Genomic DNA, 140,000 nt, shown 5'->3' with positions numbered 1-140,000 from the left:
GTGATGTGAGTTAATGTTAAAGTTCCTCTTCTTATTTCTGCAAATTCGCCCTAAAATGATGAAATTAAGCAGTTCAGGTGTTTCTGAAGTAGAGACGTTAAAGGAGAGTTCAACTAAAAACCAGCAGAGGAAATAAATGTAGTAACCAGAATGTTGATTTCTTTTTTTTTACCTTTACTTGATCAAAATGACTGATATTAAAGGCAGCTGAGGTTCAGTGATGGGGCCCTTCTGTTTTTTTATCATTATCTTGGAAATGTCTGTGGTTTTTACTGTGACAACAATCACACACACTCTGCATGTCAGTATCTGTCAACATCAACAATTTCCTGTTAATGTAGAAGACGATCCAGAACGGAGAACAGTTCTTTTGAAATTTAACACAATTTTTATTTGGAACAACTGTACATGTAATGAAATAAAATAAGATTCTTCCATATTCCATTTAGTCTGATTATGAAAAAAAAAGAAAAGAAAAAAGGAGCACAGGAGTACAGAAGAAAAAAAGACAGAAAGAATCTACTGATGCACAATGTTCTTGTTCTGGTTATTAATATTATCATGAATACTATTATTATTGTTATTAATATTATTACTACTTTATTATTTACTACTAGGTCTTCACTGCTGCTTTTTATAATAATAATACAAAAATAGTTTTTTTCTTTTACTTTTTGTATTGTAATTCTTCTTATATACGTACATTTCGTGTTGTGCTGCTACTGGAACCTTTATTTCAGTATCTAATCCAATCTAATATTCAACTTTTTAAACTTTATTTATAAGAACATGTCATGCACAAAGCACACTCAAAGTGTTTCACAGCAGGTATAAAACAATAAAAAACACCAGAGTTTAAGTGGAAGTAAACAATCATATGGCCTCACACTTAAACTCACACATGCACACATGCACACGTGCACACGTGCACACACAAACACGTGCACACACACAACTCAACAGAACGCTGTCAAAAAAAGGTACATTTTTAACCTGTTTTTAAAAATGGCTACTGATGTGGAAGTCTAATTATATCAGGCAGGCTGTTCCATTTCTGTGGGGCATGTACACTAAAAAATACCTCTAAAAACTAAAATAATCTAATTTAATCTAATCTAATGAAGAGGCCCAGTGAGAACAGGATCCAGAAACTCTTCCATCTTCTTTGAGCCAAAGCTCATTTAAACTGAAGTGGAAAGTGTCTGTTGGATGAACGGGACCTTCATGGACACTGTCTGTCCTGGACTACAGAGGACAGGGACCATCTGAGGACGGGGCTAAACTGCACATCTGATCTGTTCCAACAGTGTAGGAAAGTCCAGGTCCTGAACCGGTCCACCCCAAGTCCAGAACTATCACCATCTGAAGTATCTGGAGCATCATGACGAGAAAATACGACAAAGAAAAACCAGGAGAGTTGAACCACGACAGAAAACATTCCACTGCCTGAACTCAGCTGGTCCGCTCAGTCTGAGGATTTTATGTGATTCCATTCAATTACATGAGTGTTTGAGTAGGCAAAAAAAAGTACAAATGTGAAACATATGTTTGAAAACTTGTCCTTGTCCATGTATATGTGTAGTTTTTTGTTTATTCGTTTTCTCTTATAATCTGTTTCATTTATAAGGACTAAGTAGGATTATTTTGTTTTGTTGCATATTTGAAATAAACTAAACTGAACTATCTATCTATCTATCTATCTATCTATCTATCTATCTATCTATCTATCTATCTATCTATCTATCTATCTATCTATCTATCTATCTATCTATCTATGTAAAAGTTGATTATCTGCTTGTTTCATCTTCAGGCTGTAGTTCTAACAGGAGGACATGCTCCACTCTCTGTACTGAAGCTGTGCAGATGTGTTACTGCCTTAAAGTCAAACTGACCTTTTTTATGTAAACCTGGTCCGTTTTCACAGCTTCAAACTTCTGTTTTAATGGGTCTTTATGGGTCTTTGAGTAAATTCCTTACAAAGTCTAATTATTCAGTACAGAGGATCAAATTTAATCTGCAGTCTCTGATTTCATTTTCTTCAAAAATATTTAACTAAACTCGTCTGTTTTAATCCTAAAGTTAACGACTTCCATCCTTAGAAGGTCTGGTTTGAACCTTAAAAGTCCTTTACATAATTAAATGTCATTATTCTATGATTTTGTAAATATTTTATCGAAGGGAAGCTTTGTGAATATGATTCCTAAACTTGAATTAATATGGTTAAATATACTGTAAATGATAAAAGGTCTATTTAAATACATTCAAAGTTATTTTAAATGAATGAGAAAAGGATAAAACCACATGTGGATGTTTTTCAAACTGACTGAATCAGATTTTTCTTTGAGACACTTTTGAGGAACATTGTTGTTATACTTTTAGTACCTTTTAAATTACTGATGATGTTTTATGGTATTAGTTTGGTGATTTATGTCGGATTATAGAATTGACTTTATGATGTGTTTTATGTATTTATTTTAGTGTGGACGTATGGATGTGATTTCTATTTTGTGTAACTTCTGCTGTTGCTGTCTTGGCCACAACACTCTGCAAAATGGATTTTTATCTCAACAAGCTTTGTCAGTGAAATAATAATAATAATAATAATAATAATAATAATAATAGCAAAAAAAAAAAAATAATAATAATAATAGCAAAATAATAACAATAATAATAATAATAATAATAATAATAGCAAAATAATAATAATAATAATAATATAATAATAATAATAATAATAATAATAATAATAATAATAATAATAATAATAATGTTGGTTTGAAACCAATACGAATGGCGTGACTTTGCAATGAATACAATAGAAGGTGTTTTTAAATGTTTCTTTTCGTTTCTTTTTTTTTGTGCTATTGTTGAAAAAATCCGCCAAAATCTAAATAAAGAATCCAACAGATTTATTATTCCAACGTTTTAATGTGGGTTTACAGAATTGTTTTTGAGGTTAAAATATATTAATTTCCACATGATATTCATCTCAAACTGGAAACACATGAGCAGAAAATAAGAATAAACGTCAAGTTAAAGCAAAATACACTGGAGGAGCTTTTTTAGTACATTTAGTATAATTTAGTGCTTGACACAAAGTGCAGAAGATCATGTTTTTGTACAACAGAAGAAGACGCTGCGTCTGTGGGAAGGTTTATGCACATTCTAATTTACAGGATGAAGCTGCCGTTTAAGCAGAAAACACCTGGGCGGGGGGGTCACACCATGGCCTTTTTGACTCCGATGGTCTCGTAGGTGTCGGCGCTACGCGAGGTCAGACCCTGCAGACACACAAAACAACACAAAACAACACACACACACACACAGGCAAATGCTGAGAAGTGACGACACCACAGTGCACATGTGTGTAGAGTTCAGCTGATGCCCTACAGTCCATATGAGGCGTTCACTGACAGCCTGGTAGGTAGGTGAGTGTTCAGAGCAACAGAAGGACCTACCATGGGCTGTGATGTAAGCTGTCACCTGTCCATCATGTGCCTTTTTACAGGCGTTTTTAATCATTAGAGAGAGAAGTCTCACCGCATAGATGCCTCCCTCAGCGGGCTTCTTCTGTCGGATGGAAAACAGTCGAGACACCAACATGTTACTGACTGTCCCACACTAGAACATTCAGCAGAACCCAAAGTGGACGCCACGCATCAGTAAAAAGAAGCTGTCTTAACATTTAACGCACATCAGCACAAACAGAAGGAAGTGGGATTGACACATTAACTGTGGTGTAAAGGAGCTTTGGTGGAAACTGTGAGTGTGTATAAATAATGGAGGTTTGGTGGTCAGCGCGAGCTTCACAGGAAATGAGACTGAAGTTGGTGTGAAGCACAACTACGACATTTACAAATAAACCCATTAACCCATAAAGACCCAGAGGCACTTTACTGAGGAATTTATCTCTATTTAACCTTTTTAAGTGACTTATCACCATTTATTTCAATATTACCCTCTGTATTTTGCTTTTTTTCAGTGAATATCATTGTATTTTCTTAAATTTAATTCACAGATCATGTAGATGTTCATAAAAGCTCAGAGTAAAGTTGAGGGTTATTACATAAAAGTGAAGAAAAAGCAGCTTTTTCAGCAAATACAGCATTAACTGAACGTAAAAACAGGAAATCACCAAGAATCCAGTTTAACCCGTGAAGACCCAGAGCTACTTTTGTGTCAGTTCCCAGATGAAGTTTTCTCTGTATTTAACCTTTGTTAAGTGATTTATCAGCATTTATTAGAATACTATCCTCTGTATTTTGCATTTTTCAGTGAAAATCATGTATTTTCCTATACTTAATTCATTGATCATGTAGATGTTTGTAAAAGTTCAGATTAAAGTTGAGGGTTATTTTATCATAAACAGAGAAAACTGTTGCAGAAATGCTTCTAAAAATATTCAAGTGGCTTTTACAGAATTTTTCACCTCATTGTATCTTTTATATCAGTTTAATCTTTATGTATCTTTTATATTATTGAACCCATACAGACCCAGAGCTACTTTTATGTCACTTCTCAAATGAAGTTAACCTCTCTTAAGTGATTTATCCCCATTGATGTAATATTATCTTCTTTATTTTGCATTTTTCAGTGTAAATCATGTATTTTCCTACATTTAATTTAAATCTAAATGAAAAAGTAAATCCTATGGCTATTATATCAAAACAGAGAAAACTGTAGTAAAAGTGTCTTTTTCAGTCCAATCTGTCATTAACTGAACTTAAACCCAGTGTGTCCATCCACTGTCACTGATCTAAGTCGATGGGTTTTACTGGGGAATCAATGTTGGAGAAGATGACGGTGTTTCCACGGTAACTACGGACCCTCTGAAAGTCCAAATGGGTCATATCTGATGACCATGAAAAGATGAAAAACTATATTTTACATCAATTATTTACATGTATTGATAAAATTAGTGGATCAATAGTTGTTCTGTAGTTTAAATCAGTAGATGTTCTTGGTGGGTTTGGTGCTTTGGGTCTTTACGGGTTCAAATCCAGGGTGTTTCAGCTCACTAAACTAAAAAGGTCACGTTTTTTCCAGAGACAGAAAGGTGAATTTTACCTCAGGGAGTCCAGCTGTAGACTTCCTGTAAGTAATCTGTCGAAAAAAAGCACAGACACATGAGTGTGAGTCGACGTCTGGGATGATGTTGATGAGCAGCTGAAACAGAGTCCATGTGTGCCATCCAAGGAGGACGTTTAGAGCAGGGGTCTCAAACATGTGGCCCAGGGGCCAAATGTGGCCCACCAAAGGTTCCAATCTGGCCCCTGGGATGAATTTATGAAGTGTAGAAATTCCACAGTCTTGAGTTTGAATTAAGCAAAAAAAAAAAAAATTAGCTTGAATTCAGGAAAAAATGTTGAATTAAGCAAAAAAAAATCTTGAATTAAGCAAAAAAAAAAAAAAAAATCTTAAATTTAGCAAAAAATGTTGAATTCCGCAAAAAGTCTTGAATTAACAATTTCAAGTTTTTGTCTTTGTTTTCGTGCAGAAAATAACATTAAATTCTGGAAATATTTACATTTACAAACTATCCTGTAACAATAAAATGTGAATAACCTGAACAAATATGAACAACCTGAAATGTCTAAAGAAAATTCAGCCCAGTTTGAACTCTTTTCTTCCTGTTCCTCAGTGTTTAGTGTCTGTAGATCTGATCCAGAATGCACATGGACTAATGAGAAGTGGAGGCAGAATACTGTTAAAATTGCACTGATTTTTCTTAAGAAATGTCAGTTTTTTCAGGTTATTCCCATTTTTTTCTTTGGATAGTTTATAAAAGTAAGTATTTTCATAATTTAATGTTTTTCTTTTTGTTGCTCTAAAACAAAGACAAAAGTTTGGAGTTGTCATTATTTATTTTATTATTATTATTTTACTGGTCCGGCCCACTTCAGATCTAATCGGGCTGAATGTGGAACCTGAAGGAAAATGAGTTTGAGACCCCTGGTTTTAGAGCGTTTGTTGACTTAAGATCGCAGAAGTTGAAGAGACTTAAAATGAAGCTGAAAGTGTGGAAAAGGTTGGAAGCTGTGCTGGTTTATTTGCTTGTGTGTGATAAAAGTGTAACGTGTGCTGTTAACTGGTGCTTGGTGTGGGTCTTACCCTCAGTCTGCAGTACAAGGCGGTCAGAATGAGGCCGTAGAGGATGAGGACCCCATCCAGGATGTAACAGATGTTCATGTCTCCGATGGTGGCTGCACACACAGCGCACAAAAACAACATTAAACACCTCATTATTGACACTTTAGTGCTGTTTATAGTTATATTCCATGTTTAGAATTATATTCTGCTTTTATATATGTATTTTATTATTATCTATCATATATATTGTATTTACTATATATGTTTTTTTTTTTTTTTTTTTTTTACTAAGTTACTGCTGCACTGTGTGCCTTAGAGTTTTGCATTTTCTCTCTTCTATATTTGCTGCAGCTAAACTGACGAAAAGCTGACTTTGACCCTTTAACCCCTAAAGACCCAAACAGCCACTGGCAAGAAAATCATCCAAAATATTTAATGACTCCTGATCCACTAATCCTTTTTTTCCCCCAGTATTTTTATTGGTGTTTAAGTTTTATATTGAAAGGTACACAAAGTAAATTATATGCATTTACATTTACGTTTTACATTTATGCATTTGGCAGAAGCTTTTTTCCAAAGCGACTTATAGGGGAAAACCGATCAAATCAATCAAATTTTATTTATATAGCACCAAATGATAAAAAAGTTATCTCATGACACTTTACGTATAGAGTTGTTCAAAACCAAACCCAAAAGAACCCTCCAGGATTATATACATTAACGAACATGAACCAAAACAACACAAACACTCATACACACACCCATTCACACCATGTAGACTTGAACCAAATGATAAATAAATATATAAATAAATAACATACATATATTCTTATGAACAAGTCTACATATATGTAAAATAAATAAATAAATAAAAGAATAATAATAATAATAATGATAAAAATATTAAAATACAGCAGTCATGATCATAAAAAATTAAATAAAATTAAATGTTGGTGTACGGTTTCCATAATTGTACAAATTCCTCCAGTTTTCCTTCGGTCATATACGTCACTCTTTCCAGTCTGATGCACTCTGCTGATCCACTAATTCTATCAATACATGTCAATAATTGGTGTAAAATATAGTTTTTCATCTTTTCATGGTCATCAGATATGACCCATTTGGACGTTCAGAGGCTCCGTAGTTACCGTGGAAACACTGTCATCTTCTACAACATTGACTCCCCAGTAAAACCCATAGACTTAGATCAACGACAGTGGATGGACACACTGGGTTTAAGTTCAGTTAATGACAGACTGGACTGAAAAAGACACTTTTACTACTGTTTTCTCTGTTTTTGATAAAATAACCCACAATTTTAATCTCAACTTTTACAAACATCTACACGATCAATGAATTAAATATAGGAAAATAAATGATTTTCACTGAAAAATGCAAAATACAGAGGATAATATTCTAATAAACGGTGATAAATCACTTAAAGGTCAAATACAGAGAAAACTTCATGTGAGAACTGACACAGAAGTCGCTCTGGGTCTTCATGGGTTAAACTGGATTCTTGTTGGTTTCCTGGTGATGTTGTTGAACATTAAAGCTGTTGGAACATAATGCTTTTAAGCTCTAAAACTGTGTCAGGTGTGTACAAATTCTTACCAGGTAACATGTGTAGATCTTTTGAAGGCATTCGGTTTTTGTTTGCTGGTCGTCGTCTTCGTCTGCTGTTGCTGCCGTCCTCAGTGTTGAGGCTTCAGACGGAGGATGATGAGTCTGTGGGGCGAAGGGAAGCTGTGAACAGGAAGTCCGGGGCTCTGTGTCCGATGTGAGGCTGTGAAAACCACACGCCTACTGCGCTGCCATCCTCCCACCGCCTCTGACAACAGTTCCTCTCAATCTGCTTCTGAAAAACACCACTCGTCTTGTCATCAGTTTCTCAAAATAAGACAAATAAGAGAAACACATGAAAGTAAGAAGACCGAGAACTAAGTATTCTCCTAAAAATGTCTTGCATGAAGAAAAATGATCTCCTTAGTTATAACAAAAATGTAAAAATAGTTACAAAAACACTTCTTTATAACAGTGGTTCCTGAACGTTTACAACTGGAGAACCTAAATTCACCAAAAACACATCATTAACTACTGTAGATCTTTTATTCTCACCTCTTGTACCTTTAACGTATTTAGATTTTTATCTTTTATGTCAGTTTTATGCTAAATATCTGGTCTGTATATTTTTTTGCAGAAATGCATCTAAAAATATTGAAGTGACTTCTATAGAATTTTTCACCTCATTGCATCTTTTATATCAGTTTAATCTTTATGTATCTTTTATGTCATTGAACCCATAAAGACCCAGAGCTACTTCTGTGGCAGTTCCCAGTTGATTTTTTCTTCTATATTTAATCTATTTTAAGTGTTTTATCACCACTTATTTATAATATTGTCCTTTTTATTTCGAATGTTTTCAGTGTAGATCATGTGTTCTCTTATATTTAATTCACTGATCATATAGATGTTCATAAAAGCTCAGAGTAAATTCAAAGGAACAGAGAAAACTGAAGAAAAAGGGACTTTTTCCAATAAACGTTTACAACTAGAGAACCCAAATTCACCAAAACACATCATTAATTAGTGTAGATCTTTTATTCTTATCTCTTGTATCTTTAACATATTTAGATTTTTATCTTTTACGTCGGTTTATGCTGAATATTCGGTCTGTATTTTTTGTTGCAGAAATCCATATGAAAGTATTCCAGTGGCTTTTACAGAATTTTTCACCTCATTGCATCTTTTATATCAGTTTAATCTTTCTGTATCTTTCATGTCATTGAACCCATACAGACCCAGAGCTACTTTTATGTCAGTTCCTAAATGAGGTTCTCCCTGTGTTTAACCTCTGTTAAGTGATTTATCACCATTAATGTAATATTATCTTCTTTATTTTGCATTTTTCAGTGTAAATCATGGATTTTCCGACATTTAATTTAGATGTAAATGAAAAAGTAAATCCTATGGATATTATATCAAAACATGACAATAAGGATATTCTATTCTATTCTATTCTATTCTATTCTATTCTATCTGTATTTGTGTTTTAACTTTATTAACCCATAAACACCCAGTGTGATATTTGTTCCCAAATGAATTTTTCTTTTTATTTAACCTTTCCTAAGTGATTTATCACCATTTATTAGAATGTTGTCCTCTGCATTTTGCTTTTTTTTTTGTTGTGAAAATCATGTATTTTCCTATGTTTAATTCACTGATCATGTACATTTTAATAAAAGCTCAGAGTAAATTCAAAGAATATTGTATCAAAACAAAAAAAAAAAAAGGAAAAGTGTGTTTTTCAGTCCAGTCTCTCATTAACTGAACATAACCCCAGTGTGTCCATCCACTGTCATTGATCCAACTCCATGGGTTTTACTGGTGAATCAATGTTGCAGAAGATGAATGTGTTTCCATGGCAACTACAGAGCCTCTGAACGTCCAAATAGGGTCATATCCCATGACCATGAAATGATGACAAGCTGTATTTGACACCAATTATTGACATGTATTAATAGGATTAGTGGATCAGCAGGTATTAAACAGTTGAGATTAAAGGTGGATGTTTGGGTCTTTATGGGTTAAATTCTATATTTTAATGAGGTTAAAAGCTCTGATACTTCCTTTTTTTAAAATTTTAATTAGGAAACTTAATCCACACATCATATTATATCTGTAAATTTCCCTCTGTCCTTTGGTGATCCAATGGAACGCACCAAGTCTTAAACTGAGACATTCTGTTACTGGAAAAAGTAGTTTTATAAGTCTTAACCTCCTCAGACCCAGCTCTGGGTTTTCTGTTCACATTTGTGGACAAGAGTTTCACAACTTTATACAACAAAAAAGAAAAGAAAACTGTCCACCACAAAGGACATTCCAGACAAATTTTAAAAACTGCATCTGAAAAAACTGTTGCATCATGATGTTTCCAATAAAGGGACTTATTTAATAAAAAATAAAAAAAAAAAAAAAGCTTATACTTTGCTGACATTTCCTGGATCTGAGGAGGTTAAAATAAATGACATGACCTTGTTCCTGTTCTGGGATATGATGCAAACCTTTGTTTTGTCTTGCTACAGGTTCAGTCTAACTCAATATGAGCTGAATGATCTTGTTTAGACGAACAGATCTACTAAAAAAACATGAGCAACGAGGTTCTCCAGCTTTGTTTTTCTGCCGTGAGAGCAGAAAAGCAGAATCTGGTTTAGCTGCAACACCAAAACCACAACCGTCCAAACACAGACACCCATTTTGTTCACAGATGAAAATAGAATCACCCATCCTCCAACGCTTCCTCTTTCTGACCTTCTGTCTTTTACCCAAAAAAAGGCATCAAACACGACAACAGAATCGACAAAGTCCACATGTAAGGAATAATAAATGGTTTAATAATGGAAAAAAGGCCTAATGCGTTTCCTATACAGGCTACATCTACTGAAGGCAAAGAGAAAAATACACAGACAAATCTACAAATTGTTTTTTTGTTTTTTGTACAAGCCGGCTGTTTTCCAAAAAGTAAAAACATTCGGGGGAAAATTGCATCGTCATAACTTAGGCGCCTTTAAAAAAAGGGGATAGAAAACAGGTTATTATCAAAACAGATTTGGAGCCCAAAATAAATCTAGCATGCATTAAAAAAAAACAATCATTGTGCATTTCAGATGAAATGTCCCACAGTCGTTGGAAAGGGGAAACAGTGGGTGGCGCTGTGGCTCAGACGGGTCCACTTCATAGCGTTTTGTGGTGCGTTACAGTGAGATCGGGGACCCGGACCGGGCCGGTCCAGGTCGGACTAAGGCGGTTCTGAGTGGTCCAGATAGAGGCAGCGTGTTCTGGTGTTCAGCTCGTGGCACACGGCGGTGATAGAAGAAGGACACGGATTACAATCACAGGTCTGGTTTGGAGGAAAGGGGGGGGGGGGGGGTAATTACAAATATACTCAAGTGGGCTTCAATCCTGCCCCCTCTGGAGGATATATAAGCTGTTATTAAAAACTAAAATTTCCACCCGACACAACATGATCTGTATCTGGATAAAGACAGTTTCCAACGGCAACCAACAGTACAATCAGATAAACGCCTTCTACGGTCGCCGAGGTTTTGCTTTGACATTTTGTGGTTTTGTGCTGACGTCTAACCCAGTGGTACAAAAGACTGAGGTTACATCTGCTTTTTAATATAGGTTTGGATGTTATAGTTGTCCTTATGGCAGGGGTCTCAAACATGCGGCCCAGGGGCCAAATGTGGCGCACCAAAGGTTCCAATCCGGCCCTGGGATGAATTTACGAAGTCAAAAATTCCACAGTCTTGAATTGAATTAAGCAAAAAAAAAAATTAGCTTGAATTAAGGAAAAAATGTTGAATTAAGCAAAAAAATCTTGAATTATGCAAAACAAAAAAAAATCTTAAATTTATCAAAAAATCTTGAATTCCGCAAAAAATCTTGAATTAACAACTTCAAATTTTTGTCTTTGTTTGAGTGCAGAAAACAACATTAAATTATGAAAATATTTACAAACATGCGGCCCAGGGGCCAAATGCGACCCACCAAAGGTTCCAATCCGGCCCGTGGGATGAATTTAGAAAGTCAAAAATTCCACAGACTTGAATTGAATTAAGCAAAAAACAATGTAGCTTGAATTAAGGAAAAAATGTTGAATTAAGCAAAAAAAATCTTTAATTAAGTTAAAAAAAAAAAACAATCTTGAATTAAGCAAAAAAAAAAGTCTTAAATTTAGCAAAAAATGTTGAATTCTGTAAAAAAAATCTTGAATTAACAACTTGAAATTTTTGTCTTTGTTTCAGTGCAGAAAACAACATTAAATTATGAAAATATTTACATTTACAAACTATCCTGTAACAATAAAATGTGAATAACCTGAACAAATATGAACCTAAAATGTCTAAGGAAAATTAAGCACAATTTTAACCATTTTCTTCCTGTTCCTCAGTGTTTAGTGTCTTTGTAGATCTGATCCATAATGCACATGGACTAATGAGAAGTTGAGGCAGAATATTGTTAAAATTGCACTGATTTTCCTTAAGAAATGTCAGTTTTTTCAGGTTATTCACATCTTTTTGGTTTGAATAGTTTATAAAAGTAAGTATTTTCATAATTTAATGTTTTTTTTTTCTTTACTCTAAAACAAAGACAAAAATTTGGAGTTGTCATTATTCATAGGTTATTATTTTATTGGTTCAGTCCACTTCAGATCAAATCAGGCTGAATGTGGAACCTGAAGGAAAATGAGTTTGAGAGCCCTGCCTATGGGATGGTTTTCCTACAGTAAACGGTGGATCTGAGGAGATCTCTAAAACCGGACTCTTCTGACAAAACCAGTCCTTTTATTTCCCAGTAGATGGTCTGCTGTTGTGGTGAACAGTTAGTTCGTTATTACTGTGGTTCTTGATGGATTAACGAACAGATCGAAGCAGCAGTAAACCAGGAACTCCATGTTCTGTTCAGTAAATACGACTCTTTTTGTCAAAGGAGTCTAGTAGCTTTGAGTAAAACAACACCACAGCTTCACTTCTACCTCAGAAGGAGCGTTTTTAACACTGTGATGAGTAGTTTTAACACCTTAGTCACACAAGGGGCAGCGCTGAACCTATTCTCAGTATCCACTTAAACTGGTACGAGTGTGGTCTCTGTAATATGTTCATTTACTCTGACAGTTGTAGCCCTTTATGAGGATGTCTGATCAGATGAATCAGCCCATTATTACAGTGTCAGGTTTACATCAGCTTTTGTGCAAAGGTCATTCCCAACTGCCTTTAGAAAAATGCCAACAGTAAAAATGGTAATAACCACTAATAAGAGATAAAAGTTGTGTGAAAATGACTGCTCCAGTTCCATAGACACTCCTCAGCAATACTTGAAAACAGGGAAGATTAACTGAAGTTTGGCTTATGAAAAGTGTCAAAACATCTACGTTACAAAACTGAGTGGATTCATTTGGAGACATTTCTTGCTCAACAAAAATAAAAAATTAAAGCTTATTAATTCTTGTAATCTATTCATTGTGAATGTGTTTCTCTGATTGAAAATGACATATTTTAATAAACATGGTTTGTCTTTGGACGTGTTGGCAGAAAATGATTCAAATCCTAAATTGTCCATAACAGTGAAAAATGGATTTTTCTGTCCATGTTTCAACTCCACTTCAACATGTCTGTAAAACATATTAAAACCAGTGCAGCTGCTGTTTTTTAAGAGACTGGACATAGTTTGTTGTTGCTTCTGACTGAATGCACTGAGTCTGGGCTGAGTTCATGATCCAACCCCAGACCGACACTCGTCTGTCGTGTCCTTGTTCGAACCTAACCCTGAAAGATCGATGTCGTGTTTCTACGGAAGTTAGAGTTAATACCCTTTCTGCAGATTGTGGCCAAACTCTTCAAACTATCTTCAAACCACACTCACATCTGATCCTAAAACTGATAAATTGTGGAAGTGGTTTGGTCAAACTAAAAACCCTATGAGTGCATGTAAGAACACACAGAAACAGTTTGGGTTTTAGTTTTCTGCCAGATCCAGGACCATTCTAGTTTTATCCAGATACAGACAACCTGTTGATCAGTTGAAACTACAGGAGGATTTTTAAAAAGGCCAGTGTAGAGTAGAATGACAGCTGCATACGTCAACAGTAGGTAATATAAAGAGTCTGGAATGTTCTTCCACTTTCCTTTACAGTCACATTCAAACACAGTTTGGCCTAAAGTCGCAGAAGCCTCATGTTAATTCAATGCTACATTCTGTGAGTACAAAAATCACACTGTCTAACAAAAAAAAAAAAACAGAGACAGGAACCAAACAGTGGTAGAGCAGAGCTGAGCTGCTATTGGTCTGTCTTTAGGCCTGATGTAATCCCCCTCCTCCGGTGCTCTTGTGTCGAGTCAGCGTACTTATGTAGTCCAGTGGTTACAGAAAAAAAACGACGGAAGTCCCCTTTAGAAAAACAGAGTGTTAACAGCTGTAACAGGAAGAGTTAAAGTCAAGGCCTCTTTAGTTCCAGACAATCATCCAAGTGATCACAGTTCAACCTGTGACGAACACAGAACAGCCATTTGTACTCGTGCTTCAAGGGTTTTTTGTGTCAGACAGAAGATATGATTGGTTGGAGTGGATCACATGGTCACTACAGGTCCTGCTACATTAGTGATCCAACAGGGGGGGCCCAGGGGTCAGGTGGGGTGGGAGGGTGGGGGGGTCAGGTCTTTACACTGAGGTCTCCGACTGCAGCCTCATGACAAACTTGTGGCTCTTTGGGTCGATGAACTCCTCCCCGAGTCGCAGGAAGGGGAGGGGCGTCACCGTAACGACCAGGGAGAAGTCCAGGCGCCGCAGGCTGAACACCAGACCCTGACGCAGAGACGAGGTGACGGGCTCCTCGCTCACCAGAGTCCACTGGCGCCCCCTGCCGTTCTGCTGCTGGTACTGCATGGTGGGGCCCGGGGTCAGGTACCGCTCCAGGAACGCCTGAGGACACAACAGAACCGGGATCAGAACACCGAGACCGGAACCGGAACAGACCGAGTGACGGGTCCAAGTCCACACTGGCACCGTCTAGTGCAGGGCTCTCAAACTCATTTTCTTTCGGGTTCCACATTCAGCCTGATTTGATCTCCAGTGGGCCGGACCAGTGAAATAATAACAGAATAATCTCTAAATAATGACAACTCCAAATTTTTGTCTGTGTTTTACTGCAAAAAACCTCATTAAATGATGAAAATACTTTTATACACTATACAAACAAAAAAGATGTGAATAACCTGAAAAAACTGACATTTCTTAAGAAAAACTAGAAGCACTTGGAGAGCGCAGACCTCCGCCAAGGCAGATCAGTTGGCCCCCGTGCCCCCCCACCCCCACCAAAATTTAGTCATTTGTTCCTTGCACCAGTATTAACATTTCCTGAAATTTTCATCCACATCCGTCCAGAACTTTTTGAGTTATCTTGCACACGGACAGACAAACCAACACCGACAAAAACATAACCTCCTTGGCGGAGGTAAAAAGAGCAATGTTAACAATATTCTGCCTCAACTTATCATTTGTACAAGTGCATTATGGATCAGATCTACAAAGACACTACACACTGAGGAACAGGCAGAAAATGGTTAAAACTGGACTTAATTTTCTTTAGACATTTCAGGTTATTCACATTTTATTTTTAAAGGATAGTTTGTACATGTAAATATTTCCATAATTTAATGGGATTTTTTGCACTAAAACAGACAAAAATTTGAAGTTTATCGGCATAGTGTAATATTTTTTTCACATCAAACAGAGAAGAAAATATGGAATCATTATTTTTGTAGGTTATTATGTTATTATTTTACTGTAGATCATATTGGTCTGTATGTGGAACCTGAACTTCAATGAGTTTGACAGCCTTGACAGTGGAATTCAAATTCATCTCATGGGCCGGATTGGAACCTTTGGTGGGCTGCATTTGGCCCCCGGGCCGCATGTTTGAGACCCCTGCTGTAGAGGGTGTGAAAAACCACCAAATATACCAACAAAGGGTGTAAGTGTGAAACACTGACTTCTGCTTTAGTCACCTGACGTTTACAGGCAGTGGAGTAAAGCCAAACCCCCCCACCCCCCAGCTCCTGTTGTAAACGGTGGGCTTGTGTGTGTTACCTTGGGCGTCATGTTGTGTGTGATGCAGAACTGCAGGTGTGTGAGGATGCTCTCCATGCTGTGAAAGGCCTGCTGTCGGGTGGTCCTCAGGTACTTCTGCATGGCCCGGGCCATGGGGGCAAAAATGGCTTGAGCCGCCTCCCGAGGGTCCATCACCTCCCTGGGATGTTTGGGCGACGAGGCGGCCTCTTCTTCGTGGAGACGTTTGATGTGTGTGAAGGCCTCCTCCACCGCCACCACCAACCTGGCAGTTAGGAAACACACATACCGTTAGACTGTGTGAGAACCTGAGCGTACACCCAACAGTCAACACAAACACCGCATCTGTGCTCGGTTACACTGGTTCAAACCATTTCACACTCAACTAGGGATGTAACGATTTCCTGTATAATGATAAAACCGCAGTAAAATTGCAGATGGTTAGTATTACCATATAAATTCTAATTATCATGATAACCGTGTTTGATTACCGCGCTTTTAGGGGAAAAAAAACCCATGTAAAGGAGGACTGAATGAGGCATGCATGGATATGCAAGCTGGAGCCTCAGCCTCAGCCGGGGTCGGAGCCGGAGCTGGGGCCGTAGTCAGCGTCAGAGTCTGAGGGGGGGACGTAAGGGGCTGGAGCCAGGGCTGTACAGGGCCGGAGCCAGGGCCAGGGCCGGGGATGGAGCCTCAGGCGGGGTCAGAGCTGGGGCCGTAGCCGGCATCGGAGCCCGAGGCGGGTCTGTACGGAACCGGATTCTCAGCTGGGGTCAGAGCCGGAGCTGGGGCCAGAGCTGGGGCCAGGCCGTAGCCCGAGCCAGGGCCGTATGGGGCCGGAGCTGGGGACGGGGCTGGAGCCTCAGCTGGTGAACTGTTGCTGTGCAGCGCTCGTGAACTCACGGGAACAATCACTGCGCGTGCCAGTACTCTGGAGGTGTGGCTTCAGAGGAATGTCTGAAGAAAGGGGTTTGGACTTTTGAATTGAGTATTTTCAAAATGTAGCAGCTCGAACCGTTTTTCTAAGACCTCAGACCCCATCTTTAAGGTTAAAGTGTATATTGTGTGTGAAATATGACCATAATACACAGTATGTTGTGTAAACTAAGCAAGCAGTCCTGCTGAGCAGGAATATAACAATTCAGAGAAGGATATCACATATATATGTACATATAGAACCCCCCCCATTCCTTTTTTTCTGGATCTACCACTTATTATTTTGATTACATCGAAATTAATTGGAATACATCCACCTCTCTTTCATTCAGTAAGTGCTTTAATTAATCATTTGGCGTCCACCCTGTCCACTGAAAAAACACTCCACTCTGCACCCTGGCAGCCTGCAATGACTTTTAAAGTCCACCAGATGTCCCCATGAAGCCACATCAACACTGTGTCAACACGGTATGACACAATTAGGGGAACATGCCACACACCCCATGAGGCGTCATTTACCCATCACTACTGTAAACCTGAAGCTACAGAAACCAAACAGAAGCTTCATTTGGACAGTGTGTGTAACAGTAACAGTCCAACCAATCAGCAGGAGGCGCCAGACCCCATGTGTTTCTCCCACAGCTGTTCACCAGTGGCCCATGTGGACAGGGATGAATATGAAAAGTGTTTACTTGGACTTGAATTGGACAAAGATACGACTGGGATTTCATTTGTTTTAAGTGTATAAACATTAGCTTATGAAGAAAAGGCACGAGTAAACGTCATGTTTCAAAAGCATCTCCTCTACCTATCCCTGTTTTGTTTCTCACTTTGTCATGACATATTTGGGAGTAATAAAACTACATTTACACTGCAGGCCTTAATGCCCATTTCCAATTTATTGCTCAATTCTGATTTTTTTGTGTGCTCGTTCATATTACACATTAAATGCATCGTCTTGACTATGAACTGAATGTGACCCTGAAGTGACCCACATGAAAACACTGTGGTGCTACAGGTCAGCCCGTGGATAGTGCAACATTTACGTGTATGGAAATTGTAAATGCATTAAACTAGTCAGAAACTCAAAATAACATACCCCCAGGTCTCTATGTTTGCTGTGTCAATGACGGGAGGAACTGGAAAGGATGGATAAATGTGACCTGGCTGTTCAGACTGCAGTCGCATTTTTTAAAAATCCGGTATGTATCCGATTCAGTACCATATTTGAAAGTGGCCAAAATCATACTGTCATGAAAGCATCTGACCTGAGTCACATAGGGGACAAAAATCAGATTTGGGCCACATTTACCTGCAGTCTGAACATGGCGTAAGAGGCCTTTTAGGTTTAGTCACGTCAGACATTTATGATCACAAATGTTCCAGCTGCGGCAACCTGGATGTCCAAACACTACTGACTTGGTGATTGGCAGATAGGTGATGGGCAGAGCATCAGACCAAAACGGAAACTGACAACATATACATTATTTAGGGGCTGACACTGAGCTTTTCAAATGCAAATACTGTGGCTATGACTACTACTGTCAGTGATATCAGTATTTGAAATGAACAGGATTCCTTAATGTCTGGTGACAGTCAGGGCCATTTTAGGATTACTGAGAACAGGGGTCGGCAACCTGTGTCTCTTCCTCCTCCTTGTAGTGGCTCCTCCCTTTACTGCAGTCAAACTAGCCGCTAACGTTTTTCTTGTGCGCTACTCATTCGACAATTACGGTAGATGAGCAGCATGGAGCGAATGTGCCTTCAATTACAAAAGTAAGGTCTCATTTATGCTCTACGTTAAAGACGAAGAAGCAGACGGACGGAGGGTTCTGTCCGTCCTTTGTATATTGCTAAAGTAATTCTGTCCATTTTCTGGGAGTTTGCAGATGTGAATCCAGACAGAGAATATGGAGCAGTACAACTAGTAACTGCAGAGGCAGTGTTGAGTTTGGAGGAGAATCATTTCCATAAATAGCAATACTTTTCACACAGCGACTGTATGAGTATGAGTACTGTGTACTTTTGGGGTAATCCTACAACAGATTCCCTTCCAAGCTACAAAAGTGTGTTTTTTCATCTGAAATCGGCTTTAAGACTAAATTCAATGATGAATAAAATTAATTTTGCCAATAAGTACCTTGTGAATTTGGTATATTTGGTATTAGTACTTCATATACTATTAGCACAAATACTATGAATTACATTTACTCTGTACTTTTGGAGTAATCATACTCAAAAATCCCCTCCAAGCTTCAAAAGTGTTTGTTTTTTCGTCTGAAATCGGCTTTAAGACTAAATTCAATGATGAATAAAATTAATTTTTTCAATAAGTGCCTCGTGAATTTGGTATTTTTGGTATCAGTACTTCATATACTATTAGCACAAATACTGTGAACTACTTTTACTGTGTACTTTTGGAGTAATCATACTCCAGAATCCATTCTACACTGCACTTCTGTTTGTTGTATTCAGTGGTTGTAACAGATAAAATGTAAAAGAAGATTAAAACCTTTAAAAGTTTATAAGCTGTTATTTTTTGTGGCTCCAGACTATTTTTTTTTGGTGGAAGAGGGGGCAAAATGGCTCTTTTGATAATAAAGGTTGCAGACCCCTGACTTACAACATACTTCTTCCATACAGCACCTTTAACAAAAGCAGGCTGTGTTTGTTTCTGACCTGGCCTTGCGTTTGCGGACCCGGCGGTCCATCTCAGCCTCCTCGTAGTAGTACTCGTTGTGGGAGTTGTCTCTCCTCCGGGCGGCAGCTGCGATCATGGCCCGAGACTGGCCTGTGGAGTTATTGGTGGTATTTTCTACAAGACAACACATGCACAAGGAAGAATCAACACGTCTGTAGTTGAGATCTGACACTAGTAAAGGGTTGAATGTGCGCTAAATGTGAACTCCAGAACAAGATGAGGTCATCTGTTATGTGTAATAAAAATAATAAGATGGTGGTTTAAGCCTGTGTGGCAGTGATGTAATGACAGAATGAACAACAGGGATATTAGTGGACTCATGGATTAGAGGAGTGGCGTCAGAGGTGTGATGAGGCTGTGTTTACCATCCAGGGAGTAAACCTTGAAGCCGGTCATCTTCTTGGACAGGATGGACTTGGGCAGATTGAGCAGAGCAGGGTTATAGACGGAGAAGTCACTGTAATAATGGTCCAACACCCAGACAGCTGCCCTCTGGATACTGAAACACACAGTCAGTCAGTGTAAGTACAGACCCCAGATCAGCCGCGAACAGCACAAAGACTTCACACACCGATAAATAACTGTATTTATCATTAAAATGAAAAGCTTGGTACAGTTTCCCTGGTATTTTATTCTATCCAGGAGAACTGAAACTAACCTTAACACTGGCTTTTATTTTATTACAGAATAGACTTTATGATGCTGAATGATGCAGCTGGTTGATACTGTTTTAAATCCACAATACATCAGTGATGTGTTTAAAGAAAATGAACAAACTCTATCAATTTTGACTTGAACACACCAAATCTTTGTTCTGTCAGGTGCTAATAATATAATCAAAGAACTATGCAATAAGACTTTTTTTTAGTCAAATACAAACAAAAAATCATTTCGGTGTCTTAGTCTCTGGAAATATAAGAAAAAACCTGAAAAAACATCATTTCTTTCATCAGCTTCAAATCAGCCTCATTGGCCCAGCGGCGCAGTTTTAGTATCTCATGTCTCCAAACACATGGAAATGTTGTTTACCAGATATGTGATCTGATATGTGATCTGATATGAGCACATTTGTTGATCCTCCTTTGTGTCACCAGCTTTTGCTCTACAGTAAATCACTTCACTTCCATTACTTGGTTTAAAGCAAACATAATATTATGTTCATCACATTGTCATGTTGCTTATTACTGATGCAAAACTACTTGAATTTCATACTGTGACACCGTTGCCATCAGTCTGATGTACGACACAACCCGTCATAATAGTCAGTTCAGCCAGTCTGAATAAATCACAGTGGTTTATGTGTCTACAACACTGGCAAAACCAAAACCAACTCAACTAGTGAAAAAATAGGCAGAGCTTATTAATATCGCCATCCAGTCACACAACACTTTGCCCCTCCTGCTCACTGATACCCCACCCACCCAGGGATTACTTTTGAGTCTTAACTTTCAATCTTTTTAAAAACTTTTCAAAAATGTATATATATATATATGTTTTTTAAAAAGGCAAAAATTAAGAAAAACTAACATGTAAAACAACGTGTCAGTGAAATTTGAAAAGAATCAAGTGAATAGTGTCTGAGAAATGGGTTGGACAAAAATCTTGGACAGACGGACAGAATTCCTGGTGTACCTACATGTATGTATATGTATATGTATATGTATATGTGTGTGTATATATCAGCTAAAATGTGCTTAGAGGTCTTATTGCTGTCTTTGTGCATAAGAAATCAATATAAGTGAATCCAGAAAGGAACTTTGTGTTGGTAAATGCTAGTTCTGCAAATTTACAGGATTTCAGTTCTGTTCAACATGTTGATGCTCATATGAACTATGTTTTCAGCTCAAAATGTCCAATTTCATCACAATTAATGCTATATTTTCATGTCACAAATGGCCAAGTTCTATTTGAACTGAATTTACCTGAAAAACAAATATTCTATTCTTTTAGATTCCCCAATTTTTCTTACAAGATTCTATCCTACATATCATGTTTTATTTGTACAGGTTCAATCTGGAGTATGGTGCTGATCCATCCTGCTTATGTTACACCAATACATACATGAAGAATGTCACACGTCACTTTTTAAATCAACAGTTTTCTAATAATCAGCATTTTTATAAAGAAATAGCAATTCTATATTGTTCTTTCCTCTTCAGTCTGATGATAAACTATACAATAAATAATTCTGATACTAGTTTTTGCACAGGGATCATTAGTGTAAACGCTGACATGGCTGCAGAGCATCAGTATGATGGGATCCACAACAACCATGTCACATCCGTCCACTGACACATTTAGTGTTTTTGTGTCAGCTGGGATTGTTTTAGATCCACAATACGAACACTTATGAATAAGAGGATAATTAGCAATAGTAAGTCTATAAGTTTATTACTAATAAAGTAATGGTACTGACCAGAGCATCATGGGTAATGTCACGTCCGTCCACTGTCACGTCCATCCACCAGTTATTTATGCTCTTTCTATTTTAAGAATTCTATTGTAATTTATTTTCTTCTATTCTGTGTTATTATTTTATATTCTATGCTATATTCTGTTCTATACTGAATTTATTAATTTCAATGTCCCCCCCGCCAGGTGTTTGGGTTATTAGACCATATTAACCCTAACCCTATCATACCATATTCCAAATCCAATATTTCTGAAAGTATAACTTCCACTGTCAAATAATACCAGTAGTCTGCGCACAAATGTGTTAGTATTATTTCAACACAGTTCTATGCATTTCTCACAACTTTTTTTTTGACAAAAATGGACACTCATTTGACCCCCTAAGTAAATTTTAGCTGATATGTATATGTATGGATATGTATATGTATATGTATGGATATGTATATATGTGTATATCTAAGTGTGTATATGTGTATGTATATGTATATGGATATGTGTGTGTATATATATATATATATGTGTGTATATGTGTATGTATATGTGTGTGTATATGTACTGTATATGTGTATATGTATATGTACATGTAGCTATGTGTATGTGTGTGTATATGTGTGTGTGTGTGGTGTATATGTATATGTATGTGTATATGTGTATGTGTGTGTATATGTGTATGTGTGTGTATATGTATATGTGTGTGTATATGTATATATGTGTGTATATGTGTATGTATATGTATACGTGTGTGTATATGTACTGTATATGTGTATATGTATATGTACATGTAGCTATGTGTATGTGTGTGTATATGTGTATGTGTGTATGTGTGTGTGTGTATATGTGTATGTGTGTATATATGTGTATCTGTATGTATATGTGTATGTTATACCCCTGCTGTGCCCCCCCAGAGGGACGCTGTGGTTCTATAAACACTGTCCTTAGGTCCTGTCAGGTCCACTCACCTGAGGTGGCCCACGTTGTAGAACCTGCTGGCTCCGTCAGTGCTGCGGACCACCTTGAGGCAGAAGGCGGGCTGCAGGTGTCGGACCTCCAACAGAACCAGAGCCAAGTACTGGATGAAGAGCAGGGCATCCACCAGCGAGGCGGCGTACTCCACAATACCCCTGTAGTCCCGCTCCCTGGGCTCCAGCACCCGCACGCCATAGAACAACCAGTATGACGCCACAAACAGAAACACCAGCACCATCAGCAGGCAGCGGAAGACAAAGAAGCGAGGGAGGGTGGCGCGAGGGGGCCGGAGGAACAGAGCCCAGGACGAGATGAGGAGGACCAGCAGCTTGAAGGCCAGAGACACGTAGAGACCTTCACAGGGGGTTCCACAGGGCTCTAGGGCGTCGCGCCACAGCACCTGAGGGAGGATGAGGAAGGCTAAAGGCGTGACCAGAGCGAAGAAGCTCAGACAGCCGCCCAGAGCGGGGCCCAGGAAGCGCTTGCACTCCAGAGGAGTCGACTCCTCCAAGTCTTTGGTAACGCGGGTCAGGTCCTCATTAGAGATGCTGTGTTCGGAGGTCCCAGTCACCACGGTGGTGGTCTCGCCCCAGTTATCATCCTGTGAAACCAACACACAGACGTTAGCTTGATGGATGAAATTATTTTGACCCTTTCATACGGTCAGTAATACACTAAAGATCTTTCCCAAACTCAGGGTCAGGATCCAAAATGGAGATGTAATTGGATTATCAACTGTAAGAGTAGATAATAGTAGAAGAAAAGAGTCATCCGGAAAAGTTTAGAAATGCTGAATGTAAAATATAGTGGAGTGGCCTCAGTCATAAAACATGTAACAAACCAAAAACTATGTATTTTTGTCTTATTACATTATGTCAAATTATGTAAAAAAAAAAAACAACAAAAAACAAAAAACTACAAAACAAAAATCACAATAGATATAAAGAGATGAAAACAAATGCAAAAAATATATGAAAGACATACATGACATTTGTCTATTTGTATAATTGTCAATAAATGACAAATACCTCCTAAAAATTTTTGGTGCTGCAGCAAAAAACACAATCACTCAAAAATGGCTTCAACTTGAGCCACCAGTGCTAGAGGACTGGATGAAAATAGTAGATGAAATTCACAAAATGGAGAGATTAACATTTATGCTGAGGCTGCAAGCTGATCTTTACATGAGAAGGTGGAATAAATGGATTAGTTTCTTTAAAGACAATTCATGTGTGGTTTGTCACACAGTCCTACGTGTTGTGAGTACCGCTGCTCAAATTAGATGATATAACTAGATTGCTGCTGCATAACTGTAGCCATTATCTTTACTTTTGAATTATAACTAATATCTATTGCCGAATGTTTGTTTTGTTTATGTTTTGTATAACTAATGTTGAAATAACGAATAAAAATTAAGTGTCAAAAAGAAAGACATACATGACAAGAGAAAAGTCATTTGAAGTGTTTTGTGTCCATTCATTGGTCACATTTCTTTATAGACACTGTTGACGTTGTCTTTTTAACAGTGACGGATCTTCTGACAATCCAGAAAATCACATTTAAGTCAGTGCTGTTCTGATAATGGAAGAGTTTCAGTGGAAGACAGAACCACTGAACTAAAATGTTCTATCCAAAACTCCTGGAGGTCTGAATGAAAGGCCTGTTAATGTGTGTGTGTGTAGAGGCTGAGTACATTTTAAGGACTCATGAGAACGGCCTGACCTCTGGTCTATCCATAAGTGAAAGTGGATCATGAAGCTACAGCAGGATGAAGCAGTGTTTCTTTAGTGTGTCCTTGATGTGATCCAGGACTAACACCACCGTCACTAATGGTGTCTGACTGGTAAAGGTTAAATCCAAGTGAAAAAAAGCCTCCTTACTATTTAAAGACGGCTCTTCTCTCCAGTCTCCTTAATGAAAACATGCCTTATCCATAAGAATACTGCAGCGAACATTTACAGAAATGCCAACACCTGCTCAGTCCCACTGCCCGAGGCTGAGTTCAAGAGTCTGATGGGCCCTAGAAGGACACTTAGCAATGATAGTTCACTTTGACATTAGAACTATATTTAGAAGGTTGATGTGAATTGATGTGTTACCTAATAAGCAACAGAACAACTCAACAGTGAGGTCATGAAGTAGTGAATACCAAGATTATAATAGTTTTGGATTTTTCATTATAGTTTAGTTTTATTTAGTTTTGACCTTTTTTCCCTATTTCAGGTAGTTTTAATTGGTTTTAGAGCAGGTTTGCTAGTTTTGATTAGTTTTCATTTTTTTGTAAATGCTTAGTTTTAGTTTGGTTTTAGTTTCTTTATATCTTTTCTCTTCTTCTCCATCATATTCAAATAAATCCTGTACAGGACTCTGCTGCTTTCTCCCAACTGTAGTCTCCATGTTTCCAGGTAGAGTGGGGACGAGAAACCGACTATAAACATCAAGTGACAAGACGTGGTGGACTGTGAAGTACCCTATGGTGGGGCAGGCTAAAATTGCTAGAGGGAAATAAATCGCTTTCGTATCAAACTGACATTGACAAAGACGAAAACAAAGGGAATTTTATCCCCAATTTTTATACGTTCTAGTTAGTTTTGTAAACACACAATACAGTTTCAGTTAGTTATCGTTTTTTTCTTTTCTTTTTTTTTTTTCTTTTAAAAATGTTTTTATCAACAGTTCTACACATCTAGTTTTCGTCATTTTGTTAGTTTTCGTTAATGATAATAACCTTGGTGAGTCCATACCTGAATACTTCAAGTTGTATGAAGACATATTACCAACAACTAAAAATATATGTAAATGGTGGAGTTGTGTGCACTGGGATGGACTTTCTTATTCCATTTCTATTTATTTTAAACAGGTCCAGTGCCAGTGCAGCTACCCATTACCTGAAAACTTGATAAGATAACATAGCCTCAGTGTTTCCAGGAAAGGTCGCCTTAAAAGGACAAAGCTGTGGGAAGCAGTGGAACTGACCCTGTCGTCTCCTCGAGTCGACTCTGCGTCCAGCAGAGGTTCTCCAGGAGTTTGGATGGTCACCGATTTGTCTCCACGACTGCTGCTGTCCCGGCTTTTAGAGCGGTGACGGTCCCTCCGATCCCTACGAGACAAACGTGTAACGCGTATGTTGAGTGGACGTGAACATGCATGTTATTAGTAGAACTGACTTCATCATCAATCAGTGCTGATTTACACATATGTGGGATTACTTTCACTACCTGTGCAAAAGGGTGTTAAGGTTATTGGTGAAGAAATTAAATGAATAATCGACTAAAACTGATTAAAAAAAATATTTGATTACAATTTTCCTGAACCAAAGCTTTGTTTCCTTAATTTCTCTGCTGTTAAACATTGGTTCCAATGTTGTGTTTCAACTTCACATTTTTGTCTTTGTTTTAGTGCCAAAAATAACATTTAATTATGAAAATATTTACATTTATAAACTATCCTGTAACAATAAAATGTGAATAACCTGAACAAATATGAACAATCTGAAATGTCTAAAGAAAATTAAGCACAATTTTAACAATTTTATGCCTGTTCCTCAGTGTTTAGTGTCTTTGTAGATCTGATCCATAATGCACATGTAGAAATGATAAGTTGAGGCAGAATATTGTTAAAATTGCACTTATTTTTCTTAAGAAATTTCAGTTTTTTCAGGTTAATCACATCTTTTTTTATTTTAATAGTTTATAAAAGTAAGCACTTTCATATTTTAATGGGTTTTTTTTTTGCACTAAAACAAGGACAAAAATTTGGAGTTGTCATTATTTATAGGTTATTCTGTTATTATTTTACTGGTCCGGCCCACTGCAGATCAAATTGGGCTGAACGTGGCCCCTGAGAGAAAATGAGTTTTCAGACCCCTGATTTAGAGGATCCTAAGGCCTATGCACGAGTTCTGTTTGCAGATTTTAGTTCAGCCTTTAATACTGTGCAACCTCAGTTGCTTTGTCAAAAAGCTAATTAACATGGGTGTCAATGCTTTTACTATCAAATGGTTTTATTCCTTTTTAACGAACAGGTCTCAACAAGTGAAGGTAAATAGTTTCTTGTCTGATGTGAAATATTGTAGCACAGGTATGCCCCAGGGTTACCTCAGCTCTCCTGTACTTTTGTACACAAAGGACTGTTGAAGCACGCAGACGAACAATCACGTCATCAAATTTTCTGATGATACTGTTATTCTAAGCCAGTTGCACACTGATGACTGCCCTTCCAAGTACCATGTAAAATTGTAGACGATTAGTATTACAGTTAAAATTCTAATTATCATAAGATCTGTGTTTGATTACTGCACTTTCAGGGGAAAAAACCCTGTGTAAAGATCTGCTTTTATGTCAAATATTTGAGTATAGTTTTAATTTATTACAAATTTGATTTTATATACCTAATATTTGGAACCAATACTCACTTTTAAAGTCTTTGAAAAGGTTCATGAAGCATCTGTGTGTTATTTATGCAATAAAGTATATACATTTTTCAAATCGGATTTTATTTTTTTTTGTGCTTTTTGTCCTTTTATGTTTTTATAGTAGATTAAAGTGAAAAAAATAATAGGCAGATGATATAGATGAAATTGTGCAGAAAAAAAAGATACCAAACATGGGTATAGTAAACATTCCTTTACATAGTATATAAAGGCAAAATCAAAAGTACTTAAAAATGGCCCAAATAGGCTCAGACCACTAAGGGTTAATATTTGAATGTTTCTGCAACAGAAGGTACATTGTGTCAATTATTTTATTTTATTTTATTTTTTAATACAACTTGGTTAAATTATTTCTGTATGTGTACAAGTACTTTTTGAACATTTTGGGCCCAATTTCAATAATACCACGATAATAATGATAACCGTGATAATTTTGGTCACAATAACCGTGATATGAAATTTTCATATGGTTACATCCCTAATCTTATCTAAGGAACCAACCAAAAATCTAACATAAGTGATGCTGATCAGGGACAATAATCAGGGCGGTGCATCTGAATACATCTCTGAGTTTTACGTGCATCATTTTCTACTTGAGAGGAAATGAGTGAAACCGAAAAACATAAGTCCTGCTGCGATACTTTCTAAAAATAAGAGGGTCTAAATTCTGACACGGTGTCACCTGTGACCCACCTGTGTTTGCGTGAACTTCGGGAGTGAGAAGACTTGTATGAGTAGCCCGAGTACTGAGACTCGTTGTCCATGTCTCGGGTCGGCGGTGAGCGGGCCTTGCGAGCCCCGCCTCCTCCTCCTCCCCCCGTTCCGCGCTGCTCGCCGACTCCTCCCAGCTGGCTTTTGCGCTCGGAGATGGACTTGGTGGAGAGAGCGAGGGGCAGCTTGAGCAGGTCAACTTTACTCCTGAGGGAATCTATCTTGGAGGCGGGCGAGGAGGGAGCAGGAGAAGGGAGGTGGGACAATGGAGAGGAGAGGAGGAAGAGGAGGAGGAGGAAGAGGGATGGGAGAGGATGGTGGGTGGGAGTCACGACCGGGAGCGAATCAGGAGGCTGGAATCTGAAAGACAGAAACAGAAGCACTTAGAAACTATTTACAACTTGTTCTTCATTGGGTATTTGCTCTGGAAGTCAATTATTGTAGTGAATTCTATTTTTCGAGGATTATTCCCCTATTAGTATTTTTTAAAACTTTAATTTGTAAGCATACTCATTTTGTGTTTTACTTCACTAGTTTCAATGAGAGAGAGATAGAGAGATAGATAGAGAGATAGAGAGATAGAGAGATAGAGAGATAGAGAGATAGAGAGATAGATAGATAGATAGATAGATAGATAGATAGATAGATAGATAGATAGATAGATAGATAGATAGATAGATAGATAGATAGATAGATAGATAGATAGATACTTTATTGATCCCGAGGGAAATTCAAGTATTCAGCAGCTTTACATACAGCACAAGAAGACAAAGAAAAAACAAACAAAAAAACAAAACAGCAGAACACAACACAACAGTGGGTTAGTATCCAGGTTGACATTAAGGTTAGTATATATATACTCTAAAAGACACTTGTTAAAGAACTACTCCAAAAGGGTTTCCTGTACAGTACTGTAAATAAAGACTTCTGATCGTATTTACACATTTCAGGGCATTGATATAAAGTGAAACAGTGATTTAAGTGTAATGGTTATTTAAGTGATCTACGGTGGTTTGAGAAATAGGTGTAGTCCAACTACATAAGGTGCTTGGATATTTTAAAGTCTCATTGGATCAGTCCTAATGTGGTCATGACTGAGACCGAGACACCCCCCCGACCACTCAGTGATGAGTTGTACAGTCTGATGGCCAGGGGGATGAAAGAGTTCCTGAGCCTGGGTGGTCACCCTTTATGCTGGGTGGTCAAGACCAAATGCCACAGAAGACACATAAGCCTTAAACGCAGAGAGAAATGAATACCAATTCCAATACCAATTACCAATGAATACCAATCATGTATCGATCAATCAATCAATCGAGCCACCAGTTCAACATCAGGTCCAAGAGAGGCACCAAGAATGTAAAGGTTCTGTTCATAAAAGTCTGCATCCACCCTGAGCAGGTACATTTCACATCTATCTGAGCTAACGGGCAGTGGCTTTGGTTCATAAGACAGTCATGGTTACACAGCAAACGGTGAATGTTTGGAGTTCATGTCAACCCAATGCTCTGGACATGAACTTGCACGTTTGTTTACTGAAGCTCCATCCATTTTTTATTTTTTTTTTTTACTTTTTGCATCTCTGCTGATGAGCATGTGGGAGATTTTCATTTATGACTGTGTATATAATGTACATAAAGTGTCTTTACAATTTAACAAATTTATTACAAAAGCAAATGAATAGACAAATCTGTGGAAATTATTATTAAATGAAAAGTAGATATTGTCCTCAAAGATACGTATACATAAAAATTCTTTGTATAATGTGACAGAAAGGCAGGTAGAAAGTTAAAAGACGCCATTGCAAACTGTATTAAAAGAACACATTTTTGTTACAAAGGTGCTGCAAAGTTGGTACATGTTTTCTAATGACATTTCCTATGCATTTGTTTACACCAAAGGCATTTTGTTTTACTTTTACACATGTAATATTAATCTAACAAACAACATAATGTATTTAAATTCAGTAAAAAAATAGCCCTAAATGCATTAAATGGAATTTGAAGATTTGCTTGAAAAGAAAAAAAAAAAGAAAAGTAGATATTGAGGGTTTTTTTGCATCATTTAATCCACCTCTATATGGGACCATTAGTTGCACATATGAACCACATCCAGACGGTCCTGGATTTATTTCCATGTTGTCTGTATCGTAGCCTCATCAATGCATGGCTATGGCATCAGTGACCTTTGGCTTCAGGTCGCTGATGTCCCGTATCTTTGTTCCATATGGCATATCTTTAACATAACCCCACAGATAGAAATCCAGGGCAGTGATATCTGGTGAACGAGGTGTCCAGGGAATTGGACCATCTCTTCCAATCCACCGGTCTGGAATGTTTGATTTAGAACCCACCAACATGCAGAACCCAATGTGGGGGAGCACCATCTACTGGAAAATAATGGTTGGTTGAAGGTCATCCAGTTGTGGTGGTGACACACATTCAGGTAAAAGGTCAAAGGTTAATATTTACACTAACTGATCACTCATTGAAGAAAAATGGACCAATGATTTGATTTCACATGATCCCACAATGTGTTTAAAAACAAATTCACAGAACAAGTCTGATTAACAGATCTCATCAATTGCTTGTGTTTTTAAAATGTAAAGACAGTTTGTGGACACCCTGTACATTTACAATAAAAATTTAAATCTTGGTTGAAATGCCTTAAACTGACAAAAAAAAAAAAAAAAAAAAAAATTGAATGAAAGGTACAGGGTAAATACAGATAAACTTCACTGACCCTGTCGGAGGAAACTCACTTTTCCATCAGTTCAAGAAACCAAAGAAAACCAAACAAATACCAAAGTGAACAAGAAAAGTTATCAATGATACAAAGTGAGATTTAACATTGAAATGGAGTGATTATAAATAGTAAATTCTGATAAAGAAACTGTTTTGTTTTGGCACTGATAGGCTATTACTAATTAAATTAATTTATTTGATCAGATATTATTATTAATTGCCCGATGTCTTTGGATGTTTTGATACAATGACATGTTCATAGAATATAACCCCAGTAGAGCTCTGAGGTCCACTGGTTCAGGTACCATAGTCCAGTCCAGAGTTCAGACTAAACCTGATGAAGCAGCTTTTAGCCGTTCTGCTGCACACAACTGGAACAAGCTCCCAGCTGACCTGAAACCAGCCCGAATGTGAACACTTTTAAATCCAGCTTAAAAACCTTCCTCTTTTCCTGTACTTATGAGTAAACTCTTTTTAATCGTGTCTTTTAAATGCACTTTTTTTTTAATGTTAATGTCTTACTTTATTCTATTTTAATTCAATGTTAATTTTAAAGTATATTTTAATATAAATGTCTTTCTTTTATTCTGTGAATGCATTTTAAAATCACATTTTATCTCTGATGATTTTAATGTCTTTTTTCCCTCTTTGATTTTAATGTAATTTCAATGTCTTGCTTTTTTTTCTTCTGTGATTTTTTTCTGCCTTTGTAAAGCACTTTGAGTTACCCTGTGTATGAACAGTACTATACAAATAAACTTGCCATGCCTTACAATTTCAAAGGAGAAAAAAAAAACATGGACACTGACAACTGCTGAAATGTTAATATGTATTCTATCAGTCATGGTCAATAACTAGACTATCCTTTATCCCTGGTTTTAAATGAGACACACAAAAATTATGTAGATAAAATGTTAAAATATTAGTACAATACATGCACTTCAGACAAAAGGCAGGTGCATGAAAAAAGCATCAAGAAGAAAAAATAAGACCTGAACAAAGTTCTCCCAGAGGAGCCAGTTTATAATGTAGTGCAGTTCAGAGCATCAGCTGGTGTTCAGATGTGTCTCATCTCAGTATCAGATGAGGAGGGATTTATTTAAAGACCAGTCAAGAAAGACCACAGCTGGAGGGATGTCACTACATTTCTGGTGCATTTTCTGATTTTTGTTAGCCTCAGAACTGTTGTTTGTAAAAAAAAAAAAAAAAAAAAAAAAAAAATTCTCCAAAAACTGTATCAGTGTGAAACATTTGGAAAACATGGCTGCAATAATCCCTTGGTTGTTGTTGTGCATCTGGTCTGGTCTAAGTCTTGACTCGATCTCCTTTTGCATTGGTCACAACAACTCAACTACACACACATGGGATGGACATAAATGTCTGAGTCTGATAGGACACATTCAGCTGTGACCCTCCCAGTCAATAATGATGCACAAATCTGAAGAATAACAATACGATATATGACAGAAATCAGTGGAAAGGCAACATTTTGACATAGTAATGGGGCACATTTCAGAGGAAACGTATGCACTAGATCACCATCAGTAGCAGGTATCAGGTAGTTCAGGACTAGGGGTGTGTATTGGCAAGAATCTGGTGATACAATATAAATCACAATACGATATATCGCGATATATCATGATACTGTTAGCAAGGCGGTATTTTTTGGTTTTTTTTCTTTTTGTAGATGATTATTTCCTGGAAAAACTTACAGTGCAGCATTTGGATAAATAAAGTTTTAACATGTGGCTTTACCAGTACAAAAAAAACACACTATAATTAATAATTTTGGAGACATTACAGTTTAAGATGCTGCTTAAATGTTCGTATTCTGTTGTGAAAAGAATACATAGTGTTCAGTCCTTGACTCAACCAACATCAGAACAGTATTTTTGTGCGTTCCCACTGAAAAAACTAATATCTGCCTCTTTCAGACAGTAAAAAGTGCTTTTAGGATGCTTGAATTATCCATTATTTAACAAAACAGTGTTATCAATTTCAAAAAACTACATTTATGACCTGCAATATCACAATAGTACTTTTGTAGTATACAAACAACAGAACCAAATAGAAATAAAAAAGTTTAAAAAACAAAAATGAACCTCCACCATGTCTGCATTTGAATAAATACCTAAAAATATCAATACAGTATCATGAAGTGAAATATCACGATATGTTGCGATACCAATATTTCCTTACACCCCTGTTCAGGACATGGATTATTTGATTTGTTTGATTAATATGTACGGGATTCAAACTGGCACACCTAGTACTGTGACACGAAAACACATTAACCAACTAAACAGAGGCTTTAGTTTCCACTGTCTTTTTTTTTTTTAAAGTCTTTCAGGTCCGAGCCAAGGTTAATCATCAGATGACTGTATCTGCTCGCATCAAGAAGTGAGCTCCATCCGCTGTTAACTCTGACATAATGGCAGCCATATTGGATTACTGTGTTTTCACAAAACTTGTTTGCCCTCTCCCTCCCTCTCGTTGGCTCACATTCCCTCCCGCACTCCTCTCGTCCCCCGGGAAACGGGGCCTCTCTCGCTGCCATGGCAATGAAAGAGGGCGTTCAGCTGGAGGGGGATTGGAGGTTGACGGTTGCCATGGAAACCTGACCTCACGCCGCCCTCTGCCACTCTGCTCTCCACGCCGGCCGAAATGACCAAAATAAAAGTGCTGGCATGACGGATGTAGCGCTGTCATACGCTGGTTAATTGATAAAGGGTGGGTGTGGCTCACTGTCTTTGGCCTCATGTGGGGAAATGGAGAGGGACGTGAGCTGCCATCGCTGTCTTACAGCCCGCTGAATTAACTTAGCATCGGTTTTCTGCTTCATCAACACCATTGTGCTAAAAAACCTACTTCCCTTTGAGACACGTACTGTACCACAAAGAATCTGCCAGAGGGATTCTCTGGGATTGTCCCCTTCATATTCCCTGTACGCTCTATTGTTTTACACTCTTTCATTTTCTAAGAAATTCATGGCCCTCATTCAGCACTAATAAACAGCAGCACTAAGTCTTACCAGAGCAGAGAACAATTCAGAGCCCTGCAGCCATGTGCTAAACCTCAACAACATACTGTCAGGAAGAAATGCTTTTTCCAAACCACAAACGCAAATGACTAGCAGCTGAAGAGGCGGCCTGATGAATCACACAAGCTTTCATCTGCGGTAAAAGCACAAAAATGACCATCTTATGTAGAAAATTGTGCCGTGTTTTACTGTTATTTAAGATTTAAGATTACTTTATTTGTCCCTCAGGACATTAGTCTTGAACATAAAGGCCGCCATATAAATAATATAAGGTTGTGCTGTAATAGACACAAAGCAAACACTGCAGACATAAGAACCTCTCAGCTTTTATGGAGGAAAGTCACTGAGAGACGATGAAAGTGGTTTTTTGGTTTTGTTTTTCTGGTACTACACTTAAGTACATCTATAGTTCAGGTAACAGAGCCAAAGCAGGATTCCTAGACCTCAAAGGGTCCACACAACAGCAGTATGGATTCTGAATAGGGGGGGAAAACATACTATATAGTATTTTTCTGAGTTATTTAACTAGTTTTCAAATACTCAGTTGACTTTGCTGTAGAGCTGCACAATATACCGTTTGAGCATCGCCATCGCAATGTACGTGTGCACAATAGTCACATCGCAGGTCCTGCAATGGAGGAGGTAAATGAACTGAACATGTTCTCATCTGGTTTCAACCTGGTACCTGACACACACTGCACACAGCGATCCACCAATCACAATCGTTCTTGATCAGTTTGCTGAAGCAGACCACACCCCCTGCACATGGAGTGAGTCGCTGGTAACAACATTAAAAAATGAGCAACGAACATGAGAAAAATCACCAAAAACAAAGACTTGGTGCCAAAAAGAAAAGCAACGTCAGTTATCTGGAATTATTTCAGCCACAGAAGGATGAAGGATGATGAAAGTGTCTTCCACCTGTCGACACCACGAGAGGAAACAGCTAATTTGTTTGACCATTTATGTCGGCACCACACAGATATTACATCCTCCTGAGTAGTTTTTCATATCACAATATACATATATAATATATAATATAAAACAATATAAAAAATCACAGTCAGTTTTTCCAATATCAGTGCTGTTTGCTGTTAAAACAGGGCAGCGGTCAAACATTTTCAATATCAACACCTTGTCTTCAATACCAGTACAAACAACACATGACTCAACGAATTATGGTTTAAACCTTCTATTTTTCATTTCTGTTTTTATACAATCATAGCACTTTTACAACAAGAAAACACATACCACCACAGTCATCAAAGTTATTATAATACAAGTAATACAAATACGTAAAAGCTGTTCATATATGGGGCCTCACAGCAAGAAGGTCCTGGGTTCGATTCCGACACCAAGACCTAGGGCTGCACGATTTTGGCAAAAAAAAAAAAAAAATCCCGATTTTTTTCCTCAAAAAACTCGATTTTCGATTTCGATTTTTGGGTAAAACTACAAAAGACAACAGAAGTCAGCATGTCATTTCATGTGAGCAGCCCACAATGCAAGGCACTGCTCTGACCTCAAATCTGTGATGGTATCGTGTGATGAACCCACAGAAGTTTGTTTTTTCTTAATTAAATCTTTATTGAATGAAGGAGAGTATACAAACAATGTATACAACAAGAAAATAACATAAGTTTGCCAGGGGGAATATAATATAATGTCCAAATCAGAGCAAATACTTATGTTTTTACATCTTTCTAACATCTTTCAAAAAATAAATAATTTTTGGTTTTGTGTTATAGAACTTACCTTTGTGAATGAAAAATTTTGCAAGTAAGAGGACTAAATTAATTATTTAAAAAATAAATATATATATTTTTTTCTTTTTGGGGTATCTGGGCCCACAGAAGTGATACCAGTGTAAGTCAGTGACAGGCATCAGTCGTGCGTGCGTGGACCACGTTAATATGAGTGATCCCCATGCGGTTCTATTTAAACTGGGGGATCTGTGCGTGGAACAGACTGACCCAGGACACACTGGAGGGATTCTATCTGTGGAGCTGGTGGATGTGTGTGGGCAGAGGGCTGTCTGGACTCCTCTGCTGAGGCTGCTGACCCCGAGACCCGGACCCGGTTTGGAAGAAGACAGTACGGTATGGATCCAGGTAAACGTAAGATGAGTGATCCGCATGCAGTTATATTTCAATAGCGGGATCCGTGCGGGAAGCTTACATTGCTTTAAGTACTGCGGGCTCATTAACAGATTTAAAGTTCAGTCATTACACGGACTTCTGTGACAGACCGCTGTCACTGATAGGAGGAGGAGCCTACGGTAGCCCACGAGCGCGTGGCCCGGAGGCACGAGAGAGATGAAATTGATTTTACGATTTCCTTTTTTAAAAAATCGTCCTAATTAAAAAATCCGATTTCGATTTAAAATCAATTAATCGTGCAGCCCTACCAAGACCTTTCTATGTGGAGTTTGTATGTTCTCCCTGTGTTTGCGTGGGTCCTACCACCATCCAAAGACATGCACTAATAGGTTAATTAGGTCATCTAAAATGCCCAAATGCTCCATAACTACCTGTGGAACACAGGAGATTTCTACAAAATATTGTCCAGTCATTTGTGCATTAACAGGAACCCCATACGTTATGTATTTTTGTATTTTTTAATGTTCAATGTTCGTTTATGGCAAACACTGCAATTTCCTGAGTGTTTTTGAACACCTCACAGTATTCCCTGAGGTGCAGTGAACGTGACCTCACTATAACACCACAGCACAGGCACAGTGAAGGAGAAGAGGAGCAGGTTCATTGGATTTTACCAACTTGAGTTAAAAAATAAAAACCTATTTGCTATAAATGAACCCGTGGACTCTTTTATGCCACAAAGCTGCACCAAACCAAAAACCGAAGATGACACTTAACATGCTTTGAACGTCCAACCCAGCTTCTGTGCCTCTGTTATACTCTCTGTTGTCATGTTTTGGAGTTTTTTTTTGCCACTGCTGAATGCATGAAGAAGAAATCCTGCACATGGGTTCTGATCATGTCCACTCTGCTTCCCCAGTGTTTGGGTTCTTCACATAGGCTACATGGATTCCTTTAGTACACCTCCGTATTATAGCAAAGGCCTCGAACAGAAAGGGTTCAGTACAAACGAGTGCACCGTTACATCCCTAAATATGAACGAACACAAAAAAAAGGATTTCACCAAAAAATCCTAATTGTGCATTAAGGCCTACTGTCTGAGTCTTAGTTGGAAGTTCTAGAGCTGCAACCAATTAATCGACTCAAAGTGATCCAAAAAAATCATTCAACCACAATTCTCCTGAATCAAAGCTTTGTTTACTTCATTTCTCTGCTGTTAAACATTGATTCCACTGTTGCGTTTCACACGGACGCTTATTGTGACATACAAAGAAGCTTCAATTCAAGAAAACCGCAATAGAATATTTCCCTTCAATCAATTCAAGTCGATTAATCGAATCGTGAATTTTTGCATCCGCTTCAAGCACCTAATCGATTAATCGGTTGCAGCTCTAGTTAGAACCATAGATGTACTGAATCCAAGCCCCACAGCTGAGACTGCCTACATACACCAGTATTAAATCACCATTTCAAACAGAAAATATATCAATAAGAGCTTCAAACACAGTACATGTGATCAGAGTGAGGAGGGCGGGACTAAACAGAAGTGTAGCAGCTGACGGCCGGATGGAGTCTGTGACTAAACTCTGACCCAGTGACGTTCGACACAGGTTCAACCTCTGCTTCAGATTAACTGAGAAAGTCCTGACTATGGCTGCACCTTGAACCTCATGAAAACTGTTCCACATTACTTTTGCAGCAGTTTATCATGTTAACGTGTATTAACTGGACTAGTGAGCCCCGACCCAGACCCGAGTACACACAAAGATCCCCCACAGTCCCCAAGTCCTGATACATGTAACTGATGTTCCCTAGTACCAGGCAGGGACTATTAAAAACAAGAGAAAGTGCTGCATATTTCAGAGAAGACAACAATTACTCTACATCAGGGGTCTCAAAGTCATTTTCTTTCAGGGGCCACATTCAGCCTGATTTGATCGCAAGCGGGCCGGACCAGTAAAATAATAGCAGAATAACCTATAAATAATGACAACTCCAAATTTTTGTAATTAAATTATGATTATATTATTGATTAAATTATGAAAATTCTTAATTTTAAAAACTATCCAAATAAAAAAGATGTGAAAAACCTGAAAAAAACTTAAATTTCTTAAGAAAAATAAGTGCAATTTTAATAATATTCTGCCTCAACTTATCATTTCTACTTGTGCATTATGGATCAGATCTACAAAAACACTAAACACTTAGTAACAGGCAGAAAATCGTTAAAATTGTGCTTAATTTTCTTTAGATATTTCAGGTTGTTCATATTTGTTCAGGTTATTCACATTTCATTGTTAAAGGATAGTTTGTAAATATAAATATTTTCATAATTTAATGTTATTTTTTTGCACTAAAACAGAAAAATTTGAAGTTTATATGCATAATGTAATGTTTTTTTTTCACATCAAACTGAGAAGAAAATATGGAGTTGTTATTTTTTGGAGATTATTATGTTATTATTTTACTTGACATCATATTGGTCTGTGTGTGGAACCTGAACTAAAATGGGTTCAACAGCCTTGACTGTGGAATTCAAATTCATCCCATGGGCCGGATTGGAACCTTTGTTGGGCCGCATTTGGCCCCCAGGCCGCATGTTTGAGACCCCTGCTCTACATAATCTAATCCACTTTTCAGAATTTACTGATTAATGTATTCAGTAAATTCAGAAATCATGACCTATCCCTAACACTGACCACATGATACAAAACCTCTGCCACAGATGGACATTTGTCCTCTAGGAGCTCCGTAAAGAATGTCAAAGCTCTGACTCAGTCATTTCACAGACATCACCACCACAGCTTAGTCACTACAGATTCATATGGACTAAAGGAGAAAATATGTGATTCCAATAAGAGCCACATAGTGTTAGACCCACAAGAAACTTTATCTAATAACTATGAATGTTCACGTAGAACTCACCCTGACACACAGAGAAGTGGTGTCCTAAATAACAATGTGAATGCTATAATGTGATTATGAAATTATGTGCAGTAAGTCGTGCAATATCCTTCAGTTCTGCAATAACAATGCAATATTTATTCAAAATTTAACAAAATACTTATGCACTATTTCCATATAGACTTAGTTTTTAGATCTACATACTGTTTACACAGATATACTACCAAACCCCCCCCCCCCTTTGGATTACACACCGCTACATGAAGAGGTCACTTCCACAGAAAACACTGAACTACAAGGAGCTACCATGGCAACAGACAAGTCCTACACCGGTACCCAGTCTGTTCACCAGTCTCGGACTGGCAGTCTGTTCACCAGGGCCAGGAGAAGAGACTGCAGCCCGTCCCGGGAGAAGACACAAACAGTCTGGGACCGGGTGAAGACACCGCTGCCCCGGCTCTCAGTGGTTCTTAGCGGTGGTCAGACTAAGGCATCGGTCTTCAAATTCTTCTCTGCTTTCAGCCGTCTCCATGTTTCTAAATCATCTCCTATACATCCTTGTTTTGTTTCTCACTTTGTCTGGACATATTTGGGAATAATAAGAGGCCTTTTAGGTTTAGATCAGACATTTATGATCAGAAATGCTCAGTGGAACTGCCAACCTGGATGAACAAAGGCTACTGACTCTGTGATTGGCAGACAGGTGATGGGTGGAGCCTCAGACCAAAACACACAATGTCAACATTAACATCATTTGGGGGCTGACACTGAGCTTTTCAAATGCAAATATTCTGGCTGGACTACTACTGTCAGTGAGATCAGGATTTGAAATGAACATGATTCCTTAATGTCTGGTGACAGTCAAAGCCATTTTATGATTACTGAGAACAGAATTCCTACATACTGCACCTTTAAACTAAATTTTGCCCTTTGAGTATGTTTCAGATGGCATTCAGATCTTTACAATTATGTGGAATATTTGTCTTAGACTTGTCTGGTTGAAAAGTTATGAATCAAACAGTAGTGGGGGGTCCATTCGTGACCCTTGACCTCGCCCTTTAACTGTTACTTATTATGAACTCCAGGCTCTGTTCCACATCTGTGCATGATCCCATCCTTATACAGGACAGGAGGAGGTGCATCACTGTCTGTCATCCTAAATCAGATTTATTACATTCATTTGTGATTAAATGTTTTTTTTATTGACTCAGCATTTCACTGTGTTGAGTCATAAACTCCCAGCTCATAGGTACATGTGTGTATGGGTACTGTATAAAGTGCCTTCAGGCTATGGAAGACATGACCGTCTGTGTCTCAGTAATTACCAAACCATCACTGTGACACTGATTCACACAGTTAACCATTTGCTAACAATTATGTTTCATAACAGCAAAAAGTTTAGAAATTAAAAGAGAACACAAAATTTTCTCCAAAAAAAGGGAAGCGACTTGGTGTTCTTCAGCCACACTCGCACTGAGACAAAGATTGAGATAAAAATGTACCTGGAGTCGACCTGAGAACACCTGGGAATTTTATTTTTTAACATAAAGTTGTATTTATACCTCGCCAAGTGTAAAGACGGAGGTTATGTTTTCATCTGGGTTTGTCTGTCTGTCTGTCTGTCTGTCTGTTAGCCAGATAACTCAAAAAGTTATGGACGGAGTTTCATGAAATTTTCAGGAAATGTTGATACTGGCACAAGGAACAAATGAGTGAATTTTGGTGGTGATCGGGGGGGGCACTGATCTGCCTTGGCGGAGTGCTTTTCTAGTTCAAAATGTATTAATATTAAAAATCAATCATTAATCAAATAACAGAGTTGTAAAAGCAAGCACTTTCAAGCACTTTTCAGACCTTGAAAAAACAACATTAAAATTCAAGCATTTTCAAGGATTTCAAGCACTCATACAAACCCTGGACTACAGTGTGTTGGCGAAAGAAAAAAGCTCTTCCTGTTTCCATCCTCAAGGGCTCATATTAACATTTTAGACTAATAAACCACCTTTTCACTAACATGTCAACACACAATAAGTGCATCTGACCCGTTTTCTTGATAATAAACCACATCCGCTAAAGTAAACCACTTATAGTCTTATCTTATAGAGACTTGAAGCTCTACGTTTTTCAACGAGACAAAAACTTGACTAAAGGTATAGGAAATGATCTGTAATTCTAGCTCAACTTCACTTATGATCTCAACAATATGACAATAAGACCCTTTTCAGCAAAAAAACACCACAGTTTCAGTTGCAGGTTCTGAAACGTGAGAGCGGTCGTCATAGCTGAGCTGAATAGTCCAGAGTATTTTTAGGATGACAGGGATATGCTGGTTGGAACCCTCTAACCTGTTCTTTGTAGTACCTTATGGTTCACGTTTTCTTTGTTGAAGTCTCCCTTCTGAACCTGTTCTCCACCTGCCTCTGCCTCCATCACACTGTGGGTGACAATATGACACAACACTTGATCTACAAAAGGTGTGGTCCAGTGGTGACAAAGATAAGGTTTCCTATTCATCCCAGTGTCCTATGGCCTACTTAATGAACCAAACCCACACTCTTCACAGACTTCACAGAGCAGCACTCAGCCCAAACTAACACCTGAAAACTATATACACATAGGAGTGCCAGTGTGTTTTGTAAACTGTGGTTGTTTATGGTGTTCGGTTGACTTCTCAGTCTGTGTATCATTGGTTCTTTTCATATTCAATTGAGAATCCACAGTCAGAAAATGAAAAAAAAATGACTTATTTCATTATTCATGTAAAAATCGAAACAAAAAACATGTTTTTCATTCTTTCAATTGTACGCACAAATTAAAAATTGGAAATAATCAAATGGACCAAATGTGGGGTTTCATGTTGACATTTTTGATATTTGATTTGGTTTGACCCTGAAGTTCCTGACTTCCTGGTGAGTTGTTCTGGACAGTTGTGGGTTTGCTAGTATTCTGTCTAATGCGTTCTGTGATAATGGAGAATTTGATGTTATTCAGAGGCAGCAAATGCGTTACTGTGAAGGAGGACGACATGACAACTGAAAAAATGGTCTGGATCTTCCAGGTATTGTTGTTTTGTCTAATACAGTGGGTCCATGGGAGACAAGCTAAGGAGAAGACACTTCAACTAACACACCAACACGTCAGGAACTGCTGGGTCAAACCAAATCTGATATCAAAAATGTCAACAGGAAACCTCACATTTGGTCCATTTAATTACTTCCAATTTTTAATTTGTGCGTACAATGGAAAAAATGAAAAACTCATTTTTTGATTTGTACGTGAATAATGAAATAACTTGACCAAATGTGGGGATTCATGTTGACATTTTTAATATCTCATTTGGTATGACTTCTTCGTGACTTCTATGTGTGTTAGTTGAAGTGTCTTCTACTTAGATTGTCTACCATGGACCCACTGGATTATGCCGTGTTTCCACTAATTGGAACCGACTCGACTCAACTTGAGTACTAGGTCCTATTCCTGGAGACCGTTTCCATTACAGGATACTACTGACTTTACAGTACCTGGACGTCATAGCAATGCGGCGCGTTACTTCTGTGTTGTCTGCTCCGAGTTGCTGATAAACTCGCTCGTTGCGTGTTGTCTCATCAAACTCATGCTGAATTTTTACGTTGGCCACCAAAGAATGAATCTCTTGACTTAATGGTGTAGTTTTACAGGCTGTCATCATGTGGATTAACCTACCGTTATATTTACTGTAAACTTCCGCATCTGTTTTTTGTAAAACGGCGGGTCACAGAGACGACTCTCTGACCAATCAGTGGTCTGCAGTGTTTACACATCACATTTTAGTATCTGTTCCCCAGTCTTGGAACCTTGGCGGAGGTGATACCAAAAAACTAGTACCGGGTACCAGATTCCAGGTCCTTTATTGTAATAGAAACACAAAAAGGCCGAGTTGAGTTGAGCTGAGCCGAGACCACGTAGTGGAAATGTCTCATTAGACAAAACAACAATATCCAGAAGATCCAGACCAGTTTTTCAGTTGTCAAGTCGTCCTCCTTCACAGTAATGCATTTGCTGCCTCTGAATAACACCAAATTCTCCATTATAGCAAAATGCATAAGGCAGAATACTAGCAAACCCACGACTGTCCAGAACAACACACCAACAAGTCTGGAACTTCTGGGTCAAACCAAACCAGATATCAAAAATGTCAACATGAAACCTCTCACTTGGTCTATTTGATTATTTCCAATTTTTAATTTGTGCGTACAATCGAAAGCATGAAAAACAACTAATTTTATGATTTGTAAATGAATGATGAAACAAGTTGACCAAATGTGGGGTTTCATGTTGACATTTTTAATATCTGATTTGGTTTGACCCAGCAGTTCCTGACTTCTGCATGTGTTAGCTGTAGTGTCTTCTCAGATTGTCTACCATGGACCCACTATATTAGACAAAACAACAATACCTGGAAGATCTGAACCATTTTTTCAGTTGTCATGTTGTCCTCCTTGAGAGTAACGCCTTTGCTGCCTCTGAATAACACCAAATTCTCCATTATCGCAGAATGCATTAGACAGAATACTAGCAAACCCACGACTGTCCAGAACAACACACCAGCAAGTCAGGAACTTCCAGGTCAAACCAAATCAGATACGTACAATTGAAAGAATGAAAAACAACTCATTTTTTGATTTGTACATGAATAATGAAATGAGTAATTTTTTTCTGTTTTCCGATTGTGGATTCTCAACTGAATATGAAAAGAACCAATAATACACAGATTCCGTAGGAGTGCCAGTGTGTTTTGTAAACTGTGGTTGTTAATGGCGTTCGGTTGACTTCTCCAACACACAGCTTCATTTCTTTTAATCCCATTGAGTTTTTGTCTGTGGACAGCCATTGTTAACCAAACAGTGGTGTTGTTCTTCAGGTTATTTCAGCATTTCTTCCAGCCCCTTCTTTCTAAAAGTGAGAATGTGCAGTCTCACAGTCCCACTTCAGTATCTTCAAAGTGAAAATGACCCTTGTTCTCTCTGCTCGGAGCTGAATCTGACAGACCCTGTGCTGTAATCTGTGTGTGGTCTGAGATTCAATAGTTATGATGTTGGGCCTCATGCCCACCACTTCCACGGCTGGACCGTTTTATGGCCCCGACAGAGGGAGTGGAAGGCCATTTAACGTCATTAACTGATAGCAGTGATAAGTGTTCTTTATATAAACACTGGCAACAAAATCTGGACTAATGTCTTCCAAACTGAAGCATCTTCATCTTACAAACACATGCAAGTATTCTATACTGAAGTTACACAGCACGATCGCTACCAAAAAGAAGAATAAATAAATAAAATTATATGCATACGTGTGTGTGTATAAAAATCACAATTTCAACAGTTGACGTCACATATTTAGAGCAACTTGAGCCACTCTTGCATCTAATCTGCTGCTCAGTTTGTTCTCAACTCCTCTATTATCAACCCATTATTTATTTTTATGTATATATATTTTTATCTTATTTTTATTTTGTAAATATGTATGGCATGTATAAACCCTCGGAATCACGATCCACTATTGAGCTGTGATCATTCTTCTTTCGGGTTTCGAGACTAAAAAGTGATGACAATTAAAATGCAATGTGACCAGGGGTGTAAGAAAATATCGGTTCTGCAATATATCGTGATATTTCATTTCACAATACTGTATCGATATTAAAAAGTACTGTATCGATATTTTTAGGTATTTATTCGAATGCAGATATTGTGGAGGTTCATTTTTCTTCTTTGTTTATATTTTATTTATTATTATTTAACACTGTTTTATTAAATAATATTAGTTCCTTTGCTGGGATTGAACTAAAACAATGTTCTGATATTAGTTCAGAACTAACAGGATATGAATATTTGAACAGGATCTTAAACTGTAATGTCTGTAAAACATAATTTAAGTTTTAACAAAGGAACATTTTGTGATATAGCATTAGGTCCTGTTGGGATCAAATAAAAAATGTGTTTAGTATTTGTGCAGATTTCTGGTGTAATTCAATTCTTCCAGGGAATAATCATTTTAAAAAAGAAACAAACAAAAAACTGCCTTTTTAACAGTATCATGATATATTGTGATATATCATTGTGATCCTAGTATTGTGATTTGTATCGTATCGCCAGATTCTGGCCAATACACAGCCCTAAATGTGACAAAGATAGCAATACTTCTATGTCACACTAGAAACTAAGCTCAAGTATTTGTTGTATATTAAAAAATGCAAAAACATTTATACAGGTAATGAAAATCTGAGAATTTAAATGGACAGAGCAATAATGCACAGAACAGATTTTAGTGTAATTCCATCATTGCATTTTACAAAAGGCAAATGGAACAAGAAGGAAAGGTTGGACAAGACGCAACACGACTGAAACAGACTGTTAAGTCAGGCTGGATCACAGAGAAAAAAACTTGTCATTATGTCCATGGTCTATTACTGACATTGAAAACCGACCTGCACATTGAACCAGAGCTGATGTTTATTATCCTCATTTGAAGTTAAAATGGTTGAATGGCATGAGGTTCAGTCACAAACAGCCTACTTTATATTTGAACCCATACAGACCCAGCGCTACATTAGCTGAGTGGCAGCTCCTAAATGAATTTTTCTCTCTATTTAACCTTTAAGTGATTTATCACCATTTATTACAATATTATCCTCTGTATTTTTGCATGCTTCAGTGTACATAATGTTTTTTCCTACATTTAATTCACACATCATGTAGATGTTCATGAAAACTCAAGAGTAAATTCAAAGGTTATTATATGAAAAGACTATTTTTCAGTAAAGATATAAAAAACTGAACATAAACCCAGCGTGCCCATCGACTGTCATTGATCCAACTCCATGGGTTTTACTGGGGAATCAATGTTGTAGAAGATGACGGTGTTTCCACGGTAACTACGGAACCTCTGAATGTCCAAATGGGTCATATCTGATGACCATGAAAAGATGAAGAACTGTATTGTACACCAATTACTGACATGGATTGATCAGATTAACGGATCAACAGGTATTAAACAGTTTAGATCAGATGGTTTTGGTCAGCGGCAGATGTTTGGGTCTTTATGGGTTATTACTTTGAGCACATTTCAGAAGTCTGAGCTTTCTCTCTTCAATATTACTTCATTATTAGTACTTAGGACTGTAAGAAAATATCGGTTCTGCAATATATCGTGATATTTCATTTCACAATATTGCATCGATATTAAAAAGTACTGTATCGATATTTTTAGGTATTTATTCAAATGCAGATATGGAGGAGGTTCATTTAGGTTCTTTGTTTTTCTTTTTTGTTTATATTTGATTATTGTTTAATATTATTTCATTAAATAATGGTTATTTGAATCATCCTAAAAGCCCTTTTTACTGTTTGAGAGAAGCACATGTTCGTTCCTTTGTTGGGATTGCACAAAATAATGTTATGATGTTAGTTCTGAACTAATAGAATATGAACATTTGAACAGGACCTTAAACTGTAATGTCTGTAAAACATAATTTCAGTTTTAACACAGGAACATTTTGTGATATAGACTTAGATCCTGTTCTGATCAAATAAACATTTGTTTAGTATTTGTGCATATTTCAGGTGGAATTCAACTCTTCAAAGAAGTAATCATTTAACAAAAGAAAAACAAAAAAAAAATTGCCGTTTTAACTGTATCATGATATATCGTATTGTGATCCTAGTATTGTGATTTGTATCGTATCACCAAATTCTTGCCAATACACAGCCCTATCAGTCCTTCTACTTTGGTGTTTTTTTAACTACACTGTGTAAATGAATGTGAGCTCTAATGTGAAAGTTAAATGGTAATGTAAGATCAACCAGAGTGAATAATTGTCAGACGCCCACCCTGAGTGGAAATGATTATTATCAGATCAGAAGACCAGTACATGTTTCAACAGTCGATCAGTTATGTCTAATAAAAACAACTAAAGGTATTCAGGAATTTAGTTGTAAACTTGCAATTCCAGTCACATAAGGTTTTAAATGAGCAGATATAACATTTTACTACCTTTTTTTTTTCTCCGCCAAAGGCAAACAGAAATCAAACTGTCATCAAACATGTTGAGACGGCAGCTGCCACGGTGGAAAAGCAATCTGGGCTCATCTCTAAAATGACCAGATCCATTTGAGGCCTGATAGACCAACTGTGAAAATAAGCATGCACACACCCAGGCTCCAGCAGGGAAAAGGCTCATCAGTGTAACAGGGGCCACACACACACACACACACACACACACACACACACACACACACTGCAGTGACCACCACCCACTGCTGCCTGTGACAACGTCAGTAAATCAGCAAAAAACAAGACAACTGTTACTGTCAGCCTTCAAGCACACATGGCCAGCACTGGAGCAGGTGTGTGTGTGTGTGTGTGTGTGTGTGTGTGTGTGTACGTCTAACAGGTTGCGGTTAGATCAACAGGCCCGTCTTCTGATTAATACTGCGACTCAAACAGCCCCCTGCATACAATCTGTCTTCATCTCCAAACAGAGGAGCGCACAGACAGGAAGTGGCTCCAAAAGCTGCAGTCAGACGGATCTGGTTCAGATACAAGGGCTCAGAGCCACACAGAACTGCACCAGGCATCAGTTTAGGAAAAACAAGGAGTCACATAAACAAATTAAAGGATCAGGGAAAACAAACTGTCTTGTCACCACTTACTCCTACAATCCAAACCACGTAATTTCACTCTAAATTGTTCTGACAATCAGCACTGTTCTGGGAGTTGTTTTGAACAGATGGTAGTGTTGCAGCTAGGGCTGTGTATTGGCAAGAATCTGGCGATACAATACAAATCATAATACTAGGATCACGATATGATATATCACAATATATCATATGATACTGTTAAAAAGGCAAGTTTTTGTTTGTTTCTTTTTTTAATGATTATTTCCTTGATGAATTGAATTACACCAGAAATCTGCACAAATACTAAACACATTTTTATTTGATCACAACGGGATCTAATGCTATATCACAAAAAGTTCCTGAGTTAAAACTTATATCATGTTTTACAGACATTACAGTTTAAGATCCTGTTAAAATGTTCACATTCAATTAATTCAGAACTAACATCAGATCATTATTTTTGTGCAATCCCAACAAAAGAACTAGCATTATTTAATAAAACAGTGTTAAATAATAATAAATAAAATATAAACAAAAAAAGAAAAAACAAAAAAACAGAAATGAACCTCAACAATATCTGCATTTGAATAAATACCTAAAAATATCGATACAGTACTTTTTAATATCGATACAGTATTGTGAAATGAAATATTGCGATATATTGCAGAACCAATATTTTCTTACACCCCTAATTACAGCGAATGATTATTCTGTTTGTAAAATGTCAGAAAACAGCAGGACATGTTGATCAGTGTTTCCAAAACCCTGACATGATATATAGAAATATTCAGTTCACTGTCAAAAAGGAGTACAGAAATAGGAAAAAGAGAATTTCCTGTTTTTGAAGCTTTGGCTTTTTTCTTTACAAAACAAATTATGTGTGCAGATTAATAGATTAACTAAATCAGAGGTCTCAAACATGTGGCCCGCCAAAGGTTCCAATCCGGCCCATGGGATGAATTTGACAGTCAAGGCTGTGGAACTCATTTTAGTTCAGGCTCCACATACAGACCAATATAATCTACAGTAGTAATAGCATAAAAACCCATAAAAACCTTTTCTTCTCTTCGTCTGATGTGAAAAAAGATAATCTTACATTATGTCTATAAATAATGACAACTTCAAATTTTTTTCTTTGTTTTAGTGCAAAAAATAACATTAAATTATGAAAATATTTATATTTACTAACTATCCTGTAACAATAAAATGTGAATAATCTGAACAAATATGAACAACCTGACATGTCTGTATTAACTTCAGCCCAGTTTGAACTCTTTTCTGCCTGTTCCTCAGGGTTTAGTGTTTTTGTAGATCTGATCCAGAATGCACATGTAGAAATGATAAGTTGAGGCAGAATATTGTTAAAATTGCACTTGTTTCTGTTAAGAAATACCAGTTTTTTACAGTTATTCACATCTTTTTTTGTTTGGATAGTTTATAAAAGTATTTTCATAATTTAATGGGTTTTTTGCACTAAAACAAGGACAAAAATTAGGAGTTGTCATTATTTATTATTTATAGGTTATTCTGTTATTATTCTTCTGGTCCGGCCCACTGGAGATCAAATTGGGCTAAATGTGGAACCTGAAAGAAAATGAGTTTGAGAGCCCTGAACTAAATAGTTGACTCCCTTTGTGGACTAATGGTGGACTAGTCTGGCTCACAGGATGTACTCTTTCAGAATAATCCAACTCAGACTCCTCCCCTCCACGTTCTGATGAGAAACGTTCCCAAATCCTTCTTACTATGTCAGAAGACAACATCTTCTGAGCTGCAACCACATCAAGTGTTCTTTTTTCCTTTTGTTAGCATTTCCTTAAACAGGGATTTAATCATCCCAATAGCTCAACTCACTTTCCAGATGCAGACATTCCAAGTTCTGCCCTAATGGTGATTCAGTTAAATACCAACTAGAGGAACAGCCCAGAGACCTGTATTTTTCATGTGGCAGAATGATAACGGAGGGTACCAGACCGATCTTCAACACTGGTACATAACAAACAAAATGGTGCAGCTATGGAAGAGTAGTAGTCGACACAAACCCATTAATCATTGTGAGTAAACCAGTGAATTTTAGAAGGATCGTGTATAGTTTTGAGCAGGGAAAAGCAGTGAACCAACTGATCTGCAAAGATCACATTCCTAAATAAATAAACAAAAAACTTGCCAATTTTTAACACCGTGCTAGCCAAACACAGACAGACTGCTTTCAACAGAGCAGCAGCTATCTCCTCATTAACACACTAATAAATCCACACTATAACCTACATTATCCTACTAATATTCTATGAGCAGCTGAGTTTGTTCTAATGCAGCTCAGTAATCACCCAATCTTAAATTTTTAGTTAAATCTAGAAAATGGTAGACACTACGTACCATTTGCTGACTTGTGAAACAGCTGATCAAGGGAAAAAAAAAAAAAAAAAAAAATCAATCCTAACTCAGAATTTCACCTCAAAATCTGTGTCCAACGGCCTTTTTCATCCTTTTCAAATAATTTTAAGTTACAACAAGGTAATCTAAAAGGAATTACCAGACATTCATATAAATTTACTACCTTGTATATGATTATATTCCTTCAGGGTGTTACATGTGGGCTGCTGGAGAAAACACTGCTAATTACAGCAATCACTGGATAAACTGTATTTCTTAATTTTCTGTATTCTCACTAGTCCATGTCTGTAAAAGCCCTTCATGGTGAATAACAGTGCCTTTGTAATACTTTCTAGTATTTTATGTGCTGTATCATCATTGTTAGTCCCATGGGGTGCAGTTTATGGCTGTGCTGTTCTACTCTGAACTCAGATGTGTTAATAACACCACTTTAATGTACTTCCACCTTGAAATGGTAGCCAAAGATGAAAACTCCTGTTTTGAAGTTTGTGACACTACTGACCAGACGCCTAATTCTGTTAAACTGGAAGAACAAAAATCATCCAACTCATCAATTTACATTTGGAGAAAATCTAATTTTCACTAAAAGATAATATAAAGTTATTTTATTCCATTTGGCAGCCCATTATAGATTACTTTAATGTTAAGTAAGCAGACAGACCTCCTCCTCCTCCCTTTTTTTTTTTTTTTTTTAAATATGTATGTGTACCTGTGAGTGCAGGTGTAATGTTCTTGTTCTGACACACATATATGGGACACTATATAAGACTTTTTTATACTGTCATTGTTCTAATTTCAATAAAAAGAGTTGGAAAAAAAAAAAAAGATGAAAACTCCAAGTATTTATTGTACAGTCAAGAGTAGGGTAAGGGTAGGAAGTACCCCAGGACATGAGTTCCCCACACTGTCACAGACACTTAACTAATACCATGCTCTGAACTGAATGTGCAATAACCTACTCTACCTCCCAGTACTTTTAATTCAAATGTGCAATAACCTGTTGTTACCTCATGCGGTCCGGGGGCCAAACCTGGCCCACCAAAGGGTCCAGTCCAGCCCTTGGGATGAATTTGTGAAATGCAAAAATGACACTGAAAATTTTAACAAGCCTTTTAGTTCAGGTTCCACATTCAGAGCAATTCAATCTCAAGTGGGCAGGACCAGTCAAATACTATCATAATAACATATAAATAACGACAATTCCAAATTTTTCTCTTTGTAAATGTAAATATTTTCATATATTTACACTAAAACAAAATATAATTTCGCAATAAATGTGGAAAACATGAACAAATATGAACAACCTGAAATGTCTTAAGAGAAGTAAGTACAATTTTAACAATATTCTGCCTGTTACTAAATGTTTTGTGTTTTTGTAGATCCACTGTGATCTCTAAGTTATAATGTACATGTGTAAATGATAAACTGAGGCTGAATATTGTATAAATTACACTTATTTTTTGAGTTTGTCCATGTTATTCACATCTTTTGAAAGGATAATTTGTAGATGTAAACCTTTTCATAATGTAAATTTACCTTTTTTCACTCTAAAACAAAGAGAAAAGTTTGGAGTTGACATTATTTATATATTATTATGTAATTATTTTACTGGTTCAGCCCACTGGAGATCAAATTTAGCTGAATGTGGAACTGAACTAAAATGAGTTCGACACCGCTGCCAGTGGTGGCACCAGGATTTTAAAAGTGTGTGGGGGGGGGGCAACTGGAGGGCAAAGAAAATGTTGGGGGGGATGGACAAAAAAATTAACGCTTTGCGCTTTAGCGGCTGATATATACATATATAATGTACAGCCTATCCATTACACTTTATATAGAGGGCAATTTTAGGGAAAATCAGGTAATACTTAATGTATTCAAGGTATTTGTTAAAAACTACAGCATGAACAACTCAGACTTTCTGTTCTGATTATTTAATAGGTACAATCTACTTTCACATATTTCTCTAAACCAGTGGTTCTTAACCTTGTTGGAGGTGCTGAACCCCACCAGTTTCACATGCGCATTCACACATTTTAACACACACCTATCACCTAATTTCCATCAGGCTACAATAATAATGAATATTTACTGCAAATCAGTGTGACTTCTGCTGTTGTCGAGTGTGTGTCTTGACCTCCACCAAACCCCTGAGACTGACTCACCGAACCCCTAGGGTTCGATTGAACCCAGGTTAAGAACCACTGCTCTAAACACATCAGAAAAACATGCAGCAAACAAACAGCAATGCCAATGTATGCAAGTTAATAAATGTTGAAAACACAATAAAACTAATAGCCTAACCAACTAATCAAACAAAACGTATGTATACAATGGCTTCCACTACATGCACATGTATAGAATCATTGACAACATCTGTAGGCTTAGGTCCACTTTCATACTGACCGCTATAATCTTCTAGCAGAAATTTAAACTGAGTGATAAAATGGACCTGAACAGTTAACAAAACTATCTGTAATTAATAGGTGGGTTCAACACATAAAAAAAACAGTCCTTATGCTACTCATGCTAATTCTTTGCTTTACATTTCTTATGTAGAAGAAAGATGAATGCAATACAATCCATTCCAGAACTGAAGGCACACACGTCATTATGAACCCAGAACTGTATTATTCATAAGAAACAACCTCTGCATGTCTGCCTGCTTGGATCATAAGTGGATCAGAATGTGTTATGTACGCTTTCATTGACAAATTTTTCATATTTCTTCATTGCCTGAATTTTCCCAAAGATTTGCCCAAATCTGGGTGGGGGGCAAAGGTTGTGACTGGGGGGGTATTTACACCCCCATGCCCCCCTTGGTGCCGCCACTGATTATACTGCTATGTATCTGTGATAATGGCAAATATTCTATTCTATTCTATTGTAGTAAACCCCGCAGGTATAACTGTGGTACTATGGGCTTTGGAACTGCTGCTCCAACATTATACTGTTTAATCTGAGTTTGGACGGTGCGGGGAAAAAAACAACAAAAAAAAAAACAGTTCGGACACATTTTAGCAGAACAGCACAGGCCACAGCCACACGGATCAAGGCTCCAAGTGCATGAATAATTCCGCCATATTTCCACAACAGGCTGAACTTACTGAGGATCTGCACACACAGTTAGACGACCTACTAAACTACAGCAGCAGCAGGAGGAGGAGGAAAGCAGGACAATGGGAGCCTCCCAGGCCCCACGGATGGCGTCCTGATGCCAGAGGATCCGAACCCTCCTTCCTTCCCTCCCTTCCTCCTCCTTTCTCCTTCTTTTCCCGGTGCTCCCTCCGTCCTCTGCTAAATGAATGGAGCTTTTCCTCCAAGGACAACATCCGAACCTCCGGCCTACCGAACGGCACACCGGACGCGCTTTTCCCCAGCCGGGCTCATCCCTGTGGGGGGGTTAGGGGACACTTCCAGACAGACCCTCCTGCTCCTTCTCTCCTCGGTCTGAACATCTCCGTGTCCTCCATGAAAACAATAGAAGCCGAACGGGCTCCAAACTTCCTGCGGGCTCACGCGCACACCATCCGCCTCCTGTCGACTATTGTTTGGGGGGAAACCGGAGCCCACGAGCCCCGAACCAACGGCTCCGGTTCCGCCTTACAGCAGCACATACGAACCGATACCGCAAGCCAGCGACATATGAACACATAATCGATAGAAAACAGTACTTACTTGTTCCAGATTCAGTCCATTCAGGTATTTTTTCCACACTTTCCACTTTCTTTTCCACTCAGCCGTAAAGCACTGGCCCCGCCTCCTTTCCCCTCTGGCCCCTCCCCCCTGTGTCTTCCCCCTGGGGAAACAGTGAATGTGGTTGAGCCGCGACACGTTTACGACCCCTCGGATTTTTCTGTGCTTTCATGGAAAACGGCCAGATGGTATCAGGTGTCAAAGCGGTTCCCTTCACTGACACAACACATGGACGTTTTATGGAGCTGCTGATTGAATTATCCTCCAAACCATTTTAATAAAATCTGGTAAAGAAACATTTGACATTTTAGATAACCACTTCTCTAACCCAGGACTACGGTGGCCCAGAGGTGCAACAGCCCAGAAATTATCCACTATAAGAAAAAAAGAGTACAGCCCAAAAAATTATCCACTAGAAGAAAAAAAGAGAACAGCCCAAAAAAGTATCCACTATAAGAAAAAAAGAGAACAGCCCAAAAAATTATCCACTAGAAGAAAAAAAGAGAACAGCCCAAAAAAGTATCCACTAGAGGAAAAAAAGAGAACAGCCCAAAAAATTATCCACTAGAAGAAAAAAAGAGTACAGCCCAAAAAATTATCCACTAGAAGAAAAAAAGAGAACAGCCCAAAAAATTATCCACTAGAAGAAAAAAAGAGAACAGCCGAAAAAAGTATCCACTATAAGAAAAAAAGAGTACAGCCCAAAAAATTATCCACTAGAAGAAAAAAAGAGAACAGCCCAAAAAATTATCCACTGTAAGAAAAAAAAGAGAAGAGCCCAAAAAATTATCTACTATAAGAAAAAAAGAGGACAGCCCAAAAAATTATCCACTGTGAGAAAAAAAGGAGAACAGCCGAAAAAAGTATCCACTATAAGAAAAAAAGAGTACAGCCCAAAAAATTATCCACTAGAAGAAAAAAAGAGAACAGCCCAAAAAATTATCCACTAGAAGAAAAAAAGAGTACAGCCCAAAAAAGTATCCACTATAAGAAAAAAAGAGAACAGCCCAAAAAATTATCCACTAGAAGAAAAAAAGAGAACAGCCCAAAAAATTATCCACTAGAAGAAAAAAAGAGAACAGCCGAAAAAAGTATCCACTATAAGAAAAAAAGAGTACAGCCCAAAAAATTATCCACTAGAAGAAAAAAAGAGAACAGCCCAAAAAATTATCCACTAGAAGAAAAAAAGAGTACAGCCCAAAAAAGTATCCACTATAAGAAAAAAAGAGAACAGCCCAAAAAATTATCCACTAGAAGAAAAAAAGAGAACAGCCCAAAAAATTATCCACTAGAAGAAAAAAAGAGAACAGCCGAAAAAAGTATCCACTAGAAGAAAAAAAGAGTACAGCCCAAAAAATTATCCACTATAAGAAAAAAAGAGAACAGCCCAAAAAATTATCCACTAGAAGAAAAAAAGAGTACAGCCCAAAAAATTATCCACTATAAGAAAAAAGAGTATAGCCCAAAAAATTATCCACTAGAAGAAAAAAAGAGAACAGCCGAAAAAAGTATCCACTATAAGAAAAAAAAGAGAAGAGCCCAAAAAATTATCTACTATAAGAAAAAAAGAGAACAGCCCAAAAAATTATCCACTAGAAGAAAAAAAGAGTACAGCCCAAAAAATTATCCACTAGAAGAAAAAAGAGTATAGCCCAAAAAATTATCCACTAGAAGAAAAAAAGAGAACAGCCCAAAAAATTATCCACTGTAAGAAAAAAAAGAGAAGAGCCCAAAAAATTATCTACTATAAGAAAAAAAGAGTACAGCCCAAAAAATTATCCACTATAAGAAAAAAAGAGAACAGCTGAAAAAAGTATCCACTATAAGAAAAAAAGAGTACAGCCCAAAAAATTATCCACTAGAAGAAAAAAAGAGAACAGCCCAAAAAATTATCCACTGTAAGAAAAAAAAGAGAAGAGCCCAAAAAATTATCTACTATAAGAAAAAAAGAGGACAGCCCAAAAAATTATCCACTGTGAGAAAAAAAAGAGAACAGCCCAAAAAATTATCCACTATAAGAAAAAAAGAGAACAGCCGAAAAAAGTATCCACTAGAAGAAAAAAAGAGTACAGCCCAAAAAATTATCCACTAGAAGAAAAAAAGAGAACAGCCCAAAAAATTATCCACTGTAAGAAAAAAAAAGAGTACAGCCCAAAAAATTATCCACTATAAGAAAAAAAGAGGACAGCCCAAAAAATTATCCACTATAAGAAAAACAGTGTGGTTGAGCCGCAACACGTTTACGACCACTCGGATTTTTCTGTGCTTTCATGGAAAACGTCCGGATAGTATCAGGTGTCAAAGCGGTTCCCTTCACTGACACAACACGAGGATGTTTTATGGAGCTGCTGATTGAATTTTCCTCCAAACCATTTGAATAAAATCTGGTGAAGAAACATTTGGCATTTTCGATAACCACTTCTCCAACAGTGGAGTTCCAGTGTACACTGTCAGTCATAGGGTACTGGTACTGGTACTGGTACTGTAGTCAGGTTTACTGTGTGTGTTTGGGTTCAGTACTATCTGAGGACTTCTCTGTCACAAATGGTGTCTGACAGGGTGGGAAACTCTCCCCACTCCTGTTTAATTTTTGTACCAAATTGCTGAGTATTGAACTCAATAATGTTCCAGTTGGTTGTTGCTGTGGAAGTGTTGTTCCTCATCTGATGTATGCAGATGATACAGTCTTAACTGCTCCATCTGCCAAAGGCGTCCAGCAGCTGCTCAACACTTGCTCCCAGTCTGGTCAGTCTCATGATATTTTATTTAACTGTGATAAATCAAAGATTATGTTGTTTGACACAAATAGTTCCAATGTAAAAACTAAACTTGAGTTGAATAACCTTCCATTAGAATCTGTCCAAACCTGCAAGAACCATGGACATACTGTATCTGATCATCTTAGTGATGATAATGACATTTAAACGAAGGTCAGGAGTCTTTACGGCAGGAGGAGTTTTATCTCTCACAGGTTTTATTTTTGTTCCACTACCGTTAAGAATAAATTGTTCATATATTTTTGCTCGAATATTTATTTAATATTTCCTTATGAGTTAATTTTAAACGTTGTACTGCTCACTCAGTCAGAGTTGCTTTTAACAATGCATTCCATGTTAAACATGGTTTTTATCGTAGCTACAGTGCTAGTGGTATGTTCTGTTTTAATAATGTTCACTCTTATTATGAGATGTTACGGAAAGCAATTTTGAATTTTATACTGCGTTTAAGTCATTCTAGAAATGGTGTGATTTTTACAATTGTTAACTCTGACTTTTATACTGATTCTACTCCTGTTAAATACTGGCACCAGCATCTGTATACGTGTTATTGAAGATAGGATGTGTGCATGTGTGTCGTTTTTACATTTATAACCCTTTTTATTGTTTTTTAATGCTCATTATACTCTATGGAGTGTAACTATGTACATGTCTGATACAAATAAATAAATGAATAAATAAAATGAAATAACCCAGGACACTGCCAGTTACTCTTTGTTTCTTTGCCATATCCAACCCAATTTAATGCATTTACTGAGTTAATGCAGTGATTCCAACCTTTTTTGTCTCCTGACCCTTTTTTAACTTCACAAATTTCTGGCGACCCCAGACATTCAAAACAGAGACTTTTTTTTTTTTTTTTTTTGCTAAAATTAATCTGTTTTTGACCCTGTAATAGTTTTCTATCCTCTGTTTCAAATACAGGTTAATTTTAGAGGACATTTAGTCTGTATAATGTCTATTATTGTGGACAGAGGCAGTAAATCCAGCTGTAGATTACTGCACAAAGGGTCAGGATCTGTCCAGTCAGTCCAGCTGGGATTTACAAGGAGGACAATTAATACTGAACAAACAAGAACTCAAACTATGAATTATGAAAGAGCTGCAGCATCTGAAACTGACCACAGTGAACATTTGACACAAACAGAACCACAGAGCTGCAGTTTCACACTCAGTTTGTCATGTCTGTTATGTTTGTGATTGTCTCTGTCAACTCACCATAGATTTGTTCCTTAGTAATTTTTTTTTTTTTTTTTTTTTAGTTTTTATCAATTAGTAGATATTTCAGGTGACCCCATTTGAATTCCAGGTGACCCCATGTGGGGTCATGACCCCAAGGTTGAAAAACACTGAGTTAATGTAATGTATACTTTATAACTTCCTAATGTAGAGTACAATGAGTATATACATATAAAAACCTATTAAAATACAATTGTGCTCTATCTATCTATCTATCTATCTATCTATCTATCTATCTATCTATCTATCTATCTATCTATCTATCTATCTATCTATCTATCTATCTATCTATCTATGTAAAAGTTGATAAACTGATTGTTTCATCTTTAGACTGTTGTTGAAATATATCTCTAGATAGATAGATAGATAAGTGTGTGTAATAAAATAATATTGCTAATTTCTTTTCTGTTCTTTCTTACATTTGAATGGAGCAGCTGTAACCCAGTTTCCTCTGGGATTAAAACAGTTTTATAAATCTGAGTACAGTTCAATATAACATGGTGAACTGTCACCAACCACCAAACTATGACACTTTTAAAGCTTATTCTTATATTCATATATTAGCTATATGCTACTGTTAGCATTGCTCATTGATGCTAGCTAGCTACACACATACTGTCTGCTTTCTAACTACTTTGGGATGGTCACGGTCTGTGGGAAATAATGACCTGCTTTAATTATGTATGAGCGAGATAATCGTAGGCCACGCCCATTAAGTGCACTTCAACTCGCAACCAAAAGTTTTGAGCGTAAAAGCAAAGAGGACTGATTTAGAAGGAAAATGGTCTATTTTTATTACCACTTACTGCCTTTTGCTCTAAAATCTCCATTGGTTGTAAATCTGTTCTATTTGAATAAAACCCAGCCGTCTCTCCGTACTCTGCCACCTGCTGGAATATTAGAGGTGTGTGTGTTTCCTGTGCGTTGGTCCAGAGCCGGTCGAGTTTGGATCAGATTAGAAAAGGATGAAATGAATGACTCAAAATTACACAAGTGGAAGCAGGGATGAGTGTATGTGTTGAATGATCTGCAAATTCAACACTTCACACAGAACTTCAGTTACAAAAGATATTTCATGTCAGATGCACGTGCAAAAAGTGACTTTTTTTTTTTTTTTTTTTTTTTTTTTTTACAAACTGGTGTCATTTCATTTGCAAGTTTCCAACCATTTGAATAAATCCTGAAACCTTTTTGCTGATACCAATGTGCATTTGTCAATAACAGTGTGTACATTTACAGATAATATGAGACATATCTGCCTCCATAAACAGATGGCTGCCCCCCCCCCCCTGTGGAAAATAATGTAATCAAAGGTCAGAGGTCATTTAGAATGAACATGTGTTTGAGATGGAATTAATCTGATAGACACGATTAGTTTTCAACAATCTTTTCTGATGGATCCTTTAGGGCAGGGGCGTCAAACTCCAGTCCTCCAGGGCCAGTATCCTGCATGTTTTACATACTTCCCTCTTCCATCACACCTGGAAGTCATTCCATCATTATCAGGCTTCTGCAGAGCATGCTGATGAGCTGATCATTAATTGAACCAGGTGTGACGTCCATTCCGGTCCATCAGATGAATTTATGAAATGCAAAATTTGCACTGAAGATATTAACATTCAAGTGTGTGAAACTCATTTTTAATCAATCCTTTTTCATTTTTAAGCGGTTCAGACAAGTAAAAATAATAGCACAATAATCTAGAAATAATAATAACTTAAAAATTTTCTTCTCTTTTTGTTTTAGTGTGAAAAAGTAAAATTGCATGATGAGAATGTTTACATTTACAAACTATCCTTTCACAAAAACAACCATGAACAACCTGAAATGTCTAAAGAAAAATACGAGCAGTTTTAAAAGTATTCTGCCTGTTACTGAATGTTTTGTGTCTTTGTAAATCTGCTGTGATGCGTATGTGTAAATGAGCAGCTGTGTGGAAATATGAGAACGTATGTAAATATATATGAGAAATCCTATCCTACTGTATGATGCAAGTTCTGTGTTTGTCCATCTGATCGATGTTGCAGCACAGGAGAGCGTTTGTACAGGTTTTCCTCAGCCTTCACCGGCCCGATCGCCACCAAACTTAATGAATAGAAACATGACCTGATGATCTACTAGGCACAATTTTATGTCCGTATTCAAATGTTGTGAGGTATGCTGGGAGATTTTAGCCTCTCATGCTATCGTACAATGGCACCATGGGTACAATGCCGCTAGTATTGTTCAAACTTGCGTATTGACCCGTGTGGATCCACAGGTTGTAGATGTGGTCGTTTTTATTCTGTTGTGTATTCGTGCATGCTGTACCGCATTTGTCCAGCAGTCACCGCCAAAGTGTTCTGGCCATAGCAACATGACTGTCAGGATATTGTATTCCAACATTACTAATATCTCCCAAAATATTGGTCCTGTCAACTTGTCGTTTTCACTCGTCTGTTCACTGACTAAAAATACATAAGTATGATAAACTGCAGCAGTCAGATGTGTACAGATTTAATGTGATGCCTGAGACACACACGTCTGCAGGTGCACGTCTTTCTGACATGTGTTCCATGCAAGGTTCTAATAGTTTTGGATTTTTCATTATAGTTTAGTTTTATTTAGTTTGGACTTTTTTTCTCTAATTCAGTTAGTTTGAATTAGTTTTTAGAGCAGGTTTGCTAGTTTTTATTATTTTCTAAATGTTTAGTTTTAGGGTTTTTTTACATCTTTTTCTCTTCTTCTCTGTGGTCGTATTCAAATAAATCCCAGACAGGACTCTGCTGCTTTCTCCCAACTTTAGTCTCCATGTTTCCAGGTAGAGTGGGGACCAGAAGACGACTGGAAACCACAAGTGAACACAAGTGACGGACCTTTAAATATCACATGGTGCCAGCAGAGAAAATTGCTTGAGGGAAACAAATCGATTTCGTATCAATCCGACGTTGACAAAGACGAAAATGAAGGGAATTTTATCCAGAATTTTTACACGTTTTAGTTTTGTAAACACACAATACAGTTTCAGTTAGTTATCATTTTTTCTTTTAATTATAGTTTTTATTTATTTTAGTTAATGAAAATGCTTTTACAATTCTAGTTTTTGTCATTTCGTTAGTTTTCGTTAACGATAATAACCTTGGTTCCATGTCAGAAAGACGACACTATTAGATATTTTCTTCATTTATCACAACACTGGAAGAGAAAGACTGGAAAAGAAGCAATGTTTATTTCTTCATCAAGGCATCACAATTGGTCACTGAGTCCAGCCATAAAATGAACATCCACCAATAAAATTAAAACGTCTTGCATGTTGTCAGAACTCTCTGAAGCAATCACTAAAAGAAACTTCGTGAAAAGATAAGAACAAAAGAGTGCGCAGCCAAAAGTACCAACGCATTGTCACCGTTTGAAGTTTCTGAATTCCTTCCACCACATAAAGTTCCCTAAACAGGACGTGAGGATTATTCAGCGACTTAATGCTAAGGGTTTATGGGCTGGGACACGCCTCTCTGCACTTGGGGAAACTCTTTTTCTCCACACAAATATCACAATATGTGAAATTACAGTGGGTCACCAACCACATACATGTGTATTCATGTGTACTGTGACTGAACCACATATTTGGGTCATTTACAGTTAGTCTAATGTTATCAGGACTGTTAACGCTTCAGGATGTCGATTCTATCAAAATGCTTCACCACACATTTCCAGTACTGGTAAATCTGTTAGTTTAAATTTGACTATTTGTTCACTGACTCAAAAAAAGTGGTTTCTTCTCATTAAAATTGATTGATAAGTTAACTTACATGACTGAGAAGACAGCTACAGTATTGCACATACCATTGCAATCCTCATTTAAAGTTTACACACTCACACACAAGCACAGCATATTTTGTTTTGTACACTCGGACTCATACAACCACTTCCCAACTGTTCACACACTCTGCATTTACACATCCACATGCTCTCAGTGACACACACACACACACACACAAAATAATGCGCAATATTTAGTGCCCAACACTTGACACCGTAAACAAAACATTCTTTGACAAATAAAAAGGGGGGAAAAAAAAACAACCTAAAGACAAAGAAATATAAACATCTTGTCCACTAGCAGGGCCTGCTGGTGCCTGACCAGTGTTGTTCCTGACCCTGATCAGTCCAGATGATCCAGGCCAATCCAGTCCGGTCCAGTCCTCATGTCATGCCTCACCTGTGTGAGTCCATAAACATGGAGTCGTGTATAAACATGGAGATCTGTCTGTCTGTCTGTCTGTCTGTCTGTGTACCTAATGGTGTGTTTCAAACTGAAGAGCCTGTCCGTGTCTGTTTGGGATCGGAGTAGCAGAGGGAACAGTAGTAGTAGTAGTCGTAGTAGTGGTCGTGGGCCCGGGTCCCCTCTGCCCAGATCAGTAGGTGGCGTTGGTGGGTTCCCTCCCTGAGCTGAAGAGAATGTCGGCCTTTGAGCTGATGAGGTACGTTAACAGCAGGGACGTTACCAGCACGCCGACGCCAACACCCAGAGTCAGCATCTGTGGACGAACATTCAGATTACAGCTGAAAAGATTAATCGACTCCAATCCGTTCAAAAATATATTCAGTTACAAGTTTCCTGAATCGCAGCTTTGTTTCCTTCATTTCTCTGCTGTTAAACATTGGTTCCACTGTTGTGTTTCACACGGACGCTTATTGTGACGCACATGACGCCAGGATCAACACAAACAACGTGGAGCGTGAGGAGATGTTCCCCATTTGGTTTATGTGTGTGTGTGTGTGTGTGCAGATTTAAATGTCAAATGTTTAGAAGAGAGAAGTTTGGAATGGACGAGAAAACTCAAAAACTCAAGTGGGCCTCAAAAAAGCACAGAACATTAGAAAACAGAGCTGCAACCGATTAATTGATTAGGTGCTTGAAGCGAATGCAAAAATTCACGATTCGATTAATCGACTCGAATTGATTGAAGGGAAATATTCTATTGCAGTTTTCCTGAATTGAAGCTTCTTTGTGCGTCACAATAAGCGTCTGTGTGAAACACAACAGTGGAACCAATGTTTAACAGCAGAGAAATGAAGCTTTGACACAGGAGAATTGTGGCTGAATGATTTTTTTGGATAACTTTGAGTCGATTAATCGGTTGCAGCTCTATTAGAAAAGCTTAGAAAAGGACAGTTCACATCCTGGTCACACTCTGAACAGAACAATGAAGACGAGGACAAACAGGTTTGAGAACAGTTTTTACCCAACAGCTGTCACCACACTGAACGTGCAAAAAAAAACATCTGATGGGAAATAAGTTTGAAGGGATCAGTGCAAGGATAGAATGTGTGTGTGTATGTGTGTTTACCTATTTATTTTAGCTGCTTTTATTTGTATTAATTGATGCATGAAATGGACGGCACTTTCAATTTCTTTGTACAATGACAATAAAGAGATTCTATTCTATTCTATTCTATTCTATTCTATTCTATTCTATTCTAAGTATATCTGTATTTGTCTTTTAACTTTATTAACCCATAAACACCCAGTATGATATTTGTGTCAGTTCCCAAATGAAAATTTCTTTTTATTGAACCTTTAGTAAGTGATTTATCACCATTTATTAGAATATTATCCTCTGCATTTTGCATTTTTTTCCCAGTGAAAATCACATATTTTCCTGTATTTAATTCACTGATCATGTAGATGTTCATAAAAGTTCACATTAAAGTTGAGGGTTATTTGATCATAAACAGAGAAAACTGTAGTAAAAGTGTCTTTTTCAGTCAAATCTATCATTAACTGAACTTAAACCCAGTGTGTCCATCCACTGTCATTGATCCAACTCCATGGGTTTTACTGGTGAATCAATGCTGTAGAAGATGAAGGTGTTTCCATGGTAACTATGGAGCCTCTGAACATCCACATAGGTCATATCTAATGACCATGAAAAGATGAAGAACTGTATTTTACACTAATTATTGACATGGATTGATAGAATTAGTGGATCAACAGGTACTAAACAGTTTAGATCAGTAGATGCTTTTGGACAACGGTGGACCTTCGGGTCTTTATGGTTAAGATTATTTTGTATTTTTTAACACCAGAGTTATGCGTTTACTTTGGTTTCCATCTGACTCCTACAATTAAATCCAGCCTCACAAGTTCGTGAGTTAAATGTCTGTAAACTCGTGTTCGCTTTAACCTGACTGACGCAGACTCACCTCTAGTTCATGACTGGCTACGAGGAATATCCGTCCTTTGATGGTCTTCCACCTGGACTCGGTCCACGTTGAGTATTCTGTGGAGGTGTACTCCTTAAGTGGGTCGAAGGCTGGGGACAGGGCTTTGGAGAGGTGAACGGTGGAGCGGACGCAGAAACTCTCCCTCTGGGTCCCGTTGGGCGGCACCGAACCTTGAACCCACATGTAATGGTACAACTGCAAGAGGGGAGAAGGTCATGTCAGCTGGCAGTTCTTTGGAAATGGATTCCACAGGCTGCTACTTTTGGTTTGGTGACACTTTGTCTTCATACTCTGGTACTGACATTTAGCTAGAACTGAAATGATTAAGTGATTAATCGATTAACTGACCTGAATTGATTAAAACAATTATTTGGTTACAATAGTCCTGAACCAAAGCTTTGTTTTTTGTGAAATGCAAAATTCGCACTGAAGATATTAACACTCAAATGTGTCAAACTCATTTTTAATCAGTCATTTTTCATTTTCAAGTGGTTCAGACGAGTAAAATAACAGCATCTAGAAATAATGATAACTTTAAATTTTTCTTCTTTTTTTGTTTTAGTGTGAAAAAGTAAAATTGCATGATTACAAACTATCCGTTCACAAAAAAACAAGAACAACCTGAAATGTCTAAAGAAAAATACGTGTAATTTTAACAATATTCTGCCTGTTACAAATTGTTTTGTGTCTTTATAGAGCCGCTGTAATCTGTACACTGTAATGCACATGTGTGGAGAAATATGACAATATATGCAAATATATGATACGTGAAAAATATATGAGGAATATTGTTAAAACTTGTGCGTTAACCCGTGGGGATCAATGGTTCGGTTACAATTTTCCTGAACCAAAGCTTTGTTTCCTTTATTTCTCTGATGTAAAACATTGGTTCCACTGTTGTGTTTCACACAGACGCTTATTGTGACGCACATGACGCCAGGATCAACACAAACAACAGAAGAGATGAGGACAAAAAGGCAGAAAATATGTCTGTATTTTGACTTTTCTCCACTGGATCCATCACTTCCTCCTTTAAACTTTGAAGCTTTAACACAAACATTCTAAATCTGAGTGTGTGTTTGTTTCAGTTGGATGTTAGTTCCATGTTCAGTTGGATCCAAATGTGTCAGATTGACCTGATAGATTATAGGTTAGAGATGGAACTGGACTGGTTTGTTGTTACTTCTATATAAATATTTTTTTATATATCCTTGTACTTTTATCCTTTTGTGGTTGTTGTTTCAGCTGGTTCTGGAATAAAGGATAAGTTGTTTGTCATTTTCACACGTCTATTTCATATTTTTACTATTTTTTTCCCCTATTCAAATAATTGTTTGATTGAATCAAAGAAAATAATTGATAGATGCAGCTCTCCACTGCATGCCACCAACAAAAAAAAGAAGTGTGTAACTTCTTCAGAGACCTGTCAGCACAATATGGTGGAATGTGTAGCTGTGATCTGTATCTTCTCTAGATATAAAAGAGCTCATTCTAAGGAAATGAAAACATTGGAGCACTGATTTTCTTGTGATGATAATGAAGACAAAAATATAAATATGATATTGCATTTCTAAAAATAGATCTATCCAACTGTAACATATTGGATGTTTTAATGACATGCTAACTGTGTGTTAGTGTGTTACTGCACTAGTGGTTTTATCACATATTTCACTGTAACAGGAACCATTGAACCCGTTAAGCTGATCCATTTTCCACATTCCACTCCACAGACTGAGTACAAACCCTGTGCATCATTGAAACCAAAGCTGCTGTGGAACTTACATGGTGGCTCTCTTTGTCCTTGTCGTCTTCTCGTTGATGCTGGCAGTCTTCCTTGGTGACATTGACAACGGTACCGGTCAGGTTGGCCAACAAGTACTGGACCAGAAAGGTCGGTTCACTCGACTGCCAGTTGGCCACTCCAACGTAGAAGTTTGTGGGCTTCTCCGCTGATTGTGGGGAAAACAAAGAAAATGAGTTGATCAAGATGTGCCACACCACCACCACTCATGGACCTCAATCTGTCCTCAATCTGGACCTCTAAACATAATTGTACAAGTAACGCAACGGACCTGTATGTGGAGGACTTGTTAAAAAAGCTGTGAGAAAGTGAGCTCCCCTCACTTTATACCCCCCACGCCCCGGTTGAGAACCACTGGTGTACGCCAAGGTTTTTGCACATATGTACGGACAGACGGACGATGAACTGATGACAATACCCTGCGGTGAGGGCCGAGGGTAAAAACAGTAGTGATTAAGCTTCATCAGTGACTTCAAGGGCTGGGTATCATGGTCAATTTCCTAAATAGATTTGATTTTGACTCATAAAGTTCTGAATCGATTAATCATGATTTGATTTGATTCAGTATTAATTAATTGATTCAGATTCATTTAGTGATACCAAAGTACAATTTTGAGCTGTACCTGATTATTTGACCATCGCAGCCATGCAACACAGAATCAATATTGACATTAGAAAGGAAATAAATCTGACATTTCATCAGTAAACAGATGAATCTGCTCTTAAATAATGAACAGGACACAAACATGTCCATGTCTCTACAGTGGATCAGATCAGACTTCTTTGTCATCTTTATTCTGTTTTATACCTGGTGCTTCCAGCCTTAAGACACATTACTATCACCCTGGGGCACCGCTACCAATTTTGGCCCCCTGAAATATAATCATGTTGGGCACTTGGTACAAGAAACTTACTGAAGGGGGAGGGTGGGCGGAGCTTTGTGATTTCCACTTTACTACTCCTCTAGCTCTGCACACAGCTGTAGGTGACTGAAGCTAATATATCTAGAATGACTAGCTTCCATGACCCGCCTCTGCTGGCTAGTTCCTCTGCACTGTGGGATCAAATCTGTGTCAGTGGTTCCCGGGTCAGGTAGTCGCAGTCCTGCTCTGAAAAATTGATCTCATCCACTATTAATTGACTACGCAAAATAAAAATGAAATTGATCCAAAATCGATCAAAGTGAATTAAACCCAAATTAAGATAATTCAGTTGGTTTGGGAATGTCTAATTTCTGTATTTCTTAACATTCTTTCAAACATGTTTTCCACAAATTGATGCCAGAGATTCACCCACTCAATGCAATGAGGAAAGAAAAAGAAGAAAGAAAAAAAACAAACAAAGACTCTGGACTACACTGGAAATAATTCCAGACCTTCTGTACTCTTAGAAGATAAAAGAGCTTGTATGTCCACTCACTGAGACGGCTCATGAACTCTGATGGGATTATTTCCTGGAACCAGGAGTTGTTGGATTTAATCAGGAGACTGTAGAGCATCCTAGTCACCTGAGGACGAGAAAGACAAGATGCATCACCAGAGGATGGGAATTTAATTCACTCTTTTTTTTTCCCTCCACTAAAAAACATAATTTTGTGGCTTTTTACTGTTACAGACACATTTCCTGGTTGAGGAGTACAAGGAGCAGAAATATGTGGGGTGCAGGAAAGCTGTCATGTTTTTGACATGATTCTTTAAAGGTGCGGGAGACTTTCGTGACCAATTTTTCATCAAATCTGTAAAACGTCATTCATAGCCTAAGTATCATGAAACTGTAAGTCTGTCTGTCATTACTCACCTGAATCTCTTGGATTACGGTGAACAGCTTCTTAGTGCCATCCACCAGAAACAAACCATGTGTTTACAAACAGAGCTGGGAGGGAACTCGGGCATCTTCGGAATTTTGTTGTGATGTGCATTGTGAGAAATGGAGGTTCACGCAGCCACCTGACAGTGGCAGCGGCAGCACGATATGATATGATATATGGATGAAACAAATACAACGCGGAAATGGCTGGAGGAATATGCATAGAGGGAAGGGAGCTCCTGCCGTTTCCGCGTCGTGTCTGTTCTAGCTGCCACCGTCAGGTGGCTGCACGAACCTCTGTCTCCCACAATGCACGTCGTGACAAAATTCCGAAGATGCCCGAGTTCCCTCCCAGCTCTGTTTGTAAACACATGGACTGTTTCTAGTGGATGGCACTAAGAAATTGTTCTCCGTAATGCAAGAGATTCAGGTGAGTAATGACAAACAGACGAACAGATTCATGATACTGAGGATATGACTGAGGTTTGACAGAGTTGATGAAAAATTGGTCACGAAAGTCTCCCGCACCTTTAAAGATGGTAGAACCAAGAACAACAGATAAAGTCACTCAGAGCTGCTAGTTGACCCCAAACATGTTTTTTTTTTTGTCATTTCTGCTTAAATACATCCATCAGTCTCACCAGTCGAGCCTCTGCGGTGATGCTGGGCAGTCGGGATTCTTCACCTCCTGCTTGGATGTAGAGAGCACGAGCAACCATGGTGGCCACCTCCGTCAGAGCCTGAAGGACACACACGACCACTCAGCCTTTATTTACATTTTTACTCAAAAGTCTCAAATACTGCCAGGAGTTTTCCTCCGGTCGAAGCTGAAAGTCTGTTCAATGTGAACGTATTAGGCCGTCAACAGTTGATATGAAGAGGCATAAATGATGACGTTGAATAAATAGCTTTTTAAAAATATTTAGATGTGGAGTCAGATTATATTTGTTCATGGGACATTTTTAAGAAGACATTGGAAGTGGGCTACTTCTATAGAATGAGGCCTAATTAACCTATTGTCTGTGTCTGTACGCCTAAGAATAAAAAAATATCTCTTATTGCCAGTTGATTTCTGAATGTGTAAAGTGTCCCTGAATACACCATACACATGCACTGTGTGTCATTACAGAAACAGAGGAGGGGTGGTTAAAATGTGTGATTCCACAAATATTAATACAGAATGCAGCTGACTGGCACATTTCACTTACAGTGATACCTAAACTTAAGTTAGAGTGTGTCTTTAAATGCAGCATCTGGGGTTTGACTGCCTTCTTTAAGTCTGTTTAATGATTCATTGCAAATTACAACTTAATTTTTTGAGCATCGTTTGTATTATTCATCTTTTATTCAGATGTACATCGAAACACTTCATAAAAAAAAGACCAAATGAATGAATTTAAATTCTGCAGTGGGTGGTGACAGAGTAAACGGTACCGTGGCTGTTTCAGTGATGTGCTCCAGCTGCTCATCTGCCGTCAGGTTTGAGGGGTACGATATGTTCAAGTACTCTGCGTTATCATACATACTCTCATAGTACCTGCACACCAAACATAAAAGCACGTTAACGCACTCTTTGAGAAGACACACCCTGTGATTCTCGGCGAGTAGTTCCAGTTACCTGTTAGTAAAAACAGACTGGTGGTCCTCAATGACGATGCCAGGGATCGGCCGAGCTCGGAGGAAACGCTGGAAGGACGAAGGCGGCAGCGGCTGAGAGGCCTGAGGCTGATTCACCGTGACGTTGAGGTCTTTGGAGGCCACCTGCAGGTTTTCAATCAGCTTCCTCACCTGAAACACAACACACATGGAGATGTTTGAGCATAATGTGCTTCAGAAACAGCGGTTTAGAATCCAAATAGTGTGGTTCAGCAGGTGGTTTGAAAATCCAGTCACTTCCTCTTTCATCAATAGTCTTCTGTAGTTTGACCCATTTCCTGTACATTTGTGTTATTATTGTATGTGATGACACAAACTGGACATCTTCATCACATGAAATAATTACAGGTATTTATGCACAAAGCTGTTCTGCAACTAATGACTGCTTCAATAGTCGACTGGTCATTGACTACTGCACCGACTATTTGACTAGACTGATTATGAACTGTGACAGGAAAAAAAACAATGGCTTGTATTTAAATTTATTGCAGCAATAAAATGTATTTTCTTTCCTTTAACAAGAACACTTGGTGCACAATAAACTTTGTTAAACAAATATTCAATTCAATATTGAATTGAAAATAATATTGAATATATTAAACAAAGGTGCATTTTGTGCATAACAATTATAGCACCTAACATGCATTTACTAACGACCTGTCGAGGACTACATTAGTTATTTTTTATTTGTCAACTAGATGTTGAAGACATTACAAACTGTGAGACTGCAGCCGTCTTGTAAGTTCATTACATCCACACTGTGCGACCTGTATCTAATAAACCTACCGACAATATGTTTTTTGTCTTTTGTCATGCATGACTTCGCAATAACAAAACCTTCTGAATTTCAGGCCAAGCCTGAGATTTTTAATTTAACTTAAACCCATTTTACCTGTTTAAACAATGGATCAATATAAATGAGTGTAGACTAAAGGTCATCAGTGTAAGCCATCTACTATAGCAGTAAACTGTGAAGCAAAGCTAAAAATCACAATGACACAAAAGTGTTAAAAGGATGAAAGACAGAAAAATGTATTAAAAAGAAGATAAAGAAACAGAGGGATTTGAGATGCCAGTTTACAAAGACAGCTGGAGTTAATATTCAACACACACACACACACATTTATGTGTCAGGTGGCTCATCACATCATCTCATGCTGAATTCCTATTGGTTGTTAAGTAAAAATAGTACAGACGTAGCAGCAGTCACACCATGAAGTGGTCACCTGACATTTATGACAATGTTGCAGGTCATCGTTGGTCACAAGAGTAGGACAAAGAGCAGGACAAAGACATCTTTGAACAGCCCAATGTGAGATGCACATTTATATATTTTTACCACAATCAGATGAGTTTATTCTTCCATGTGGGAAAACCCTAATACATCCCAGTTTAGGAGACTGTCAAACACATGCTGTGATTTCCATCCATCCCTAATCTATCCCTTTAGTAATGAAAGGGTTAATAATAAAAACAGTTACATTTCTGATTGTAAACTTTAGCTGATTTGTTTTTTTGCACATTACAAATCAGGAAAAGTGCATTCTTATAAATGAATTTCCTGCAAATATCCAATCCACCTGCTGATGTGAGCAAGAGATGAGCTTAACAATCATGAACCAGGAACAAAATTCAGTGCAAATAATACTTAAAAAGTTATATATATATATATATATATATATATATATATATATATATATATAAAAAACACATATATTCAGTTTACTACAGCTACAACAGATGAAACATTGGACTGTAAAGACGATAACTATAGTCCATGTCTTAGTTCTTTCTCACTTTCCTGGTCAGTGCTTCACAACCATAAACCCATAAAATAAATCTTAACTAAAAAACCAGGGTGAGGAACACTTCATTTCTACTACCTGCTGGCACCGTCAGCTGCCATTTGCTGCTACACTTTAGTTGCACTAGTGAGTATTTCGAAGAGCAGAGCTCAACTCAACTAAACTGATCTGAGCCGCCGGAACAACGCTGCATTTGTACATTCTAGCTGTAGTGGTGGAGTCCTGAATGTGAAAAAGGGGAAACTGTGAAAGGCAAACCTCATCATTGACGCTGCTGTTCCTTCGTGACACTGGATCAGAGTGAAGCCACAGCTGAGAGTCGGAGCGCAGCCCCACCTACGACGAACACAATCAGCACAGTCAACCGCAAATCACACATCACGTTAAGACAGCACACGCTTTCATTGACGCTGAGATGAGTTGTAAAGGAACACAGAGCACAGAATGATCAGAGGGTCATTCTACAGCTCTGCTCAGACCTCCCACTTCATGTCATGAATTTTCCTGAAATAAATTGATGTAAAAACTTCTACTAAGTCTATTAAATATGTAGATTTATATTCCAACATTCACTGATTGCATATTTTTGGCTCAAATGACTTAAAAGAGGTATTGAACATTTCCAACTCATATTCATGTCAAGGTTATTATCGTTAACAAAAACTAATGAAATGACGAAAACTAGAATTGTAAAAACATTTTCATTAACTGACATAAATAAAAACTATAATTAAAAGAAAAAAAGATAACTAACTGAAACTGTATTGTGTGTTTACAAAACTAACTAAAACAGATAAAAATTATGGAAAAAAATTCATCTTTGTCAATGTCAGATTGATATATAATCGATTTATTTCCCTCAAGCATTTTTCGCTGCTGGCACCATATGATATTTAACGGTCCATCACTTCTTGTCACTTATGGTTTAGAGTCGTCTTCTGGTCCCCACTCTACCTGGAAACATGGAGACTAAAGTCCATAGAAAGCAGCAGAGTCCTGTCTGGGATTTATTTGAATACGACGGAGAAGATAAAAGATATATAAAAAAAAAACCCTAAAACTAAACTAAAACTAAGCATTTAGAAAATAACAAAAACAAATAAAAACTAGCAAACCTGCTCTAAAACCTAATTAAAACTAACTGAATTAGAGAAAAAAAGTCAGAATTAAATAAAACTAAACTATAATGAAAAATCCAAAACTATTGTAACTTTGATTCATATGAATAGGTTGTTGCTGGAATAAAACAATTACCCAAACCAAAGTAAACATACACTAGTTTTTAGTTTCCTAGTTTCTTTTTTAAGGTCATGTTTGTTCAATGACACATTTCAAATCACAAATTTCATTTCATGTTTTTGTTTTCCTCAAAAATATGCTCATAGCATAAAAGTCAAGAATTAAAAGGTTTTTCTTCTGACGTATTTGTTTGAGTATTGGTCATTTTCAAGAATGCCCAGCCTTTCTTTTCATCTATGACGACGTTAAATATCTAATTTCTGTAAATCCTTCCAGAGTAACACACACCTGTCCAACTTCCAGCACAGAGTGAACGTTGTCCAGATCCACAGCGAACTGATTGTTCTCCATATCGTACACCATCCTTGAACTGCCAATGTAATCGAAGGTCTCCTGTGATCGAACGGACACAAAAGTGGAAGGTGTATGAGGAGTAAGTAAACACAGAGGGGTTTGAATACAACAGGATGAAGACAACTGACCCCCTGGAAGAAGGTGTAGAGGATGGTGCGGTTGGGCGGGGCCTCCTGAGTGGCGTTCCGCAGGGCGTGAGCGGCCGCCAGCAGACTGACGAAGCCTGTGACGCTGCTCTGAGCTCCTGGAGCGATGTCGAAGAAAAAAGACCTGCTGTCCAGCTGTGGAGACGACAGAACAGACGCACTGGATCAGCTCAACCTGCTGTGTGGAGGTTGAATATTAACCCATAGAGACCAAGGATGACTTTTAGGGCAGTTCCCAAATTTTTTATCTCCATTTAAGCATTCTTAGTGATTTATCAGCATTTATTGTATATTTTCCTCTGTATTTTGGGTTTTCTGTGAAAAACAGGTATTTTCCTACATTTAATTTATTGATCATGTAGGTGTTAACTTTATTTGAAAACTAAAACTTTAAAAGTGACAAATGAAATGATAGACTGTTATGTGGAGAAGGGGTGGGATTACATAAATTAGATTTCCTCCCACTCCATTTCAAATATGCAGATGAAGTCATATTTTGTTTCCATGTACAGTACAGGCCAAAAGTTTGGACACACCTTCTCATTCTTTGCATTTTCTTTATTTTCATGACTATTTACATTGTAGATTCTCACTGAAGGCATCAAAACTATGAATGAACACATGTGGAATTATGTACTTAACAAAAAAGTGTGAAATAACTGAAAACATCTCTTATATTCTAGTTTCTTCAAAGTAGCCACCCTTAGCTCTGATGACTGCCTTGCACACCCTTGGCATTCTCTTGATGAGCTTCCAGAGGTAGTCATCTGAAATGGTTTCCACTTCATAGCTGTGCCTTGTCAGGGTTACTTAGTGGAATTTCTTGCCTTATTGATGGGGTTGGGACCATCAGTTGTGTTGTGCAGAAGTCAGGTTGATGCACAGCTGACAGCCCTATTGGACAACTGTTAGAATGCATATTATGGCGAGAACCAATCAGCTAAGTAAAGACAAACGAGTGGCCATCATTACTTTAAGAAATGAAGGTCAGTCAGTCTAGAACATTTCAAAAACTTTGAATGTGTCCCCAAGTGCAGTCGCAAAAACCACCAAGCGCTCCAACGAAACTGGCTCACATGAGGACCGCCCCAGGAAAGGAAGACCAAGAGTCACCTCTGATGCTGAAGATAAGTTCATCTGAGTCACCAGCCTCAGAAATTGCAAATTAACAGCAGCTCAGATTAGAGACCAGATGAATACCACACAGAGCTCTAGCAGCAGACACATCTCTACAACAACTGTTAAGAGGAGACTGCGTGAATCAGGCCTTCATGGTCAAATAGCTGCTAGGAAACCACTGCTCAGGAGAGGCAACAAACAGAAGAGATTTATTTGGGCCAAGAAACCCAAGGAATGGACATTAGACCAGTGGAAATCTGTGCTTTGGTCTGATGAGTCCAAATTTGAGATCTTTGGATCCAACCGCCGTGTCTTTGTGCGACGCAGAAAAGGTGAACGGATGGATGCTACATGCCTGGTTCCCACCGTGAAGCATGGAGGGGGAGGTGTGATGGTGTGGGGGTGCTTTGCTGGTGACGCTGTTGGGGATTTATTCAAGATTGAAGGCAACCTGAATCAGCATGGCTACCACAGCATCCTGAAGTGACATGCCATTCCATCCGGTTTGCGTTTAGTTGGACCATCATTTATGTTTCAACAGGACAATGACCCCAAACACACCTCCAGGCTGTGTGAGGGATATTTGACCAAGAAGGAGAGTGATGGAGTGCTGCACCAGATGACCTGGCCTCCACAGTCACCGGACCTGAACCCAATCGAGATGGTTTGGGGTGAGCTGGACCGCAGAGTGAAGGCAAAAGGGCCAACAAGTGCTAAGCATCTCTGGGAACTTCTTCAAGACTGTTAGGAAACCATTTCAGGTGACTACCTCTGGAAGCTCATCAAGAGAATGGCAAGAGTGTGCAAAGCAGTCATCAGAGCTAAGGGTGGATACTTTGAAGAAACTAGAATATAAGAGATGTTTTCAGTTATTTCACACTTTTTTGTTAAGTACATAAATCCACATGTGTTCATTCATAGTTTTGATGCCTTCAGTGAGAATCTACAATGTAAATAGTCATGAAAATAAAGAAAATGCAAAGAATGAGAAGGTGTGTCCAAACTTTTGGCCTGTACTGTATATGTAAAAGTTTTCAAATTTTCTTGAAATCTGTTTTATTTCCAGGCACTACTGTAGGATTATTTTGTTAGTTTTGTTGCATATTCAAAATAAACCAAACTGAACTGTAGTGTTCATTAAAATCTTAAATTCAAAGTAAATTAAAAGTTTATCAGATCAAACCAGAAAAAAAGTGACTTCCAACAAAATCTGTCATTAACTGAACATAAACCCAGTGTGTCCATCCACTGTCATTGATCCAACTCCATGGGTTTTACTGGTGAATCAATGTTGTAGAAGATGACGGTGTTTCCACGGTAACTATGGAGCCTCTGAACGTCCAGATGGGTCATATCTGATGACCATGAAAAGATGAAGAATTGTATTTTACACCAATTATTGACATGGATTGATAGGATTAATGGATCAACAGGTATTAACCATATTAAACCAACAGATGCTTTTGGTCAGCTGTGGATGTTTGGGTCTTTATGGGTTAAACAACATGAGTGAGATAAAAGTGTTACTACTGCAAACTGACAGTCCTCTGATGAGCAGTGGGCTGGGTTTTGGTTTGGCTTTGAAAATGGAAATCTTCTTGGCTTTGAAAGGTGATGAGATCAGTGTTTTTATAAACTCTCATGTACATCTGAACGCTAATAAATAACAAATGCTGTACTGTAGTCAAATATCTGAAAGGGCACATTTGAAGAATTTTACTCGAAGGCAACGAGCCTTTTTTGGAAACTCACCCTGGCCGCTGCTATGATCACATTCTCAGAATTCTTGTGTCCTTTCTGTGTGGTGTTGATGGGCCTGGAGGACGCCCAAACATTGGAGTCACCCAACGGGTCACACACCCCCTCTGCAAGGAGCAACATGGACCTATTAATAAACTCATTGACTATACAGTAGGACAGGGGTGTCAAACTCATTTTAGTTCAGTTCCACATTCAGGTAATTTGATCTGCAGTGGGCCGAACCAGTAAAATAATAACATAGTAATATATAAATAATGTCAACTCCAAACTTTTCTCTATATTTTACAGTGAAAAAAGTCAAATTAAACAATAAAAATGTTTACATCTACAAACTGCCCTTTCAAACAATGTGAATAACTTGATCAAACTGAAAGAATAAGTGTATTTTAACAATATTCTGCCTCAGTTTATCATTTACACATGCACATTATAATGTACAGATCACAGTGGATCTACAAATACACAAAACATTTAGTATCAGGCAGAGTATTGTTAAAATTGCACTTATTTTTCTTAAGACATTTCAGGTTCTTCACATTTGTTCAGATTATTCACATTTTTTGTGGAATTATACTTTGTTTTAGTGTAAATACATGAAAATATTTACATTTACAAAGAGAAAAATGTGGAGCTGTGAGTATTTATAGATTATTATGATAGTATTTTACTGGTCTGACCCACTGGAGATTGAATTGGTCTGGATGTGAAACCTGAACTAAAAGAATTGTTAATTTCTTGATATCTATTTATGCATTTCACAAATTCATCCCAAGGGCCGGACTGGACCCTTTGGGGGGCTGAAGTTGGCCCCCGGGCCGCATGTTTGACACCTGTGCAGTAGGACATACAGTGACCCTTTTTTGCTAAATTTATACAATGTTGAAAATTAAATCCATTTTATTTTTGGACAAAATAATGACACACGTAATGCTGCGTATTAAAATACAGATGTTATGTGAGTACCTGGGCTGATGCTGAAGTTGATGTCGTTCCTCCTCATGCAGGTGGCTGTGTCTGTGACCGCAGACATGTGGGAGTACAGCTGCATGGCACACAGTGGATACTGAGGAGCGCTGCCGTTTACTACCTGGTTATGGTCCAAGAAACACTGGAAAATAAACACACATGCTGATGAAAAGGAGGAAAACTCAGACCCAGATCATCATTTGGGGTTTGTTTGGGAATTAATGACTTTCTATGAAGAGAAAATGCATTTTTGCTGTTCCAAACACACAATGATGGAGAAAGACTGCAAGTAGGGATGGAACCATATGAAAATTTCATATCACGGTTATTGTGACCAAAATTATCACCGTTACCATTATTATCGTGATATTGTTGAAATGTGCTCCAAATGTTCAAAAAGTACTTATACACACACTGAAATAATTTAAGCAAGCTGTATTTTGAAAAAAAAAACCAAACAAAACAAAAAACGAATAAAATAATAGGCAAAATGTACTTTCTGTGGCAGAAACATTCAAATATTAACATGTAAACATCAAACATACATATGTGCAGTAAAGATGGAAACTTATGGCCACTGTTTGACCATTTTCCAGATCAAGTTTGAGTTGTTTTAGTTTCTTTTTCATAGATCGATAGATAGTCTCTCTCTCTCTCTTCCTCTTTCAAAATGCGGTAATCAAACACGGTTATCATGATAATTAGAATTTAAACGGTAATACTAACTGTCTGGAATTTTACCGTGGTTTATTGTTGTACCGGTAATCGTTACATCCCTAACTGCAAGTTATTCAATGAAATGACCAGTGAGCTTCCGTCATTTGGCCCGGGGGATGAACTGGTGAAACACAAAAATTAAACTGAAGACATTAACAATCATTTTAGTTCAGGGGCCACATTCAGCCCAATTCAGTGTCAAGTGGGTCAGATCAGAAAAATACGATCATAATAACCTATAAATACTCACATCTTCAATTTTTTCTCCCACTGATTTGGGCTTAAGTATTTTTTATGACTTATCAAATTTCTTGTTTTCCTTTGGTCTGATGATGAAAATGGCGCACTGCAAATGGATGTTATGTTACTGTTCTTTTCACTCGCCCAGAACGTTCCAAATAAATCCATACAAACACAAACATATTCAAAGGCGATGAGTGAAAAACCTAAGCCAGGATCTGAACTGACATTCCCCCAAAAACCTGACCTGGGTGACCTCAGACAGTCCCATAAGTAATGAATTTGTTATATCGTGTTTAAAAGGGGTTAATTATGATGTCTAAGTGAAGGAGAGTCTAGGCAAGGCAAGGCAAAGTTATCTGTACAGCACAATTCACACACAGGGCAATTCATAGTGCTTTACATATATGGAAAAGAGACAACTTAAAAACACACAAAACATAATCAATAAAACATAAATAATAATCAATTTAAAAAAAGCAAAAGAGAAGAGTGCAGATAGAACCCTTTCAGTTGTTCTGTGCACAGTTGAACAGAGCTGTTTTCAGCCTGGACTTTAACATTGTCACAGTCGAGGTCTGTGTCACTGTTCCACAGTTTAGCTGCATGGAACTGAAACACAGCTTCACCTGTTTAGTCCTGACTCTGGGCACCAGCAGAAGACCAGTCCCTGAGGTTCTCAGGGTCCCAGATGGTTTCTATGGGACCAACATGTCCCAGATGTACTTTGGTACTAGACCATGGACAGACTTCTAGACCAGCAGAGCTGTTTTAAAGTCTATTCTCTGAGCCACAGGAAGCCAGTGCACAGATCTGAGCACAGGACTAATATGGTCGTACTTCCTGGTTCTAGTTAGGACCAGAACGGCAGCATTCTGGATGGACTGCAGCTGTCTGACAGCTGGTTTAGAGAGTCCAGTGAGAAGGCCATTACAGTAGTCTAACCTGCTAGAGATACAGGGGTTGGACAAAATAATGGAAACACCTTCACCTCAAGATGATAATGCCCCAATCCATACAGCTAGAATTGTTAAAGAATGGCATGAGGAACATTCTAATGAAGTTGAGCATCTCGTATGGCCGGCACAGTCCCCAGACCTCAACATTATTGAGCATTTATGGTCAGTTTTAGAGATTCAAGTAAGACGTCGATTTCCACCGCCATCGTCTCTAAAAGAGTTGGAGGGTATTCTAACTGAAGAATGGCTTAAAATTCCTTTGGAAACAATTCACAAGTTGTATGAATCAATACCTCGGAGAATTGAGGCTGTAATTGCCGCAAAAGGCGGACCTACACCATATTAAATTATATTTTGTTTGATGTTTTAAGGTGTTTCCATTATTTTGTCCAACCCCTGTAAATGGATGGATAAGTCTGTCCAAGTCTGGTTTAAACAGTAAACCTTTCATTCTGGCAATGTTTTGAGATGGTAAAAGGCTGATGATGTTACTGATTTAATGTGGCTGTTAAAGTTTAGGTCCATTATTACCCCTAGATTTCTAACCTGACATTTAGCTTTAAAAGTAAGAGATTCCTGATGACTGCTGACACTTTCTCTTGGTTTTTGTGGGCCACAGACAATGACTTCAGTCTGGTCTGAGTTTAGTTGGAGAAATTTCCGCTTTATTCCACATCCTGAACTTTATCAGGGTTCCTACAGATTTCTACAAGTTAAATTTAAGACTTTTTAAGACCTTTTTAAGACTACTTCGGGTCGGCGGGCCGTCTATTGACCAAAGGGTTGGCCGTTTGAATCCTGGCTCCAACTGTCCACATGTCGAAGTGTCCTTGGGCAAGACACTGACCCCTAAATTGCTCCCAGTAGAGCCAGGCAGTGCCTTGCATGGCAGCAGCCGCCTACTGGTGTATGAGTGTGTGTGTGAATGGGTGAATGTGAGGAATTGTAAACTGCTTTGGGCACCATGAAGGTGTAGAAAATGCACTATATAAGTTCAGTCCATTTACCATTTTACTTGAAATAGAATTTAGTGCCCATTTCACAGCCATACTGACAAAAATTTGTGACTCTTAGAATTTAGGAACATTTATTTATTTACATCAGCAGAGATTGAATATTACATGCATACTGTACACAGAACTGTGTGTGTGTGTAGAGTGTGAGGCTCTACTTTGCTAAATCTGCTTGATTGTGGAAGTACATACTATGCCAGGCAGTTGGACTCCCACTGCTTGGTTTTGGTGGTTGGGTTCAAACTCTCCTCAAACATAAGGACAAAAGGCCTGTGGTTGACTTTCAAAATCAGCTCTGTCTTGACGTACACTGCTAATCCAAATGGAACGATGCAAGCCGTTTTGTCAGCACCACCCATAACGTGTTCACTATATCTGAATCAGGGAACACGCATTTTAACAGCTTGGTGGTTCCATCGTTGGCATTGTAAGATGTGTTTAGGTACAGAAACCTCTGCTTTTAGGGTCGGGGTAGAACCAAACGTCGTTCAGAGGTAGATTTCTGTTGCTGTTCTAGTCATACTAGCTGGTGCTGACCGGGTACTTGATGATCCCAACACAGACACAAACACAGAGATGGCAGGAGTTTGTCGCTTGGCTTTTACTTGGGCCATGTGTTTCAAACTTAAGATATGAAACTTAAAACCTTTGGAGGCAGTGGTTCCCAAACTTTTTTGGCTCGTGACCCCATTTTAACATCAAAAATTTGTGGCGACCCCAGATATTCAAAACACAGACATTTTTTGCAAAAATTAATTTGTTTTTGATCATGTAATAGTTTGTTATACTATGTTGTAAATAAACATCAACTTTAGACAACATTTAGGCTATATAATGTATGTAATGCAGCTTTTAAAAATTTTATTAGGAAAAGTGTGTGGTGTTTTACTTATGACATATATATTGAATTATTAAAACATATTTTTTATTAGTAATTTTTTTTTTTAATCGATTACTAGAAATTTCAGACGACCCCATTTGAATTCCAGGCGACCCCACGTGGGGTCCTGACCCCAAGGTTGGAAAACACTGTTTTAAAAACTTCTTTAAGGTATTAAATGCAGATTTGTACATTCAAGACTTTTAAGGCTTTTAAGACCCTGCGGGAACCCTGTTTATGGTCTGTCCTGTCAAACATGTGTTACATGGGTTACTTTTCCCAGGAACCAAAAATTAAATCAGATATATTGAGTATTTGGCTGCAGTATTTGGCTTGGATCACTGACTGCTTTTGCTTAGGGGCACACAGGCAGGTTTGGGCGAAGTATCAAACTACCATGTCTGGAAATATAATTATGACTTTGACAGAGCAACGAGGAACTGTCGCATAGTTTGAAACTCACACCAATTAACCCTAATGTTGCAGCCACTCGCGCGTTCCTCTAACCTTTGTGAGGTAAATGTGCAGTCGGCTGTTATCAGTGAGCTCAGACTGAAAGTGGAGAGAGAGCAGATTACAGTACAAATAACAGGTCATGCTGCAGTCAGTGTGTTTGTGTTCGCTGTAAACTGTAAAAACCTGAAACCTGAACGAAACACATGCACACGCCTTGTTCATGAGTCAGATATATGAGTATATGTCTGAGTCAGATATGTGAAATATTTGCCTTAAAAAGCAGTACAAAGACAGCTAATGAACTGTTGCTTTTGATAAATCATCTCATTAATGAATGATAAATCATCTCATTAATGTGCCACAACTTGCCGGTCTGGTCCTCAGCTCGGTCTTACTCCAACAGCTTTCTTGGCCCTGGTCCTAAAATTAACCGCTAATACTGAGACAAGTTCAGATCAGATTTTTTTGCCGCTCTAGTGCTTTGAAATGGCATTTTATTCTCCAGCACCAGAGGCAAATGGGAAACAATTAGCCCATGTAACGACAACAGTGTTTAATGGCGGAACAATAATAAACACGTTTGTTGCAGTTCGAAGGATGAAGAGAGGGACTGGTCTTTACCTGTCGTATGACCTGAGTGTCATTGTCGTCTTTTAGGGAGAAGATGGGGAAGTCGAACTCCTCGTAGGCCAAACCGTTCCCCAGAGGGTTCCACACTGTCACGTTACAGTGGGCATAGGCCGGATCGTATTTCTCTGTATACACGCCTGAGGAAAACACAAAGAAAACGCATCAACCGCAGGAACAATGAGGAAGGCACTCAGCTTTTACTGCTTCAACCCACATCTTAAAGCCAGGCTACATCCAGACAAACCTAAAGGCTGGAGGTGCTTATCGCTCTAGGTTCACAGTAAAACATGTGACTTTTTTCATGTTGTGTTGTTTTGTAGTGTACTGTGACTGAGGTTCAGCTGTTCAGAGGCTTCGTTTAAGATCCTTCAAACAGCTACTTAATGTTTGCACTAAAAAGGGTTATTTTTAGTTACTGTTTAGAGAGATTCACAAGATCATTCACACAAAAAGACAACCAGAAAAATCAACAAAGCAACAGATGGTAAATGACAAGATAAAAAGATCAGGGTTCACATATGGTGGTGCATATGGTGGATTTAAGGTCTGACAGATGAAAATACAGCCAAACTGTCTGGACAGAAAGAAGCCAAACAAACAAATAAATACATAAACAAAATAAATAAGTAAGTAAGTAAATAAATGCATGCTTCTTTAGGCAATCTTTTTTTGCATCAATGTGCAAAAGTTCCGTGATATAACCTTCCAATAAATTGTAATTTTCTCTTTTTCTACTATGTTCTTTGTTGCACCACAGGCCTTAGATTTTTTGTAATTTCAGTTTTCTGTCTGTGCTGTGCAAAACTGACAAATAAAGCCGACTGACTTTGAATTCATTGTGGTCTGAGAGGAAATTTGACTTCTACACCTTCTTGTGACTCTATTTTCAGGACAACAAAAAATTTTTGCCTCTGACAAACCTGTAACTGTGGCTTTAATAGCATTTTACACAGCCTACTATTGTGGAATACTTAAATACAGTACTATGAAAATGTGTTTGCCCCCTTCACGATTTCAAATAATTCCACATACTTGTCACACTTAAATGTTTCAGAGAATCAAAGAAATTTTAACATTAGACACTGATGACCTGAGTAAATAAAAATGCTGTTTTTAAAATGATGATGATCAAAAGACACATAAACCTATGGGGCTCGATGTGAAAAAAACAAAAGGCTCTCTATTGTTAAATCACAAATTAACTTTTTTTTTTTTCAAACTGAGTTCAACTTCACCTACCTCATGGCCTGATAACAGCCCAACAAGTTGAATCAAGAAATAAAGTAAATAGAACATGTTTGACAAAGTGAAGTTGGCTAAAAGGTCTGAAAAAGTCATACATCATGCTGCGATCTAAAGACGTTTAAGAACAGACAAATAAAGACACACACACAGACACACAGACAGACAGAGGCTGCACACTAGTCATACATACATAGATATGAGATCCAAACTGACTGCCATTCTGCATAATCTTAATAATAGGTTCATATTTAAGACACATGTCTGGAATATTAACCATAGTGACAGTGAAAAAACAGTCTCAGACATGGGTTGGCAACCTCTCCCATCTAAAGAGCCATTTTAGGACAGAAATAGAAAAAAAAACTGTCTGGAGCCAAAAGATACCCTTAGTTTATATGTTTTACCTCAAAGTGGTGACTGTTTAAAGAAGCTCTTTAGGATCAGTCTGTATGGACTATGTCTAGAATAAATCAAAGTTTCTGTGCGTTTATAGAACTACAAAGAAATAAAAGAAATACACTAAAGAAAACTGTGACTATTGTCAGTATTTTGTTGTGCAGCAAAACTCAACTGGAATGTGAAGGCTTATACAGATGAATACTAGTGATGTGACGTTCATGAACGAATCGAATCTTTTGAACGGCACTTTGAAATGTACGATGGGAACTGAGTCTTTGTAAAGAGCCGTTCATTTCTTTTTTTTTTTTTTTTAAGGAGGGAGTGTCCGATTGCCTGTCAATTTACCAACATACTGTTCTTGTTCTGAGAACTGCACGACAGTTCAGGTATTTAAGTAATTGCAGTGATTAATCACTGTTGTGTTTTGTGCATTTTTTTCCCGTATGTTTACACACATTTATTGTTCTTGTTTTGAGGAGAATAAATGTTATTTCATAAGAAAATGTTTCACTTTCTTCTTCGTTTTTAGGCTACAGACTAGTCCACATAATGCACCGTGGTGTTTTTAGTCAAATTCCATCATTTGCCTAATGTCACCTCTCATGTCATGTACTTAGCCCACACATTTGAACTAACTATTCTTTTTTACGGTAAGATAATATTTACTGTCGTGCCAATTAAACACCTTTAAAATGTAATGTCAATCATCACATGTAGCCTATTTAGTCATTAAAACCTTGGTGTTTCAAAATAATGCAAAAAACATAACAGAGCCAGTCTTTTGAACGGCTCTTTTCAGTGAACGGCTCCTGATTGAACGGTTCCCTTCAAAGAGCCAAAAGTCCCATCACTAATGAATACCTTCAGTGTCATAAAGTACAAAGTAGTCTACTTTACTACTACTGCCTCTATTTTTTGATTCATTTGGAGTGTAGTCTATATTTTTACAACTGCACAACATCAGAATGACTTTATGGTTGTGATAACAAAAGAAAAATGTGTAAAAAAAAAGGAAAAAAAAAAAGTGTTATTCATTTTCATATGTTTTTGATGAAGCCACATGGAGCCATTTGAAAAGGGCCCAAGGGCCAAATGTGGCCCCAGAGCCACAGGTTGCCCACCCCTGGTCTAGGATTCAACTCTAACACAAAACAAACCTAGTCCGAACCAGTTCAACTAAAACAAGTCCAAACTCGTGGGGATTGAGCCGTCCACCCATCTGCAGCCCAACAGGAGACACTTTTCTGAGCTTGGACCTGACAGAACACAGCAGGAGACGTTCCCTCTCACTAAACTAAGACTCACTGCTGAACTTCCTCAACACTATCAGACAGGTTGAAGCACGCACAGCGCCACCCACCTGTGTTCTCGTTGGGGCAGGTGGTGTACGGGGAGAAGGGCTCCGTCGGGTTAGTGTTCGGCGCCACAACAGCCACCCCGGCCACCCTGTTGGAGCCGTTCTTCAGCTTCATCATGATGGATCTGACATGGCGACAGGAAGCGCAGAGCAGGACAGGTTAGACATGAGCAGAGGTCAGACAGGGCTGACACACAAACACGGTACACAAATACTGTACAAACACGGTAGGGAAATACGGTACAAATACGGTATACAAATACAGTACACAAATATGGTACGGAAATTGAAGCTCTTGAAGACCCAGCTCTTCAGAGAACACCTCCTGTCCTAGCACTTTCAAACATTCCATTTTAAATGTATTATGTTCATTCTGTTGTTTTACTTGGTATTTTTATTTCACTGTTTTAATTGTACAGCTGTTTTTATGTCTTCTTAATCTATTCTTGTATTTTAGTCTGTCATTTTGCTTTTTTTTCCCTTCTGTACGACACTGTTTTTAAGTGTACAGCTGCTTTGTCTTTAATCTATTCTTGTATTTTAGTCTGTCATTTTGGTTTTCCCCTGTAAGTTGCTTTGGAAAAAAGCATCTGCCAAATGCATAAATGTAAATGTGAATACGGTTTACAAATACTGTACACAAATACTGTACACAAATTGGATACGGAAATATAGTATACAAATACAATACACAAAAATATGATACGAAAATATGGTATACAAATACTGCACACAAATACGGTACGGAAATACGGTTTACAAAGACTGTATACAAATACTGTACACAAATGCGGTAAAGAAATCTTTTGTATTGGATCCCTTCAATAAATTGTGCAATAATCTTCTGTTCTGCAATAACAATGCAATATTTATCAAAATATAAATGCACTATTTGTATATAGACTTACAGATATACATACTATCACATACTGTTAATACTGTAAATTGCATCTATTCCTATTTTGTCCATTTTTTTATTCTACTTTGCTTGATTCTTATGTTACAAAGTAAAATTGTAAAATTGTTACTCTATTTTCTTAGCTTTATTGTTGTAAGTTGTATGTTAGCTACATCTTGAGTTGTTAGTAAGTTAGATGAAATTTGTTGGAGACTGCAGTGTACATATTGTTTGGAGATGTGCTTTTTTTTTTTTACTTACTAAAATAATCACTTAATCTAATCAAATCCAAGAAAATAATGGATAGCTGCAGTTCTAGTTCTGTTTTCTACGTTACGTATGATGTTTTGTCTGAATACATTCATATTTCAACACAAACATGACTGCTTATTCTGCACAGGGTGATAAAACTGCAAAGCAAAAAGGATAACCTTTAAAATTAGAGCAGTAGTAGTTTTCATTTTGTACCAAATGGAACACCTTTCAGTTTACATTTAGTGGGAACTGAAGGAGCCGGTTTGATCCAATGTGCTCCACTTGTGCAGACTTTTGACTAGAGATGAGTTTTGTGTCAAAGTGGTGCAGTTCAGCTGACACATGGACGTGTTGACATTTTGGAGAAAGTGGACATGTTCTAGAGACAAGTGAGAACCACTGCAAAAGGAAGTGAGAGCCTGTGTAGGATGTAAAATGTGTACCTGGTAAAGAGTGCAGCCTCCAGGATGACCAGATACGGAGGGTTAGGGCCTTTGCTCAGGACCCAGTCCAGGTTGTCTTCAGACTCGAGCACGTGAAGCACACCCACATTACCGGACAAAGAGGCTGAGAAAGGAAGAAACGGGAAAAATCAACATGGGAGACCTGCACTGTAACATATGCATCTAACCCAGGAGTCTCAAACATGCGGCCTGGGGGCCAAATGCGGCCCGCCAAAGGTTCCAACCTGGCCCATGGGATGAAAGTGCAAAAATTCCACAGTCAAGCCTGGCGAACTCATTTTAGTTGCGGTTCCACATGCAGATCAATATGATCTACAGTCAAATAATAACAGCATAATAACCTACAAAAAATAATGACTCCATATTTTCTTCTCGGTTTGATGTGAAAAAATATTACATTATGCCTATAAATAATACAAACTTCAAATTTTTGTCTTTGTTTTAGTGCAAAAAATAACATTAAATTATGAAAATATTTATATTTACAAACTATCCTGTAACAATAAAATGTGAATAACCTGAACAAATATGAACAACCTGAAATGTCTAAAGAATATTAAGAACAAATTTTTTAAAAAAGTAAAAAAAAAAAAAAAAAAAAAAAAAAAGCACAAGTTTAACAATTTTCTGCCTGTTCCTCAGTGTTTAGTGTCTTTGTAGATCCAATCCATAATGCACATGTAGAAATGATAAGTTGAGGCAGAATATTGTTAAAATTGCACTTATTTTATTTTTTTAAAAAGAAATTTCACTTTTTTCAGGTTATTCACATTTTTTTTGTTTGGATAGTTTAAAAAAGTAAGTATTTTCATAATTTAATGGGGGGTTTTTTGCACTAAAACAAAGACAAAAATTTGGAGTTGTCATTATTTATAGTTATTATGCTATTATTTTACTGGTCTGGCCACTGGAGATCCAATCGGGCTGAGTGTGGAACCTGAAAGAAAATGAGTTTGAGAGCCCTGATCTGACTAAACAAAAATGGGTGGATTCAACATTTATACCTGTATTTGACTATGGAGACATACTTTAAATCAGGGCCGTTGAACTCACTTTAGTTCAGGGGCCACATTCAGCCCAATATGACCTGAACCAGTAAAATAATAAAAACAGTGGCAAAAAGGAAAATTATATTATAATAATGCAACGTTTCCACTGGTAAGGTTTTGCCGTGGCGCCACACCATACATTTCATACAAAAAAATCCTCACCGTTGCATTAGACTTATTCTACATATGGGTAAAATACAATAGGGCAGGACACACATCCTGTCCCCTTAAATGAAAGTTTACGAAGCTTCAGGAGGTAAGGGAAAGGCAAATGAACATTAACTTTCACTTTCACTGCTACGGTCTGGGCTGCACATACACATAGTGAGGTACGCGTGGCATGGACGCCCGTACCACCCCCCCCCCCTTATAGTATTATACGTAGGACCAGAGGTTGCACTAGACATTTTTATTGTCCGTCATTTTGACGGACAGGGTCGTAAAAATTCCGTCATAACATATTATTATCAGTCATTTCAAATTTTTATTTTTTAATGATAAAGAGATATATTTAGTAGTTTTTAATGTTCAAAAACATCTCAGTGATGCAGCAGCTGTAGTTGCTGCTGGCTGATAAACCAACGTGATATCACGACTTGCATAATTATATACGCCACTTTTAATTGGTGTGTTATCATGCACTGAGGGTTAGGGTTCAGGTTATATGAACCAGAGATCTACGCACAAATTGACATGCCATCAAATAACACATGAAAGGTAGAAAATGCGTACATATAACACACCAAATGCCACTGGCGTATTCCTTGCTTTTCCGTCATCCTCCACCGCATCCGTCCCTCTTTTTTCACCGCGTTTATTAATGACATCGGATTTAACTGGGCTTTCTAAAATAACTAAGGAGACTCGGCTGTCTTCACAGTTTGCGCAAGAGAAGTAGCATCTAATTTTGGCTAAAGTCAGCGAAACAACAACACAAGACTGGACACTGACTGATTAATGTTCACACTGGCACCAACTGGACAGGGGGTCTACTACAGGTGGACTAACTGGACAGGGGGTCTACTACAGGTGGACTAAGTGGACAGGGGGTCTACTACAGGTGGACCAACTGGACAGGGGGTCTAGTACAGGTGGACTAAGTGGACAGGGGTCTACTACAGGTGGACTAACTGGACAGGGGTCTACTACAGGTGGACTAACTGGACAGGGGTCTACTGCAGGTGGACTAACTGGACAGGGGGTCTAGTACAGGTGGACTAACTGGACAGGGGGTCTACTACAGGTGGACCAACTGGACAGGGGGTCTAGTACAGGTGGACTAACTGGACAGGGGGTCTACTGCAGGTGGACTAAGTGGACAGGGGTCTACTACAGGTGGACTAACTGGACAGGGGTCTACTACAGGTGGACTAACTGGACAGGGGTCTACTACAGGTGGACTAACGGTGAGTCATGTGACTGCAGTAGTGCTGTTGTATTCAGTGTAGTTGTGAACAGTGGTGCTGTTGGTTCTATACAGGTGGATGTTGGTTCTATACAGGTGGATGTTGGTTCTATACAGGTGGATGTTGGTTCTATACAGGTGGATGCTGTTATGGAATGTTTGATGCCTTGTTAAGAGAGACAGACAGACCAGTGATCCTGCAAACAGGTTCTGTTCACAGTGTTGTGTGAAAACTTTCTTTGGTAGTATGAGACTGGTGTGTGTGTGTGTGTGTGTGTGTGTGTGTGTGTTCCTTTAAGTGTGAGAGCGGTGTGTGGCGCGTGCGTGTGCGTATGGTGTGAGTGGTCGAGCAAGGTGAGGGAGCGGCAGTTTCGAGCATGAGTGTGTCAGAGGACAGAAGGAAAAAGTGTACAAACATCGACATACTGTGCATAAATAAAAGCAGCTGTCTTCCACTACCGGCAAGGGAGTTAACCCGACATTGGCCCTGGAGGAAATCTGCCCTGTTCTCGCTGACTACGGTCGGACGAGCCGAGCAGGAGAGGTTAACAGTAGATTACCCTCAGTATTTGAATCTGTCAAAATGACGGACGGCCTTCAGAATTTTCCGTCATTTTTAAAAAAAATCCGTCAATGATGGAATATTTTCGGTTAACGCGACCTCTGCGTAGGACGGAACCTCCACCCCCACCCCCCATCAGATTACACACCGCCACACCAAGAGATCAATTCCACAGGAAACACTGATAATGTGTACGTCTACAAGGTTTCATTAAAAATGTGAATAACATGAACAACCTGAAATGTCTTAAGAAATGTAACTGCAATTTGAACCACATTCTGCCTTTGTTCATCATTTACACATGGAAATTACAACTTACAGATCACAGTGGATCTACAAACACACAAAACATTTAGTAACAGGCAGAATATTGGTTCAATGGTACATATTTTTTTCTTAAAACACTTCAGGTTGTTCTTATTTGTTCAGATTATTCACATTTTTTGTGAAAGGATAGTTTCTAAATGTAAACATTTTCATGTAATTTTAATTTTTTATACTAAAACAAAGAAAGAAGTTTGGAATTGTCATTAGTTATAGGTTATGATAGTATTTTACTAGTTCTGACCCACTTTAGATCAAATTGGTCTGTATATGGAACCTGAAATAAAATGATTTTGACATCATTGGTTGTTAATATCTTCAGTGTTATTTTTGCATTTAACAAATTCATCCCATGGACCAGACTGGGTCCTAAGGTCCATGGGCCGCATGTTTGACACCTGTGCTTTAACTGAATGCACCTGCCTGTTGTCTTCACCTGTTGGACAGTGTTTATCACAGGGCTCTGACATTCACTATAAACTGTGCTCCTCTCACTCATCACTGCGCTTCTACAGTAAACTGGTCATCTGTATCTGCTCGTCACCACAGCCACTGATATATTTTAATTTAGGAAGCAATTTTTGGTAGACGTCCTTCTCGTTTATGTTCACTGTTAACCTGGAATCATAGAAGTTACAATCACTGCTCAGTGGATACTTGGAAACTGTTTGTTCCAAAGATAAGGACTGAATTTGGAAAGAAATCTTTGAGGTTTTCAGCTCCTGACGCCTGGAACAAACTTCAGCCTGAGCTCCATCTGCAAACACTGATTAAAGACAGAGTGAAATCCAAGCTGTTGGTCTGGAAATGTTTAGAATTATGGTATAAGGGTTTTTTTGTGTGTGCGCAAATTATTAGTATTTTTTTTAAATTATCCTTTCTTGCCTTGTATATATCCTTTTATATGTTGAATATATTCCCTCTTTCTGTGGTTTAGAGTTGGCCTTTTGTATATTTTCAGTATTTCTTTGTAGTTCTGTATATCGTCAGTATTTGTCAGAACCTGACGACAGCGCTCCACACCTTTGGAATGCACTACTTTGAACTCTATGTAGCACAGAGTCCACTGACTACATTAAGAAGGAGCGTAAAACGTATCTTTTCAGGCAGGTGTTTAGACCGGGCTGATGTTTTTTCTTTTTGGGCTTGTGTTATTGTCTGTTTCTCAGTGCCATTGTTTTGTTTTATCTTGGTGTAAGTATGACATTTTATTCTCAACTGTAAAGCACTTTGTGATTTTATCTGTAAAAAGTGCTACACAAATTGAATTTATTTACTTATTTTTCAGTATATATTTTCAGTATAATTTTTATGTTATAGTTTTATATACAGTCTTTCTTTTCGCACTTTACGAATCTGCTGCTAAACAGAACAGAGCTGCTAAATGGATTTTCAGAGTTCCTGTAAGTGACAATAAAGATGTATTGTATGGTATTGTACTGTATTCTGTAACTATGTGACTGTATCGCTGCCGTCTTGGCCAGGATCCCTCATCTCAATGGGACCAACCTGGTTAAATGAAGGTTAAATAAATAAAATACATATCAATGCAACTGTCTACTTTAAAGCAGATTCCTCAAAGTTCAACACCAGGGTAAAGTCAAGGGAAGGTTAACATCTGGTCAAGAAAATTTAACTACAATAATCTACATCAAACTTATGTTTTTGGGTAGGTAATTACTTATATTTTCAGGAAAATGTATTTTGAAACGAGAAAATAAACTCTAAATAAACAAAAATAAACTAAATTTAAACCAAATACATTGATATTTCACTATTATATTATTTATGTCATATTCTAAACGCACAGTGTTTAAAATTAATAAATGCAAATATCTATACAAAATACAGGTGAATATAATGTTAATATTATTTGTATGTTGTAAATAGTGTAAAAAAAAAATTATGTGATATTGATAATGGAAATAAAAAATGTTAAATTTGATATTTACTTCTGTTGTTCATCTGTGACACTGCCATTTTTCAAAACTCTTTCTATTTAGGTATGATCTAATATTTTTTTCTTTTAACCAATTATTAGATTGTAAAATTGAGGGTTTAAGGTTTACACTGAATACATTTGAGGATGAAAATATCAGAAGAACTTCACTTTGGAGAACTTCGCAATTCTTGAAAAAAAACAGACGTTAATGGTTTTGTCCATCCGTGATGCAGTAGTTTTTGATATTTTTCATTTAAAAATATTTGAAACTAAATTTTGCCCTTTGAGTCTGTTTCAGATGGTATTTAGACCTTTACAATTATGTGGAATACTTGTCTTAAACTTGTCTGGTTCAAAAGTTATGAATCAAGCAGTAGTGGAAAAAGCGTCTGTACCTACGACAGCTTTTCAAATACACTTTTCTCATTTTAAAAAAGCCTGTTTGTTGTTGCTGTAAACTCATCTTTTAATCAGTGGAAATCATCTGTAACCGTCGCAGCCACAGGATTGAGCAAGCATTTCAAAACCTCGCACACGATGAATCTTTTTTCTCCAAGCAGTAGAGTAAAAAGCAGTGACTGAGGGGTACGAGGGAGCACAGCATTACAGAGAAACGCCAAAGAGGACAGCTGTTACCCAGCGTGTCCCAGATGGGTTGTTAATGGGGAGCTGTACTCACACTGGCATCCTATCTGGTGTGTTGCGTTGAGCAGTCGGACGCAAGGAACGGTGTAATTGAGATGGACGTAGATCTTCTTTTCTACTGAATTACAGCCAACACCTGTAAAGGGAAAAACAACACTGAGACAAACTGCACAAGGAAACAACATGGCATCAGACCTGTGGCCAACACAGCACACAGGCTACGTTCATACTGCAGCCAAATGTAGGGCAAGTCACAGCCGCGTCTTTTCCCCTTTTTAAGTCTGATCTGGGCCACGTCCATATACGGTTCTAAAGGATCAAGAGGCTGGTTTCATAAGTGTGTTGAAAGGAGTGATACTGTGCTTTTTTAAATGAAATTCTTCCTTTTCCCACATCTCCCTGTGGTCTCCATAAACTGTAAATGCTCTGCTTGGCTCTGAATTCTTCATTCATTCAACTCCACAGGTCCATCTTCAACCCTGTTTCTGACTAACGACACCAGAAAGGTGGTTTGGAGCGCTGGCCCTTTAACCTCCTCAGACCCAGCTATGGGTTTTCTGTCCACATTTGTGGACAAGAGTTTCACAACTTCATACAAAAAAAAAATGAAAAGAAAACTGTCCACCACAAAGGACATTCCATAAAAAAATTTAAAAACATCTGAAACAAGAAAAGCACTTGGACAGCGCAGACCTCTGCCAAGACAGATCTGCCCCCCCCATCACCACCAAAATTTAATAATTTCTTCCTTGTGCCAGTATCAACATGTCCTGAAAATTTCATGAAAATCCATCCATAACTTTTTGAGTTATCCTGCTAACAAACAAACAAACACGCAAACACACAAAGCAAAGCGATCACAGTACGTCCTGGCAGAGGTAAAAACTGTTGCATCATCATGTTTCCAATATAGGCACTTATTTAATAAAAACAAAAAAAGCTTGTACTTTGCTGACTTTTCCTTGCTGAAAATGAGAAAAGCAGTTGAAAAGTATTGTACTACACAACAGAAATGCATCTGAACTCCGGCTGTAAACCTGAACCAGTCCATGTTCGTCAAAGTCGATGAAAACTGACGTGACCTCCATGTTGACTTCAGTAGAACAATGAGGTTTAGCTGAGGATTCTGTTACTATTCTTTTGCACATTTGAGTTAGTTCAGGGATGTGACTTGTTCACACTGGAATCTGATATTGGAAATATAATAATATACAATGTGAACAGCAACACAAAAAGAAATGTGATCTGACTAATGAACCCGAGTCGAGCACTGACCCTGGCAGGTCCACTTCATTTCTTTAGGGCATTTACAAACAGCTTTGGAAATAATTTTTTGTTCATTGTGACTAAGCTGTGAAACTAAACAATCTGGAAAAGGATGCATGAAATATCTGCTGTAGATATTAATTAAAGAAATATCCATATTAAAATGAATGACATCAAAAAAAATCTGAACCGCCATATAAATCTAAATCATCTGATGCTGAAAAACAACCTAGACATACTAGTAATATTCCCAAAACAGAATATTAAATGGTCAAAGCTGAAAAGCTATCAGACTGAATTTTTCCTAAAAGTTATTATGATGATGTATAATGTTTTGCCATCCAATATTCCTGTTTTCACTCTTTTTCTTATGCTATAAGTTTATGTCATTATGGTTGTAAATATTTTTTTTTTTTTAAAGTAGAAAATAACTATCTCCTGAATCTAATGAATGCTACATTCTTGACAGATTCAATTCTGATTAACAAAATCTGCTACACCTTTGATCTGCATTCACAATCCTTTCAGTTTGTTTCAGTATCGGTCCAGTTGGGGTACGCACGTTACAGCTACTTTTTTTAACATATGAACAAAAGACAATTAAATAAATAGTGCAATAAATCTTGCAAAGAAGACTTTAACCTGATGTATGATTAAAAAGATTGGTATTTACATGAAGAAGTGACACAGAGGCAGTTATGTACTTGTAAAATAAATGTTTGATCTCTGAGTCCTTCCTGGTTATATAAAGGTTAAGGAAAATACAAAAATAAAACAATGACCAAATGAGAACTTTGCTGCTGGATGAATTAGAGTCCAAGCTTTACTCATGAACAGCAAATCAGCCTCTGGTTTATTCTAATCAATACAGGATCAAAGATCAATGTGACTCACAAGTCCTAATGATTCACTTGAACGTCAAGAAGATTAGGGGGATGCTTACAGATGCTGCTGGATTCCTGCTGGTGCTGAGTTCTAAAGCTGCACCGAACTGTCACTGAAGAAACGCAACTGAGTCACATTATCCCTGAGCATCCGTTAATAGGTGTCCAAATAATAATGTTCTTAGAGGATGAGATCAGTGTCAAATCATTTCACGTGGAATCAGGATCATCAGTTCGCCCTTGAAATAACAGGGAAAAAAAAAAAAAAAAAACACAGGAAAAAAAAAACAGTGCTTCTCCATGGGTTCCTTAAAGCAGTGTCTGACTTTGATCCCAGATGTTTGTTCAAATGAGTCCAACCTCAGTCAGATCCTAATTATCTCTAATCCGTTAGTCTGTCTGTGCTTCTGCACCTGAATCATGCGAATGAATGAATGAATGTATGGAAAGCACTTTGAGTGCCCAAAAAAGCTCAATAGAAATCTAATCCATTATTTTTATTATTTATGAACACCTTCGCAGATGACTCCATCAGAAACACAGTCCACTTGTTTACAGAACAAACCCAAACGTCACTCGGGCCTTTTTGGAAATCTTGTTGTGAAGTGCATTGTGGGAATGTGAGTTCTGTGCAGCAGCAGTTTGTCTGTTGGTGAGTGTTGAACCCACATGTGTCCTTTACCTCCATCCACCGAATAGACTCATTCTATAAAACAACCCTGGTGGACTGGAGGAGTTTACGGTGGAGCGATCTGGGTCATTTCTTTGCTGAATCTGTGAGAAACCGCTTTCACCTCCCACAAACTCCCACACAGACTGGTCCTGATTGGATGTCCCAGCAGGACACTGACCCCAAGCATACCACCAAGGTAGTGCAGTAGTGGTTCAAGGACATGACCCAGTCAAAGTCCTAACCTAAATCATTTAGAGGATCTGTGGAGGGAGCTAAAGACCAGAGTGATGAGTAGGAGACCATCCAACCGGACCCAGCTGGAGGCTTTGGTCCAGGAAGAGTGGACCAAAACCCCACAGGAGACAGAAGAGAACCTGTGGACACTTACAGGAACCATTATCAAGAAAAAAGGCTACTCTATTGACTATTAAGAAAAGACTTTGGACTTAGTAAACCTAGGGTATGAATAATTTTGAACATGGCATTTTTTAGAAATCCTCTAATAAAATACTCCTGAAATAAAGTATTTCTCCAAGTATCATTTGTTCTTATTTCCTCACTTGTGTATCAAATATAAGTCACAAACAAACTTGACAAAACTCATTCATTTCCATCACAAAAACAAAAAGTTACAAAAAATGGCAGGGGTCTGAATAATTTTGAGGACGACTGTAGATTGTTGGACTTTTATTAAAGGAAGAAAAGTATTTTATTGCTGCTGCAATATTTATTGACTATTAATTGAATAGTTGTTTAACCAACTTTGTTATGCATTTGAACTGTTGTGAACCAAATCAAATCAAACCAAACCAAATTTTATTTATATAGCACCAAATCATAACAAAAGTTATCTCATGACACTTTACATATAGAGTTGGTCGAAACCAGACTCTAAGCCAATTTACAGAAACCAACAGAATCCTCCAGGAGCAAACACTAGTGAGTGGTGAGAGTAGTGAGGAAAAACTTCCCTTTAACAGCAGAAACCTGGAACAGACCCAGACAGGACCAGTTGGGGTTAAAGAGAGAGAGTAAAGGAGGAGAAACGAGAGAGCGATAGAGATAGAGAGAGACTGGGGGAGAGGGGGAGAGGGGGAGAAGCAGGGGGAGACACATGGATGGAACTGATGCACAGAAAACTGAACTAGAACTGTCAAAAGGAGATCAGCTGGAGTTAGTATAAGTACTACAAATACCAGTACTAACAGTAGATATACTACTACTACTACAAATACAAGTACTAACAGTGGATATACTACTACTACATATACAAGTACTAACAGTGGATATACTACTACTACTACAAATACAAGTACTAACAGTGGATATACTACTACTACATATACAAGTGAACCAAATGTTCTTGTTAAAGGAAAGAAAATGTATTTTTGTGCAGCAATAACAAATAGCCATTGTTTTTTTTTTTTCTTTCCTTGAGTTCATAAGCTGACAGTCAATAACTAGTCGACTACTGAAATTACTACTGAAAAGCCCTAATTATTGCAGTTTCTCTTAACTGAAGACTAGTTTGTCACAAACTATTGAATGCCTTTAATATTTCAACCCTTAAATAACAGCCATTATTTAGACAAGGCAACAAGTCAGGACCTATCACTTGAATCTTATCAACTTTTCCCTTGTGTTTTTCCTCTAAACACTGCAGTTGTTTCACATAAAAAACAGACTCGGTTGAGTTTTACTGGATCATCGAATTTACAAAGGCACCCTTAAGATTTAGAAGACAACCTTTCACCTGCTTTATTCGCAACATGTGTGTAGAAATGCCATCTGAAACATTACAGTAGTTCTATTTTTTGCATTAAATGCAGGTGACGTTAGGGCTTTTAATCCCTCCAGCTGCAGGAGGGAATCACGAGCAGTCACGCTGATGCCGAGTTTTCATTTTCCACACAGACAGAATCAGTGACCCGGCTAAGACACAAACCACTGGACAGACTTCAGAATCAACCCCGTATGAGACTGTTCACGTTTCCCCTTTGTGAAACACCGGCAGACCATTACCACGACACTTCCACTCACTGTGAAACTTTTATCTAAAACCGGTTCGGATATTAAAGCCAATCAGGACAGCTAGCTAGCTTAGCATCCAGCTAACTCCGAACACAAAGAAGTCAATCAAAGCTAACTGTCGCACACAGAAACGCAAAGAAAGAACGAACAAATAAGTGGGCGAAAGCATTTAACATTATAATAATCCAACTCACCAATGAAAAAACAACAAATTAGCACATTAACGATCCATTTGTTCGAGAGTAAATCCATCTTCCTGGTTAGAAAAGCTAAAAAAACACAACAGGAAGTGCTGACATAGAAAACGTCCGGGTTCCGCTGTTTGGTTCCGCCCTGTTAAAATGGCAGCTCCAATTTTGAAGTATTCAACTTTTAAGATTTCCTGTTAAATTTATATCTGGCTAAATATTTGTATCAATACCAATCTAGTATATCCCATACCAGAAGTTCCCTGTTTTATATTGTTTTTTCTTTATAGTACCAACTAAAAGGAGCCACTTCTGTATTTATTCAGCTGACTTCCTCATGACTCACTCCTGTGCTGAACCTTGTACCGAATGTTATTCATTCATTTCATAATCACAAAAAAGGGGGAAAAAAAAATCTTCCATCAGAAACACACAGAATCACATCTTATGTCTTTTGAGAACAAGCTTTTTATTGTCATTTTTCACAGATGCACAGACAGGTGTTCATATTGAAGGATTCCTTTTATTACAGTCAGAGGCAGAAGACAGTTTACAGCTCCAAACAGAGATCACATGGATGCACTTAGAAGAAATGCTTCCTGCCATGAAGGGTGGTGGTGATTATATAGCTGAAAGGGTTAAAAGCTTTGAACATAACATTGGCTCACTGAGAGCAGACGTATAGATACATCTCCACATTAATAGTTGTATTCATTCTACAGAGGAGGAAGGGTGGATGTGCTGAAACAGATCACTGTTCCTATCGTCTTGTTCTCTCAGCGGAACTGAAGTGGACTCACACGCAGACCAATCACGTCCTTGCCGATCTCTGTCACCTGGGAGATGAGGTCAAAGGTTAAAACAAGTAGACCAAATTATATCTGTATATTATTCTAGGACTGGGTTGCCGACTTTAACCCTATTAAGAATATTTCTGTCTACACTGATCCAGTTTTGACCTTTTTCCTCTTCATGTTATTTTCTTTTTAATTAGTTTAATATATAATGTTTATGTTTTTTTCTTTTTGTCATTTTCTTGTGTATTCTTTTTGACATTTTGTACACATTTCAAACAACAGGGGTGATGCTATGTAAATCTAACCTTTAAAGCTTCTGTGTGTGTATTTATATGTATAGTAGCGTAATACTGCCCATACACCCGATAAAGATCAGGAAAACAGGAATGTTGTACTTTTTCCTACAGTGACTGAGACTGTGCGGGAGTTTTTCAACTGAAACTAGGATGAAAATTAGTAACTTAAGGTTTTTTGTTTTTTTATTAGTCAAAGCACACTTTGCCTATTAAAAATTACGTCATTAAAAAAATTCTGCGTTTACTGATGTAAGTTGAATTTAAATGAGACTAAGATAAGAAAAAGCATGTCTTGATACTGTTTAATAAGTACCGACGCACTAATCCTATCAATACATGTAAGTAATTTGTGTGAAACAGAATTTGTCATCATTTCATGATAATCAAATATGACCCATTTGGACGTTCAGAGGCTCTGTAGTTACTGTGGAAACACTGTCACCTTCTACAACATTGAATTTTGGGGGCTGGAACCGATTAATGGCATTTCAATTAATTTCAATGGGGAAAACTGATTTGACATACGAGCAAACTGAGTTACAAGCTTGACAACGGAATGAATTAAACTCATAAGTCAAACGTACCACTCTACAGAAAAGTACATGATTTTCACTGATAAAATGTGAAAATGAGAGGATAATATTATAACAAATGGTAAGAATCATTTAGGAAAGGTTAAATAGTGGGAAAAATTCATTTGGGAACTGCCACCAAAGTAGCACTGGGTCAATAAAAAGATTTGTTTCATATATTTAAATATATTGATGAATACAAACTTCATTTGTGTCCTAGTTAAGTGGGAAAAGGCCTTAGACTGACTGCTCTGCTCCAGTCTTCCTGTTCAGCATCTTGAGTCTGTGCTTTTCTTTTCTTGACGGAATTGGGTTTTGTCATTTTAACACTTAAACGTCTTCAAGTGTAATTTTAAACTCAATACTGGATCACTTTTTAAGTCTGTTTTTCTTTACTGCAAGACAGTTTTAAATTCTGTGCAACATAGTAAAATTAAAAGGTAAAGTATAATTTAATTGGTTTTAAACCCATCTCGTTGGTTTTCAGTGGATTTCTGAGTATTTCCTGTCATACCTGTGTGACCCTGCAGATCTGGCCTTTGTAGGTGGGGCAGTAACAGGCTCCAGACAGTGGGCACTTCTCTACAGGACGTCCACGATACAGAGGGACGAAGGAGGCGGCGCACAGGTCAAAGGGGTTGTGGGGGTCGTAGTTCAGCTGATGAGCATCTGTCAGTGTCTTCTCACACGCTGCCAAAATCTTGCGGGTCTAAATAAGAGGGAAGGTTTTGACATGATTGTAAGAAAATGAATGTCATCACAGTAAAACAACCACGTCAGTGAAGCTGTGGTTGGTGCTCATCCAACCTGCTGAGCGACGTCGGGCTTCGGTCCCAGCTCGAGCAGGCGTCTGGCGAAGCCGGCAGCCATCTTGAAGTTGCGGAGTTTGAAGAAAAGGTTCAAGGCTGTGCGCAACACCAGCACCATGTGGACCGGCTGCAGGTTACAGTGGGTGAAATAGGCTGCCATCTGTGACAAGAACATCCACCAAGAGAACGACATGAGGTTCAGGGATCAGACAGATGATGGTCAGTGGGCCGGTGCTGCTGATCACACACAGCTTTACCTCACACAGCCTCTTCTGCTGCTCCAACGTGTCTTTAGGCAACTTCTTCCTCTCCGTCTCCATGGTCAGACCCACTATGTACTCTCTGCAAATTGTGATCAGTTGCTGAGCCTGAAACACACACATTACAACTTAGGACAGTGGTTCCCAACCTTTTTTTGGCTCATGACCCCATTTTAACATCACACATTTCTGGTGACCCCAGACATTCAAAACGGAGACTTTTTTTTTGTGCTAAAATTAACTTGTTTTTGATCATGTAACAGTTTGCTATACTATGTTGCAAATAAACTTTAATTTTAGATGACATTTAGGCTACATAATGTATATTATTATGGACGGAGACAGAAAAGCCAGGTTGAGATTATTGCACAAAGTGAGAATTGCTGCAAATTAATACTGAACAAACAATAACTCAAACTATGAACTATGAAAGAGCTGCAGCATCTGAAACTGACCACTATGACCATTTGAAAGATAAACAAAACCACAGTGCTTCAGTTTCAGCTTCAGAGTTTGTCATGTCTTTTATGGATTGTGATTGTCTCTCTCAACTCTCCATATATTTTTTATAATTTGCTTTTTTAACAATTATTAGAAATTTCAGGTGACCCCATTTGAATTCCAGGTGACCCCATGTGGGGTCCAGACCCCAAGGTTGAAAAACACTGACTTAGGAATTTCATACAGTCAAAACTTTCTGCAGGTTTCAATAGATTTATTTACCTTCTTCTAAGACTGTTATAAATGCAAGTCCTACTTCACATCAGGCAATTTTTACAGCAGCTTTATGTTGTCTGAATACCCATGTGGACCTTTTTAAAAACATTCCTCGTTAAAACTTCCACTGTGAAATCTGGTGCTCACAGGAGCTTCCAAATCACATGACCAGTTTTACTGCACTTCTTTGTAGAGCTGAAAGGATTAATCAAGTAATAAAATCATTCAACAGTTTTCCTGAATCGAAGCTTCATTTCCTTAATTTCTCTGCTGTTAAACACTGGTTCCACTGTTGTGTTTCACACAGACGCTTATTGTGATGCACATGAGGCCAGGATCAACACAAACAACAGAGGGGATGAGGACAAAAAGGCAGAAAATGTCTATATGTTGACTTTTCTGCATTGGAACCATCACATAGTTCTTTAAACTTTGAATCTTTAACACAAACTTTATAAATCTGAGTGTTTGTTTCAGTTGGATGTTAGTTCCATGTTCAGTTGGATCCAAATGCGTTTCAGACTGAGCTGACAGATTGTTTATAGATGTCATTGGACTGGTTTGTTTTTTATATCTATAGATATTTGTATATATACACACTGTTATTGTTATTTCTATATAGATATTTCTTACATATCCTTTTCCTTTTATACTTTTTGTGGTGTTTTTTCAGCTGGTTCTAGAATAAAGGACAAGTTGTTGGTCATTTTCATACATGTCTGATTCACATTTTTTTCATCTTTTCAAATAATCATTTTATTGAATTGATGAAAATAATGAATAGATGCTGCTGTACTTCTTTGAATTTGCTCGTCGCTCACCTCTGCAATTTCTTGCTTGTTATCAACCACCAGCAGAGGGACAGACAGCAGGATGGCTCTGAAGCGCTCCACAGCTTCCTCAAAGCGTCCGGCCGTGGTCAGCTGGTAGCACTGCTGCAGACGGGAGATGAGGTCCGCCAGACGCAGACCTACAGCGGGAAGACCCTGCTTTGCACCGCAGTCCTAGAAGAATGTAGAGTTATTCACATATGCATATTAACAAAGAAAATGTGAAGAATAGGACCACAGTGTCCCTGTATCTCAGTGCCATGTCTCATCAAGAATCAATCCCAGGTTGTCAGGTTCTGTCTCTACGTTTCAGTCCTGTGGTCTGGGTGCAGGAGACCAATCTCCCAGTAGAAATGGGTGGTTCTTTCACTGGAGGAGAACTAAACTCATTCAATCAAAGTCCATATATGACTTCTATCAGTGATCAATAGGAACTAGACTGATATCTGTAACCATTTACATGTTATGAACCATTAAAATATGAACCATTATAAGGAAAGGTACATTTTTAAAGGTGTGGGAGATGTTCATGACTAATTTTTCAACAAATCTGTCAAACCTCAGTCATATCCTCAGTATCACAAATCTGTAAGTCTGTCTGTCATTACTCACCTGAATCTCTTGCATTACTGTGAACAATTTCGAAGTGCCATCCACCAGAAACAAACCATGTGTTTACATTCAGAGCTGGGAGGTAACTTGGGCATCTTCGGAATTTTGTCACGACGTGCATTGTGGGAAACGCTGGTTTGTGCTGCTACAGACACGACGCCTAAACGGCAGGAGCTCCCTTCCCTCTATGCATATTCCTCCTGCCGGTTCCGTGTTTCAGCCGTTTCCACGTCATGTTTGTTTCATCCATATAATATCATATGGTCACGCTGCCGCTGTCAGAAAGTGGTGCGAGCCGTCGTTTCCCACAATGCACATCGCGACAAAATTCCAAAGATGCCCGAGTTCCCTCCCGACACTGTTTGTAAACACATGGTTTGTTTCTGGTGGATGGCACTAAGAAACTGTTCACCGTAATGCAAGAGATTCAGGTGAGTAATGACAGAAAGACTTACAGATTCGTGATACTGAGAATATGACTGAAGTCTGACAGATCTGATGAAAAACTGGTCACGAAAGTCTCCCGCACCTTTAATATTTCACAAATTTGTCAAAAATCTAAATTTCTCGAAATCGTGAACAAACTTTGTAGAGATTGTCCCATGGAAGATACACATAAAATCTGAAATGAATGCGACCAGTAGTTTTATCGGAGAAGATGTTTGAAAAAAAAATCGCTAATGACACCGCACCTTCACCGTCGCTAATGGCTGATCGGCTGGTGAGATAAAAACGAAATCAGAAACCAACATGAACTATTCATTTTAAAGCTAATTGTACCTTCCAGTTCCTCTGAGGATGGCTGCGCAGGCAGGGCAGGGAGGGCAGGCCCAGGTAACAAGTACGGCCCCTGGACAGAGTCTGCATGAACAGAGACTTGTAGGGGCCGAAGTTCACGACTCCAACCTGGTCATGGAGCAGCTGAGGAGGTAGAGGGGAACGGAGGTGTGTGATGAAACTGTTAGTTCAAGGAAGGGCTTGGCTTAAATAGAAAAGAACAGGATGCTTTATGATCATGTGAACATACCCTCATTGCCGTTTCGAAGGAGCCGGCCAGGATATGGTCCACTGGCAGCTGGGAGTTGTTGCACCACATCTGGGTTGGACTAACGCCTTTGGTGGGTGGAACGAAGAAACCGTCTTCTGCTCCTCCACCTGTGCTAGCCGGTAGATCCTGATGAAAAGGGAAAGAGTGATGAATGAAAGACATATACCCACTGGTGTATAGTAACAAATACAACACAAAGATTCACACTGTCTGAGGCCGGTCACAAGGGAAGAGAACCATGGTAATGACAGTTAAAACATCCATAGTGTCTACACCAAAGGCCAATAACCATGAATCCCGGAAGTAGATGATGCTCACCTCTTAGAATGCAACATCTAAATGAAAAATGTAAGGCTTAATATAATCTAAACAGGTAATTATATAAAAATGTACCTCTTTCAATTGTCATGAATGATGAACTTAACCACAGAGATGAAAATGAGGCTGTAACCATGTTCATTTCTGCTGTAAAGTTGGACATTTTATCATGGGGTCTATGGGGGTTCATTCACGTTTTGGAGCCAGATTCGTGTAGACATTCAAGGAATTACACACTTCCATGGTAGCCTCATTTGGATAAAACAGTGTCCACACATTACTTGTATGCTTTTTGGACTTTTGACCCAGTGGCTAATACTCTGTCCATGTATATGATTAGTGGGGTGGTCAGTATTTTCAGTAAACGTACAGTAGCATTAGTGGAGTGACCAGCTGAGCCCAGTTCAACACTTTATCTTACTCAAAAAAATAAGGTGGTGACAAGAACAGTATTTAGACAGTATTAGGCTTCAAAACAGCAATTCTAAAATTAACAGGCAACATTCCTTTGGTTATGTCCACATTTTTTTGTCTAATATTAATATTCTAGCTGTTTCAGTGTTGTATGTACAGATGTAACTTCTCTTACCAACTCTGGAGGAAGGTCCAGGTCTTCCTCTACCTCCCATCCTCCTCCCTCTTCTTTCCCTAGTCCTCCTTCATCCCCTAATACATCCTGGGCGTCCATGAAGCCATCTGAGACAGAACGACACGAAGAGTAATTAAAACAACAAATGGATTTTTACTTTATGAAACCTAAAATAAATACTCTACATGTAATCTGCTCTCAGAATGTTGCCAGTTTACCGTCATCAAGCTGGAGCTCTGCATCCTCTCCCCATCCTTCTCCTCCCGGAGCATCCATATCCAGGTCAGCAGCCATCTGACCTGCCTTACCTGCAATATAAACAAAAAAAACCCACTGTCAAATTCAAGAGACCCAGGTTTAACCCCCTTATTACACAACTAGTGTTCAGGTACATTTACACTTAAATATGGGAAACTGGGGAATAGAAAACTAAAAATGGTCACAATAGATTACTTGGCCTTGATAAAGTAAGATTAATCACACTACTGTTCCTAAAAGTAAATACATTTTAAAATCCACAGTTTTTAGTATGATTTTTCTTCATCACCAAATATTCAGATTACAGTGGATGCTGACTGACCCTTTGCTGCAATGGCTCCCTCGAAGAAGCCCTTTGAGACGGTGAGCAGAGGCCAGTTGGTGTCCAGAGGGTTTATGGGTGGAGGGGGCTGCAGCAGCTGTGCATTGGGATCAACCTCTGGAACCTAAAAGACACAGAGTTACCGCTAATGTTGGCCAACGTTACCTCTGACATGAAAGGGAAAGTAGGTTTGGCTTCAGCTTTAAGATAGTGTGTTATGGAGGAAATATGTAGCCCACACACCGTCTCCTTTTCTGGGTCAAAGGTCTCCTTCAGTGCCTCGGCCTCTTCGTCCAGCCCATGGGTGGCAGCCGTCAGGTAAGCCAGAGACTCTGGAAACATGCAGGAAAACAGTTACAACAGTGTTTCATCCTCTGAAATACTGACAATTAAGAGGTTTGGAAACTGGAGCCAAAAGGGAAGCAGGGTTAAAGGGTTTGTTTTAATGTGTTGAAGTAAAGTGTTGTTACCTGTTTTTTTAAACAACAAAGAAGTATGAACGAAGTGCTGGAGTGTGCACTTAAGACACTGAGGAAGTGAACGGTATAAACTGAGTGTATGGAAGCTGAACTCACTCTGTCCACAGTTCTTGAGGATGCGGACTCTCTCGCTGACGTCTCCCAGGTACAGAGCCGCCTGGTAGTGTCCGCTCATGTCCTTCCTGATCTCAGCTACACACAAAGAGGACAGATAAAGGTTGACTCGACTCATATTCCACATGATCAGTTTAATAGCCCTCAGAGCCACGTACCAATCTTCATCATCTTGCGCAGCTTGGCCAGGTTTCCAGTGATGAGGTAGAGGAAGGTGAGCTTGTCGAAGTTCTTGGTCCTCTGGTAGCACATCTCCACAACCTGGTGGTGACCCTGCAGCAGCGCCGCCTCACCCAGACGCTCCCAGCAGCTGCGCTCGTCCAGGGCTTTGGCTGCCTCCAACGCCACCTGAACACACGGAAAATGAAGGGAAAAAAAAAAAAACTTAAATCCTCAACAAGAGAATTCACAGTCGACTATAATAAGCCGATACAATCACAGCAATTTTGGCCCACAAGAAAATACAGTCGTGGAAAGAATTATTAGACCATCAAAAGTCATCAAAAACAATGGTTATGCAATTGAGTACTAACTCCTGTGTGTGTCATGTGACTAAAAAAGACAGAAAAGAAAACATGGAATGTCTAAAAGCACTGCTTTTGTCAGTACAATGCCATAGATACTGGTGGAAGAACTGAAGTGATTTTGGTTATTATCAAGAAAACATGGAAAATAGATAGATATCAGCTCTGAAATTCAACTACTATGAGCTATTTTTGTTGTTACCATTATATTTGTCCAAACAAATGTACCTTTAGTTGTACCAGGCATTAAAATGAACAAGAAATTGAAGGAAAGAAGGGGTGGTCTAAAAAATTTTTCCGCGACTGTATGGCACATAATATAAGAAAAACACCCCAATAAATCATCAAGAAAAGGGATCGAGATCTTATAATATATTTTAGAGACTATTAGCATTAGGGCTTCAATTTGCTTAGAAAATGTATAACACTGTTCCACAAATTACTTATCTAACTACCATAACAATATTTGAGTACAATTTGATTTCTGCTAAGGGTAGAAAATCTACACCGCTTCACAATAACTTATTTTCATTTAGATATATCCATCCATCCATCCTTCTTTTTCTGTTGTATTGATAATTTCCTTACTGCTACTTCTTATACTTTAATGGAGCGACTGTAACACACAATAACTTCCTCCTGGGGTTAATAAAATATTCTGATTTGATTCTGATAAGCACAGGTGAAATTAAATCAATGCCAAAACAGGCTCCAGGTCTCTGATCCTGAAATGTTTATGGAGCTATGTTGGTGCAAAAAGGTTTACAGCATGAAAAAATAGATAAAGATTTTGAATCTGCGTTAAGATGTGTAGGAATTCACAAAAACTGACTGTTTCATTAGAAAGTTTGTCCTAATTAGAGGTGGCTGAGCTGGTCTAAACATCTCAGGACAATCTACAATCTAAATCACAATTTTTCATATGTCCTTTAATAACTCAATTATTTATTCAAAGTATTTCTTTATAACTTCTTCCTACACTCAACCTCTCTTGTGATCTAACAGATTTGGTTGTTGTCGTTTTTTTTTGCAATAATGACAACCCTATCAGGGAGTTCTGTCCTAGTTTTCACCTAGTTTTTGTCACTTCAACTTAGTCTGTTTTAACTCCTGCAGGTTAAAACAGACCAACACTTTTAGAGCTGACAGACTCAAACTAAACACACTCAATAGCCTCCAAACAAACCATGATGTAAATGCACACTTTTCTTGTGGCTATGTTACTTTTTGGTATGTGCTCATATGTTCATTTTTGTGTCCCTAAAATGCTGTGTTTACACTGATCCTCAGCCCATTTAAAATGAATACGTTTCTTTCTTATTACTTTATTGTCCTGAAAGGTTCAAAAGGTAATCGTCTAAGATCTACTGCATCACTTAAAGAGTTCAACAAATCAAGCACAAACTATAAATAAAAGCAAATAAATTACATGATGCAGCCACATGAAACCTAATGACATTGATCCAAAACGTTCGGAATAACCCACACTGAAAGTTTGATTCAGATACAGAAGAAGACTGGATTCATTCAGGTTGAAAAGATAAATCTTCAGGGGAGACACTGATCCAACACCTGATGTGTGCTACGCCGTGTAAACACATAGCTGATACCTACAAAAACACATATTCTGATGTGTTTTCACCTTTCCTCCACATGAAAACTCTGGTTTATACCACATAAAACAAGAACTACGACCAAAGTGTAGATTTGGTAAAACTGTTTTTGTGCTTGTGTGTTCAGGGAAAATTAATATTTATAATGAAGGAAATCTCTAATGTCACTGGTATTTAATCTGTTCCATTGAAGAACAGGGGTGTAAGAAAATATCGGTGTCGCAATAAATCACAATATTTCATTTCACGATACTGTATCGATATTCAAAAGTAATGTATAGATATTTTTAGGTATTTATTCAAATGCAGACATGGCAGAGGTTCATTTTTGTTTTTTCCAGCTCTTTTATTTCTATATTCACATGGGTATTTTCTTCTGTTGTTTGTATACTAAAAAAGTAGTATTGTGATATTGCAGATCATAAATTTAGGTTTTTTAAATTGATAACACTGTTTTGTTAAATAATGGATAATTCAGTTCATCCTAAAAGCACTTTTTTACTGTCTGAAAGAGGCAGATGTTGGTCTTTTTTATTGGGAATGCACAAAAATAATGTTCTGATGTTGGATGATTCAGAGACTGAACACTGTATTCTTTTCGCAACAGGATACGAACATTTAAGCAGGATCTTAAAGTGTAATGTCTGTAAAACATTATTTATTTATTTATTTGTGTGGGTTTTTTTGTACTGGTAAAGCCACGTGTTAAAACTTTATCCAAATGCTGCACTAAAGGTTTTTCCAGGAAATAATCTTTTAAACAAAGAAACAAAACAAAAATATCGCCTTGTTAACAGTATCATGATATATTGTATTGTGAACCGACTATTGTGATTTGTATTGTATCGCCTGATTCTTGCCAATACACAGCCCTACTGAAGAGCAGATCTGCAAGATTTGAAAATGAAGATGGTTGACTCTATAAATGTGATTAACCACCCATTCTCCACATTCTACTTATAATCCATGACAAACACACCTCGATGTTTCCACACTCCAGAGCCAGACTGAAGCGGGTCTTCTCATCTTTGACAAAGTGCAGCGCCACCTCTGGGTAGCCCTTCTTCTGCAGGTAGGCGATGATGGACTGACCCACCAGTTTGGCGTTCCGCACCATATGAAGCACCTGCACGGTCAAAGGAAAGGTGACAAACACGTCATACACGGGCTGAGGATTTGAAGCCATATCACAGTCATCAGTCACCATGAGTTTTTTTTCCTGATGACCCACAGACAGACTCACCTCGTCGTACTTGCGGTTGACCAGGGCCAGTTTGAAGCGGTACTCGGTGGGGTCGATGGTGAGGACACGAGGCCTGCACTCTCTGTCCAGGCAGTACACGCTGTTACCTCTCACGCGGGTCACGTAGATGGGCAGGTCCAGAGTCCTGATGATGCCATGATCACTTCACGGAAAACAAACACACACATTAGGTACATTAACAGTGACCCAAATAAAGACCGAACGAATTTATAACATAACAAGTTGCAGATCCTCAGTGACTTCACATTGCACTGCTTAATGCACAATTTGGATTTTTTCCTTTGCTGAAATTAGATTTTTTTCCACATGGTTGTTCACATTATTATTCAAATGCACCTGCCATAAGACTCACATGTGGACAGTCTGCTGCCCTGAATGCACAGAAAAAGGCACGACGTCACACACATCACACTGTGTTTACAGACGTAAATATCGTTAGCATCATAGTAGAACTGTGATATCTGCGTAACTTTACCCTCCCAAACACTGCTGATTCATTTTATGCAGATATCACAAATTGGCCAAAAATATTATTTAGGTAATTATGCTATGAAGCTAATGATATGCATGTCGCCAGGTCCCGCCTCCTCCATCACAGAAATGCGATGTCTGTTGCATTTCAATGATGTAAATGTCTGATGAAATGGAACATGACTGTTCAGACAAAAGTCACATTGACAAACATCACATATGTATCCAATCTAGCACCATATATGAAAATGGCCTGAAAAAAAAAAAAAAGTTGTTTTTTTTTTTGTTAAAAATAAAGTAATTAATTAATTTAAAAAAGTCAGATGTATGCTGTTCAGACTGTCAAAAAAAATCAGATATGGGTCACATATGAGCAAAAAGTCAGATCTGGGCCCCTTTTACCTGCAGTGTGAATGTAGCATTAAATTATACTATCACACAGTATCATTTTTCTACTGCCCTACACTACCATGAACAGGTAAACCAAAGGTGGAGAGTACTAAATTAAAAGAAATTTTAAAAAATAAATAAATAAAAAAGAAAGAAAACTCAGGACTAACACACTGTAAAGACCCAACTTGTATGAAAAATTGGAACATGCTGAACATTTTGAGATATACACACAAACAGAAACACATGCAGATATGATATCAACACAGTGGAAACCCCTTACAGCAAACATATTACCCAGGTCAAATTCATCAGATCATTTTCCTACTTGAAATTTTGACCGTTCAACTGCCACTAAGTCTGATAATGACCTTTATTTACCTTGAACTGTTGATAGTGGTGCAATTAAATCACAATATGACTTTTTGACCCCATCATACAGCCCTAGTGTCCACTGCAGTACAACCTGATCCCTATTAGAATTAAATCATTTCACCACATCTATTGTTTTTTTGTGAAAAACATGAACATATTCAGGTTTGAGTAATGTAAAACAATATTGGACAATAGGCCTGTCAGACTTTTTTAAAGTCAGCTGGTCTATTCAGATATTAGGTTTCGTGATCCAAGTGAAACAGAGCTTTATAATGTTTACCGGACAGATAAGCCCTCAGTGTTAAGTGTAAGTACAATAAGACAAACAGTAGCACATACCCAGAGGTAAGGGCGTATTTGATGTGGTTGGAGGTGGTGTAAATGAACACTCCGCTCTCATCCCAGGCTCCGCTCTTCACTCGGATGTTCTCGTGAATGTTGCACAGACTCTCCAGCTTACGGTTGCAGATCATGATGGCTGAGGGGAAAAAGAGATTGGATTAAATTCATTTTTTTCAAGAGGTTAACATCAATAACGCCCTGATTTTTAGGTCAAATTCAGTTACCAGAACCAAACACTGTTCGAAAACTAAATCCACAAGAGGAGATAACCGTCGTGTGAATTTATGATCTTTGTATTTGTTTAAATTGCTCTTATCTCCTCACCGTGTTTGGCCAGGAGGGCCACGTGGCTGGTGTCGGAGCTCCACACCACGTACTTGACCTTGGCGATCTTGACCGTGGCCAGAGATCGCTTCTGCTGCACGTCAAATAGTGTCACGCCGTCCGCATCGCGCAGCAGCAGCGAACCTGTTCCGGCGTAGAAGATCTCCTCACAGCTCGGAACCTGAACCTTCTTCACAATTTCATTCTTTAGGTTCTTAATCAGCAGCTAAAAGAGGGAAACAGGCGTAGATATCAATGTAAATCATGCACATGTCTTTTGGTTATGTCCTACTCTTGCATCATTCTGGGCTCATGTATATTCAACAATTGTTAAGATATTGGGTTATGCAATTCTTAGAACATGTTTGGTGATGTATTTTGGATGTATTATTGGTAATAATGTTAGAAAAAATTATAGATATTTGTTTAAAATACTATTAGCAGCCTGTAAAAAGGCTACTACCAAAAAATGGTGCAGATTAGAACCACTTACAACTAACGACTGGATACAAACTGTGATTGAAATATTTGAGATGGAGATTCTGACCCATAGACTGAGGACTGAAGAACAGTGTCATGATAAATGGAAGAAATGGACAATTTTCATTTCAACGTCACACTACTACAAAAAATTGTTAGTTAGTCACAATGTTTATTGTAGTCAATGTATCCCAAATGTCCCGGGTGTTTGTCTTATTTTGTAATGTACATATAATAAACAATAAAAATAAAGTAAAAAAAAAAAAAAAAAAAGAGGGAAACAGATGAAAGGTCTTAGTGGATATACACTAGAGTACCGCTATCAGAACTGAAAAACTGTATGAATGATGAATTATTCTCACAGGCCCCCCCACACCCACATCACACCCTGTGCAACCACAATGTAAATATGTATATGATTTTAAAGTTTAAATCTAAATTTTTGTAAGTATTTATATAAACAGCAGATTTCTCTTTTTTTCTCTTTATATCTGTTGCTCCACAAGTGTATTTTTTGTTTTCTGTATTCCCAGCACTTCATTTTTGTGTTGTTGTTTTTTTTTTTGTATTTGCTGCTGTCAACTGAGACATTTCCCCATGGTGGGATCAATAAAATCTAATCTTATTGCTTTGTGCAACAACAGACAAGAAACTAACCAAATTTTCATGAATGAGTTTTAACTCACAGCTGGTCAAAAATGGGATAATATTGCCTGCTTTCAAATTTCACCTTCAAACCTAAATTTCATAGCAATAATTATTAGAATTTACACTGTTAAATGAAAAAAAAAAAAATGTAAGAGATTCATAATATTTTTGCAGTGGTATCATTTCCTTCTAAAACCTCCCCAGATTCTGAAACTTGTTCTCAATCGATACATTTCAGTATTTTGTAGACCTGCATATAAACCTACTGAGTGCATACGATCCAGGACAGCAAATCTGTTCCTGGCGACCCAGACTGCTGTAAGACCAGAGGACCTCTTCCCCTCTGGAGCTGAAAAGGACAAAGAACAAGTGTGTTCAGAACGAAGGAGGACAAGATACAAATGTCATTCATACACAGGTGATACAGTTGGAGTGTTTCAGTACCATCTGGGTTCTGGGAGTCACTTTCTTTGGGAATGGAGTACAGATCATAAGTGCTGTTCTCCAGGTTTGTCGCCCTCTGCAGGACAATAAAAGCATTAGATTAAAAAGAAGGAAGACTGTTTTGAACAGATGATTATGAATAACGTGAACGTACAGTGCAGAGCAGAACGGCATTCTCAGCTGGGTTGTATGACATGCTGAAAACTGGGAACTTAGACCCACTAGGACCAGGAAAGGAAACCAAATGCAACAATTAGACTATGATATGATTAAGTCACAATGTCTAAGTTTATACCAGCCACATTTATTCAGACATGCAGAAAGGCAGTGCCTACCTGCGAAGCTGCATGACAGCAGTGTCTTTGCTGCTGTTGAAGTCCAGCTGACGCAGGAACCGGTCCTTGACATAGTACAGCATGTTTCCATAAACAGCATAGGCTGGACGCTCACGCTCCAGCTTGAACACAATCATGCCACTGTCATGACCTGAGGAAAACACAGACTTTTATAAGCTGCATAGAAGAGTAAGAATAAGGATCAAAGAAGAAGCAGCTTTTAAAATACTCAAGGACACTTTATAAGGCATAGTTAAAAACATTTTCCAAACAATGATGTAGGCGTATGTGACAATAATTTACCATAATATATACACAAACTGTAAGGCTACAAAGTTAGAGGGAAAAAAAGTTACATTATTAAAAAGAATAATGAGAACAACTAAAAAAGTTGGCGGCACTTATCAACATCCCAACCCAGCTGTACAACACTTTGTCCCTCCTCCTCACTGATACCCTGTTTACCCAGGGATTCATTTAGAGTCTTAACTTTCAATCTTTTCAAAAACTTTTTAAAATTTTGTAAAAAAACAAAAAAAAAACAACAAAAAAAAACAAAAAACAAAAAGGGGGAGAAAGGCACATGTAAAGAGTGTGTGAAATTTGAAAAGAATCAGGTGACTAGTGTCTGAGAAACCGAATGGACTAAAATCACAGACGGACAGAATCATCATTATACCCCTGCCCATTTAATAATAATAAAATAAATAAACAGCACAGTTAAATGAGATCTGATGTGCCATTTGGAGGAGGCGGGTTTTGAGGTGGAATTTGAAGGGGGAAAGAAAGTCAATGTAATGAATATGTTGTTCCAAAGACGAAGTTCCTAAGGACTGAAAGCTCTGACAGATACCCACAGAGGACAGCAGACAGAAGGACTGGACAGGTGTGGACAGGTAGGTCCTGTACCAGCTCAACCACAGGAGGGACCGACTGTTAACCAGGCAGGTGTTTGTGTTACATTTGTCAACACTTACCAGCAGCAAAAAGGTTGAGGTTCGGGTGGGCCCCCAGCACCCAGAAGCGGTCGTGGTCCCTGCGGAAGGTCTGCACTCCGGTCCTCTTGGACATGTCCCACACCCGGATGCTCTTGTCCTCAGAGTTGGACAGGATGAGCTCCTGACGTGGGTGGAAGACGGCACAGGACACATTGTTGTAGTGTCCTCGGCACGTGTCCAGCTCCCACGCTTTAGACTCTGAACACAGGATGAAACACAAAACAAATTCAGAAACAGGAATCCACTGAATTAAGCAAAAAGCAATGAAGGTTTGTGAAGACTGAGTGGTATTTGGAGAAGCCTGAAGAAAAGCCCTCACCGTTCATCCTCCAGATCTTGACTTGCCTATCGTCGGCTCCGGACACGATGAGAGGCATACTGGGGTGGAAGGCCGCCCAGTTGACCCCCCGGTCATGACCCTGCACACGGACACACAAACCTAAAACTGGCATCCATCACATATGTCTGCGCTGAAACTGACGCTCAAGATATTAACTACCTTTGTTAGGGTCAATGTTACTACATCTGTAAAAGCAGTTTTCACAGTTGGTTTCTTAGTTAACAAGCGGAAAATGATGAATTTTTTTGCGTCATATTTTTCTTTTATTAACAAAACTGACATTAACCCATAAAGACCCAATGCTACTTTTCAGTTCCCAAATTCATTTTCTCTGTATTTAAACTTTTTTGAGTGATTGATCAGTATTTATTATAATATTATCCTCTGTATTTTACATTTTTTAACATAAATCATGTATTTTCCTATATTCAATATACTAATAATGTCTTAGGGCAAAGTTCAGAGTAAATTCAAGGTTAAATCAAACAGAGAAAACTGAAGAAAAGTGACTTTTTCAGCAAAGATATCATTAACTGAACATAAACCACCCACTGTCATTGATCCAGCTCAATGGGTTTTACTGGTGAATCAATTTTGTAGATGACGGTGTTTCCATGGTAACTACGGAACGTCTGAACATCCAAATGGGTCATATCTGATGACCATGAAAGATGACAAACTGTATTTTACACCAATTATTGACATGTACTGATAGGATTAGTGGATCAACAGGTATTCAATATTTTTGGTATTTTAGATGCTTTGGTCGGCGGTGGATGTTTGGGTTTTTATGGGTTAGTTTAAACGTGTTTATCCACTTTGATTTTTTTTTTTTTTTTTTTAATCAAAAGGACACTGGCTCTGTAAAACTCAACCTGTCAGACTCTTCCTGCTTACCTCCAGGACATGCTTGACGACAGCATCTGAGGGCACCGAAACAAGTCGACACCAGAGATACCGCGCACCTCCGTCTCCACGGCGCCAGGAGACAGGTTCTTCTTCCTCAGACCTGGAACCAACATTCAAAGCATAGCGCGGTGCAAGGAGGGAGCCATATTCATGTTACACAGGGCACAACCACAGCACAGGAGAGGAGGAGAAACATGAGAACGAGAACAAAGTTAACAAAAAGAACTGTCAATATAATGTAATGAAACAGAGTGGGGTGGAGGATGTCTGTTGGACCACTGAACACACACACAGAGATGAAACACACCAATGCAAACCCTGTTCTCTCCGTCCTCATCTATGCGAGTCTGGAAACAATCGTGGCTCTAGCAGTGTTGTTGATTGGGTTAATGAATCACTGGCAAAGAAGACCAGAATTTGACTGAACAGCAGCAGGTTACCGATTACACCCAGACTCAAATCAGATCAGGAAAAGATGTGGAGAAATCAACATTTGCATTTATGATTCCTTCCCCATTGAAACAGTGAGGTGGTCAGGTAGCTCAACAGCACCCAGAGGTGACAAGATGGAGGAATGACACTCGGAACCCATGTGCAAGTGTGGATGTTTCTGGGAAAAGCATGGGTAAGGTGGACACAGGGAGTACGTGGACTGGGTTGATGGGGCGGGGGTGGGTGGTGGCTGGCGTTGTAAAGACGTGCTCTGATGGGGCATTGAATGTCAGGAATATGAGGAGGAATAACATGTTTAATTTATCCAAGCCTCATGCAATTTTCCGCACAGACGCCTGGGTCACATGCAGACGTTATGGGTTAGGAATGAACTGGATACACATATGAAGACTGGCTTACAAAAATACAAACAGTATGTCCTGTTGGGTTTAAGGTAGTCAGCTAACGGTGCATCATGCCAAGAGGAGTTAAAGTCACATCAGGACGTGTGTTGGTCAAACAATACATTTCAAACCACTAGTAGAATACACAGCTGAAAATACCCATATATGAAAAGATAATAGAGTCTGATCTTGCTTGGTATTAACTAATGCTGTGAGTGAAGCATGAAAGTTATTTACCATTTGATAAAGTCATGAAATCCACAGATGGATGTAGTCATGCTCAATGTTAGAAATGGGAAGGATATGCCCCCCCCCCCCTTGGACAAGACAGTCAGATTTGACAGACAAGCAGGTTGCACTGAGGTAATGTGAGCCAGTTATTGGGTTATTTAGTAAGAAAAACAAGTAGACACACAAACATTACATCCAACACAGATATTAAGCATGCAGAAGCACAGAAACACCTCTGAGATCTGAAACCTCTGTCTTCAGCCAGAACACTAGGTCCAAGTCCAATCCCAATGAAGACGACTAACATAGTAGTTTAGTAGGGGTTTAGGAAAATTAACACTTGACTATTTTTGTCCTGTGTTATATTGATACTGATTGAATGAATAATTTTATGTGCAAAACTTGTGCAGCAGGACCTGTTCGTTTTGTGTTAGATCCAAAGCCCTGACTTATCTCTTCCAACTCCAACATAAACTGAAGTCGAACAGCAAGTAACAGCGTCACACCAACTCTTCTACTTGGATAAAAGTTAGCTTTTACCAAGTGCAACTAGTAAAAAGTAGTACTGTAGGTTTCATAAAAAGCCTTTTCCTTGTTATCATTAATAACAAAGGCTGAGCAATCAAATGGTGAAGCTAACTGTGACAACAAATGCATTTCATTGTCTAAATTTTTTGTAAAACACTAACATCATGTTTGAGTGTTTTGATGCTTTACTTTATTTTATTCCTGTGCATTTTGACAAAAAAAGTTTTCATGCCTGCTTTGAATCAAGTGTTCTGAATGTTTTAGCTCAGATTGACAAAATGTTCTGACCATAAAAAAAAACAAACATGTAAGTAAAATGATTTGCTATTACTGTGTAAGAATTTGTCAGGTTTTAAATGTTTCATTCTGATTATATATTTGGTAGTAAAGCACAAATTTCTGCCATTACAGTGTCTAATCTGATCATATTTGCAGAATTAAATATTCCCCTGCATCTGCTTGACCATTAATATTCCAAAAAGCCTATTGACTTGTTTGTGAAGATAATTATATTTATCAGGCTAATGATGTTCATTTTGTCTTCTATTAATGTAATTATACTTTCCTTTTCTCTTTTGTTCAGACAAGGTATAGTTTTTAAATGTTATCTGGCTTGACAGCGGACTCAGTCTTCCTCAGAAGCGTCATCTGACGTGCTGCAGATGTATCATTATCAGCTGGTCGGCTCCAATGAACCAATCAGTGCCCATCGAGCAGCACGTCAGATGACGCTTCTGAGGAAGACTGGAGTCACAGTCAAAAACTGTCAAGCAGGTAACATCTAAAAATTATACCTTGTCTAAACAAAAGAAAGCATAAAAGTAAAATTATTATAATTATCAACTTCTTTCATGATTGCTTTGGTTATAATTTTCTTTAACACTCCTGTTGGAGGGATATTTGGAGAGGAAGATGACCACGCCCCCTCTAAACCCCATAAGAAGTTTGTCTCCCTAACCTATGGAGGAGAACATGAAACAGAGTAAGGACCAGGTGATAGAATTGGGATTGGACCTGATTTACAGAGTTGGACTTCACTCAGAAATGCCACACTGAAAGTGTTCTGACAGTAAACATGTCCTCTGTCCAGTTTATAACAGAGGTGTTTCTGTAAACAGCCCACAGAGATTTGTCCTCTACATGTAAGAAACAAGGATGAGGAGGTGCAGGAGCTCAAACTGGCCCTGGTTTCCTCCTCATCCTCTGAACCACTCACCCTCCCAAAAACCAGCCCCCACTGTGCTCTGGACCACAGTCCCCAGACTCTCACCGGAGATATCCCACACTCGCACTGTCTGGTCCAGGACTGGCCGACACCACCAGGTCCTCGGATGGATGGAACTGAGCACACATCACGTAGTGGTTATGACCGGTCAAAACACTAAAGTAAGGAGGAGGACACAGACAACAACGAAACGGTTATGTTCTGCAATTTAACCTTTTATTTAACAGAAGTGGTTAAGTAATTGTTAAATGCTATAGAGTCAAAACATGTTTAGTTACACCAGCATTTGGCTAAACCTTCATGTACTTGTTTTTTTTTCCCAAATCATCAGAGGTGTAGTTTTAAAGAAATCCAACACAACAACTTTGAGGCCATTTGTGTATTTTTTAAAAGACCAAGTGTAATATGCAATCTGACAAGTTTCAGAGAGTTGACAAAATTTTTTACTATCTTCACAAGTGTTTGAAAACCATAACCCTCTTATAATCTAAAAGTTCAAATGACTAACTGTGAAGAGTGTGTTTACCAGACTTACCAGACACAGGTCCTGGACTGCCAGTTCCAGATACGGATGGTCTGGTCATCTGAAGCACTCAGAATCCAAGGGTACTCCTACTCAAACAACAACGACAAAAAAAAATACACTTTTATTGGTCTGGAATTTGATATCCATAAGGAAGGATATCCAAAGTGGACTTCTACCACTTACATGATGGAAGAAGGTGGTTCTGATATAATCCCAGGTGTCCAAGGAGGGTAAAGAGGCAGCGCCTCAGTTTGTAGTTCCACACCTGAAAAAACACAAGAATATGTACTCAGTATATACAGAGACTTAGTGATACATCCTTCCTACCAAGCATATTATAGGAACCACATAACAAGAGGCAAAACACCAATCAAATTGTGTTAGGATCCAGATGTTCTTTGCACTAAGTGAGGGAAGTCTTACCTTAATTTTGTAATCATCTCCTCAGACACAAACAGAGGCTGCTGTTTGTGGAAGTCAATTCCTCTGACGGGGCCTATGGACAAACACATGTAGAACTAATATGACACATCTGTCAATAACAGCAGGACACAGTGAAAATAATGACATGAGTTAGTGTCTTACCATCATGCTCATCGAACTTGTCGATCAGTGTGCACATACGGTAGTCCCACAGCTGAATCACACCGTTGTGCAAACTAGCGAGAACCCATGGCCTTTTAGGATGGAAACTAAGGCCTGCGAGCAAGACAGTTACAATATATTTCAGTTATTTTAATTACAATATCGCCTTCAAAGGCATTTAACGTCAACCAGTGGTGTGACATAGCCGGTGGTCACGAAGACAGTGCGAATATCAGCTAGCTTAAGTTGAACAGTTAAGCTAGTTACAACAATGAATAGTTTCACGTCTAACGTCAACTATTTTAAGACACGAAATGTAACATACATGCTACATGGTTATACATGTGCCTGTGAGTTACGACCACACACATTTCGCACAACGAAATATGTTTAGACCCTAACCCTTCAGATAGCATTAGTGTTAGCTAACGTTAGCACCAGGCTAATCTGCCTCTCACCTTTAACACGGGCCGACTTTGTCTCAAACTTGGTTAGCATTGTCAGTGAGCAGCAGTAAAAACCGCTGTTATAGCGCCTCTGCTAAAATATAAATCCGCACTTGGCATAAATATGTATGAATTGGTTGCAGACAGGTAGAGTCAGGCCGCCTCGGTGCCTCCTTCTCCGTTTTCCTGACACGTAGCCCGTTGGCACTTCCGCTTTGGAACAATAAAGTTTAGAGCAGTGAAAATGTGACGCACAAAGCTCCACGGCAGCAGCACATAGAAAACAAGCACATAGATCTGAACTGACAACACACCCTGAATGAGAAACACTATCATGTCGATCTGAGCAGCCTATTTCTGTATCTGGAGCCCTAACTACCGCTTCAAACTGTGCATTCATTAAACACCAGTCAGCTGATGTAGTGTGATGAAAACAGAGATAATAATTCTGTATTTCTCCAATTTAAACTAATCTGAGTGGTGCATGAATGAAATCCCAGATCATTATATAATATGGAAATATTTGTAGTATTACGGAAACACTTAAATTTCAGAACATTTATGCATAACTGGGTCAAAAATGACGCGGAGAGGTTGTTTTCTTGCAATATCATTGTAAAAATAAATAAATAAATAATAAATAAATAAATAAATAAATGAAAGTATTATTTCATATTGCAGCTATTCCTCATTAACATGTTTTGACATGTCATTTAAATGTTACCTTATCTTTAATAGATTTTATGAAATTGTAGTTACTTTACCACCCCAAGCTTCCATAAATGGGTCAAAATGACCTTCATTCATTGACAATGGAGCTCCATCTGAAACTTTGATTCATCCTACATTCTGCACCATGGACCAGATGGTTTGGCCTACACCCTCTAGCATCAAGCACAAAGGTGGTCTATGGTTCTGTGGAAAAAAAATAAACTGAAAAATATTGTTACGTGGGCGGAAACTTGACAGAAAGTTAACTGTGTCAAGTATGAGCAGAAGTGGTGCTTTTAATCTGGCATGTAGGAAAATTAGTGTTGAAACAATCGCAACGGAATAGCAATTGCTGTCTATGGCTCTCACTCAGGGTGCAACTTTACAAATTACAAAAATACAAAAAAAAAATAAAAGAAACAAAAAGGCCAATAAATATTGCCATACACATATTAAGTCAAAACTAATACTAACACAACAACCCCGCTGAATTCTGGCACATAAAAATAACATATTTACAACAAAATTGTAAGGATGTAAAGATGTAAGGAGGATTCTGTTGGGTTTCTGTAAATTGGCTTAGAGTCTGGTTTTTGACCAACTCTATATATAAAGTGTCATGAGATAACTTTTTTTGTGATCTGGCATTATATAAATAAAATTTGATTGATTGAGTGATTTAACTGGTTTTCCCCTGTAAGTCGCTTTGGAAAAAAGCGTCTGCCAAATGCATAAACATAAACAAAATGCCCACTACCCACAATGCACTGCGGCAAACATGCCACAATATTTAAAACATGAAATCATTTTGTGGACCAAAATATAATACATATGATTACTTTTAACATGACAAAATAACTAAAGTGCCATTAAAATACATTGATTCTAGCACATTTTTTTTACCCAGTTATGGACGAGTGTAGGGTTCAGTCAGTCATGCATCTAAGGGTTGAAGAGACATGAACAAAATGCATATAAAAATAAGATGAACATGAGGTGGGACAGGTTCACTCAATTTTTTTGTAGAATGAACCATATAAAAGCAAAATCCAAACTGCGTTCTTCTGCAGAACTCATCTGAGCTGCAAAGACTGGCACCATGTATGCATGAACCTGTCCATTTGACCTCAGATAACCTGCTAATGTGATCCAGTTCAGTCATGCTAAATATTTAGAAACCTCTAAGGAGGAATTAGGCTTTTCAAAACTACTGAAGAATCTACTAATTTGATTGCATTTGAAGAGTACAACAGACTACTAACTGGAATAACTGTGGAATCGCTAGATCTTTACAATAAATAACCTCTTTAGTTTTTAGAATGTACCTAATGCTAAATTAAATCAAGTTTCTTGCAGGTCTATTTCAAATGACTTTGCACACCATCTACATTCACAAACATAACAATTCATTCAATTTTCACGATAGATATTAAAAATACTTTAAAATGTTTTAAATAATTGGTTTTCCCATCTTTGCCATGCTGGAAAAGCAAAAACCCACCTGTCAGTGTTCCAGTCCTGTTACCAAGTAATCAACAAAAGGCAGCAATGATGAACAAAATAAACAAACAAAAACCAGATAAACAAAATGAAAATTAATAAAACAAACAACAAACAAAAATTAAGACAGCACCAATCCCCTACGTGATTATAAAATTCATGCAAATTTGATTCACATTTTATTGAATTCTGGAAGACAATACGCGACTAAGAAATTCCTTTTATTACATTCCTGAAAAATGTAAAAGAACAGATGAAGAACACACATTTATTTGAATCATATCATTATTTTATTTCATGTATTTACAAAGTACAACAACAAAAACAGTTGTGTCAAATACCAGGTTGTTGTTTTTTTACAGTGTTCTGGGTGTTGTCTGCTTCGGCCCTGAGAGCTGAATAGGCTGCATCCCCCTCTAATGACACCCCCCCCCCCCCCCCCCCCCCCGGTGTGTGTTGGCTGTTCTGGATTTTCAGTGTACGGATGACCGAACCCTTTTACACACACCTTTTATTTTATAGTTGAGTCCCTGGCTGGTTTCTAGACCTCTCTGTTGTCGACAGAGGTAAAGTTTTGTTGCCAGGTGAAAGGAGTCCAAACCAAAGTGTGTGTGTGTGTGTGTGTGTGTGTGTGTGTGTGTGTGTAAACAAACCCACTGATCACGGTGGACATGATAGCAGCATAATTCTGCCCATTATTGAATAGGTATGAGTTACGGTGATGATTTTGTCTGATGGGAAGTTTAGTTTTGGAGAAAAAAAAACATAATGTACTTTTAATGGCGGGTAAAAGGGAGAACCGTTCATGCTATCGAGTTAGAAACCCACTCAAGTGTTTTCCTTCCTGGTATGGGACCCCAAACCAAAGACAAACATCACTCTGTTATAGAAAAAAAAAAAAACTGGCAATCACATGGGGAGCACTTTGCACAGTAACTCTACACTATAATGTTGACAGTAACCACAGCAAAGGCGTCCGGGAATCATTAGACCTCAATCACTTCAAATCGATACCTGGGAATGAGGAGGAATGACACTCAGGTAAAAGGGGGCTGTTCAATTACAAAGTGTTGGTGTTTTCACTCTTTAAATAATTATATACTTTCTTTCTCATTACAGTTTAATAAATCGTTAACTCGTTTAGTCAAATGCTGTACAGAAAAAATGGTTGAATTGAACAAAAGTTAATCAAGGTGAGGTGTTAAGGGACTGAAACTTCCCCCCACTTTAAAATAAGAACCTGCAGTGCTTTGAAGGACACCTAAAATTAGAATCGAAGAGTCAAAGGCACTGTTTATACCCGTCAGGTGGTTTGATCATCTTTGACCATGAGGCTAAACAGTACGGTAAAATAAAATGGAGGCCAGTGGTGAGCAAGCAGCTGAAAGGAACCCTGTTAAAAACAACAACCACTGACCAACTAAAGCAGGGATGTTCTGAGGGATGTTCTGAACGTGCCTTCAGTGATGTTACAGAGAAAGTGTTGTGTGTGTGTGTGGTTCCTGTTGATGTTTTTGTGCCTCGTCCTCGTCCACACACCTTCAGCCAGAGGGAGGACGGTGCTGACGCTCCTCACCTCTCCGTCCTCCCACTCGGTCATCATCCCTCCTTGAGACTGATGCACAGAGTGACCTCGGCTCTGGTGACGCCGCCGTCCGATCACATGATGGAGCACTGCTCCGCCGACCCGGCCCCGGGACCACCGGGTCCTCCGAGGCCTCCGGAGAGGTTCAGGGACTCCATGTCAAAGTTGAATCCAGGAGGCTGCAAGAAGAGGAAACATAAGGAATACTGTCATGAAGGATCATCTGAGCTACGTCAGCCTGAAACAATAGAGGGTATGCACGTGACATCACCGCTAGCAGAAGTCACCACGAAGACATTAGTGCAAAGCTGTCTGTACCTCTAAATCAAGGCTCAAATCATTGTTTCCCATTAAATGATTCAGAAAGTAGATAACTTACCGCATCACCTGCAAGCTCTTTGGGTGGCTGGCCAAGGTCCTGCAACTGTTCGTAAAACAGCATTAGAATATGTTTAAAAAGGCAATGGAAGAACAATATTTATGACATAAAAGGAAGTTCCCCTTTTAATAGGAGCATACAGGGGATTTCACAGCGACAAAATAAATTCAATTTTATATTTTTTGTTATATTTTTGTTTATGAATACACACATGTAGTACCTAGCACTAGCATTAATGATTAGCATTAGCACATAGCACACATTAGGAGCTGTGAACCGCCATTTAATTTAATGAGTTTACTAATCAAAAACAACTGGTTCCCAGCAAACACACACCAACAGAACTACGTATAAACACATGAGCATGTGCTGATTTACACTGCCTGGTGTATGTTGTGTCACAATAAGGTTCATAATATTTGTTCCGTCCATAGTTGCATTCATTTTTGATTATTGATGGAGAATCGGATCGCTGCATCAAGTCTGTATCACATCCCAAATTAGAGTCTGGTCTTTATGGAGGCTAATCCATGTGTAAACTAATAAAGCACTCTGAGAGCTCAGACCTCCACCAAGGCAGATCAGCCCCCTCCCCCCATTATCAAATCATTTGTTCCTTGTGCCAGCATCAACACTTCCAGAAAATTTCACCAAAATCCATCCATAAGTTGTTGAGTTATCTTGGTAACAGACAGACAAACAAACAAACCCTGATGAAAACATAACCTCCTTGGCAGAGGTAATGATGTTTCATTCTCCCTGAACCGTTCTAGCACAAACCTGATGATCCTGATCAGTCCTGGTATTGTCCAATCTGTACGAGGTTAGAGACATGAGAGGACACTGACTGCATCAGGTAGAGTTCAATAAACAGCCTGGACTAAAAAAAGACCTGCCTGGACTGAACTGACCAAATAGTTCAGATCCTTCATGGGTCAGTACTGCAGTGGTTCAGAATGTTTCAGCTGTTTGTTTACATCCCTAGTATCAGCCATTTTTTTTATCTCACTATGTCGACAAAAGCACTTGAACACAACGCACTTGTAATGTTGAATTCCCTAGTGGAAAGGACCATCTTCCCGGCAGCACCTGAAGGCAGCATCAGACCTTCACAGAGGCACCAGAGGTTCTACTCTGAAATTCTGAAACATCGGTGGAATTGTTGGTGCGAATAACGATGATCTGACAAATGGATTTATCTTCAGAACGTGTAGGTGGGAGATGGGGCTGGTGGTATGAGGCTGCTTCAGCTGAGGAAGGAAAAACTGCTGCTAGATACTGGACACATTCTACCCTTCTCAACGGTGTTTGCTCTTTGTCCAAATAAAAATTCCAGACTTTTTGAAAACTGTTATTTTCTTCCCCCAGACTTTGACTTTATGTACTTTTATACTTGTGTTCCTACTTTTTTGGTTGAGATCGTAAAAATGACTAATATATAGTATAGTAGTATAGTATAGTATAGTATAGTATAGTATAATTTGCAGTAAATTATTTTACTGACAGAAATGTTTTCAAAACACACAAAAGTGCACAGATGTCACACAAACAGGTTTAATAATAATAATGGATTAGATTTCTATTGTGCTTTTTTGGTCACTCAAAGGGCTTTACATTATTGACCCGTTATTCCTTCACTCTCACATTCTCCCTCTGGTGGTGGTAAACTACATCTGTATCCACAGCTGCCCTGGGGCAGGCTGACAGAAGCGTAACTGCCAATTCGCGCCTACGGCCCCTCCGACCACCACCAAACATTCATACACCAGTGTCAGTAGCAGCATTGGAGGCAAGGAGGGTGAAGTGTCTTGCCCAAGGACACAACGGACTGACTAGGACAGAGCGGGATTCGAACCGCCAACCCTTCGGTTATTTGACGCTCTACCATCTGAGCCACGGCCGTCCAGGTTTCACTAGAATCATCCCAGTACCAACCTGTTAGTGAAGTAATACCACATTTTCTCTATGCTTTTCTCATGTATTTCTTATTTTACAAGATGATGTGGCTTTGAGCATACTCTAATTTTTTTTTCTCCATACTTCAAGGTCTGGAAAATAGTGTTTCAAACTTTCAAACCCTTTAAGACTTTCCAGACCTGCACAGGTACCCTGCTTCCCATGTTCTGCATTCAGATTCTGCTGTGGCGGCTCAGATGTTGTCAGATGTTTCTGCGCAGCTCTACCTGTTGCATGAGGTCCATGATGTTCTCAAACGTGCTCTCCTTCTCGGCGGCGCCCTCCTCCTCCTTCTCAAACAGCTTACAGATGTCTCCCATGATTTTGGCCTGCTGCTCATAGCGCTGGTAGTCTTCTGGGCTCAGGCTGGGCTTGTTGGTGTCCAACCACTCAGGATACTGGAAGTGTGAGAAAGACATGAGTAACAACAAACTGAGCCACAGAGGATAACAGAACAAAAGTCAAACTAACCTTAGTAGTGATCTCTTTGAGAGACGGATAAAGCACTTCCTTAGAGAGAAGGTTCTGCATGATGGACTGCATGATAGGGAGGATATTCCCTTCCTCCCCACCTCCCTCGCCTCCTTCTTCCAACCCCAGGCCTTCTAGAGCTTTGACCAGGTCCTCTCCAGCCAGACCTGATGTCTGAAAGACAAGCACAGGACCAGTCTGTAAGCTGCTCCAAAGGTCACACTAAATTCTCCTCAGTATTCCACTGTCGTAATGAGCTGCTGTTTAACACTGTGAGTGTACTTATGTTTCCTGGTGACCTTTGACCCCTGCGTGAAGTCAAGGGAAGGTTAACGTCAGGTCAAAAAAATTTTATTACAATAATCTACACTAAAGTTATATTTTGGGTAGGTAGTTATTATACTTTCAAGAAAATGTATTTTGAAATGAGAAAAAAATTGTGAAAAAAAAATTTGAGGAGTTTTCTGAGTGTGAATGTTTGGAAAGTGACCAAGTTTCCAAATACAGCGATTTGACTAATACATTATTTATGTCCTACTCTAGACACACAGTGTTTAAAATTAATACATGTATATATCTATGCAAAATACATTTGAATATAATGTTAATATTATTTGTTTGTTGTAAATATTGCAAAAAAAAATGTACATGATATTGATAACCGAAAAATGTTTTTTGTTTATTTAGATATTTACTTTTGTTGTCCAAAACTCTTGCTATTTAGGTTTGAAATATTTTTTTCCTCTACAACCAATTATTGAGTTGTAACATAGAGGGTTTAAGGTTTACACTGAATACATTTGAGGATGAAAATGTCAGAGGAACTTCACTTTGGAGAACTTTGGAATTCGTGCAAAAAATAGACGTTAATTTTTTATCCATCCGTGACGCAGTAGTTTTGGATATTTTTCATTTAAAAATATTTAAAACTAAATTTTGCCCTTTGAGTCTGTTTCAGATGGCATTCAGACCTTTACAATTATGTGGAATATTTGTCTTGAATTTGTCTGGTTCAAAAGTTATGAATCAAAAAGTAGTGGGCGGTCCATCTGGGACGCCCTTGACCTGATGTTCGCAGAGCAGTTTCAACGGCCTGTTTCAGTAACAGTGTTATTAATTTCATAACATTCTACAGATTTTTGGATCATTTTTGTTTTGTTTCTATTGTTGACTTGAGGAACTCATTAGTTTTTCTGGAAAATGTGTTTAATTACTATTATGCCAATTATGCCTAATGTCACTCATTTGCATCATAGTTCTTGTATTTGTTATACTCAAAGTAATAATCTCCATTCAATTTAGCATCTGCTCGACAGCAACAACACAAATTCTGTATCTTTGATATAATTTATATAACTGTATGATTAGGGACGTAACGATTACCGGTATAACAATAAACCACGGTAAAATTCCTGATGGTTAGTATTACCGTTTAAATTCTAAATATCATGATAACCATGTTTGATTACCGCACTTTGAAAGACAAAGAGAGACAGAGAGAGAGAAAGAGAGAGAGAGAGAGAGAGAGAGAAACTATCTATCTATTTATCTATCTATGAAAAAGAAACTAAAACAAGTCAAACTTAATATGGAAAATGGTCAAACAATGTCCATAAGGTGCCATCTTCAGTGCACATTTGTATGTTTGATGTTTACATGTTAATATTTGAATGTTTCTGCCAACAGAAAGTACATTGTGCCTATTATTTTATTAGATTTTTGTTTGTTTTTTTCAAAATACAACGTGGTTAAATTATTTCAGTGTGTGTATTAGTACTTTTTGAATGTTCTGAGCACATTTCAACAATAGCGCGATAATAATGATAACTGTGATAATTTTAGTCACAATAACCGTGATATGAAATTTTCATATCGTTACATCCCTATGTATGATGTACCTGCAGGTTGTCTGCATTTTTGGCCAAGCCGCGGAGGGTTTCTTTCAGACAGGATGTGAACTCTTGTTGCGAGGCGGTGTCAGTTCCTGTCCAGAAAAAGTAATAACCTTTAGAATATGGACACATGAATATGAAAAAGCAAAACAGACAACATAAAGTGAAAAGCAGCGTACCGACTTTCCCTGCGGCCTCTGACAGTTTTTGGAAGTGCTGCAGTAACTCGGGCTCCTCGCTGGCCAGCTCCGTCATGGCCTTCTCCCACTCCTCCCGGGCCTGAGCTGCCATGTCGCCTTCGAACAGAGTCTCAAAGAGCTTACAGTCTTCCAGCAGAGGCGGCTGCACACACAGACACACACAGTTTACACACTGTCTGCGTGCTTTCTTAGTTGATTTTAAAAGTTGTCATTTCTTTTCTTGGGTCACCGGTTCAATTCCCCCCAGACTGGCAGAGAGTTGTCGCTGATGTGCCCTTGAACAAGGAACTTAACCTCCCATTTGCTCCCTGGGCGCCTGATATGGAAGCCCACTGCTCCTATGCTGCAGTGTGTTGTGTGTTCCTGCATGTTCTGCATGTTCTACTGATGGGTTCAATTTCAGTGTGTGAACTCCACACTGACTAAATAAAACATTCTTCTCTTTTCTGGACTGAATGATGCTTTTATTGCATCACATACTGCTCACTCTCTTAAATCCAAAGTATGTCATTTCTACCTCTAGGGCACAGATGTCAAACATGTGGCCCGGGGGCCAAAACTGGCCCACCAGAGGCTCCAGTGTGGCCCCTGGGATGAATTTGTGAAATGCAAAAATTACACTAAAGATATTAACAATCAAGGATGTTAGAACCATTTTAGGTCAATTCAATCTAAAGTGGATCAGACCAATAAAATACCATCAGAATAAACTATAAATAATGAAAAGCACATTTTTTTCCCTTTGTTTTAGTGAGAAAAAAAGGAAAATTACTCTAAAATGTTTACAGTTACAGACTAGCCCTTTACAAAAAATGTGAATAACCTGAACAAACACAAACAACCTGAAATGTCTTAAGAGAAGTATGTGGAATTTTAACAATATTCTGCCTGTTACTAAATGTTTTGTGTATTTGTAGATCCACTGTGATCTGTAAGTTGTGAGGCTAATGTAAATTATATATGACAAACTAAAGCATAATATTGTATAAAATTGCACTTATTTTCCTGAGAATTTTCAGGTTGTTCATATTTGTTTATGTTATGTTCAAGTACAGTTCGTAGATGTAAACATTTTCATCACAAATTTTACTTTTTTTCCACTCAAAACATAGACAAAACTTTGGAGTTGACATTATTTATAAATTCTTACCCTATTGTTTATATTATTTTACTGCTCCGGCCCACTTTAGATCATATTAGGCTGCACGTGGAACTGAACTAAAATGAGTTTGACACTCCTGCTCTAGGGGATTCTTAACACTTTCAGTGCCACGGGCCGATTAAATCGGCTTTACGAAAACAACCTGTAAAGTGCCGATCAGATCGGCTTTGGAGAACACGCCACATTTGTGTACAAACAAACCATCCACCCCCATTTCTTTCTCACATTTCGATGATGTTCTTTCTGTGTCCCCCTTTTGAGACCAAGCAGACGGGAATTTGAGGTCACGCGACCGAATAATATTTTAATATCTTTTTAATGTTTCTTATTCTCCGGTGTTTCATCAGAGGGAGCCCTCCATGCCGGGGGGCGGCTGTGGACTCCGGGGGCTGTGGCGCCTTCTCTCACTGGGGTCCGCTCCTTTCTGGTGGGTGGGGGTCCCAGTTGGCCCTCTCCCACTAGTTGGGATGCGGGGCTGTGTTGCTGGTGCCTGGTGCCGGGGTCGGCGGCTGCCCCCTGGTGCGGATGGCTCCCTGAGACAGCGCCTCCTAAATTGATGTTTTACTTTTACTTGTACATTTTTGTTCTGGTCTACCCGTGCTCAGTCAGTCTTCTTAAGTATGTGTGAGCTTGTGGGTTTGCATGTATGTGTGTGTGTGTGTGTGTGTGCGGGTGAGTGGGTGGGTGTGGGTGGGGGGCGGTACTGATTTTTAAACTGATATGTAAAGCACTTTGTGCTACAGTTTTTAATGTATGAAAAGTGCTATATAAATAAGATATTATTATTATTATATTATTATTAATTATTATTATTATTATAAATTATGCAAATTACGATCAATAATGAATCGGCTGCGTCCGGTGCGTTTTGAATCTAATCAGCAATTGGTCGGATGTTACCGAGTGGTTTCCTGCAGGATTCTTCAAATATTATAAAAACGACGCGAAATACTGAAAAACGGCCAAATTCTGTGGCACTTTTAAGGCTTATTATCCCCTTAACTGTCTGGCACTTAAAGAGTTAACCAGAGGGAAGGATTAAAAAAATGAAGCCAATGACAAAGTAGAAAAGCCAGAGGTTGTTAAAATGTTAAGACCCCAGTGTTAACGTGTAAAATCTACTGCAGTTTAGGGCTGTAACTAATGGCTATTTCAATGGTCGACTTGTTATCAACTACTGTAAGGATGGAAAAGAGCTGATGGAACTGATGGAGAAGACTTTATTATACTTTAATGTACGATCTTGGAGAACAAGTCATGGGACTACGGATGGAAATAAATGTTGGGACACTGGATGAGCTTATCAAATCGATGCCATAGTGAATGTGTGCACTAATGAAGGCTGCAGACAGTCCCATGCAATATGTATATATAAAACTTTTTTTGTGTCTTGTTTCTCGTGGATTTTTGAGTAGAGTGTGTTGTCCAATAACCAAAGGGTTGGCGTTTCGAATCCCGCTCTGTCCCATTCATGTGCTGTTGTGTCCTTGGGCAAGACACTTCACCTACTCTCCTCCAGTGCTGCTACTCACACTTGTGTATGAATGTGTATGAATGTTTGGTGGTGGTCGGAGGGGCTGTAGGCGCAGATTGTCAGCCACGCTTCTGTCAGTCTGCCCCAGTTCAGCTTGGGTACAAATGTAGTTTACCACCAGCAGAGGGAGAATGTGAGAGTGAATGAATAATGGATCCACTGTGCGCTTTGAGTATGCGTTCATGGAAAAGTGCTATAAAAATCTAATCCATTATATTTTGCTTTTTTAAATGGAATTCTTCATTTTCCATCATTTCCCTGTGGTCTCCATAAACTGTAAATGCTCTGCTTGGGTCTGAAATCTTCATTCATTCAACTCCACAGGTCCATCTTCAACCCTATTTCTGACTAATGACACCAGAAAGGTGGTTTGGAGTGCTGGCCCTTTAAATGCACATGAGCCACTTCAGGCCCCGCCCCCTCCAGGTTGTTGGCTGTGCTGCTCTGTCCCGTTCAACCAACAACTGAACAATTTAGGTCAGGGGTCTCAAACATGCGGCCTGTGGGCCAAATGCAGCCCATCAAAGGTTCCAATCTGGCCCCTGGGATGAATTTACAAAGCGCAAAAATTCCACAGTCGAGGCTGTGGAACTGATTTTAGTTCAGGTTCCACATACAGACCAATATGATCTCAAATAGTAATAGCATAAAAACCTACAAAAAATAATGACTCCATATTTTCTTCTCGGTTTGATGTGGAAAAAAAAAAAAATTACATTATGTCGATAAATAATGACAACTTCAAATTTTTTTCTTTGTTTTAGTGCAAAAAATAACATTAAATTATGAAAATATTTACATTTACAAACTATCCTGTAACAATAAAACGTGAATAACCTGAACAAATATGAACAACCTGAGATGTCTAAAGAAAATTAAGCACAATTTTAACAACTTTCTTCCTGTTCCTCAGTGTTTAGTGTCTTTGTAGATCTGGTCCAGAATGCACATGGACAAATGATAAGTTGAGGCAGAATATTGTTAAAATTGCACTTATTTTTCTTAAGAAATGTCAGTTTTTTCAGGTTATTCACATCTTTTTTTGTTTGGATAGTTTATAAAAGTAAGTATTGTCATAATTTAATGGGGGTTTTTGCACTAAAACAGACAAAAATTTGGAGTTGTCATTATTTATAGGTTTTTATGTTATTATTTTACTGGTCCCGCCCACTTGAGATCAAATTGGGCTGAACGTGGAACCTGAAAGAAAATGAGTTTGACAACCCTGATTTAGGTAATGGGCTCCAAGTTTGGACATATTTTCAGCCTGGACTACAACCGCTGCTGCTGACAAACAATTATGCCAAACTGGAGAAATGTTGGTCTGAAGTCTGGACCTTATATGTGCAAATGTCATGAAGGAAGTAGTTATAAAACATAACAAATTAAGAGGGAATTGAAATGCATTGTAGAAATCCACTTGATTTTTGCCCAAATGAAATTAAAGATAGTTTTGCAGCAGCTGGAGGGTTCAAATTCAAACTGTATGAACTATTAGGGTCCAAATACACAAAGAAATGAAGCACAGACTAAGAAAAGTGGGTTTAGACAAATATGAGCCCTTTAAAGCAGAAATGTTAAATTTAGCATGTAGCTTTAACATGGAAACACACTGAAAACACACAGTGCAATGTGACTCTTTGTAGTTGAAGTTGGGCCGTGATTTCGATCTGTGTCAGGAGGTATTTTTACACCAGCTGTGAACTCCGAGTGGGTTATGCAGTACTGAAGACTGATCAACAACCAGCTGACTGAAATGGAGCAGCAAGGGTAGAGAAGTATAATAAACAAAAAATACACACAAGAGGATGTGCAAAAGACAGGGGAAAAACAACAAGGGTGATATTTTACAGTATGTATATTCTGTGTGAGTATCTTGTTTTTTCTTTTCTGTGCACAATCTAAAAAAAAAAAAAAGCTAATTACATGAAAACCCTTTACCTTCATAGTAAAGTGATGAGGAAAATCTAATGTTTTCTTGATGTTAAAGTTGCAGTGCAGTAACTAATATCAATATTCTGTTCATTTCCATTCATCATTAACACCACATTAGCATTCCATAAATATAAGACCCAGACCTTCTCGGCTCCGCTGCTGGCTGAGGTGGAGGCCGGTGCAGGAGGGTCCGACGCCTTGTCAAAGTCACCCAGCGCACCTGAAGGAAATAAACCACATGTTCATTTATACGAGTATGTGATGCATCAACATGTCATCGTTGACTGAAAAAAAACAACAGTTTTGACAGTGAAACAAAAAGATTTTTATTTACGTTGAGAAAGGTTGTTGAACTGTATGATGTCACTGAGGTAGGTGTTTCTAAGTTGTTTTACTGTACACACCTGTGATCTCTGACCTCTGTACTGCAATATAACTAGAGCGAAAACAATTAATCAATTTATGCTTAGGGGTGTTAGAAAATATCGATTCCGCAAAATATGGTGATATTTCATTTCACAATACTGTATCGATATTTTTAAGTATTTATTCTAATGCAGATATGGCGGAGGTTCATTTTTCTTTTTTGGTTTTCTTTACATCTTATTTATTATTATTTAAAACTGTTTTATTAAATAATGGTTATTTGAAGCATCCTAAAAGCACTTTTTACTGTCTGAGAGGCAGATGGTAGTTCCTTTGTTGGGACAAAATAATGTTATAATGTTAGTTATGAACTAATAGAATATGAACATTTGAACAGGCTCTTAAACTGTAATGTCTGTAAAATATAATTTAAGTTTGAACACAGGAAAAGTTAGTGATATCGCATTAGATCCTGTTGTGATCAAATATAAATGTGTTTAGTATTTGTGCAGATTTCTGGTGTAATTCAGTTCTTCCAGAAATAATCATTTTAAAAAAGAAACAATCAAAAAATTGCCTTTTTCACAGTATCATGATATATTGTATTGTGATTTGTATCGTATTGCCAGATTCTTGCCAATACACAGTCCTATTTATGCTGCGCATTTTTTTCTTGCACTGTATTCTGCTGCAGCCTTGACCAGTGAATTTCCCTGTTGTGGGATCAATAAAGTCTCAACTAATCTAATCTAATCTAATCTAATCTAACCTAACCTGATCTAATCTAATCTAATCTAATCTAATCTAACCTAACCTAACCTAATCTAATCAATTTGAACTGATAAAAAAATATTTGATTACAATTTTCCTGAATCAAAGCTTCATTTCCTTAATTTTCCTACCACTAAACATTGGTTCCACTGGTATAATTAACTGATTAAATATTAATATTTCATATATAAAAAACTGACCAACCAAGGAGTGAGTGAACCTCAAGCCTACCATTCAATTCTTAAAAACCCTCGAAAAATTTTTTACCACTTCACTTAACACACAGAGCGCCCAGGTAGAACCCCTATGAGGAGCCATAAACATTATTTCTCTCTGAAACAAAATATAAATCCCACCTCCACTCCAAATAACAAAGTTGACTTTACTGTTCCAACAAATCAACAAACCACATATACATGCACATCACTCTTAGTTTTGTGTTATACTTTTGAAAAGATCAAAATGATGCCCTAAGGATGGTTTAACTAACTCATAAAATACATACAAAAACAAAAACTAAACAAAACAAACAAAAAATCACAAAAAATGGCGGGGGTATGAATAATTTTGAGGATGACTATATATGTAAAATTACCTTGAATCTGTATTTTATATGTTGCATATATTTATTCTATCTGTGGTTTAGAGTTTGTGATAGTTTTAGATTTAGTCTTTCTTTTTGCACATTAAGAATCTGCTGCTACACAGAACAGAGCTGCTAAACTGATTTTCATAGTTCCTGTAAGTGACAGTAAAGATCTATTCTATTCTATTCTATTCTATTCTATTCTATTCTATTCTATTCTATTCTATTCAGTTCAAACAAAAGGTGCCATTGGCTGTAATACTAATAAATCAAGGTAACAGCTGATTTAATGATAACATCTGCATCAAAATGCGTCAACAGTTGATCAGTTAGCTGATATTATCTATTGGAAACTACTGATCTTCAATTTGCTCATAAACTGGATGACTGCTGAACATCTTAATCAAAACAACAAAGACCTGAGTCACTGAACTTTATTTATAATTTTACTTATACTAGTAACTAACAAAGGAAAATCTGGGTACGAGCTAAAAATTAGCATTTGCACTTCAACCATAATCTGAGCCAAATTCTGCCAAAACCAGTAGTTACTAGGAGTGTAAGAAAATATTGGTTCTGCAATATATTGCGATATTTCATTTCACGATACTGTATCAATATTAAAAAGTACTGTATCGATATTTTCAGGTATTTATTCAAATGCAGATATTGTGGAGGTTCATTTTTGTTTTTCTTTTTTATTTATATTTTATTTATTATTATTTAACACTATTTCATTACATAATGTTAGTTCCTTTGTTGGGATTGCACAAAAATAATGTTATGTTAGTTATTAACTTATAGAATATGAACATTTGAACAGGATTTTGAACTGTAATGTCTGTAAAATATAAGTTTAAACACAGGAAAATTTTATGATATAGCATTAGATCCTGTTCTGATCAAATAAAAATGTGTGTAGTGGTCTGGTGTAATTCAACGTTTCCAGGAAATAATCTTTTAAAAAACAAAACAAAACCAATGAAAAATTGCCTTTTTAACAGTATCATGATATATCGTGATATATCATATCGTGATCCTAGTATTCTGATTTGAATCATATCGCCAGATTCTTGCCAATACACAGCCCTGGTAGTTACTAAATAGTTGACATCAGCACTGACTAATTGACCAAACTAATTAACTATGTGTTTCCACATAAAAAGGAGCAATTTTTCACATCTTAAAAACTACAGAATGAAATTTAAAGAAGAAAAACCACTGGTACCATTATTCAGCTAAAATTTCCTTAGGGGGTCAAATGAGTGGCCATTTTTGTCAAAAAAAAAAAAAAGTTGTCATAAATGCATAGAACTGTGTTGAAAGGATGCTAACCCATTTGTGCACAGACTACTGGTATTCTTTGACAGTGGAAGCTCTATTTTCATAAATATTGGATTTGGAATAGCACGTGTATGTGAAAACTTTTGCTGGTGGACGGACATGACAGTGGACGGACGTGACATTACCCATGATGCTCTGGTCAGTACCAGTACTTTATTAGGAATAAACTTATAGACTTACTATTGCTAATTTCCTCTTCTTCATAAATGTTGGTATTGTGGATCTAAAACAATCCCAGCTGACACAAAAACACTAAATGTGTCAGTGGACGGATGTGACATGGTTGTTGTGGATCCCATCATACTGATGCTCTGCAGCCATGTCAGCGTTTACACTAATGATCCCTGTGCAAAAACTAGGAGCACTATTATTTATTGGATAGTTTATCATCAGACTAAAGAGGAAAGAACAATATAGAATTGTTATTTCTTCATAAAAATGCTTATTATTAGAAAACTATTGATTTCAACAGTGCTGTGTGCCATTCTTCATGTATGTATTGGTGGAACAGAAGCAGGATGGATCAGCACCATACTCCAGATTGAACCTGTACAAATAAAACATGTGATATGGAGGAGAGAATCTGGGAAGAAAAACTGGGGAATCTAAAAGAAGAAAAGATTTGTTTTTCAGCTAAATTCAGTTCAAATATAACTTGGCCATTTGTGACATGAAAATATAGACTGAATATAGGCTGAAAACATAGTTCATATGAGCATCAACATGTTGAACAGAACAGAACTCCTGTCCATTTGAACAACTGTCATTTACCAACACAAAGTTCCTTTGGATTCACTTAAATTGATTTCGTATGCACAAAGACAGAAATAAGACCTCTAAGCACATTTTAGCCGAAATAGACTACTAATATGACTACTGATTGGTATTATTTAGAAATAATAATCGACTAATCGACTAGTTATTACAGTCCAGCGTCAATAGCGGGGATGTGAACAGCGTCTCCTGTCTGCTGTTGTAAAACTAACAATAGTCATCAGTCGTTATTGCATGCTTACAAGAGATTAAACCCAGACAAAGACAAAAGTGTGTTAGCGCAGACATGAACACATAATCCGCCATGTTTACTCATCAGCTCATCATGTAGAGTTTAGTGTCAACCAGTAAAAAAAAAAAAAAAAAAAAAGTCAAGGGCAAAGACGTACAGCTGTAACATCCCGTTTTGTTACTGCTTCTAGTGTGACAACACCTGGAATGTTCACTTTCCGGTGCTTGTTCGGTAAATATTTGACAGGTCTGTCATCCAGAACTACAGCTTTTATAACTGACTGAGAGCAGCAGGTTCGACAGACAGTCTGTAAATGTTCAAACACTTAAATAACCCACGGTGCCGTCGGTGCCCTGAAGTGCACATTACACAGTGAACACGGAGCCCTTACTGTCCAGTAACTCGTCCAGTTCTGCATCGTGTCCTCCGGACGACTCTCCTGCTCCCGACGCCATGATGGTATCTGGTCCACAAATTCCCAGGTCGGTCTCATAAAAGTGACGTCTACGATTTGAAAACGTCGCGGACATATATACGTCACATCTCAACCCAAATGAGAGCTTCCGCCATCTGCTGTCAGGTGTAGAAATGACAAGAACCACTCAACACTTGAAACGAACCCAACCAGCAGACTGGGACCACAGCTCATGGGTTTTTCCTTTGTATGTGTGTGGAAGTGTTTGGACTGGACATTTAAGACTGGCTTCACACAAACGTTTGCCTTCCTGAAGAATTTTCCGTAATGGTCATTACTTGTGGACATGTAGTGGACAATGCCAAAGACGGCTTTTTACTAAATATCATCATCTGGGTCAGTTTTACACACAAATGTAAACATTTGAAGATGAAACCCACTTTTTCCAGTTTCCATAATGAGTTTCTGCTCTATATAAAAACTCTCAATCACATTTAGAGTAAACATGCACTGAAGCTTCTATCAATTATTGAAGAATAGAATTTGTACAAGAAGCCCTAGCCCCCCACCTCATTTTATTTGTTCATTATTTTAATTACTTCAAAAATGGCAGTTTTCATGGTTGTTGACATCTACATATGTATTCCTATTTGCACCTGTCCCTTTGTATTTCTTTAATACAGATGTCATATTGTTTGTGTATTGTATATTGTCCAAAAAAAAAAAAAAAAATTCAACCAGGACCTAGAGCCGTAAAGATGGTGTTTTAACCCTTTCATGCATGAATTATGAGAACCTTAATCAAGATTTTTTTACTGAGTATTTTTATTCCTTTTGAATTAGGCATTAATTGTACAGCTTTTTTGTTTTAATCTAATTTATTTTATTCTTAATTTAGGTTTTATCTATTCTTCAGTATTTTTTTTTTTTTACAGTTGTTCTATGTCTGTCTTTATCTATTTATTTTTATTTTGTTTCATTATTATTTTGTTTTTTGCAGTTGTTGTAAGTCTTTTTTTATCTCGGTGGAGCGGCAACTTTTGTGTTCCACAACAGAACAGTTTACCTCCACTTCCGTGCAACACATCTGGAAACTGACTTGCGCGAACTTTAGCTGTGAAATTTGTCTGTAAATGTGGGCATTATGCATCACACGTCTTCATCTTCTCAATTGTCAACAAGGAAGTGAATGTGATGACGCAGAGGTCACATAGAGGGAGCAGGCGAAAGGGGACTAAGGTGATTGGTCAAATTTGCAGAAAATTCGCAGTGACTGAACGAAATTGCAGCGCCTCGCAGAATTTGCAGTGTTTGGTTGAATTTGCGTTAATAGTTGTGATCACAACATCATGAATTCCTGGAGGGACTGACTATTGGTATTGTACTCGCATGCACATTAACAGATTACACAGTCAACATACAGCTGACACAAACAAAAGTCAAACCAAGTTCTTTTTCAACATATTTAATTTGATCAAACTCTCAAATACAAGTGACAGTACATGTATATTTAATCTCAACAAACTCTCCGTATATGTTATTCTTGTAAAGTTTGTTTTTCTATCTGCAACCAAAACACTATTCATACTCATTTTGAAAATCCCCATTGGTTTATAATGGGACAAATTTCAAAGTGCTACAACTTGAAAACAGTCGTAGGTATTGATATAATTACTATTGACTAAGGAAAGGAAGTCCCACATAGGCTTTCATTTGGTACCATGACCACTTCCAACTGCCAATGCAGCATTCAGATATTTTTTCATTCCATTCAAAACTTCAACAGATGATGCCTGTTTTGTTAAATCTGTGATACTGGAAATGATTTTCAGAACCTCAGACCTCACCCCTCCAAGGTTTTCATCTGCATCTCCGTCACATCTCATTACACGTTCATAACATTCAATATTAACAGGTTCACTTTCAGCAACACTTTCAGTATTACTGAACACTGGAGTCATTTGGGACATGTGGACAGCATGGCAGTGTTTGCACATGTAGTTGTGCAGAAGATAGTCGGCACATGTGCAGGTATATTTATGAAAACATACGTTGCACTTCGTACACAGAACCTTACAGGTGCAGTCGTCATTAACACGCCTAACTTCATACCAAAGGTTTTCATCTTCAGTAGACTTCACTTTCCATAAATCTACATCCTGCATATCAATGTCTGTTATTGTCTGTCCACTTCTATGCCTTTTCATAGTTTCAGTGTGACGGTGTGTGCATTTGCCTTTTTCTGATTTGATCAGATGTTCAAACACAAGATCTCTGGCTGTCTTCAGCAAAACAGATATCAAATGATCAAGTCTTTTATTTTGCTTCCTACCTACACAGAAATCCTGAAGTAGTCTGTGGAAGGAGTCCACATTCATATTAGTATTTGGAGCGATCAGTCCCATCCTAAAACACAAAGCCCATAGTTTGATTTTTTCATTGTCAACATATGTACTCGTGAAATACTTATGGAATGGCTTTGCATTCTCTGACACCCAAGATAGAAATTCCTGCAGTTTTTTTCTGAAATCACCCTCTTTCTTTTCATATTGTAAAAGCTGGAGGTAAGTGTAAGTTTCAGCCTGTACCTTTGAATCTTTTATAAGTTCCTTTAATTTCCGCCGCCACTGTCTATCTACATGCCAACTACAATACCATCTATGAGTTGGCTTGGGGAAAACTTGGGTCCAAGCATCGTATGACGCACCAGCAAGGTCGCTCATAAAGTGCTCAGCCTGAAACTCCCCAACATTCTCTCTCACTGCTTCGAGGAAAGGAACTAAGGATTCAGCATCCTCTTTGTTTGATATGAGAAATCCAACTGGCTGACCTTCACCATACTCATCTAGAACCAGGAGAGTGGTGAGATAAAAGTCAGACTGGTTAGTTTTAGAAGTACTGTCCATTGTTATTGCATGTGTGCCGTATCGGCGCATCAGATCTCTCTGAAACTCTGTTTGAATTCCTATAAGCACATCCTGCTCTGAATGTCTGTTGTTTTCACCCCTTGTTTGAAGTAAATGATGGGGTTGTAAGCCTCTTTACTGAACTCTTCTACCAGAACACCTACACTAGTTCTATCATTCGAATGCTGTTCCCACCATCAACATAATACTGATGCTTTATATTGAGAATATCTCTCTTGGTAGTCAGTGTGTCTCTGCATATACTTGTTACATTGTCTCTTATATCATCCAGGATTTTTTCAACTGCTACACCTTTAGAATTTGTCAGCAATCTCTAACTTTGACTCGTTCGATATCCGCAAATGAGCCATTGTCATGGAATGGCCTGTATGACAGAAACAGTATTCAACAGACACATGTGATGTGGACTTGGATATAGTTGCTACTAAATGCAGCACAACAACATCCAATTCTAGAGGATCCTTGTGATTTCAGACTTCTTTTGTCTTGACCTTTGCTCTTGAACACACCTGACCTATTACAGTAATAGTATAATTTAGTGCTCTCTTTTGATTCATTTGGCCCACTGCGCTGAATGAACCAGGCATTAGTCGACTTCTCCTGATTTTTCTTCCATTCAAGGAATTCATCAAATGAGGTGA

The 140,000-nt window shown here is 38.1% G+C and overlaps 5 protein-coding genes and 1 long non-coding RNA gene across 7 annotated transcripts; 1 reads left to right on the top strand and 5 right to left on the bottom strand.

Annotated features, from left to right (window-relative positions):
- Positions 1-2,908: 2,908 nt before the first annotated feature.
- fcer1gl (Fc receptor, IgE, high affinity I, gamma polypeptide like) lies at positions 2,909-7,885 on the bottom strand. Of its 2 annotated transcripts, none has more exons than XM_030159601.1 (5): positions 7,705-7,885; positions 6,112-6,203; positions 5,068-5,103; positions 3,541-3,570; positions 2,909-3,281 (listed from the first exon to the last, which is right to left on the bottom strand). In XM_030159601.1, exons 1-5 carry the CDS (start codon positions 7,733-7,735, stop codon positions 3,219-3,221), a joined length of 252 nt encoding a protein of 83 aa, XP_030015461.1. In that variant the 5' UTR covers positions 7,736-7,885; the 3' UTR covers positions 2,909-3,218. The 2 variants fall into 2 exon arrangements, with proteins under 2 accessions (XP_030015461.1, XP_030015460.1); XM_030159600.1 differs by having other exon boundaries at positions 3,459-3,570; positions 7,705-7,882.
- Positions 7,886-12,576: 4,691 nt separating this feature from the next.
- LOC115436815 (vang-like protein 2) lies at positions 12,577-28,235 on the bottom strand. The gene is made up of 7 exons (XM_030159758.1): positions 27,861-28,235; positions 25,712-25,835; positions 22,729-23,336; positions 19,723-19,856; positions 19,336-19,471; positions 15,742-15,985; positions 12,577-14,574 (listed from the first exon to the last, which is right to left on the bottom strand). The coding sequence occupies exons 1-7, from the start codon at positions 27,929-27,931 to the stop codon at positions 14,314-14,316; spliced, it is 1,578 nt and encodes a 525-aa protein (XP_030015618.1). The 5' UTR covers positions 27,932-28,235; the 3' UTR covers positions 12,577-14,313.
- Positions 28,236-60,608: 32,373 nt separating this feature from the next.
- On the bottom strand, positions 60,609-96,922 carry LOC115436814 (nicastrin-like). Its single transcript, XM_030159757.1, has 17 exons — positions 96,771-96,922; positions 91,757-91,858; positions 85,775-85,898; positions 84,182-84,303; positions 81,169-81,314; positions 76,280-76,424; positions 75,308-75,420; positions 72,419-72,571; positions 72,225-72,329; positions 70,956-71,033; positions 68,855-69,024; positions 68,671-68,773; positions 67,878-67,976; positions 66,850-66,937; positions 65,412-65,578; positions 63,609-63,824; positions 60,609-61,939 (listed from the first exon to the last, which is right to left on the bottom strand). Exons 1-17 carry the CDS (start codon positions 96,826-96,828, stop codon positions 61,817-61,819), a joined length of 2,112 nt encoding a protein of 703 aa, XP_030015617.1. The 5' UTR covers positions 96,829-96,922; the 3' UTR covers positions 60,609-61,816.
- On the top strand, positions 67,481-78,849 carry LOC115436816 (uncharacterized). Its single transcript, XR_003937874.1, has 4 exons — positions 67,481-67,491; positions 77,501-77,503; positions 77,579-77,731; positions 78,718-78,849. It is a non-coding gene; the product is annotated as an uncharacterized LOC115436816 (long non-coding RNA).
- Positions 96,923-97,212: 290 nt separating the features above from the next.
- Positions 97,213-118,826, bottom strand: LOC115436813 (coatomer subunit alpha-like). Its single transcript, XM_030159756.1, is given in 34 exon segments — positions 97,213-97,600; positions 98,944-99,138; positions 99,237-99,398; positions 99,496-99,606; positions 101,037-101,219; positions 102,438-102,578; positions 102,685-102,831; positions 103,613-103,719; positions 103,831-103,920; positions 104,193-104,316; positions 104,436-104,524; positions 104,768-104,863; positions 104,944-105,133; positions 107,902-108,048; positions 108,166-108,328; positions 109,762-109,900; positions 110,089-110,314; positions 111,483-111,565; positions 111,661-111,736; positions 111,815-111,881; positions 111,996-112,146; positions 112,973-113,191; positions 113,313-113,412; positions 114,231-114,263; positions 114,266-114,342; positions 117,108-117,141; positions 117,143-117,218; positions 117,598-117,674; positions 117,772-117,801; positions 117,803-117,853; positions 118,012-118,034; positions 118,037-118,084; positions 118,174-118,287; positions 118,632-118,826. Coding segments are annotated over 34 exon segments (3,669 nt in total). The 5' UTR covers positions 118,672-118,826; the 3' UTR covers positions 97,213-97,540.
- A 2,592-nt stretch (positions 118,827-121,418) lies between these two features.
- Positions 121,419-136,506, bottom strand: LOC115437869 (peroxisomal biogenesis factor 19-like). The gene is made up of 8 exons (XM_030161242.1): positions 136,409-136,506; positions 132,088-132,164; positions 127,293-127,455; positions 127,120-127,205; positions 125,222-125,395; positions 124,978-125,148; positions 122,795-122,839; positions 121,419-122,594 (listed from the first exon to the last, which is right to left on the bottom strand). The coding sequence occupies exons 1-8, from the start codon at positions 136,470-136,472 to the stop codon at positions 122,490-122,492; spliced, it is 885 nt and encodes a 294-aa protein (XP_030017102.1). The 5' UTR covers positions 136,473-136,506; the 3' UTR covers positions 121,419-122,489.
- Between the last annotated feature and the right edge of the window lie 3,494 nt (positions 136,507-140,000).

The sequence above is a fragment of the Sphaeramia orbicularis genome, chromosome 17 (assembly GCF_902148855.1).
Source record: "Sphaeramia orbicularis chromosome 17, fSphaOr1.1, whole genome shotgun sequence".
Classification (NCBI taxonomy): Eukaryota; Metazoa; Chordata; class Actinopteri; order Kurtiformes; family Apogonidae; genus Sphaeramia; species Sphaeramia orbicularis.
This window is presented reverse-complemented; position numbering and strand designations above follow the sequence as displayed.

Excerpts from the sequence above, each read along its gene's own strand:
- fcer1gl (XM_030159600.1), bottom strand. The coding sequence starts at position 7,735 with ATGCCTTCAAAAGATCTACACATGTTACCTG. Across the intron at positions 6,204-7,704 it reads AGATCTACACATGTTACCTG|CCACCATCGGAGACATGAAC; the intron begins GTAAGAATTTGT and ends CTGTGTGTGCAG. Across the intron at positions 3,571-5,067 it reads CTACAGCTGGACTCCCTGAG|AAGAAGCCCGCTGAGGGAGG; the intron begins GTAAAATTCACC and ends TCCATCCGACAG.
- LOC115436815 (XM_030159758.1), bottom strand. The coding sequence starts at position 27,931 with ATGGACAACGAGTCTCAGTACTCGGGCTACTCATACAAGTCTTCTCAC. Across the intron at positions 19,472-19,722 it reads CAAGGTTTACTCCCTGGATG|AAAATACCACCAATAACTCC; the intron begins GTAAACACAGCC and ends GTTGTCTTGTAG. Across the intron at positions 14,575-15,741 it reads CACACAACATGACGCCCAAG|GCGTTCCTGGAGCGGTACCT; the intron begins GTAACACACACA and ends TTGTGTCCTCAG.
- LOC115436814 (XM_030159757.1), bottom strand. The coding sequence starts at position 96,828 with ATGGATTTACTCTCGAACAAATGGATCGTTAATGTGCTAATTTGTTGT. Across the intron at positions 71,034-72,224 it reads CTGTGCTGGAAGTTGGACAG|GTGGGGCTGCGCTCCGACTC; the intron begins GTGTGTGTTACT and ends TGTTCGTCGTAG. Across the intron at positions 65,579-66,849 it reads AGAGTTCATGAGCCGTCTCA|CGGAGAAGCCCACAAACTTC; the intron begins GTGAGTGGACAT and ends CCCCACAATCAG.
- LOC115437869 (XM_030161242.1), bottom strand. The coding sequence starts at position 136,472 with ATGGCGTCGGGAGCAGGAGAGTCGTCCGGAGGACACGATGCAGAACTG. Across the intron at positions 132,165-136,408 it reads ACTGGACGAGTTACTGGACA|GTGCGCTGGGTGACTTTGAC; the intron begins GTAAGGGCTCCG and ends TATTTCCTTCAG. Across the intron at positions 127,206-127,292 it reads AGAGGCCGCAGGGAAAGTCG|GAACTGACACCGCCTCGCAA; the intron begins GTACGCTGCTTT and ends TTTTCTGGACAG.